The sequence below is a fragment of the Haliotis rubra genome, unplaced genomic scaffold (genome assembly GCF_003918875.1).
Source record: "Haliotis rubra isolate DU_JTF1 unplaced genomic scaffold, ASM391887v1 Scf663, whole genome shotgun sequence".
NCBI classification, from domain to species: domain Eukaryota; kingdom Metazoa; phylum Mollusca; class Gastropoda; order Lepetellida; family Haliotidae; genus Haliotis; species Haliotis rubra.
Genome location: NW_025767372.1, coordinates 1 through 136,668, shown reverse-complemented (window position 1 = coordinate 136,668; position 136,668 = coordinate 1). Strand labels below are relative to the sequence as shown.

Here is a 136,668-nt window from a genome sequence, read left to right as displayed (position 1 = left end):
AACGATTTGTGGAGCCGTGAGAGGAACTAGTCAAGAAAAAATCTACAAGGAGACCAATTTCATACCATTAGTTAAGCGAAGAGAAATGAAGAAACTTACTTTATTCTACAAACTGAAAAATAACCTTACTCCAAACTACTTATCTGATTTAATTCCAGAACATCTCTCAGTTTTAAATTCTTACAGTTTGAGAAATACTGATAGTATTCACACAATTCGTTGCCTCACAGACTCGTATGCACGCTCCTTTTTACCAGACACCATACGTTTATGGAACAATTTACCAACCGAAATAATTAACTCGCAATCAGTAAATTCGTTCAAAACACGATTACAGACCAAACAAGGAAATATTCTCTTTAATAAAAACTTTGGATCTAGATGTTGTCAAATAATCTATGCTCGCCTCAAATTGGGTTGTAGTGACTTGAACGCACATTTCAAATAATCCGAATTGTGCATGTGGGTATCCATGGGAAGATTCTCTCCATTACTTCTTTTCTTGCCCTTGTTTTGACTTAATAAGATCAGATAAATATTTCTACACTAATGGTTTTGACTTAAATTCAATTCTCCATGGTAATCAAACTTCAAGCAATATCATATATCAGCTTATTGTTGACTCTGTTCATAAATACATACTACTTTCAAATAGATTCAAATTGTTCTAAACTCTTATGTATGCAGTTACTATGAGCCATTTAATGTAAGTTTGTAATATTTTTCCTGTTATTATGCATTTAATGCCTTTGTGGAAATACTTGCTTCTGTACTTTGTTTGAAATTAATTATTGATTGCATTATGTTATATTTTATGTAACGGTACTCACATAAGCCATTGGTTTGTTGTGCCAATCCATATTTATGTCATATTTATGTTTCATGAATAAAATATGCTTATAACATATGGTGCTTTCACCTTGTTGATAGGCATTTAGCTGAAAACCCCTCCTGACCTTGTGGCCATTCCAGAGAGGTCCCATTACTTTATATGTGTGTGTGTGTGTGTGTGTGACCTCATTTTAATCAATTAAGACAAAACAAATATTTCTTCGTCAAAGGATTTGATATCAAAACTAATGTCTACAGTGACAGCTGACTGAATGATACTGAAAGTGATAACCTAGCAACATCAGTCCATAATTATATTCAAGAAACAAACCGATTCACTAATATATAAAATCTAACGACATATATATATTTCACTATTCTATTACGACTGTACTGTTATTATTAGATTTAAGGAAACTAGTTCCAAGAAACTTCACTTGGAATAGGAAATTTTGCCTGTTTGCCAATGTCGAAAAACCCTATTACATGAAAATGTATACAAATATGTCATCAAAGGATATACATATTGATTCAACCACATACTAGTGGTACACCTTATTGTATCTTTATCAGTGACTTGGTTTATTGGATTGTGTATATATTCATGATGCAACGTTCATATGTGCATATGGGGGGGCCCAATTCCTGGAATTGCCCGTTCCCTGGGTTGGGGCAAGAGTGTTGCCCGTGAATGGCCGGTGGCTTGCTCAATCTCGCTGATTGGCAAGCTACTCCCAGGAGTGAGCAGGGTTAACAACTGGATGATTGGATGATAACACACACATGCTGATTGACTAAATTGTTATGCTTTGCTTGGTTTGTTTATTTTGCTATGTATTTGACATTAGCTTTACAATAACTGCAGACCATGGTGCAAGAAGCAATGTTTGACAGTTTGGTGAAAACAAACACCTTCTCAGTTATTTTCAACGAAGGCTATGACAAAATAATAGAAGTAATTTGAGCGGTGTCAGCAAAACATTCTGAAATGGATGATGTGAAAAGAAGTGACTCAACACACCACCAGTGGATACAGTGTTTCTTTGTATTGGATTTGATTGGATAACCGATTACATCTCAATTAGGTCACATTCTGACGTAACTATTTTCACATTTATAACAAACAGGTGAATTCATTCATTCTACAACTTAAATACATTGTGGGAATGTAAACATTGCGAACGTTGCCGTGTCGCTGTTTAAATGTGAATCGAACTGAGACATTATATCCGTCGAAAAACATAAACGCAATGTTTCCACCAGTGATGTTAGCCGAATGAAGCAACTGGAAACCAAGAAACGAGGTGCTACGGAGTAGTTTACTGTATGAGGCTGTACGAGGCGATGACAACTGACATGTATCGTGACGTCGGTTACCAAGGTAGTGACGTCATTACAGTGTGACGTCATGCAAATACTGTACTACAGTAGAAAACTCTTCCTGAACCTCTTTATGAAACCGGTTTCGGTTTGAAACCAAAAACAACAAAAATACGCTATTTTGTCAATTTAATGCATGTAAGACGTGGGTAATAAATAAAATACCACACTCGGTCTCATTACATACGAATTATACGAAACACGTGACCTTCCTATGTTATCTGACCTCGCGTTCGCTCGGTCAGATACCATAGGAAGGACACTCGTTTCGTATAATTCGTATGTAATGAGACCTCGTGTAGTATTCTCTATTCAGTCAACCCTGCCATGCCAACAAGAGTGATATGCTAGAGTCTATACCAAGGAAATTTTATGCGCTAGTTTATGTTTTTTACGAGATTGAGTAAACTCAATCAAACTCAGTAGAGTTTGACATTGATTCAAATGTTTTGTTTATCAACGGTTGTGGTGTATTATGATCATATAACTTCAATGTAATTTACTTTAATAGCATTTATTTATATGTTTTCATTACCAAAGACTGTGGCATTCTCAGTGTTAGAAACTCAACTAACGTCAAGCTCTCGAATTAACGGGCTAGTCCTTTTGCGCAAAGGGTATACGCCTGTTGTCGTTTTAATTAATCCATCGTTTGCTGTATGACTAATGGGCGTAGGACTAATGGGCGTAGGACTAATGGGACATGATCGCTACAACACGTGCGATTGTAATGGGCACTGTAACAGCAAACGTTGCATGTGCTACAAAGATGTAAATAAATGCTCTAGATCATTTTTTTTTCAAAGTACAGATCACATGTCACATGTAAGCAATAGGATAGATTGACAACTGCATGCTTTTAACACTTTCAAGAGAAGATGTATACATATAAAGATGCTAATATCAGAGTCTATACAGATATGGAAATAAATGTATATTGGTCTACAGTCTTTGCTTACATTCCATGTTAAATCTGGAGTTTTTCCGAAGCAAGTAATATATTATGAGGCAAATAAATGTGTAGCGATGACCAAAGGTTTTGGTTAGCTGTTACTCTTTCCCATATTTTTAGTATTTTATATCTTTCTAATTCGGCCTCCCATTTAAAATTCCTTAATACTCAGGGGTTTTTTTGTTTGTTTTTTTGTTGTTTGGGGTTTTTTTGGGTAGTAAGACCACACTTTCAAACTTTCTGTTGTTTGTTCCCCTTCATTTTTTAATAAGTGTACTACCCTGTCGCCGAAATACCTTAGTTGTGCGTGCGACGCTAAATATAACAAATAACTAACTATCTAGCCATTGGATCTTCGAAATACCAAGTGTAAAAAAAGTAGTTGTTATAATTTCACTTTTAATGTTGGATCTTTTAATTACCTCAATGTTTTGATATGTCACAATGTATCAAGATACTGTTTTGTTAGAATAACCATTAATTTTAGCTTTAAAAAAAATATATTTGAACTTTTAACTTACTAAATGTTTGGATGTGTTACATTGTATCAAGATGCTGTTTTGTCAGGCTAAACATTAGTCATGATGTCTCTCGTTTGGATTATCTTTTAATCCCTGCCCATTCCGTTGGATTGTGCAAATTGAATCATGAACTGTCCCGTTCTCGGGGGTATACGGGCAATTCCCCATCAGGACAATTCCCCACGTTATATTCCCCATCTTGACATTTCCCCACACCTGTTTTGTAACCAGTAGGGCAATTCCCCACACCCATCACAAATAATGAACAAACACAAGCTGAGATTGTATATATACTACTGTGTTAAGACGTTTTCTAGTCTAGCGCTTAGTACACATACAGACAGATTTTTTATTTAAGTCTCACCTCGATACATATCAATATTGGATATATACATTAATAAAATATACAGGTAAAATATATCGAGCCACCCATCATGGGGTTATGAGAGACTACATTGCAGATAAAAAAAACTTAGGCAAAAATAAAACGTTTACAAATAAGTTTAAAATGGAATGGTTAAGAGATTAAAACATTGAACCTTTTATATAAAATCCTCAGGTGTACAAGAGAGTGGAACGCTTGGATAAAATAGCATGGCAGGTTTTGGCAGCAGTGTGTAAAACGACCGGATGTGAGAGTATATATATAAGACCTACTTTATCAGTATCACAGAGATGGGTAAAATCTACAAACTTGGCATTGCAGAGGTCTAAAAGCTCCTTTCTCTCATGCTGGTATTGGGGACACTTAATCAAAGCATGGATCTCATCTTCTATTTGGTCATCGCAGAATGAACAAAAATTAGAAATTTTGAAAGAGTGGTGTTACTACCCAAAAAAAAAAAAACCCCAAAAAAACCCCAACAACTGAGTATTAAGGGAATTTTAAACGGGAGGCCGAATTAGAAAGGTAAAAAATATAAAGTAGGTAAAGAGTAATAGAGATCTGGAATTAGCATATGGGCTCCACGGGACGCAAGGGCAACTTGGACAATTGGAACTAATTTGGAAGAGGCTGCCTTCGACTAATGAACCCGATGCCGCGGATGATCAATCAACTATTAAGATAGAGATTGCAGGGGATACTATTCAGATGATGCACAGCTATCAAGACTGCACGGCAAAGGAACTTTTTCATTCCTCTCCTTGCACGCTAATTTACACTGTTGATCATCATCTACATCAGTTACGTTCAGACATCTCACCAGTGACGAGGAACGTGCTGTTTTTGCAGACCCTTGCTGATAGGTTCTTAGTCGGAGGGATGACGTTACTGAAGTAATAACTGACATTCAACATCTTCCTCTTGACATCGTCTGGATCTGTAATTCTAGAATGTTCTTCTTGTATTTTAGTATTGCAATCCGTCCGGCATCACGAAGACGTTCAGGACCCTGTTCTGCAAAGCGATCCCAGCTCTGCGGAAGTCGTAAGTCAATGCTTAAGTATGGGAGCTGCGATCACCTTCAAGTTACGAACGCTTTTGTTGAATGCGGCCCAGATGGATGGAGAGTTGCGCTTGTCTCTATACCAGCTGCAGCTGCAAAGGCACGCCCGTGATTCATGTTATTGTTCACTGCTGAGGTTCCCCGAGGTTCACGCTGTCGTCTAATGAACCTACATATTTTACTGAGTTCTGCATGCTGCAATGGCACACTATTAATTTGGTAGATTTGCTGAACATCCTACTCAGTTGCAATAACTCTTGAAATACTGTCTGAAAACTTTGCTCTTCCCTTCCTGTCATGGATGAAGTGTTTTTACTGTGAACGTTTTTTGTGGGTTTTTTTGTGTGTATTTTATTGTTCCCAATGTAATGAGTACAAAAACATGATGAGTTCAAGCATAAAGAGGAATGTGTGCACATAGCAGCTAGTGGGCTCAATAGCGATATAGTACACTAAGTACATTGAATATCAATGTTAGTGATATGTTTTTTGTTTAATAGTCATTCAGGGTTAATTCAGGGATGAGAGGAAACCATTTGGCTAAAAAGCTTTCAACATTATTATTTCTTCTGGAGATGAATGATTCAGTGGTAAATATGTCTTTCAATATCCTTAAAGGTCACATGCAACGTAAAACACAACTTTGCAGATTCTGATACCTTTCGGTATGGACTTACCGAAACAAATCATCAAAAATGCAAATTCAACTTATAAAGTCGAAAAATAACGCGATGAAAAAAACGCGCGAAATCGGAGTTCAAACGATTCACTAATTTCCCCCCGACTTTTCGGGGGAAAAGTGGTTTCAACAGCTGGGCTGCGCTCATAGCACGTGCGCAGTGAAATAGGTTCGCGCAACTTGGAAGCGGGCTGTCCGGTGAATACTCGGTGAAGGCTTTGGTGTGAGCTATTTTCCAAATGTTTTGTTGATATCTCACAGGCGCGAGCCATTTATATGTTATGACAGTAAATAAACTGTTTATATAATTTCAATTGTCTATTTCACCACACGTTCTTCTTACCGAGTCACTTTCTCAGTTCGATACTTAAAAGCAATGTCATTATTTAGCGTTGACAGAATTTCTAACTGTGATATAGATATGTTGTTGTCACAGACAAAACTCAATGTCTTGTTTTATTGACACCTGTGTGTCTGCCTGCCTGTCTGCTAATGACAATATTCAATACACAACTGCGATCACTGACCACATGCAATTTGAACTTAACACCAATCAGGCTATACACCATAAACAAAACGCATTGATTTATGTCCCGAGTTTGGTCTCTGTCACATTATGTAATTACACAGACAGGCAGGTGTGATACTTGAACACATGACATGTTATGATGTCTGTTGATTGCAAAATGTTATACACAAAAAATGAGCATGTATTTACAAAACCCAACATCTCTATATATACACACACAATGAGCCGTGAGGTCATCTGCAAATTGAACCAGCCGTTACACTTGAGTGCACACCCACCCGCTCTGACTGGGTTCGGTATCCCGGCTGCTTCGTTTCTTGGGAAGTAAACCCAAGTACAAAATATTGCACATTTGATTTGCGATTGTACGCTTATAATTTTGTTTATATGTTTTTCATAACCAGCAATGTATATTATATGTCATGAATGAGTGATAATTGTGTTTTAATTATGTTTGATTTTTTGGTTGCATGTGACCTTTGTAATTGTTTTTGTCAAAGAGCAAGTGTAAATATATCTCTTAGCAGATAAGATAATGTGGTTCAATAATGGGTTCTTACCTAAAAAGCAAAACCAGATCAAAGATTTTGTCAAATTAAGTGTTTGGATACGTTTCGCAATCCACTGTTCAAGTTTCTTCCAGAAAGTTTTGGTTTCATCACATTCCCAATATACTGTGAACGTTTTAGGTTCAGAGAAGAGAGGTTATTCTCCCGGGCAACTCTGCTTGACAAGACAAAATCTCAGAAGTGATGTACTTGAGGTTGATGATGTATTCTCATTAGAAACAGTTTTGGGCCCCAATATCATGTATGGGTCTGTGCAACGGGCAGTTTTAGATTTTGTCTCGTCATCTGGAAAATATGATGTAATCTAGACAGGCTCTCGGATGGCTTAGACAGATTTAGTTCTGTGGTTTTAAAATCATTTTAACACTCTGTCATCTGAACCTACTGCTTTTTATTGAATGAGTATTTCATGTTTCAGAAATGGAAGTGATTACTTAAGGTTTTAATCCGTAACACGAAGCAGAGGTTATTCCATAAATGTATACATCTATCCAAATTAATAGTGTTGTCGTTTCTTTTATCTCAGCTAAACGATTCCTTTTGGCAATGAAATTACGTATGATTGTTTATTAAATCAAGTCAATGTGTTGGGCGCAAATAGGCCTCTTATTGGCCCACGTCGCCCTAAAACTATAAAACCAACCATCTGCTTGTCACTGGGGCGTGGTGGAGGAAGTAGAGTACAACGTCAGTGAGATGCAGTATATATAAATCAACATGGGGCAGATGATCTTGTTCATGTATGAAGCAGAAGTACTGTAAGTGGTCCCCAGGAAGGTGGTCAAACTGTGCACGCCAGTGATTTGTAGCCTAGTTTTACAGTATGCTAAATAATAAAAGTAATGTTTTAATATTGAATTGGTTCCTAAACTGCACCTAAACTGTGACACTGAAATGCTGTTTTACCGTCCTGTGTAGCCAGACATATAATTATATATGATAATTGACATTATCGATGTACGCCACATAAATGATTCATGCCTAGCTGGCTACCTATGTGGTTCAGTTGAACAGAACAATGAACAGCACATGTGTGAATAAGTACTTGAGCTATATCGTCGCCAGCGAAACGTACTGTTTGACACATACATCTTCTGTGACAACACACTTATCTTATTATGCTAATATTTGTTCAGCGCCAATATCCAACAAGGCGCTTTGTTTTTCCCTCGATCATTGGATGTCAATCTCAACGGCACATCGTATAATCAATACAGGGAGCACACAACTTTTGCAGCTGCTAGACGTACCGAGTTAATGTCGGTTTCCATCCGTACGAGGTATCCATTCACAGCTGGGTGGACTGGGACCCGTAACTAGGTCATTTACCAACGGATTCGTGGGTTCTGTAATTAACAGGTTTGTGTACTGTGTACTAGGGATTGTGACAACACTGAAAGAGACTGCACCAAAAGTTGACGCCAACGTATTTCATGTCTAACTATTTGTGCCATGGTCCAGTTTGCGCTTCGTGCATGCTCATGTGCAACCAGCCGTGCAAACAAGAGCGTGCTACTCGTCATGCCATAAGACTTGCGATTCTACCTTCTGAATGTTTTAATGCCCTTCAGTATTGATAACAACACCATGTGGTTCGCCTTTGGACAAAAGCCCTTTCTTGGCATCCCGCAGTGTTTAGTTCTTGACAACGCGTGCTTGATGGTGAAAGTAAGAATGTACACACACACACACACACACACGATGATAGGGCAAATGATTCACCTGATGAAGGGGAAAGAAGTGAACCAGAACCATTGGGTTCACATGCATTAAAAGGCAGTTATGAAAAAGGCTGTCAAATCAAATGAACATTTGACGATCAAAGAGAAACATATAATAAAGCTTGAGAATTGAAGCCAACAGATGACAGTAGGAAATAGGAAATGAAACCACCGACCTTCCCCTCTGGTCAGACACGTGGTCAGCTTGACCACGGAGACGCCCAGAAGAAAACACTTTCATCCAACTCTCTATATGTACAGGTTACATGACAAAACAGATATGTACGCTTGTACGATTGCAACATGTATGTGCATTGTTGATTTTTTTTAAAGTGTGTGTTCAAAGTGTTTTTTTAAAGACAATATCAATTACAGAAAAATACCATATGAATGCATGTGAAATGTGACAAGTTTTGTCACATGTAAAATCATGAAGCCTCTCTCTCTCTCTCTGTCAGCCATGTACAATTGGACATTATAAAGGACCACTGTGGAATTATATCTCTCCAGCGTAAGGCTTTGCCAACTCTGTGGACATCTAATGCTTACGTTGGCTGTCATCAAGTTGTACTCTGTAGAAGCGACGTAATGGATAGAGTAGTTCTACTCGGCCATATGAGCATATGGGTCATTTTCGTGATTATGAGAAGTGGTTTCTAAATTGAACACAAATTAAGGTTGTTAATGTGTACAGGTACTTAGGTGTGATGTTTACCCCAAAAGCGAAACCCTGTATACCATCTCAAGCGAGGAAAGACATATTTTCTATCAACAATTATCAAAAGCATTTTGGATATATTAACCAATATGAATTGTTTAAGATATTTGACACATTGAAACTGGGCACACCAGATTTTGTAAGTCATTTTTGAAAGTCAGTAAAACTACCAACAACATGGTTCTGGGAGAGTTCCAGTACTGCAGCTTCCACGGAATAGACTTTCTGATAATGGTAAAACAACATGGGCCTCTCACATAATTTTGAAATTATTTCAGTACGGATTTGGTTGCTTATGGATATCTCAGGACATTGGCTCTAATGTTTAAACACAGAGATTTTATGACTGCTTCACCGAATTTGGCTTGCATTTCGTTATCCAAATGTAGTACTATTGACAATTCAAATCACGTCTTCAGACTCTTCGAATTCAAATCACTTCATCGAACCATATTTAGCCATGGAACTGCTACCAAATCAACGTAAAAGCATATCTTATTTTCGGTGCTGTAACTCCAGACTCACAGTGGAATGTGGCCGTCATACAAACACCCCGTACAAAGAACGTCGCTGACGCTTTTGTGGACAATGAATTTTGAGTGTGACTGAGGTTTTATTGAAATGGCTTCAAACACTTCGTCTTGAGTGACTTTTAACAACTGGGCCACCTCACCAAGTCTGATGACGTCATTCATGATATGTCCAATGGTTTTGTAACCTTGTCTGTTGCGGCGTACCACCAGGTTTGGGTGAGTTTCACATACTTCTGATACATTTTATTTAGATTTTACACAATTTACAATTTAATACTTATGCCTCAATTCAGCCATTTCCTGGATATGTAAGTCCCCATGGTCCCTAGTATGGTGATCTACCTTCAGTTGTTGGCAATCTGTAGCCGGTTTTTATATTGTATTGTCATTTATAGGTAAAATATTTTAGATTTAATTACTAGTCTTAAATTTATTCCTGTGATAATCTAGTTGTTTTACTGTCCTTCGTCGACAGGTGTTTTATAATGCAATTGTGTTTATTGTTAATTTATAACTTTGTAAGTCACAATATGGCGAAATATTGCCGATGTGACTATACATTTTAACTCACTCACTCACTCCTGGATATGTATATATAAAATAGGATGACCGTTCCAGATAATAAACTGAATACCAAAGACACATTCTGTCTCTAACAAAATATCAGATACACCCTTCCTGCCAACCCAGGAGGCACATGAACGTTTGATAGACGTTTAAATGACGTCTACATGCAATATTGAAATGACGTCTACATACAACATTGAAATGACGTCTAACTTTAGTTTAATGTGGAAGTCTAGAAGCATAAACATTGTAAAGGTAGACCTCATCTAAACGTTTAAAATATGTTCAAAAGATGTCTAATATCATATGGGCTTGATGGCGCAGCATGCCATGGTCTTGATCTTGCAGCATGCCTATCGTTTACAGTCTGGACCATCTTCATTCAACCTGGATTCTAAGTTAAAGCTAAAACTCCAAAGTATATTGTAAGTGGCATTTAAAGGAATTTATTCAGGATACAGATACTTTTAAATCACATAAATATTGTAAACAATATTTAAATATATATATTAGTACAATGCCAGACTTCATGATGTACTCACTCACTCTTCAATAAATTTGCCACTTGTGAGTGAGTGATATAGTTTTACATTGCTTTCAGCAAACTTACAGCTATATCACCGTATGTGTGTGTGTGTGTGTGCGCGCGCGCAGGGGGCACACCGAGGGAGTGAGAGATTGAAAGAAAGTGACGGCAATAGATCCCTATTTTAGACGGCGTTTTCGACAAGCATGGGGTCACTGGAGTCCTATTCTATGTAGTGTCCGAGGACACTCCCCGGAAACCCCACAGGGCTGTGTTTAATGAAATTGAGTTGAAATTTAATACTTGTACGATGTTTCCGCTCTTATTGGAATATAGGTATAGTATTCTCCCTAACAGACTTCGTTTCTATACTATTCAAAAAAAGAAACGCATAACCCAGAAATCTGTTGCGAAAATGGTGTATTTTCAACCATGTATAACTCGTCCACAAATAAACTTAAGGGAATGAATTGAAATGTCTATACAACCCAGTGGATAATTTTGAATAACGGAGACGTTGAGCGCCATGGTGACGACGTAGCACGGGCCCGACGTCGGAACTCCTGGCACTCAGTCCAATCTCTCTCAACCTGTTCGTACAGTTGGACCGGCTATCGTCAGAAGTCCAGGCACTCTGGCTGCTGTGCTCTCACCCGTGGCAGTACGATCACGCACCCGGATGTACCGATCTTGGGCTACAGTGGTGACTCGAGGTCATTTGTTATGCCTGTTTGGTTGTAACGAGTTGTAAGCTTTGATATCGTGCTCAGACTAACATTCAGACGCCTGGAAACAAGTTTGGAAATCTCCAGCGTGGATTCTTTCAATGGTGGTGTCGCAGCGTCAAGATGTGCACGTGGCGTAGTGATTTGACCTTGAAACTCCTTCAAAATGAATGCCGATTTCCGAAAGTAATCTGGTTTTTATAGCCAGACAGTGCATGCTCTTCGCAATTTCAACTGGAAGGTGATTTCTGTTGCCTTGTACATGTGGTGATGCCTTTTTAATCCTTGTAAGAAATCTCATTAAAATCACATTTTCAGGTAAAGTCGATTTTTTAATTGTGCAGTTGTGTAAAATCATGTCATCAACACTTTTGATATTTTGACGATTGTTTGTACACAATAGGTAATTAATATATTTTTAAAAATACAAAGCGCCTATGCGTTTCTTTTTTGGATAGTATACATTTAAGCATGTATGGGCGTATGTGCGACAGGCAGGCGTTCGTGTGAGCGTGCGTGCACTGGGATTACAAGGGTTTCTATTATTTGCACCCAGAATAGTATGATCATTAAGATATAGTTTATATAATACCTCGCACGTCAAGGGTTATTCTTTGTTTGTTTGTCTGTTGTTTAACGCCACGCTCCGCAATATTCCAGCCATATGGCGGCAGTCTGTGAATAATTGAGTCTGGACCAGACAATCCAGTGATCAACAGCATGAGCATCAATCTACGCAACTGAGATGCTATGATGGCCATCAAATAACTGATGGGGATTCTGACACTGAACCTATCACATGGAAATATTTCTGCACAGGAAGTGATGGCATATTTTGTTTTTCCTTTGTTTTCACGTGCAAATAGCCCTGGGATAATCTACGTTGACAGAAGGTAAATGCTACTTTGAAAATTCAGCGCCAATGAGGAAAAGATCACTTTCTCTTCCAGGTAAGTTTACTGCATGAAGTTACATCGGAGGTGAAGTGAGGTGAAATTCGGTTTAACGTCGTGCTTGAGGATATTTCGTTTATATGACGACGTGCATGTGTGTGTATGTGTATGTGCGGCTGCTTGTACTAGCCCAGAATTAAGCTGCTTTTATAGTGCTAGCCCACTGAGATACCATGCCGCAGTGGAGCATGAATACCCCACTCAGACACATTATACTGACTCCGAGCCGACCAGTCCTTGTTGTACCCATTAATGCCGAGCGCCAGGCAGGGACCAACAAGTACCATATTTTAATGTCATTTGGTATGACGCGGCCGGGTATCGAACCCGCGACCTTCCGCTCTCCGGGCGGACGCTCTAACCACTACACCACGGAGGCGGTCAGTTATATCGGAAAACATAAACAGGAACAACCGGGTAATACAAAAACAGAACTCAGCTGGTGCATCAAAAACGAAAAGAAACTCGTACAATGGCGCAGTGCCTTTACAGTCCTTGATGCTCATCATGAGGTTGTGGCATCTTTCGCATACACAAAGATTGAAACGTTATTACTGCCATGGTGCTTGTCATTCAGTGTAGACGAGACCCGTGCAGATCCGGGTTGGAATTGGTCTTCAGCATCCCATGCTTGTCGTAAGAGGCGGCTAGCGGGATCGGGTGGTCAGACACATGGTATCATATCCCAGTTGCGTAGAACAATGCTGATGATGTTGACCACTGGATTGTCTGATCCACACTCGATTATTTACAGACTGCCGCCATATAGCTGGAATATTGCTGTATGTGTTAAACAACAAACCAACTGTGTAGACGAGTGAGCAATGTAGACATAGACATAGACAGCTTTACCGCCACGGTATCTACACACTAAAAAGAGACCGCCTCCGTGGTGTAGGGGTAAGAGCGTCCTCCCTGAGAGCGGAAGGTCGCGGGTTCGATCCCCGACCGCGTCATACCAAAAGACGTTAAAATATGGTACTTGTTGGTCCCTGCCTGGCGCTCGGCATTAATGGGTATAACAAGGACTGGTCGGCTCGGAGTCAGTATAATGTGTCTGAGTGGGGTATTCATGCTTCATTGCGGCATGGTATCTCAGTGGGCTAGCACTATAAAACCAGCTTAAGTCTGGGCTAGTACGAGCAGCCGCACATACACATACACACGCATGCACGTCGTCATATGAGCGAAATATTCTCAAGCACGACGTTAAACCCAATTTCACCTCACCTCACCTCTACACCCTATACACTCCTGGCAAATGTCATCCGGAATGGCAAATTCAAAAATCGGGAGTATTTTTGCCCCGATTTTGATACACCGATTTTGATACACAAAACCATCATGATTATTAAAAAATCATGTTTTGAATTTTGTTATATAATCCATTAATATCCCAGGACAGAAATGATATCGAAAGTTTAGTTTCAGCATCTTTGTTACATTTGTCAAAATTATCATGATACGTAAGATTAGAGTTTGTATGGCCTCGACCACAGTCTGGACTGTCAATCTACGGCCAGTGTTGGGTCTATCGGGTGTACTTTCTCGTAGTCTGCTCGTGGCAGGCTTGTCCCGTCGGCTGGGCTGATCAGGTATTCCAATTGTAGAAATAGGTTATTTTTTCTGCAACATGTGTACACACAAGCCTTAGTAATAGTTTACATAAGAGATGCCTATGGTCCTTAAAGGGAAAGTGTACTCGAAAAAATCGAGTTTTTTTCCTGTGTGAAGCAAAATGGAATATTTAAATTAATTAATTCTTGAAAATATATACTCAATGTTCTTACAATGATTGTATAACCCTCAATATAAGTGCTGAGATGTTATGCCATTATGAGGCCTTTGTTTGCCGAGCTAAACAGGCCAGAGTTAACACACACACCACACCCCCCACCACCCTTTGATTATGACGTAATTGATGCTACTTGATTCCGACTGGTTTCCTGTATTGTCCCAAAGCCAAATATATTAATAATGAAATTAATCACGTGGAAAAAGAATTTTAAAATACGAAAGAATTATTAGAACTGAACATGTAAGCAGCAGGATATAACAGATTGTGTATTTTCAATAATAAACATCACTTTCAATGAAAATACCAAACATGTGTGACAATTTTGAGGTATGAATGACATCACTATCGGGAAGCGATTTTCACAAAATGGCGTGTTCATCGACACGAGTACATAATTTGGAAGGAAACTTTCGTTGATTCAAGCCAGTATATGAATGAATGTCAATGAATACTTACATGCCACAATCAAAGTGTTGTTATTTTCTTTGTGTTTTCATTGTGACCAAGGAAAATAGTCAGAAAGGACAAGTACCGTTAATGTTGCGCTTACGAAAACTGTAATATATTGTGTTGAATCTGGGAAATCATTGGAATGCATCTATTTTTCTTTTCTTTCAATATCTTTTGCTACGATACTCATCCCACGCCTGTTCTAAAACTTATGAACAAGCAACAAGTATGAGAACGGATCTCTCACAGTATGAGAAAATGATACACACTGTAAAATATGAGATTGGCTTTGTTTACGTTTCAACCCAGTGATCTTTTCCCAGCGGCAGCCGATATATTTAGCTAGATTTCACTGAGACACTTGGTATTAGTGACAAAGACCATTTGTCATTCTATCTTGAGTGAGTGAGTTTAGTTTTACGCCGCTTTTAGCAATATCACGGCGGGGGACACCAGAAATGGGCTTCACACATTGTACCCATGTGGGGAATTGAACCTGGGTCTTCGGCGTGACGAGCGAACGCTTTGACCACTGGGCTACCCAACTGCCCCCTTCTATCTTGAATTGTATGAGGAAGTCGGGGATTCGTGTTATGAACTCTGATTATGGTTAAGAATTGAATTAGGGTGTCATAAAATAGGTGAAACATAACTGACGTGATTTTTATAAACTCTCTGCATTATGGCTGTAAGTTCACTTCGAATTCGATGTCCGTATTTGCGTAGTTCTCAGCGATTCTCGATTCATCGACGATGTTTCAGAATGACCATTGGTGATTCGGTCAAACAACAACAGAATAAATATCGGATATCACACTGATACGCTTTGTTTGTTTGTTATTTTTTGGGTCTTTTAAAGGTGCAACATGTCATTTCAGTTATGGTAACATTTTAACCAATAACTGGATGGTTTATTTTAATAACTCTAGTTTGGATTGACCAATTTTCATCAAAATAGTAGTTTTAGTTTTTGAACGCTTACATAATGATTAAGACTTTTGACAATAATATTACAAATATGCTCATCGCAAACATATTTTGGTAAGGTAAAAGATCAGTTTTAATACAAAGTTCATTTGATGAGAAACATATGAGTTAAACTTGACAAAGGCAATTTCACCAAAATTATGTTTTTTTCTAATTCAGCTAGATCATTTGAAGATAATGTATACCTTTGGTTGGCACTGTATGCATGACTAGGAAACAAAAGTTGGTAATTTGTATTTATATCAGCAAAATATTACATAATATCTGTTCAACCGTAACAGCTCCGTGCTTTATATAGTATCAACGATACGAAATATGTCAACGATATTGTTGAGCTATCATTAAAATAACACAACATACCAGAAAGTTCTTAAATGTATAATTCTATTATTCCAGATGTCTTTCTTTGCTCAGCAAAGAATGATGAGTCAGTCATGTCATCATAAAGCAAGCAACATTTCCTTCATATCAATTCGTATCTATTGTACTTAACAGTCATAGCGTATTCCCAGTTGACATGTTAGTCAATGTCAACAATGTCAAGAGCACAGGAACGTGTTTCGGGTCCACATCCACATGCTGAAGTACACAACAGGTTGAACCTCTTACAGCTACACCTTCCTGTACATTGACTTTTATATGCACATATATAAAGCGTTCCATCGTTCCATGGGGACGATTTAGTGTGAACTTATTTGCAACTATATCACAGATGAACAATTTCGGAAATTTAATAACCAACAAGAAAAGATGAACATTGATTTTATTTCTGATAATGGTGAAGTCTACAGCCACACATCTTCACTACATGAGCTTAATACTGCCTTAGCACAAGTCCATGATCCCCTCAACAGGAGCTGAAAATACCCACTTACAGCATCTAAAACGTCTACCCAACCCCTGTCTTGAAACGTTTGCACGTATTTTTGATGATATTTGGACAACTGTACCTTCTCTTATCAGCATGCTGTGTCAATATTTGTTCGTGTGAGCCAGACCTCAATCCTATTGAACACATCTGGGACGAGCTGGATCGACTTGTTCATCAGCAAATTCATTCCACCACAGACGTTGCGAGATCTTCAACATCACCTTGTTGAGCAATGGCGACATCTTAGTCGTGGTGTGTTCCCTAACGTTCCGAGATTCATGAGGAGACGTTATGTGGCTGTAAGACACGCTAGAGGGGGTCACAGCCCTTAATGATGATCAAACATTAGTAAGATTTAACCATGATGAACTAAAGTTTTGTGACATTTCATAAATATGAGAACAATTTGACATCAAGAAGACACCCATCTTCCTTTAACTCAGATTATGTCTGAAATAAACACACTAACAACTCGAACAGCTACACGACTGCTGATGTGGCGTTAGACACGTTTGCACTGTAAACTGATTGACATGTTGAAAAGGACTACCTTATGCTTTAGTATAGCGCGTATCCAAGCATATGTGTGTGTGTGTGTGTGCACATCCATGTACACTGTATGTGCGATGTGCTTGCGCGATCTCTTAATTGGCATTATATTCTCCAGTTACCCACGGGGCAGAGGAAATAGAGAAAGGATGGGGGTATCTGTTTAAGATGTTAATGTATTGATGCGTCTCCGACTATATAACCATCATCGTGGCTTTAAATACCAAATCTATATATTTGAAAACAAGCATATCTCGATTAAATTGGAGTTACTTGCACACAGATGAAGAAATTGAATACCATAATAATAATACACAATGCGCAAGCACCTATGAGTAATGTAGCTTCAAGCAGGTTTCGAATATTATCACAGATCTTTTATTATCGATCGTATGAATTGAATGCAGGAATCAATAGGTCTCGAATTGTAAGGTTGTCGTGGTGAACAACCGATAAACAAGAAGAGAGTATTGCATAACCTAAACTTCAAACCGAAATGTGAATGACAACATTCCAGCTTGCGCTTAAGGGATCGATTTCAGCCTGTAGCCCTTTTCTCCAACTCACGTTTGTCTAAAGAAGTGACAACAGGGAGAAGGGAAGTGATAAGGTTGGTCACCTAAGGTTAGTCACCTAATGGAAACCTGTCCGCTTGCATAACAATGCATTGATTAGCCAGACCCCAATCTGTAAAGGCTTAAAGGTCACATTCAACCAAAAAATCAAATATCATTAAAACACAATTAACATTTTCATGACATATAAAATGCATTGGTGATTATGAAAAAACATCTAAACCAAATTATAAGCGTACAATCGCAAATCAAAAGTGCAATATTTTGTGCTTGGGTTTACTTCCAAAGAAACGAAGCACCCGGGATACCGAACCCAGTCAGAGCGGGTGGGTGTGCACTCAAGTGTAACGATGACTTTTATTGGCTGGTTCATTTTCCGATGCCCTCACGGCTCATTGTGTGTGTGTGTGTGTGTGTGTGTGTGTGTGTGTGTGTGTGTGAGATGCTGGGTTGCTCATGCTCATTTTTGTGTATAACATGTTGCAATCAACAGACATATAACATGCCATGTTGGGTTTGGGTTAAATACATGCTCATTTTTGTGTATAACATTTCTGCAATCAACAAAAGCGGCGAAAACTATCAGTCAGTCAGTCAGCCATGTGTACAAGTATCACACCTGCCTGTCTGTGTAATTACATAATGTGACAGAGACCGAACTCGGGCCATGAATCAATGCGTTTTGTTTATGGTGTATAGCCCGGTAGGTGTTCAAATTGCATGTGGTCAGTGATTGAAGTTGTGTATTGAATATTGTCATTAGCAGACAGGCAGGCAGACACACATAGGTGTCAATAAAACAGACATTGAGTTGTGCCTGTGACAACGACATATCTATATCACAGTTAGAAATTCTGTCAACGCTAAATAATGACATTGCTTTTGAGTATCGAACTGAGAAAGTGACTCGGTAAGAAGAACGTGTGGTGAAATAGACAAATGAAATTATATAAACAGTTAAATCGGTAATCTACTGTCATACCATATAAAAAGCTCGCGCCTGTGAAATATCAACAAAACATTAGAAAAATAGCTCACATCAAAGCCTTCACCGAGTATTCACCGCCAGGGAAGGTTTTCCGTCTGGAAATGTCGAACGCCTCACTGGTTGACACATAGCTGAGTAGATCTAGATCCTAACAAGGTTCTTTTATGTAATGAGTAGATTATTTACTATTTGTTTTGATTAGACTACTCTTACTCACGACCTTATATTAAATCCGGACATCCCGCTTCCAAGCTGCGCGAACCTATTTCACTGCGCATGCGCTATGAGCGCAGCTCAGCGCAGGGCAGCCCAGCTGTTGAAACCACTTTTCAACCCAAGCGCTGGGGTGAAGTTAGTGAATCGTTTGAACTCCGATTTCGCGGGTTTTTTTCATCGCGTTATTTTTCAACTTTATAAGTTGAATTTGCATTTTGTGTCCATACCGAAAGGTATCGGAATCTGCATAGTTGTGTTTAACGTTGCACGTGACCTTTAATGAGGTCACATGGGCCAGATTTCAAAGACTTTAGCATTTGTAAATAACACAATCTGAACCCAGCTTTTCACATAGTGGAAAATTCTGTGACCTTTTTGTTTTGGTACTGGTAATATGAACATATAAAAAGTGTTCAAATAGATATCATTGTAATCCGGGATGACACATAAAGTTTCTAAGGCATGAACACATTTGAAAATTTGAAAATTTACAACAGTTTCCACACTTGAGGTAATATTAATATTTCCAACCCTACTAAACTTAGAACAGAATTGGAAATTGCAGCCCCTATTACAATAATAAGGCATGTATTACATATAATGAATGATTACGCGTTTCCTGAGGTATCCAATTTCGAATTCATGCTTGAAAATGTCTGCAAATTCGGTCATAGCATACATGAAAAGGGCGCTTGTGCATACGGCCATTTATGATGAGCATATGTTTCAAAGGTACAGCTTCATGTGAAATAAGCGCCCAAAATGAGGAAATATAAAGAAAATTACGTCATTGCATGTATTTCCAGCTGTATTTATATTATAAGTATGTAGTAGTATATTGTCCAACTATCCATGCGGTGGTGGAAAGAAGGAGAGTAGCAGATGGTATTGATGCAATAATACCGGAACTCTATTAAGCTGAGTATTTGCTTCAAATACGTAAACTGTACATTTGAAAACCAATGATTCATTTGAGCTACTTGAGCAGAGATACGCATGAGGAATTTGAATAACCAAAAATAATACTATTATTATAATAAGTAAATTCTGGTAATACTTATCAACAGAACAGTGCATAAAATGTTTTGGGGCAGAAATATTGGAGTTTCGTAGAGAGATAAATGAGCAACAAAACCATTTCTTTGATTATAAGGACTCTCTGGTAAAACCAGAGTCCATTGTAGATTCCGACGATATAATACCTATACTGATCCATCGGTGGCATTCATCACAAACAAGGTTCAGCAAGTGTTCACCTGAAAGAAACACGAGTTTCAGGGCAAAGAAGATAGACAGGTTCATTCATTCTACTTAAGTTATTATCCAGAACAGAAAATTCAAATATCATTTAGGATTGTGTAATATCTTACTGCTTAGAGCAAAGGACCATGACATCAATTGCGAAATTGTGATTAATGTTCTGTTTATAAAATTTCAGCTGCTAATCTTTGGGACACAGCCAACTTACCGATTATGTCTTTCAGTGGCATTTAGAAGTTGTACATTGATGTCCAAGATATCTTTATGGATTAAACTTCTTTATAATTTCCCTCACGACGTTTCGAGGCCATTCAAGGTCCCTTCATCAGGTGAACTGATGAAGGGACCTGATGAAGGGACCTGGAATGGTTTCGAAACGTCGTGAGGGAAATTATAAAGAAGTTTATTCCATAAAAATATCTTGAACTTACCGATTATTCCAAATAAAATCAGAACCGTAACCATGGTAATTAAACAGTAAGTTTTTGGGAGTGAGTGAGTGAGTGATCACTCATGGACAATATATGGTAACATACAGTTCTAAGCGTCGCTAAAACACTCTGTTGGTGTTTCACTGGATCCCATTTTCGTGCCAAAAGGTTCACTAAATGTCTTCCCGACTATCTGATACTTGCATGTCTATATTGTCAGTTTTCTCTTTTAGGAATATTTAGGCTCTTAGCTGTAGCTGAAAACAACCTTTTCATTAAAAAATAGAAATATCTCTTGTAGCATTCCATCAATTGTAACATTCTCATCTTGGGCACAAAATGAATCCTTTAGGTTTTTAAGTTGCCAAAATTGACTAGCCTTTGCTTTTGTTTATGACGGTTGTTACCAAGGGTATTGAGAGCCTTTTGTTGCTTCTCAGTAAGCAATAGCCCAGCTTTTTGTCCAGCACATGACCAAAACGATGTGGCATAATACCTTAGCGTAGGACATATAAAAGAGTTGTATCTCTTCAACTAATATCTCTGTTTATTTTATTTTCATTTTTAACTTTGTGAAGCACCACTGAGTAGCCACCGGTTGGACATTAGGTGTTATACAAGTGCATTATTTTATTATACATTTGTATATATTTTGTTTCTATTCAGTTCAGTTTGAAAGATCAGTTTACTTCCCTTTGGTATGCCAGAATCCTGTGATGATGGGTACGAATCCAAAAGTAGCCCTGATAATGATTCCTTGTTCTTCTTCAGACTAATACACCTGCGCCGTATTTTTCACAGTGGTAAAAGTCATCTTATTCTTCGACTTGTAACACTTCGTGCTTTTCTCCCGAGGCTTGATTTCAACTTTCGTCCCAGTTTGACATGCACAAATGAAGAACATGTGTAACCATACAAAACATACCAGAATACTTTACTTCACTTCAAACCAGGTCAAAACCCAGCAGTAAGGTTTATAAGGGGTTTGTTTGTAAATAATAGAACTGACATTAGTTAGTCAGTGTCAAAATTACATTCATTGTTAAGTCACTTTGCAGTTCGCCTACCATGGAAGATTTTAGTTCCGTTGCCTTTCGCAATGTAATGGATTCCTCTGAAATACCAGGACCCTGTTAATATCTGGATACGAATTTGTGTTCGATGATTCTGACATGTAATCGCTAACCCTGGCTGCGCTGTCTGATGGCGTCGTATGGAGGAATGTTTCTGAGTGCGACATTACGAAATCGTAAATCATTAACTATTCATTCACTGTTTTCTCTTTATTTACAGGTTACCATGTTACAATGGACACAATAAGCACATCAGATGAAGATATTGATCATGTAAACAAGGCTTACATCTATGCCATATCTCACGGAGCAAATGTCTCGTTCATCACGTGAATATAATTGTGTTGGAGAGCTTGAAGAAAATGACTGATGACCTACCCCGATCTGGCTTAGTTCTTATGATAAACAAAACCCAGCACCGGTCATAACGAAAAACAAATCAAGCAACGTCTTGAAAGAGAAGTCGCCGTTTAACGCATTTTACATTGAAGATCATGTAAACGCTTTGATGCTTTCAGTATTCTATCCCCAAATGCTTAGAAGACGTACAAACACACCACAAGAACAGGCCGCATATTCTGAATCCATTAATCGACAACCACCAATATTCCTTCCATTCAAAACATTCACCTTCTTTAGTTCAGATTTGATGATGTTCCAGTACAAAGCCCTCTGGGCTCTTCCTTTGATGGGTATCAACAGTGGGTATCTTATAGCGCAACGTGTCTTATGGGATATAGGGGTCAGAGCTGGGATTTATCCCTTGTCTGTACAACGAGAGTCCGTTACACTGTACAACACTTGTTCAAAACCTTTGATAGATATGTTGAAGTGCTGGCAATGCAAAGCGGATTTAGATGTGTTACAATGCATGAGTGACTTGGCTAAACTCATGAAAGAACATCAATTCGCTACTTTACGAGACAAACATTTAGTGGACCGATGGGTTCTGACTTAAGGTCCATCAATTATCAACTTCCAAAACGGACTAATCTTCAGAGAATCATTCTTTTAAAGAAAGGTCTCACAGCAGGAATTATTTCTACACCGACACACGCCACATCTGCAAGGAAAGAGGCAGAGGCCATTCTTAGCACGGTGTGTCCAATGACTAACATAACATTCCCTGATAAAATCATGAATGATATAGCACTCATTATATCCTTTAACGAGCCATCATTGTATGCAAACATTCCATTATTGCAAGCCATGTATCGCCCATATTTCCAGAACATCCCATGTTCAGAACACCACATCAGGGTATTTCATATACATGTACATGGAACTCCTCAAGAGAGGGCGGTGCTACATGTATGAATGCTTTATTGAAGCTATGAAGCTCAATGTTGATGTGAAAGGATTCTTACATATTGGAGATGACACTCTTATCAACCCCTGGAATATATACAAGCTGCCACGTGGCAAGATCTGGCTACATACAGGGGGCAGGCGCGCTAATACCTCTTAACACCCAATTGGGTATGGTGGGAAAAGGGTTAACCAAGAATATTGGCGGTCGTTGATGAAATAAGAAACATGTCGCTGCTAAAGTCACATAAATCCTTGGCACATCGCTTTCTGCACAATTTTCTGCGTAACTCCAATAACTTTACAAATATATTTCTTCAAAATTGTGATTTCATGTACATGCCAACTTTATTTAAAGAGAATTTCACATTTGTAGCTAACCTGCTTTTGAAACATGATGTCATGGTGGAAATAGGATTTGCAAATATTGTTTACGGCTTTCAAATGTTGAAGGGCATTCATTTTGTAAAAGATGGCAGCCTTTGGAATAAAAGGGATTAAATATCCAGATGTTTATGACACCAAGGATGTATTTTTACATCCTTTCAAAATTAGGTCTTCTCTTTCTAACGAACCAGGGAAAAACTTCTTTTGTCATACATATCTCAATGTTTCCAATCATTTGCACGCTTGATTATGAATGTAAAGAAGAATAGATACCCTGAATGAATGTTCTTTTCACAGGAACAAAATTAAATGTATGATACACTTAATAAAATAGAAATGAATTTCATCCATCCTTTCAAGATTATGCGTTATCTTTCTGACGAAGCAGGGAAAGCATTCCTTTGTCGTACATATCTCATTGTTTCCAATGATTCGCACTTGTAAACAACAATGTATACCATCAGTTAATGTTCTTTTCACAGAAACGAAATTATATGCATGATACAATTTATTAATAAAAAATGAACAATGAATGACAAACATAGTTCATGTAACATTTGATTTCTAGGTAGAAAGGTGTAAAATATAATTTCGAGCTGGCCACAATGCACCAATATGCTCTGTTTGGAAAGAAGGATGTGGTAATTGTGAAGTTATAAGCTCAAGAATGGCATGATACAGTACATGGCGGTATCCAGTTCGGTCTTGAAACGCTCATGGTCATGCTCGTGTTATTCTTCTTCGGATGATCCAAGCAGAAAATACGCCGCCACATTGATTCTAAAGTTACCACAAAAATTTGCATTTTCGAAAGGCATTTACTTCTCCTTATCTTTATCTAACTTTACGAGATATTTTCACTTACGTAACTTTGTTGATCGCTTAAGATTCTTGGCACAAAGTTACGACGGTGTTTACAGTATTCGTTGCGCTATGACCACTTTTGTTGATCACTTAAGTTTTTTTTGTCATAAATTTACGACCGGGTTTACAATATTTGAAGAGCTACGAATACTTTGTGGAACGGGGTCCTGATGACATTACTTGGAGGGTTGACAAAGATGGACTGCACAAAATCCAGTCTACATCTCAGGAACATAGGTTCCTACTCATTACAAAATGACAATTGATAGCCATTGTGGTTTTGTAAAGATCCCTTCATGGGCACGCTTTTGCAAAATGTGGTTTCCAGTTGTCTCGTTTTGTTCTTTACCGCCATTAGAACATGATTAATTTATCTGTCTTAAGAATATACATCTACCTTCATATTAACTATACACGTTTATTGAAGATTACAATAATACGCTGTTAAAGAGAACATCGAACGATTTACTGTAACTCAATCGTGTAAATCGTCAAAAAACAATTACCACACGAAGAAGAGACAAACAGCAATCTAGTCTACGTGTGCCTTCGGATGATAAACAATAATGAGAAAATATAATGCCTATGGTCAAAAGCTTTCAAGGCAACATAAAGATATATTTTAAATATTGTGATAATATTTAGTGCCCTGTATCATGTTATAATCAGGAGGATGTATGCTTGTTAAATACGCCAAGAGTAATGGATGTGGCCTCTGTCGATAAACTGAGAAACATTTCAAATGAAAAACAAAAGTCGTACACACGTTGTAAAATATTAAACACCCCCTTGTAATGTGATAAGAAGAGAGTTTGATTATAAAGTCCGTTTGGCTCAAAAGCGGACCGATGAATTGCAATCTAACTCGAAAACTAATAAACATAACATACTCAATGAAACGCTGATCATAATCAAAACATCATACCCACTCTCTGAGGTTTTTGCAGAATTTTTGTCCTAAAAATAATAAAGTTGTTTAACAAACTATCATTAAAATATTGACACAGTTCACTGTTTGTTACGAGGGAGGTGTGCAGAGAAAGGGACAGCCAGGTGTTCGAGAAGCACGTTCACAGACAAAGTTATTTATTCATTAACCTGTGCTGTGCCGTCTCCATCTGTTCTCGAACACCTGGCTGTCCCTTTCTCTGCACTCCTCCATCGTAACAAATATATAACTATAGACAATCACTTGTTCTTCTCAAGACATTTCCACTGTAACACGTTTTCAAAATACACTTTGATTTGACCTGTTTGTTGAAGTACATACCAAACGTTTTTTGGTTTCATGGTTTGTCAAAAACATATTCCGAGTTTTGATGAATACTGAACGCTTAACAATGATTAGTCGCCATTCATGTACGCGACATTTTGTCAAGTAAAAATGAGGAAAAATATTCTACAGCTACCCAAAACCAGAAACGACTAACATCAACGAATGTTTACAAATTTAACTTGAAGCATTTTATGAAGTATTAGAAAATATTGTTGAATTAAATCTATCAGATTCTAAAATGAATTTATGGTCAGATTTAATTATTTCTGTTTTCTTGTACATACTTTTAACATTACCATATAAAGCTGCTTTGAATTCTTATCCTTTTCTATTGTGATATATATTGTCATATGTTGTTTCTAAGAATAGTGTGAATTCGACACACACACAAATAAGTAAGGAAGGGTATTTTTCCAGTTAGCACCACAGCACAAGTCATTTGAAATGACCTGTTGGTTTACATTAAGATCGCCTCAACCTAATCAGATATAAGAATGTATTGCTTGGCAGATATGTTTCCAAAATTGACATCAAATGTGAATTTGTGTCCTAATAACTTGGTGATCATATCTGTGTAGCTACTGAAGGATTGTATTGATTCAATAGCTACAATACAATACCAAAGTTCTGCAGTAGTTAGTAGGAAAGACTTTGCATACGCTCATGCCCTTGTCTTAATATGTTTCTTTATTTACCCGTGGACACATAATCAGGAACATTATTAAGCATATATGTAGGAGCATAATCATTAACCATTCCATGAAACGGTCTCAGCTTTTCTAAACGTCGCCTTTCGTACAGGGTATAAAATTATCTTCTCCGTATAATTCATTGTTACGTGTACCCTTGTCACACCACATATTGTTCTTAAAGCACCAAGTCGCGGTTCAATCCCCGACCGCGTCATACCAAAAGACGTTAAAATATGGTACTTGTTGGTCCCTGTCTTGCGCTCGGCATTAATGGGTACAACAAGGACTGGTCGGCTCGGAGTCAGTATAATGTGTCTGAATTGGGTATTCATGCTTCACTGCGGCATGGTATCTCAGTGGGCTAGCACTATAAAACCAGCTTAAGTCTGGGCTAGTACAAGCAGCCGCACATACACATACACACGCATGCACGTCGTCATATGAGCGAAATATTCTCAAGCACGACGTTAAACCACATGTCACCTCACCTCACCTTAAAGCACCAACTTGCAATTTGTCTTGACCTGTTTCCTAGGCAATCATACAATAATCCCATATACAGCTGTAATAATCAAAATACCTATATTTACGTACGTGATATTATTATCGACTTAGGAGAAGATATCATCTACTATTGAATTATAGACTTTGGTAACTATAATTTCTCAAACAATCGACAATAATTCCGGATTTGTTTTATGTGCGATGTGACTTAATTGATAATGGAAACTGTTGTTTTTGCCTTCAATCCTGAAATGTCTTGATTGCGATACCATCAATAAAATAACTCTTTATTCAGATGTGTCAACGTTTTATGAAAAGGAACTATACACAAAGACCTTGGTTAAGCACGCCCTGACATATCTCACGATTGAATGAACCCTTTGGAGCGTATGTGGGACATGATCGGTCGTCGTGTGCAATAAAGCGATCCTCCTGTACAGAACCTGTGCAAGCTTCATCCAACTAGGGGCGCAAGTTTACAAGACAATATTGGTAGTGATAAAAGTGTCATCTTCGTAGATGTAAGTGCCTTCAGTATCGATGTAAGTGTAATCTTCTTACATGTAACTGTCATCCGTGTAGATGTAATGTGTCATCTTCGTAGATGTAAGCAGCGTTCGAAATAATCGCCGGCCCGGAGGCCCAGCGCCGGTTGTTATTGTATCGGGCCGGCAGTTGCAAATATTTGCAGGCCCTTATGGCACATTCAGTAATTTATCTGTTAATGTTTTTTTCTTTTTCTTTTTCTTTTCAACTGGAATCTTTCCCATGTTGTTTTTCTTTATTAACGTTCGGGAATCATCCATGATCCATTATGCTTCGATACTTACAGTTTCACTTCCTGATATTTCAGCGCTTTGTGCATAGGAATGTCAACACCAGTCTTTAACAAATAAAAACGTCTCTCAGCGCACTAAGGCTTCGCTAATTGAAACAGAGTGAAACTGTGAACAGTGTAATCTATTTTGTTTTTATTGGTTTGACTTTAACAAAATGGGCCTGCAGATTTCATTCAGGGCCTATAGAATTTAAGGCTTGCAGGCGGCAGCAGGCCCTGATGGCCAACTGGAAAAGTAAAGTATTCCAAACACTGGATGTAATGTGTCATCTTCATAAATACATCTGATTTGCATTTGAGTCAGTTAAAGTGTCACCTGGGCAGATGAAAGTAGTGTGCTTCCGAAACCATAAGCATTGATAAGACGCCATATTATAGTTTTGGGAAAATCTCCAAGAAAAGAAACTTGGAGTTTGGAGAAAACGGTAATGTCTAAAAATGAAAGAACGAAATTTATTTGCCTGTAATTTTACGCATGCAGCTTGTTTGGTAAGCGTACTGTCTTCTAAAAAAGGATTGGTTGGCTGGTTGTTGTCGTTGTTTAACGCCGAACTCACTTTTCCCGCTATAGGTCTGTAAATAATCGAGTTTCAACCAGATCATCCAGTGATCAACGTAATGAGCATCCCTAAAATATAAATAATGACTATCGCATCTAAACCATTTTTTTGGTATTTTATTCTCATCCTTGTCCAAACCTATACCGATTATGGTGGTGAGCGATGCAATCTTCTTCTTGTCCGCATTTGCCTTCACAACAAAACGCCAACTGATATATTATAATCCAATTTACAACGTTTAAAGCGTTGTATACATATAGTTTCAAAAAATGTAATTTGATAATTTCTTTACAGGACGCATGATTCATTAACATGTAAATATATAGCGATATACATAGGCTTTTAGAAATTGGTTGCGGGCGCGCGCGTGCGTGCGTCCGTTATATATCACATCTGTCCATCTGTTCACCTAAGTCATACAATGAGCTGGAGGTCTACCAACGGTCACTTTCCCCATTGATCAACAACAGGTGATTTCGATGAAATTAGAAGAAAAAAAAACAAGAGAATACGGTCCATGAGAACATTCACAAGATAAAAGGTTGTAGTAAGCTCCTTCCTATCAATTCGAGCATCCAAGGGGACCCCCCCCCCCCTCGCTGTGTGGATGCAGTCCTCCTGTTGCCCCCTCGCTGTGTAGATGCAGTCCTCCAATTGCCCCCTTACTTTGTGGATGCAGTCATCCAGTTACCTTCGCTGTGTGGATGTAGTCCTCCAGTTCCACACTCGCTGTGTGGATGCAGTCCTCCAGTTGCCTCCTCGCTGTGTAGATGCAGTCCTCCAATTGCCCCCTTGCTTTGTGGATGCAGTCATAAAGTTAGCCTCGCTGTGTGGATGTAGTCCTCCAGTTCCCCACTCGCTGTGTGGATGCAGTCCTCCAGTTGCCCCCTCGCTGTGTGGATGCAGTCCTCCAGTTGCCCCCTCGCTGTGTAAATGCAGTCCCCCAGTTGCCTCCTCGCTGTGTAAATGCAGTCCTCCAGCTACCCTCGCTGTGTGGAAGTATTCCTCCAGTTGCCCCCTCGCATTGTGGATGCTATCCTCCAGTTGCCCTCGCTGTGTTGATGTAGTCCTCCAGTTGCCCCCTCGCTATGTAGATGCAGTCCTTCAGTTGCCCCCTCGCTGTGTGGATGCAGTCCCCCAGTTGCCCCCTCGCTGTGTGGATGCTATAATCCAGTTGCCCTCGCTGTGTGGATGCAGTCCTCCAGTTGCCTCCTCGCTGTGTAAATTCAGTTCTCCAGTTGCCTCCTCGCTGTGTGGATGCAGTCCTCCAGTTGCCTCCTCGCTGTGTAAATGCAGTCCTCCAGTTACCCTCGCTGTGTGGATGTAGTCCTCCAGTTGACCCCTCGCAGTGTGGATGCTGTCCTCCAGTTGCCTCCTCGCTGTCTGGATGTAGTCCTCCAGTTGCCCCTCGCTGTGTGGATGCAAACCTCCAGTTGCCCCCTTCGCTGTGTGGATGCAGTCCTCCAGTTGCCCCCTCGCTGTGTAAATTCAGTTCTCCAGTTGCCTCCTCGCTGTGTGGATGCAGTCCTCTAGTTGCCTCCTCGCTGTGTAAATGCAGTCCTCCAGTTACCCCTCACTGTGTGGATGTAGTCCTCCAGTTGCTCCCTCGCAGTGTGGATGCTGTCCTCCAGTTGCCCTCGCTGTGTAGATGTAGTCCTCCAGTTGCCCCCTCGGTATGTAGATGCAGTCTTCCAGTTGCCCCTCGCTGTGTGGATGCAGTCCACCAGTTGCACTCGCTGTGTGGATGCAGTCCTCCAGTTGCCTCCTTGCAACCTGGATGTAGTCCTCCAGTTGCCTCCTCGCTGTCTGGATGTAGTCCTCCAGTTGCCCTCGCTGTGGGGATGCAAACCTCCAGTTGCCCCTTCGCTGTGTGGATGCAGTCCCCCAGTTGCCCCCTCGCTGTGTAAATGCAGTTCTCCAGTTGCCTCCTCGCTGTGTGGATGCAGTCCTCCAGTTGCCTCCTTGCAACCTGGATGTAGTCCTCCAGTTGCCTCCTCGCTGTCTGGATGTAGTCCTCCAGTTGCCCTCGCTGTGAGGATGCAAACCTCCAGTTGCCCCTTCGCTGTGTGGATGCAGTCCCCCAGTTGCCCCCTCGCTGTGTAAATGCAGTTCTCCAGTTGCCTCCTCGCTGTGTAAATGCAGACCTCCAGTTACCCTCGCTGTGTGGATGTAGTCCTCCAGTTGCCCCCTCGCATTGTGGATGCTGTCCTCCAGTTGCCCTCGCTGTGTTGATGTAGTCCTCCAATTGGCCCCTCGCTATGTAGATGCAGTCTTCCAGTTGCCCCCTCGCTGTGTGGATGTAGTCCTCCAGTTGCCCCCTCGCTGTCTGGATGCAGTCCTCCAGTTGCCCCCTCGCTATGTGGATGCAGTCCTCCAGATGCCCTCTCGCTATGTAGATGCAGTCGTCAAGTTGCCAATTTGCTGTCTGGAGGCAGTCCTCCAGTTGGCCTGGCTATGCGGATGCAGTCCTCCAGTTGCCAACTCGCTGTGTGGATGTAGTCCTCCAGTTGCCACCTCGCTGTGTAGATCCAGTCCTCCAGTTGCCTCCACGCAGTCTGGATGTAGTCCTCTAGTTGCCTCCTCGCTGTCTGGATGTAGTCCTCCAGTTGCCCCCTCGCTATGTGGATGCAGTCCTCCAGTTGCCCCCTCGCTATGTACATGCAGTCCTCCAGTTGCCTCCTCGCTGTGAACGTCAAGTCCTCCAGTTGCCCCCTCGCTGTCTGGATGTAGTCCTCCAGTTGCCTCCTCGCTGTCTGGATGTAGTCCTCCAGTTGCCCCCTCGTTGTAGATGCAGTCCTCCAGTTGCCTCCTCGATGTCTGCATGCAGTCCTCAAGTTGCCCCCTCACTGTCTGGATGTAGTCCTCCAGTTGCCCCCTCGGTATGTAGATGCAGTCCTCAAGTTGTCCCCTCGCTGTGTGGATGTAGTCCTCCAGTTGCCTTCTCGCCGTATGGATGCAGTCCTTCAGTTGCCTCATCGCTGTGTGGATGCTGTCCTCCAGTTGCCCCCTTGCTGTGTGGATGCTGTCCTCCAGTTGCCCCTCGCTGTGTGGATGCAAACATCTAGTTGCCCCCTTGCTGTGTGGATGCTGTCCTCCAGTTGCCCTCGTTGTGTTGATGTAGTCCTCCAGTTGCCCCCTCGCTGTGTGGATGTAAGCCTCCAGTTGTCCTCGCTGTGTGGATGCTGTAATCCAGTTGCCCTCGCTGTCTTGATGTAGTCCTCCAGTTGCCACCTCGCTATGTGGATGCAGACCTCCAGTTGCCCCCTCGCTGTCTGGATGCAGTTCTCCAGTTGCCTTCTCGCTGTCTGGATGCAGTCCTTCAGTTGCCTCATCGCTGTGTGGATGCTGTCCTTCAGTTGCCTCATCGCTGTGTGGATGCTGTCCTCCAGTTGCCCCTCGCTGTGTGGATGCAAACATCTAGTTGCCCCCACGCTGGGTGGATGCTGTCCTCAAGTTGCCATCGCTGTCTGGATGTAGTCCTCCAGATGCCCCCTCGCAGTGTGGATGTAGTCCTCCAGTTGCCCCCTCCCCTCACTATGTAGATGCAGTCCTCCAGTTGCCCCCTCGCTATGTGGATGTAGTCCTCCAGTTGCCTCGCTGTCTGGATGTAGTCCTCCAGTTATCCTCGCTGTGTTGATGTAGTCCCCCAGTTGCCCCCTCGCTGTGTAGATCTAGTCCTCCAGTTGCCTCCTCGCTGTCTGGATGTAGTCCTCCAGTTGCCTTCTCGCTGTCTGGATGTAGTCCTCCAGTTGCCCCCTCGCTATGTAGATGCAGTCCTCCAGTTGCCCCCTTGCTGTCTGGATGCAGTCCTCCAGTTGCCCTCGCTGTGTGGATGCAGTCCTCCAGTTGCCCCCTCGCTATGTAGATGCAGTCCTCCAGTTGCCCCCTCTCTGTGTGGATGCAGTCCTCCAGTTGCCTCATCGCTGTGTCGATGCAAACCTCCAGTTGCCCCTTCGCTGTGTGGATGCAGTCCTCCAGTTGCCCCCTTGCTCTTTCGATGCAGTCCCCCAGTTGCCCCCTCGCTGTGTAGATGCTGTCCTCCAGTTGCCCTTGCTGTCTGGATGTAGTCCTCCAGTTGCCCCTCGCTGTGTGGATGCAGTCCCCAGTTGCCCTCGTCGCTAAGTAGATGCAGTTCTCCAGTTGCCCCCTCGCTGTGTGGATGCAGTCCCCCAGTTGCCTCCTCGCTAAGTAGATGCAGTCCTCCAGTTGCCCGTTCGCTGTGTGGATGCAGTCCTCCAGTTGCCCCCTCTCTGTGTGGATGTAGTCCTCCAGTTGCCTCCTCGCTGTGTCGATGCAGTCCTCCAGTTGCCTCATCGCTGTGTCGATGCAAACCTCCAGTTGCCCCCTCGCTCTGTCGATGCAGTCCCCTAGTTGCCCCCTCGCTGTATAGATGCTGTCCTCCAGTTGCCCTTGCTGTCTGGATGTAGTCCTCCAGTTGCCCCCTCGCTGTGTGGATGCAGTCCCCCAGTTGCCCCCTCGCTAAGTAGATGCAGTCCTCCAGTTGCCTCCTCGCGGTGTGGATGCAGTCATCCAGTTGCCCCCTCTCTGTGTGGATGTAGTCCTCCAGTTGCCCTCTTTCGCTGTGTAGATGCAGTCCCCAGTTGCCCCTCGCTGTGTAGATGTAGTCCTCCCAGTTGCCCCTCGGCTGTCTGGATGTAATCCTCCAGTTGCCCCGCTGTGTCGATGCAGTCCCCAGTTGCCCCCTCGCTGTGTAGATGTAGTCCTCCAGTTGCCCTTGCTGTCTGGATGCTGCCCTCCAGTTGCCCTCGCTGTGTGGATGCTGTCCTCCAATTGCCCTCGCTGTGTGGATGCAGCCCTCCAGTTGTCCGCTTGCTGTGTGGATGCTGTCCTCCAGTTGCCCTCGCTGTGTGGATGCAGTCCTCCAGTTGCCCCCTCGCTGTCTGGATGCAGTCCTCCAGTTGCCCGCTTGCTGTGTGGATGCAGTCCTCCAGTTGCCCCATTGCTGTCTGGATGCAGTCCTCCAGCTGCCCCCTCCCTGTGTGGATTCAGTCCTTAGCGGTGCCATGTATATCTCTAAGCTCGAAGAATAATCCACCCTTATAAACATATGGCCAATGTTGTCTATTGTTCTTGCAGTTGCTTCGCATTATGGAACAACCTCGGTAGAGGTTTTACAATGATGAATGTAATACCTCGCAGGAGGTTTTAGAATGACCATTGTAAAACCTCATACGAGGTACGAAGTTTTACAATGGTCGTTGTAAAACCTCATACCCTGATGAGGTTTTGAAATGACCATTATTTAAGACTGATACAACTTTGTCTTGCTATGACTGATCGTAAAATATCACATTATTGAAAACTTCCAATATTCAGTGGCGATAACTGGTTTCGAACCCGCAACGCATCGCTCTCCAGCTTGGCGGTTTTATCCACTACGCTACGAAGGATCGCTGTGATGAATGAGATTGTTTGTCAGTATGAACCATGTGTTTCTCACACGACACGTACTGGGGCAGCGCACGTGCAGGACACGGGTAGCGCGTGCAGAGCACGAGCATTGCGCGTGCGGGGCAAGGTGTTGGCTGCCAGTCTCATCCCAGTTGACACCGGCTGTTCCATCATTTGCGGGCTGTTCCATCAATGTTGTTCTACTCAGTACATGCACAAATTGAAAATAAGTGTTGTCTCAGACGGTTTATAAGTTTGATAAAAGACTCCTCCTCGGTTTTGGTTGAGATTGTAAAACCTCAGTGTCAGGAAACCTTCCCCTGAGGTTTTTCAATATCAACCAAAACCGAGGAGGAGTCTTTTATCCTACACTTAGCAAATAGTAAAGTAATTAAAACCTTGCTTTCTACGGATAGAGCATGTAAACGCTGGGTGTCTGGGGACAACACCAGGTTCTAGCATATGCTCACCATTTTCAGAATGGAAGCCCTCGTCATTCTGTATCTTGACAATATTTCAGCGTCATTGTAAACATCAAGAACACGACTACGGTCTCGAAACATCCTCTCAGTGCCAAATTTCTGTCTCCTTTGTTTATGAATTACGACAAACGCCGCCATCTTGTTCATACACAACAATCGATCGTAAGTAAGTTACAGACGGTCACAAGCAACTTACAGAAGTGATTGTAACTTATAACTATTGTAACTTACAATTGCTTTGAGGAACGGTGGAGTGATTGTAAGTTAAAGTTACAATTGGATTGTAGTGATTTACAACTATTGTAGTGTTATAAATTAAAAAAAAAATATTCCGAAAATGAACTGGTATTCCGCTGCGAATACAGTGAGTGAGTGAGTAATGTTCTACGCTCCTTTTAGCAATATTCCAGCAATATCGCTGCGGGTTACATCAGAAACGGACTTCACACATTGTACCCATGTGGTGAATCGAAACCTGATCTTCGGCTACCCTAGGCTACCCCATCGCCCTGTTCACACATGAGATTGCCGAGGAACACTTCCAGTCCAACACGCCCAAATTGCTGGAGGCATTTATTTGTTGGTCGGTGTGAACATGAAATCCGGTCAAGATGGCACATTGCATTCCATGTGAAATATAAGCACCCAAAATAACCTTCGCCACGTCTTATCAGTGGAAACAAGCTATTTCGGGAAGGAAGGAGCAGTTCGTGAACGTTAAACATAAGTGATAAGGTAGTGTGAGCTGAGCAAACTGTAATAATGACACATTTAGTGTAACTTTATCAACGTTTTTTTTCAATGTTGACAAGTAATTTTCCTGAATCCATCTTAATGCAGCCGTCCATCTATCCATGGGCAAAAACATGTGTCTGCGTTCGGTTTCAAAATACCTCGTCGGTTAACATTATGTATTCTACCATGACTTCAGTAAACACTGGATTGTGATTGGTTAATTAAAGTCATTCAGAGGTATATAATCACTTTATACAGGTCTCTGATTTTCCGTGCGCAATCATACATGGTTTACGGTAATGCACTATTTTTGTCTGCCCACCAACATGGCGGACACCAAACAACCTACCGATGCACCGATAAATTACGGCGATTTTGCTGTCGGAAATTACACATATATGACTTAAAAGATGGATTTAGCGATGACGGGCTCGACTCAATCAATTGTGTAAATCACAGCAATTGGTGTTTATACATACAAATGTACTTCGAAAGCATGGAAACAAATATTCAGTCGAACAAGATCAAAACATCGTCTGCTTTCCGAATAAAAATTCAGCAAAGACAAATATGTTTACGTTGATTCTATGTTATGTCAGAATAGATCCAGCAATAGACTGCTACATAATTTCCGTGTTAAATATATTATCAGCTTTCGTCAACGATATCGCCACTGATCTTGATCCGGTGGATGCATTAACATCGAACGCCGAAGGAATTTTAATGCCTTCCGTCCACATAAATAAACAGTTGGGTTATCAATTCAAACAAAATGATATTTTGAAGTTTGTACTGTTTCCAATTTAGCGGTAGTAAAACACAATTACAGAATCTGCAAACCGTTCTGTTTAGCCCAACATATTTTTTTTTCTAAAAGTATAATATCGTTGAAAAAGTTATTTAGCTTAGTACATATGATCCCTCTTATCCATTACACGGCTTGATCTAAAGTAGTCTATTAAAGTATAATTAATTACCTTACCGTGTTTATGCCAGAGGTACACCCTCATGTCCTGATCCATCCTTTCGGAAATATCACCACAAATCTGGCTCTTTGTCAACAGACTCGCGAACATGCCAGCGAATCCGATTCAATTTGAATTCACTACACTTTGAAGCCACTAGGTCACAAAACACTTTCCAAAATGTAGAAATTAATATCCATAGAATCGAATTTGAGCACAAAGTACACACATGAGTGTGTAAGAGTCACCACAGCTGTCGCACGCAGACGTAGAGGTGCGTGAAATCGTCAAGTTGACAGGGCGCAAAATTCAACGGTATCTAAATTCGGTACAACACGGACTTCTCGTTACAGCAAAAGCGCCTCTACTCTTAAATTTTGTACCAGTACCAGTAATTAGATATCAAAGACTATCTCAGTCATACAATCAGGTTAACCTTGCGCAAACTGTCAGAGGCTCTCCTGTCACATCTTTCCAAATTTGCACGTAAATGTAAACAATGACTTAAAGGTCAAGGCCATGAGGTTGCTGCCATTATTCTGGTGGGGAAAGGGTCTACGGTGGAATTTGCAAATGTGAACCAAGCTTTTTAAACATTTTTGATATATGTTATCCAACTTATCAGTTAATGATTGGTGATTGATGCATTGAAAAAACAAAACGTGATTTGTTATTACCGAATCTGGAGTTTGTCACCAATCATCCCGTTTCGGGCGATGCCACTTGAGATTGGAATGCGAGGCCGCTTCACGTATTGACTCGTAACCAAAGAAAGAGCTTCACCAGAAATTGTTCATAAAATTGTCATGGTAGAAAGGAGATAAACCTACTGTGTTGGAAAATCAGAGGTATATAACGAAATTATAATAGCTCTAAATTGTTCATTTAAAACCTCACGCGTCCCACACAGTAGGTTTATCTCCTAAATGAACCATCTTCCCAAAAGTAATTGGTAGGGTGGTGTGTCGACCAGTCAATATCCGGGTTAGACTTATCTTCAGCAATTAATGCTCGCCGTAAGAGACGATTAACGGGATCGAGTGTGTGTGTGTGTGTGTGTGTGTGTGTGTGTGTGTGTGTGTGTGTGTGTGTGTGTGTGTGTGTGTGTGTGTGTGTGTGTGTGTGTGTGTGTGTGTGTGTGTGTGTGTGTGTGTGTGTGTGTGTGTGTGTCAGGCTCGCTGACGTGGCTGACACATGTCATCGTATACCAGTTGCGTTGATCGATTCTCATGCTTTTAAACACTTGTTTGGTTGGTCCAGACTCGATTATTTGCAGGCCGTCAGCACATAGCTGTAATATTGCTGAGTGCCGCGTTAAAACCCCAACCAACCAACCTAGTGTTTAAAGCGACACCAGTGTTTCCGCGCATGGGTATCGCGTGTGAAGCCCCTCTCTGGTCTCTCCGCTTGATATTGCAGGAATAGTGACGGAAAACGTATTCAATCACACAATCAAAACAGCATGAGTTTGAAAAGTGGCTGACTTGAACTGTATGCTAGAAAGCAAGTAATCTGAGGGCACGTACCTTAATGGGACCATGGTGTACGTGTCATCACTCCAGTTGAAAAAGGTCGTCGACGGTCACCTTTTGTCGGACTGGGATAGACTGGGAGAAAACATATATCCCATTGACCTTGATGACGTCACCATAGTGTAACGAACATATGGTGGGCACAAGTCTATCCCATCAGTGAGTGAGTGAGTGAGTGTTGCTTTAAGCCGCATCAACAATATTGCATCTATTCGTGGCCAGAAAATCTTTCCTTTTTCATTTAGAAACGAATATAGAATAAAAGTTATGGCGAAGATCACTAAAATCATTATCACATTAAACAGTTAACAACTGACATTGAGAATTTAAAATCTACATCGCATCATATAGTTTCATTTGCTTCAGATATGATAAAATGAAATGCTAAGAACCACGTTATGATAACGTTGTCGAATGAGTGAAAATCCACACATGCCAACAAAAGGTGCTTGACGGTACTGTCAATAGTACTGTCAGTAAAACCGAATGAGTATAATGTGAATGTCCAATGCGACATCTTCGTATGACCACGTCATCTTGACGATTTAGACCAGTAAGGGCACGATACCCCATCAAGAGTTGTATGACATGAAGCTTAGTTGCTACTTGCTTATTCCATCGTTGCTGCCGAATGTTTTTGATGCATTGTCACATGACCGGTTTCATGTTTTGAATGATTGCCATATAACGGGTCTAATGTTTCGACGGATTGCCATATAACAGGTTTAATGTTTTGACGTATTGCCACATAACAGGCTTCATGTTTTGACGGATTGAAATATAACGGGTTTAATGTTTTGACGGATTGCCATATAACAAGTTTAATGTTTTGACATATTGCCATATAACAGGTTTAATGTTTTGACGTATTGCCACATAACAATCTTCATGTTTTGACGGATTGAAATATAACGGGTTTAATGTTTTGACATATTGCCATATAACAGGTTTAATGTTTTGACGTATTGCCATATAATAGGTTTAATGTTTTCAGGCATTGTCATATAGCAGGTTTAAAGTTTTGACGCATTGCCATATAACGGGTTTAATATTTTGACGGATTGCCATATAGCAGGTTTAATTTTTTGACGTATTGCCATATAGCAGGTTTTATGTTTTAACGGATTGCCATGTAACGGGTTTAATATTTTGACGGATTGCCATATAGCAGGTTTAATTTTTTGACGTATTGCCATATAGCAGATTTAATGTTTTAACGGATTGCCATGTAACGGATTTAATGTTTTGACGCATTGCCATGTAAAAGGTTTAATGTTTTGACACATTGCCATGTAAAAGGTTTAATGTTTTAACTTATTGCCATATAACGGGTTTAATGTTTTGAAGTATTGCCATAGAACGGGTTTAATGTTTTGACGGATTGCCATGTGAAAGATTTTAGGTCAGTGTATGAAAAGTACTGCTGATACTGGCTTCTCAAGAGCGGAGGTAGCTGCAGAATCTGCCTTGGAATTTCCCGTAATACAACATACTTAGTAGGCAGCAAAACAGGATGTTTATGTTTGCCATTTCAAAACTTCTGCTATAAACGAGTGGTCAATTTTACGGTGTTTGACTACATGCAGGCACGAAGTGCTATCTAACAATATGATTAATCTGTTTTCCTTGCAACGTTTAATAAGGTGCAACGCCAGTGGTACAGCCTTATCCTCTGCTGTAAACATGGACTGACTGAGTTTGGTTTTACGCCGCTTTTAGCAATATTCCAGCAACATCACGGCGGGGGACACCAGAAATGGGCTTCACACATTGTGCCCATGTGGGGATCCGAACCCGGGTCTTCGGCGTGACGAACCAACGCTTTAACCATTAGGCTATCCCACCGCCCTGTAAACATGGAACTTTCACCAGTTTAACCGTAGTGTTAAAGTGTCAGCATAACAGCTGCAGCTGACATTTTGTTTCCATTCTTAATCCATCTGTGTATATATGGCTAAGAATTCCTTTATTATAACAACGACGTTTTAGTATAGATCCTTTATCGTTGTCAAACAACAACAAACATGGTATGTAAATATATGTAACAAGAGGATGATGAACAGAAACAACAATTGTCATACGTAATTGAGTACAACATGAGAAGGTTAACAAAGAGTCGTAACAATAGAAGGATAATATTTGACCAACGTTATGACCAGAGAACATAATTTATTATAATCATGCCAATCAAATTACAAGGTGAAATGATTGGAACATCTACTTACGTTAAGATGGAACATCCTTGATCTTGGGGAATGTGAAATGATTGGAACATCTACTTACGTTAAGATGGAACATCCTTGATCTTGGGGAATGTGAAATGATTGGAACATCTACTCACGTTAAGATGGAACATCCTTGATCTTGGGGAATGTGAAATGATTGGAACATCTACTTACGTTAAGATGGAACATCCTTGATCTTGGGGAATGTGCCTGCTTCTGCTAGTTTTCTCTTTGGGATGTCGTGGAGGTTGACGAGGATTTGGATTTTTTTGGAGTTGATGCTGGAATGGTCTGAGATGGATTTGATGGGTTTGTGATATTGTGATCTTTGATTCTGGTGTTGATGGGTGAGATCTATCACCTACGTAGGGCTGCAATTCTATAAACTTCATCTGTTGGTTCTTGGGGTATAGTGGTGTTTCCGACATTAGTTCTCAGTTGGGTATTGAGGGAGGTGGAACTGGTGAAAGAGGTGCCAATGCCAACTTGATGGTGAAGAAGGAGTATGGAAGAGTGTCCTATTGGTGTAATGACAGTTACAAGGTCTTTCGAACCGTTTTGAGTCCATTAGGTGCATTCCGAAAAAAAACAAAACAGCCATTATGACAGAGTTACAAACTGATTCTTAAACAGATAGTTATATCATAATCCTGTAGACGACTCCCTTTTTCGTGGATATATAATTATTCGTTTAACCGCCTTGTGTTTGATTTGGGAGATTTGTTGCCCCTCTGACGTACATTTGGCCTGGTGTATAATGCCAGATATGTGATCACTCTCTTGCCTCGACCTTCGTCAACTCAAAAATATGTTGAGATAAGGTGAGGTGAAATTGGGTTTAACGTCGTGCTTGAGAATATTTCGCTCATATGACGACGTGCATGCGCGTGTGTGTGTATGTGCGGCTGCTTGTACTAGCCCAGACTTAAGCTAGTTTTATAGTGCTAGCCCACTGAGATACCATGCCGCAGTGAAGCATGAATACCCCACTCAGACACATTATACTGACTCCGAGCCGACCAGTCCTTGTTGTACCCATTAATGCCGAGCGCCAGGCAGGGACCAACAAGTACCATATTTTAACGTTTTTTGGTATGACGCGGTCGGGGATCGAACCCGCGACCTTCCGCTCTCCGCTCTTTCGGTGTGAAACTAACCACTGACAAAGAATTGTGATATCAAAAACAATTTTATTTTAAAATTAAAAATTGCCGTGTCGCTGGTTAATTGTGATTCGAACTGACACAGTGTATCCGTCGAAACATATAAACAATGTTTCTACCATTGATGTTAGACGAGTGAAACAACTGGGTTTGCTATAGAGTAGTTTACTGTTGGAGGCTGTACGAGGCGATGACAACTGGCATGCATCGTGACGTCGGTTACCAAGGGCACGTTTGATAACGAGGGGGCAGACGAGAATAGCGTAGTGACGTCAATACATTGTGACATAATGCAAAGAGTGCACATTATCTTATCGTCTGAGAAAGTACTGTCGGCGCCTTTGATCTTTCACCGAAGCATCTAAGCATACGGAATCTTCACACAGCTGCTGGTCTTCTGATAAATGTGAAATTTAATGTGAGATGCGCGATACGAGAGCACGTTCCTTTCATAACCTACTGAAGTTTTACAGAAGGCCTAGATATGTCCACACCAGCCTTGTCTCGCAGTTTAAATACAGATACCAGTAAACCACTGAATCTTACATGAAACATATAATACTACAACACTGTTCTAAAATGTCTACAAACACTGTCACATGACAATAAATGGTCACCAATTCTGCTCACTGGTAGGAACATTATTGCACACATCTGATACAGATTCAACACTACATTTCATGGTATATTGTCGGCGAGATTCTTTTGTCAATATAAATAATAAAAGCGGAGTTATTTCTTCCGCTTCTGTCACTGGATTTTTTTGGTCTCATAAATCAGTTTCATTTTATTATGGATCAACTTCGGACATTCCTTGCCCTTCAGAAGTAGTTTAATATAGTCAAATCTGATCACTGGTCATTGTCAATTCTTTACCAACACGCTGACGTGATCCTCTGACAGCTTGACCAGCCACAACCTCAAAGTGACGGAATACTAGTTGCACACACATGCATGCCTTTTCAGTTTCAAAGCAGTAAACCTGAAATGGGGGTGAGTGAGTTTAGTTTTACGCCGCACTCAGCAATATTCCAGCTACATGGCAATAATCGAGTCTGGACCAGACAATCCAGTGATCAACAGCATGAGCATCGATCTGCACAAGTAAACCCGAAAATGACGTTACGAGTACGACGGACGTTGTGACTTGGTACCTTGTGAAAATATGTGGCAGAGAAGCATTCCTCAATAGAATGGCTTCTGGGAATCTTATAGAAGTGTTCATTGTTGTCAACAAATACTGATTACCAGACTTTGTTTTACCAAACTGGCTTATACAATGGTAGCGAAGGTAAATGATAAGCTAAGGTTTATGGAAGGTAAGGTATAAAAAGAATTATGCCTTGTCAGAATCGTGGTGTAAGTGTCATCCGTTTAGTTCAAAAAGGTCGTTGATAGTCGCGGAATAGCAGAATACGGTATCCCAGGTTTTGTCGTGCTGGGATAGACTTGGAGAAAACGCGTGTCTCAATGACCTTGACGACGTCACTATAGTTAGGGAAACCTGACGTCATGACGGTTTTCGCGGGACATATGGCGACTCCCGGACTATCCCAAGTTAACATGGAGATCATGATCTTATCTGTGTCACTCCTTCAAATCTCGGTACACAGCTTACTACAATGTTTCAATTACTCTGTTAGGGCAGGTAATTTGCTATTCGGTCCAGAAAAGAACTCGGTGTGAAACAGTATGAGAATCGATCTGCGCAACTGGGAACCGATGACATGTGTCAACCAAGCTAGCGAGTCTGGCCACCCGATCCCGTTAGTAGCCTCTTACGACAAGCATTGGTTACTGAAGATCAATTCTAACCCAGACCTTCACGGGTCTGAAGGGTCAGTAGGATAGCCTAGGGACTGAAGCGCTCGCTCGTCATGGCTCGATTGTCTTCACGGGTATTAGCGTTATATTAGTGCTCACGAGCGCTCAGGAGCTATCATCACTTACTCCTGGCAATGCCGTGGCAGTTCAAATTAATATGCCTTTGCTTTGAACAATTTTATCAAAGCGAAATGAAAACCAACAATATTAGTAAATCAATTATTTTATGTAAAGACGATTGGTCTGAAATATTCTGCTAAAAGCCGTTAAAGACCTTTAATTCCCGATAGTGAAGCTGCCATGACATTCGTTTACTTCTCTTGTGTGCTATACACTATTGAGGTATGATAAAGTGACTCACAAAACAAAAAACTAACAGAAGCCAATGACTCACCGCCAATGAACTCAGTAAGCAGTATAATTTCCAATCATCCCACTTTCTTATCTATTTGGCTTCTCCGTCGATAGTTTTCTGTGGAGCATGTTGTTACCATATTATCCTTCTACTGTTGTTAGGTAACCTATTTACGTTAATAACTCCCAGATATGACAAGTGATGTTTCTTTTAATCCCCCACCTACCAATTATATTTACGTACTGTAATAGTCAGCCTCGGTCGTAAACGATCGAGAGCTTTGTTTTTTAACGCACGTTCCCAAGAATGATTTCATGTTTCTATAACTATTCTAGACATGATATTTATTATGTAAAAGCAATGTATATTGTAGTTATAAGATCAATTTAATTTATTATCGTAACAGTTTTAGATCGGCACGATGACCCGCGATTTACAGGCGATTACGTCATCAGAAAATGTGTTGTTGTTTCCGTGATTGTTTTATGAGTTAAATCTATTAAAATATTAATGAATATTACAAAATACTCGGGCAGACATGTTCATGAACATGGTATTTGGTAGTCTACATCCGTGTAATTTAATGTCACGTCTTATTAGATGTTTAATTGCATTCTTCTCGCTCAAGGTATTTCCGGAAGTAGAATACATAGAGAATACTACACGAGGTCTCATTACATACGAATTATACGAAACGAGTGCCCTTCCTATGGTATCTGACCGAGCGAAAGCGAGATCAGATAACATAGGAAGGTCACGAATTTCGTATAATTCGTATGTAATGAGACCGAGTGTGGTATTTTATTTATTACCCACGTCTTACATGCATTAAATTGACAAAATAGCGTATTTTTGTTAATATTTTGGTTTCAAACCGAAACCGGTTTCATAAAGAGTTTGCGGAAGAGTTTTGTACTGTAGTACAATATTTGCATGACGTCACTGTAATGACGTCACTGCCTTGGTAACCGACGTCACGATGCATGTCAGTTGTCATCAACTCGTACAGCCTCCTACAGTAAACTACTCCGTAGCATCCCGTTTCTTGGTTTGCAGTTGCTTCATTCGGCTAACACCACTGGTGGAAACATTGCGTTTACGTTTTCGACGGGTATAATGTCTCAGTTTGACTCACAATAAAACAGCGACACGGCAACGTTCGCGATGTTTACATTCCCACAATGCATTTAAGTTGTAGAATGAATGGGTTCACGTGTTTGTTATGAATGAAAAAATAGTTACGTCAGAATGTGACCTAATTGAGAGGTCATCAGTTATCCAATCAAATCGTTAGAATCTCAGGTCAAGTCGTTACGACACAGGTCAACGCCCCTGGATGCCACAGGGACATATATGTCCTTCCCCTTCAACCCTCAATTTGAAGTCGAATAAAAATCAAAATATCCCACGCACACAAATACACTTCACAGTTTCGAATTCTGCGGGAAATTTCCTGTTTCTTGATACCATCCACTATTATTTTAGACAAAGCTCAAGTGCTGAAAATGACCTTTCAAAATAGGCTTCATCGAAAATGGCGACATTTTTGACACAGTATGAAATCGCGATTCACAGCGTTATTTGCTGTATGTTTTGAAATGTGAAAATCGGATAATTCCTGGGAGTACTGAATTTCAAAACTAACCTATTCATGATCACTGATATCAGTTTTACATGAAATCGCTAATTATAATTCTGAAACGTTGCCGATGAATCTAGAATCGGTTGGGATGTTTTCGAAAATGCACTTACACGAACGCCGTAGAGCGCTTTCCGCCATATTGGATAGTGTTTACAAAATCACGTTTCGCGAAGGCCGGTATTGAGACGCCTATTACATCACGTATATTTCATATTCAGCTTCGAAAAATGCATCACTGAATTCCCCATACATTTTAGAATCAAATTGCAACTGGTCTGTGTCACCAATACCAACTGTCTAGATAAAATGAGACGAAACATATTGGGTGTGAAAACGAACGCTGTGCTCGAAAGACTGCGCTGGTTCGAAACGTAAACAAAGACAAATTCCGATTTTACACTGCGTAGCATTTTCTGAAATTTTCCAACATTCATCCGTCTATTCATAGCTTGCAATAGCTCAATACCTTTTGAATATGCATGGAAAGAGTATCGTAGTAAGAAATAGGAAATTATAAATAGATACAATGCAATGATTTGATAATTCATAAGAAATTGTCAAAGTTTCCGTGCAGCGTGACGCCATGACTGGCGCAAAATCACGCAGAACGACAACTGTAATATATCAGCATTTCTGGCTTCTTCTCTTACTTACAGTGAAAACGATAGAAACATATAACAATACACAGTTAGTCAGAATCATTCTGATTACTTACATCTCATATTTATGTACAAACGATCCCTGAATCAATGGAAGAGTCCTCGCAAAATCCTATCTATCCTTGTCAGCAAAGCCGCCATTTTGTAAGAAATAGGTCATCGGTAGTGATGTCATACGTCAACATTGTTGTACATATTAGGCAATTTCTTTGAGGTGAAGGTCGGTTGAACAAGAGTAAACACAATCGCCCAATCCTTCCGATTACACTGTCAGTATTATAATGTATATTTTGCGGGATAGTTCAGATACTTTTTCATGAAACTGACCTCAGTATCTACATTTAGCCTTGTCAAATATCATATCATACTTGCATATAGGGTTTACGGTGTTTTATTCTTTGAAAGGTTTTGATTGTTTGAATAATATTTACATAAGAAATTGACACATTTAGTGCAGTACACCATATTCTAAACCTTTACACAAGTGTTAGAAGATCAAACGTAGCCATAACTGCAATATTACTTTAGTTCCTATGATGTACAATATTCAATGCATTTGAACTAATATTGCAGTTTCACATGAACAGGTTAATGAATGGCGATTTGATTAAACCTTATAAGTAAAACTGATAATATTTAATGAAAATGATTTATGTATGTTATGAAATGTATATGCACACACATTTAAAGGAAATGTCTTGTTCATTGCACATTTTTTGTGTCGTTTTATAGAGAAAACAATGATGTAAATTGATTGGCCAGGTGCGCGTTTGTCGGAAACGTTTTATGATTCACTATCATTGTTTTCGATAATATAATCAATTCATATTCGATTTAAAAATATTGTGATGACAGGATATCAAACTCTAACTATATTTATACGAAAATTGTTTAAAAATGTATAAAGCATGTCATGTCTTAATTTGGACAAATCTTACATCCATATTCTAATATATAGTACGTACTAGTTCCATATATAAAAAGCTATCTTTTTTTTGCATCTTCCATTGCATACGTATGAAGAGAAATAGCTGCATAATCATAAATAAAGTAAATTCCTATCCTAAACAAAATATTCAGGTGTTGTGAAATGTTATTTTTCATTTACGTTAAATTGATGCCAAACAGGTGCGCGTGTTGCTCATGATAAGATACACAGTCAAACTGTCTAATTGTTGATATATTCAGGACACTATTTAAAATGGAAAAAACAGTCATTTTATGTTTTGTCTAAAGAGTGTTAATTCTGAAAAAGAAGCCGAGACCTTTCACACAATTAATGGAAATTAGGTGAGATATATACTAATCAGAATACCAATGTCGTCACTTTCCGACGTCGCAAAATGCATAAAACAAGCAATGACGTCAACTAAAATGTTGTATTATTTTCAGCAATTTCAATACATTTGAAGATATGGCTAGTATTCTGGTAATAACGATGCAAAATTAGTCAAAATACATCTACACAAACAGGAGAATATGGGAATCTAAGAACTAACTTATATATCGGATAGGGCCATCCAAATCGCTATTACGTGCTTTCAAATGTAGTACGTTGTCATCTTTTCTTATAAATTGTGAAACTACCAAAGCGTATCCGCTCACATTGGGGAACTTTGAATTGGAATAGTTTGGTTCACCGTGAACAAAAAATAACGAAAATATAGCGTCCGTATCCACAACAAATACTCTCCATGTGATTAGAGTTACATTGACCTCGTGTTAAGAATAACGGAGTTATGCCCCCTTATCATTATACGTGTATGACCTCTCTGTCGTCGTTTGACGTCGTAGAAGAAAATCCATTTTTTGACATTTATTGCGAGTCATTTTTAATGTTGAGCGTATAATGTTATGCATAAGCACATAAATCCAATTCATATACACTTATGTCGTTCAGATATCAGGCTGTATTTTCTTCGCTCACACTTTCCGTAAAGATGCCAAAATAAAAATTCGTAGCACAGTGCTTTTATGGGTGCGCGATAAAAAGCGGAGAAATTTACTGTTTTTTAACGCATAACAAAAATTTGGACAATATTTAGCAAGGTCTATTTTTCAAACCGCCGAGGTAGTTGCACTTATATTTATACCAACGGATAGGAAATTTAATATTCTACATTTCTGTGTAATTTTATAGCCGTACGTAGATCCAGGACCACGCGAGCCCAATTCTCGCGACAACGTTCACTTTTCAAAGCGTATGAAAATGTGCGCCTGAAAAAACTCGGCTCGGCAGCCAGGGGTTAATGCCGTGCAGCGTGACGCCATGACTGACGCAAAATCACGCAGAACGACAACGGTAATTATCTGCATTTCTGGCTTTTTCTCTTACTTATAGTGAAAACGATAAAAACATATAACAATACACAGATAGTCAGAATCATTCTGATTACTTACATCTCATATTTATGTACAAACGATCCCTGAATCAATGGAAGGGTCCTCGCAAAATCCTGTGTACCCTTGTCAGCAAAAACGCCATTTTGTAAGAAATCGGTCAGCGGTAGTGATGTCATACGTCAACATTGTTGTACATATTAGGCAATTTCTTTGAGGTGACGGTCGGTTGAACAAGAGTAAACACAATCGCCCAGTCCTTCCGATTACACTGTCAGTATTATGGTGTATATTTTGCTAATAGTTCAGATACTTTTTCATGAAACTGACTTCAGTATCTACATTTAGCCTTGTTCAATATCATATCATACGTGCATATAGGGTTTACGGTGTTTTATTCTTTGAAAGTTTTTGATTGTTTGAATCATATTTACATAAGAAATGGACAATACACGTACACCATATTCTAAACCTCTACACAAGTATTAGCAGATCAAACGTAGCCATAACTGCAACTACTTTAGTTCCTATGATGTACAATATTCAATTTATTTGGACTAATATTGCAATTTCATATGAACAGGTTAATGAACGGTGATTTAATTCAACCTTATATGTAAAACTGATAATATTAATGAAAATGATCTATATATGGTATGAAATGTATATGCACACATATTTAAAGGAATTGTCTTGTTCATTGCATAATTTTGTGTCGTTTTATAGACAAAAGAATTATGCATATTGATCGGTCAGGTGCGCGTTTGTTGGAAACGTTTTATGATTCTTTATCATTGTTTTCGATAATATAATCAATTCATATTCGATTAAATAATATTGTGATGACAGGATATCAAACTCTAACTACATTTATAGGAAAATTGTTGAAAAATATATATACCATCTCATGTGTGAATTCGGACAAATCTTACATCCATATTCTAATATATAGTTCCATATATAAAAAGCTATCTTTATGCATCTTTCATTGCATACGTATGAAGAGAAATAGCTACATAATCATAAACAAACAAAATCCTTATCCCAAACAAAATATTCGGGTGCTGTGAAATATTATTTTATTTATGTTAAGTTGATGCCAAACAGGTGCGCTTGTTGTTCACAATAAGATACGCTATCAAACCGTTTAATTGTTGATATATTCAGGACACTATTTAAATGGAAAAATCAGTCATTTTATGTTTTGTCTAAAGAGTGTTAAATTCTGACGTAAAAGCCGAGACCTTTTATACCATTAATGGAAATTAGGTGAGATATATACTAATCAGCATACCAATGTCGTCTTTTCCGAAGTCGCAAAATGCATAAAACAAGCAATGACGTCAACTAAAATGTTGTATTTTTTTCAGCAATTTCATTACATTTGAAGATATGGCTAGTACTCTGGCAATAACGACGCAAAATTAGTCAAATTACAGCTACACAAACAGGAGAATATGGGAATCTAAGAACTAACTTATATATCGGATCGGGCCATCCAAATCGCTATTACGTGCTTTCACATGTAATACGGTGTCATTTTTCTTGTAAATTGTTTAACTACCAAACTACATCCGCTCACATTGGGGAACTTTGAATTGGAATAGTTTGGTTCACCATGAACATAAAATAACGAAACTATAGCGTCCGTATCCACAACAACTTTCTCCAAGTGATCTGAGTTACATTGACCTAGTGTTACGCATAACGGAGTTATGCCCCCTTATCATTATACGTGTATGACCTCTCTGTCGTCGTTTGACGTCATAGAAGAAAATCCATTTTTGACATTTATTGCGAGTCATTTTTAATGTTGAGCGCATAACGTTATGCACAAGCACATACACCCAATTCATATACACTTATGTCGTTCAGATATCAGGCTGTATTTTCTTCGCTCACACTTTCCGTAAAGATGCCACATTAAAAAATTCGTAGCACAGTGCTTTTATCGGTGCGCGATAAAAAGTGGATAAATTTACTGTTTTTTAACGCATAGCAAAATTTTGGACATCATTTAGCAGTGTTTATTTCTCAAACCGCCAAGGTAGTTGCACTGATATTTATACCAACGGAAAGGAAATTTAATATTCTACATTTCTGTGTAATTTTACAGCCGTACGTAGATCCAGGACCACGAGAGCGCAATTCTCCACAACGTTCACTTTTCAAACTGTATGAAAATGTGCGCCTGAAAAAAAACTCGGCATCCGTTTTATCTGTATATCTCTTCAAAACTTACAGCAAACATCCTGACAACCACGTTTCCTACCACCCAACCCGTTACAGGTACCATACTCATTACTGTTATAAGGGTAATGCTATTTTTGAGGGCATTATCATTTGCAGAAGCCCGAGGTCTTCCATTTGCCCGACGAAGGAGACCGAGGGCTTCTGCAAATGATAATGACCTAAAAAATAGCATTACCGTTATTATTGCTAAAATACATGGAATTTGTGTTGAAAAGAAAAAGGAAACAATGAAGGAATTTAACTGTAAGTTTACCCAAATCAACTTCTGACGGGGTTGACTGCCCGAATGCAATTACGTCATCGAACAATTCAAGTGACGTCACAACAGAAAGTGACGATATTCGACCTTGGCCTTGATAGCTATGACAGCTATGACAGTGTTCGGTTTTGGTCCATCAACAGTCTTAATAATGCAATTGTTAAGGTTAGCACCAACAAGAAAGCCAATATTACCGCTATTTAAAGCGGGAATTTGGGTTGTTTTGACTTGTTTGACCCAAAATATCTGCCAGTCGAAAGCCAATTAATGTCGAACTATGACGTCACTTGACAACAGAACTGATAGTGGCCCGTCGTTAAGGTTGAGCGGTCCAATATCATTTGCAGCAGACCGCAAATTTCTGATAACGGGAGGGCCGTTTCATGATAATTCCATGTATTTTAGCTATAATTCACAGTAATATTCGTATGTTTCTTCAAACGTCGCCGTTGCAGTATATCGAAGAAATCTATACATAATAGGTTTGTCCTCTTTTCCCCTGAACTTGAAATACCTATCAGATATTTTCTGAGTCATGTCGCAAATGCGTACTGATGTTACACTCTTCAAAAAAAGAAACGTGATTTTTGCGAACATTGGCATTATGAAGCTGCAGCAAAAAAAGTACAAATATACCATTTCTTTCAAAAACATCATCTTTGTGTGATTTACAACTTCAGCGCCAAAACGCAACAATTTTAAGTTTCCCCTTGTTTTAGAAGTTTGAAGAACTTTTCGCCACTGCACGTGCAAGTAAGCGAAAAAGCGTGCGATATCTAGCACTATGTAGTCGCAGTCTGCAGTTGCCCGACATTTCAGAGCACCATATCTCGCCTTTGGGATCGTTTCCTGCGGACCAGTTCCCCCCAAGATCGCCCGAAAAGCGACCGTCCAAGAATTCCCACTCACGCCCAGGACCGCTACATCCGGGAGACTGCACAGCGCATCCCTGGTTTGAGAAAACCTTCCGACCACACAGACTGTCAGAAATCGATTGCGTGAAGTGAACCTGTTTCGAGAGACTTCCATCGGCTTAATCGCCTGCGGTGGTGTCACAGAGTCCGGTTCAGTGATGACTCATGATATTTTCTTCTTCATTGGCGAGGTGGAGACAGCGTGTTTACCGTCTATGACGTGTGAATTTTCACTTTTTTTGCCATTGATATTATACTCTCTCAAAAAAGAAACGCAACCCCTATCTAAATATCTGACATCATTTCTAGAATAAAGATGGTGAATGTAAATTAGAATTTTCTTCAAAATACTGTTAATACGTTCTCATCTGATCAGTATAAGCTCCCAAACGGAACCATTTTCACACATGATGACCTTTGTATCCGTGTTATTTGAGAAAGTGCGAAATTGTCATGTAAAAAATGCTATAAGCCTGTTGCACGTGCAAATCGTTGAAAACACAGTTCATGTAGAGGGTTTTAAAAGCACGTGTAGTTTGTAATTTTTCTCATAATTTGCTCTGAAAATCAAGTTCGAAAATGCCCCGTTTGAGTACAGCAAACTGAAAATATTGCCATTGGTCGCATTGAGGCAGGGGAAAGTTTCTGGAACAGTTGCCCGTCATCTAAACGTACACAAAACAACAATCTCACGACTTTGGAATCGTTACACAGTTCCATGCAATTGAAGATCGTCCCAGGAGCGGTAGACCTAGGATCACCACACCGGCTCAGGATCGCTTTATTCGACTCCAGCCACCTACGTAAACGGCATGCCACCCCACCATCACTGCAACACAGGTGCCGGAGTTTGAGGAGAGCATCGGCCCAAACCATCAGGAACCGTTTACATGAGGCAAATTTACGTGCAAGAAGACCAGTTGTTGGGCCCGTCTTGAAACGCCAACATCGACGCCAACGTCTCAGGTGGTGTACTAACGTATGAGAGATGGACCCTCAGAAACTGGAGAAGAGTCTGGTTTAGTGACGAGTCTCGTTTTCTTCTTCAACGACGTGACGGTAGACAACGTGTCTATAGACGAACAAATGAACGTTTTGCACTGAACTGCGTTCGACAGGTCGACAGATTTGGAGGAGAAAGCATCATGGTATGGGGAGCCATGTCTTACAAACCAACGGTCAGACTTGGTCATCATTCGTGGCAATTTGACGGCACAACGGTACATTGATGACGTCTTACAGCCACATCTTCTGCCGATAATCGACTCAACAGAGGGAGTTGTTTCAACATGACAATGCCCGCCCTCATACAGCTCGTGCAACAGTGGGCATTCCTACAGAATTCAAAGCGTCAACGTGATGCCGTGGCCCTCCAGATCGCCAGACATCAATCCTATCGAACATCTGTGGGACCAGCTGGATCGTCGTGTTCGTGCACGTACACCACAACCGCACGTTGGTTGAACTGGCCGCAGCACTCCAGGAAGAAGTGGAGAGCAATCCCCGAGAAAACATCCGCCGTCTGATTCGTTCTGTTCCGAGGAGGTGCACTGCTGTGATTAGAGCTCGTGGCTCTACAACGAGATACTGAAGACAACGCCCCATAGCGTAAATTGAGAGTTCGATACTGACCTGCATTAACTGTTACCTTATACCGTGCTGACCTAAGGTTCACCATGTCAAATTTCATGGCATTATCTTTAAAAATACAAATGTAATAACCAGTTAAAATTGATATAAACATTACCAAAAAAAACAGGGGTTGCGTTTCTTTTTTGAGAGAGTGTACATGAAATAATTGCTCTGAAACTAACGCAATACATTCTTCTAAAATGGCTTATGCGTTTCTTTTTAAAAGAGTGTAAATGTTATCATTACATAAGTTCTGCATGTATGTTAAGATAAGACAGATTTAGAACTAAAATCTGCAAGCTTTGATTGGTTCCCTTAAACACGCGATGTGCACTTTTGCATGATTTAGTTACCAAACATCTGCACAGTGTCTACCACCTAGATTTCAACGGTAAGTGCAATGGATCGCCTTCTGTTTGACAATCAAATTTTATGCTTTTAAATGTCCCCTCAATTACTCACCACTTCAAACTGGTAAGGTCATCACGCATTATACACGTAATGAAACTCTGATCTGTTCCGTGACTAGCCAACACTTTAACTATTTGGCTAAACAACAGCTCGATTGTAATATATGTTATATTTGGGATTACACTTTCTTAGTAAAGTACAGATTTAGTACCTAACAAAAGTACTAGAATCTGTACTTTACTAAGAAAGTGCAATCCCAAATATAACATATGTTACATTTCATCACTTTCTAAATGGCATTGTGTATGTAACAGCTCGATTACTGAATGTGTGTATGAATAAGTGTACTGATTAAAAATGTTTTTAATGCTACATCGACATGCGTTTAACCAAATATCATTGATCCTACATGGATAGTATGGATATATCTGCAGTTCGGAAACCGTGGGTAGTATGATGACCCTGGAAAATGTCGTGTGTTTTCCTCGAGATTGGGTTTCTTGCAAGCGAATGGGTTCTTGCAAGTGAATGGGTTCTTGCAAGTGAATGGGTTCTTGCAAGTGAATGGGTTCTTGCAAGTGAATGGGTTCTTGCAAGTTGAATGGGTTCTTGCAAGTGAATGGGTCCTTGCAAGTTGAATGGGTTCTTGCAAGTTGAATGGGTTCTTGCAAGTGAATGGGTTCTTGCAAGTTGAATGCACGGACACATTTTGCTGAAAACCCACTCATTAAGCGTCACATTCCGATTGTATTTTCAATGATTTTCCTACGTATGTGGCGTGTTCTGTGGATAATTATGACAAGCAGAAAAATTAAAGATTTTATTACTAATCTGAATGTTCAGAAAATATCATTTTGTGGATTTAAGCATTTGTTGCATCACAGGACCTCGCATTACAAGGGGCTGTCAAAAGGTTTTGTGCCTAAAATATATCTGATATGTACACGATAAAGATAACTGTATGATGTTGGAAAATGGTCTATATCACTCACATAAACGCCATATTGACATGCACATGTTGCTAGTTTCCGGTCACATGACATCTAATCACATATACCCCTACTGAAATGGATAAGTTTGAGTACAGAGCAGTCACCGTCGAAGAACATTAAAGACTGACTGAGTTTGGTTTTACGCCGCTTTTAGCAATATTCCAGCAATATCACGGCGGGGGACACACCAGAAATGGGCATCACTCATTGTAGCCATGTGGGGATTCGAACCCGGGTCTTCGGCGTGACGAGCCAACGCTTTAACCACTAGACTACCCCACCGCCCCAGAACATTAAAGAGCGAATGACAGCAGTATATGGGAAGTTTTACCCATCATCAACAATCATCAAGCAATTAGAGAGGGTCTTGAAGATGACCTCCGTCTTGGACGGCCCACAACCAACACCAGCCCAGGGAACATTGACAAGGTGCACACCCTGGTATTGAGCAACCGTCGAATCTCCATCCATGAGTTAGAGCAGACAAGCGGCATCTCATATGGATCAGATGTAACCATCCTGCATGAACATCTCCACGTGTCTAAGGTTTGCGCAAGATGGGTCCCAAGAATGCTCACCTGAGAAATGAAGCTCACGAGGTTCACCATAATTATTACCATGAGAGCAAGTTTTAAACAAAAAACAGATTTTTCTTTTTAGGTTAGTTACTTGTGATGAAACATGGATTCAGCACTATGCCCCTGAGAGCAAACAGGACTCCACGAAGTGGAAGCACGCCAAGTCTCCTCCGACCAAGAAGTTCAAATTGTCCAGATCGACCAGGAAGGTTATGACCACCATATTTGGGGATAGCCAAGGCTTCATCCACATATATTATCTTCCATGAGGACCTACGATAAATAGGGAATATTATGGTGCCCTACTGAGGAAAGGGAGACAGTCCATCAATGAGAAGCGTCGTGGCAAACTCCTTGATGGAGTGGGACAACGCTCAAGTCCATACCAGTCGAGTTGCATTGACCGCTGTCTAAGAATGTGGATTCGAAATCCTACCTCACCCACTCTATTCTCCAGACTTGGCGCCAAGTGACTACCACCTGTTTCCTACACTGAAGAAGCACCTCCGTGGTAGGAGACTCGGGGATGATGATGAACTCACTATGTCGGCAGAGGCGTTGCTACACGACCAAGACTTCTGTAGACATAAATGCCTGGCAGACAAGATGGACCAACTGCATCGACTTACAAGGCGACTGTGTTGAGAAATAAATGGGGATTGGATCGATGTTCGGCCTCTAAATATTTTAGGATCAAAACATTTTGATAGCTCTCGTACATCATCAATTACAGCATGCGCTGAAATATCAAGTCTATGATATATTATCTACTTCATCCTGTTTTTCTCGATAGAAGCTAGCACCATCAACATGAAGTTCGCCATCTTCCTCCTCTGTCTCCTGCCTCTGGCCTATGGCCAGAGCAAAGGCATTGTCTATGACGGTAAGCATAATCTCTTTGATTGACAGTAGAGACGTAACAGCAAAGAGAAGATATACTAAGTCAAAAAAGAAACTTCACATTCTTTCTTCAGGGCACTATAACAGAACAAGAGATGGTAAGATGGTTAAATTGTTATTATTTCATTGCTGAGATTTGTGTGATGTACTCGATACACTGACAGTGCCATAATCAGTTCCATTAGGCTACACCGCCGTTCCAAAACATGGGTATACAGAATGTCAAGTCACAAGAATAAAAATGCGAAATTTCTCAGTTCAATATCGTGTATGGCCGCCCTGCGCATTCACCACTGCCAAACACCGTCTCTTCATCGACTGCCTGATACTTGTGAACACGTGGTTGGGGATTCTGCGCCATTGCGCTTGCACGGCAGCGCCAAGTTCCTGCAAATTCTGAGGTTGGTTCGTAAGACCACGAATCCTTCTCCCAAGTGCATCCCAAACGTGCTGTATTGGATTAAGGTCAGGGGACCTCGATGGCCAGTCCATGACATTGATTCTAGCGTTTTGAAGGAAATTTCGTGTCAACATCGCGGTATGCGGCCGAGCATTATCATGCTGGAACTGTAGACCTGGGCCATGAGCCGCCATGAAAGGAACGAGTTCAGGGGTGAGCACCTGTCGCGGTAAGCAGCAGCTGTGAGGTTTCCACGGATGACTAGAAGTCGGGAACGGTTGTTCCCACAGAAAACACCCCACACCATGCAACTTCCGCCCCCGAATCTGTCGACTTCCTGTACACAGCATTGGGCATACCGCTCACGATGTCGTCTCCAGACTCTATGCCTGCCGTCCGCGAATCTGAGGGTAATCCTGGATTCATCGCTAAAGACGACTCGATTCCAATCTCTCTGGGTCCATCGGAGGTGACGTTGGGTCCACAGCAGACGTTGACGTTGATGAAACGGCATCAATATTGGCCCACGATATGGACGTCGAGAATGGAGATTGGCAGCCCGCAACCGATTTCGAATGGTCTGTGAGGACAGTCGACCTCTAAACATCTCAGCCCTGGTTTGTAGCCGGCAGAAGTCTGTCACGTAGGTGACGAAGGACGATTTGACGGTCTTCTGCTCATGACGTCACACGTGGAAGACCCGACCTTGGGCGATCAGAAGTGATGCCAGTTTGTTGTAGACGACCTCGCAAGTCATACACAGTACGACGGCTGCATCCCATTGCTCTTGCTTACGTCAATAACTGATCCTCCCGCTTGCAACATGCCAACGGCACGTTCACGTTGCACATTTGACAATCGTGGCATTTCAAGTACCGTTAGAACTGTGGTTTAAAAGTGTTTTTTCAATTCTTGAGGCCAATGCAAACACGTGCATATGAAGAAAACTTCGATGTGAAGATCACGTGATCGACTGCACGTGCAAAACCTGATTTGGCACTGACGTCATTTGCACGACGAATGGATGGGTTTGAGTGGGTTTTGCTAACGTTTTTCTAGAGATGAATGATAGGGATCCCATTTCGGATACATAGATGTATCATCAGAGAAAGATTATTCATTATTTTTCAAATTACATTTTGTGAAGTTTCTTTTTTGACTCAGTATACTTTGTGGATGACACATTTTTTATTACATTATGATGCGACGTTTCTGTATAGATTCTTATACCACTCTTGCTTGACAATAGTGTAGAGGATCTATACCGAAGGTGAATCTTGCTTGACTCTTGCTTGACAATAGTGTAGAGGATCTATACCGAAGGTGAATCTCTATTGAAATATTCTAACGCAGGCAAATACACAAATCGCGAAAATGTGTATATGTGAGAGTAACGGGCACAGGCATAAGAACAAAAATCACTTGAAAATATACCTTACTAAATCGGCGAAACAAACACAGAAAACAAAATTTCTGATACTTTCTGGAGAGAAAGTCCCAAATGAATGGTGTTCTGTGTACATACAGATGGTGAATATGGTTGCCCAGGTGAAGTTACACGAATATACGTTGCGAGAACATAAACATTTTGGTCACCATTGTAGTTTGAAAGATCATCGAGACATAAAATTGAATGTTGCTGAACTGGCTTAAGACAACGTTCGATCCCTCACTCACTCTATGTTGCAGTTCTCACCCCAGCTGAAATTAACGGTCTGGTTAGCGCTGTGGTGAATAGGTTTGGCAGTAACGCTACCGAGCAAGAGTGTAAACAGGAGTGCAAAGTCCGCTACAACATCGGCATGCTCCAATTCAGCTGCGACATGATCTGCAATGGGTAAGTCTGTGCATGGAAGGACGATGAATATATCGCTACTCCGCTACAAATAATATGCTTAGCATTCTGTACAGTTTGTGATTGATATGTTGAACGATTCTCCGCGTTATACCGCCCTACAACATCTAAGTGATGTAACTTGTTGTAAATTTACATAACGCCCTGCAACATCAGAGTGATGTCACTTGTTGCAATGTTTCTTAACGCCGTACAACATCAGAGCGATCTCACTTGTTGCAATGTTTCTTAACGCCTTACAATATCAGAGCGATGTCACTTGTTGCAATGTTTCTTAACGCCTTACAACATCAGAGGGATGTCACTTGTTGTAATGGTACATCATGCCCTTCAACATCAGTGATGTCACTTGTCGGAATGGTGCAGAAAACTAGGAAACTCTAGTGAAAATATCAACCAACTTACATATTCATAAAATATAATTTCAAACTAGAAAAAGATATTTTCGGCGAAAGTGATGTCACTTGTTGAAATGCTTGATAAGAGATGCACTTATTGAAATGGTTGATAGCGCCCTAAATCAGGTAAGTGATGTCGCTTGTTGAAATGCTTGATAAGGCCCTACATCAGGTAAGTGATGTCAATTGTTGAAATGGTTGATAACCCCTAAATCAGGTAAGTGATGTCAATTGTTGAAATAGTTGATAACGCCCTAAATCAGGTAAGTGATGTCAATTGTTGAAATGGTTGATAACGCCCTATATCAGGTAAGTGATGTCACTTGTTGAAATGGTTGATAACGCCCTAAATCAGGTAAGTGATGTCATTTGTTGAAATGGTTGATAACGCACTAAATCAGGTAAGTGATGTCGCTTGTTGAAATGGTTGATAACGCCCTAAATCAGATAAGTGATGTCGCTTGTTGAAATGCTTGATAGCGCCCTAAATCAGGTAAGTGATGTCTCTTGTTGAAATGGTTGATAAGGCCCTACATCAGGTAAGTGATGTCACTTGTTGAAATGCCTGATAACGCCCTAAATCAGGTAAGTGATGTCGCTTGTTGAAATGGTTGATAATGCCCTAAATCAGGTAAGTGATGTCAATTGTTGAAATGGTTGATAACGCCCTACATCAGGTAAGTGATGTCACTTGTTGAAATGGTTGATAACGCCCTAAATCAGGTAAGTGATGTCGCTTGTTGAAATGGTTGATAACGCCCTAAATCAGGTAAGTGATGTCGCTTGTTGAAATGCTTGATAGCGCCCTAAATCAGGTAAGTGATGTCACTTGTTGAAATAGTTGATAACGTTGATAACGCCCTACATCAGGTAAGTGATGTCACTTGTTGAAATGGTTGATAACGCCCTATATCAGGTAAGTGATGTCACTTGTTGAAATGGTTGATAGCGCCCTAAATCAGGTAAGTGATGTCAATTGTTGAAAAGCTTGATAACGTCCTAAATCAGTAAGAGGTGTCACTTGTTGAAATGGTTGATAACACCCTAATGCATGTAAGTGAGGTGACCTGTTCGAATGGTTGATAACGCCTTGTAAAATTATGTAACATAAATAACTTGTCGCAGCGGTCGATAGCATGCAGGGGAATGATTAGTGCTTTCTTGCAGCATTGGGTAATAGTACTTTGTTCTCTTAGTGCATTCTTGTAGCAATGATTGATATCTTCCTTTAACACACATAGTGCATGGGTGTTCCAAAGTCGATAAACTGTTGTCACTATCAACATAGCCTCTTGTAGCACACTTGGTCCGTTCTTGCTGCAATCATCGATAGCTTCTTGTAGCACACTTTGTATATTCTTTTGGCAATCATCGATAGCTTCTTGCAGCACACTTTGTACATTCTTGTTGTAATCGTCGATAGCTTCTTGTAGCACACTTGGTATATTCTTGGGGCAATCGTCGATAGTATCTTGTAGCACACTAGGTGCATTCTTGTTGTAATCGTCGATAGCCTCTTGTAGCACACTAGGTCCTTTCTTGTTGCAATCATCAATAGCATCTTGTAGCACACTAGGTCCTTTCTTGTTGCAATCATCAATAGCATCTTGTAGCACACTAGGTCCTTTCTTGTTGCAATCATCAATAGCATCTTGTAGCACACTAGGTCCTTTCTTGTTGCAATCATCAATAGCATCTTGTAGCACACTAGGTCCTTTCTTGTTGCAATCATCAATAGCATCTTGTAGCACACTAGGTCCTTTCTTGTTGCAATCATCAATAGCATCTTGTAGCACACTAGGTCCTTTCTTGTTGCAATCATCAATAGCATCTTGCAGCAGACTAGGTACATTCCAGACTTTATTTTTAATGTGCATTTACTTCACAAAATGTGTTCCATTCCAGAATCAAGGGCCTTATTCAAGGTATGCACCACGACCCACCAACTACAGCTGCCACCAAATAAAGTATATGTAATCAGTCATGAATACAATGTAACATCTCCGTGCATCTTGTGTTGTCCAACATGCAATATATAAGTACAATATCTCCCTAATAAACTACCCGGCAAAAGAAAGTTATCCCCAACTTCTTTCAACCCATGAATGGAAACAAAGACGTGTGTGAAAGTGATGATAATTTTACAAATTTACATACAGAAATCATTTTCCGATAATTGGACCAAAACATTCTAATGCTTATCTTGCAATTCATAAAGAACGAGTCAGTGGATCAAAATTCAAAATGACACAAATCAGAGTTCATTAAAAAATATATATATATGCATAAAGAGTGACATAATGAGACAGAAGTCAGGGGACGTGTCATCATCAGTGAGTGTGACCAACCTGGGCATCGATACATGACAACACGTCGTCAGTCGGTGCATGACGTCAGAAGTATTCCTGTTTCATTAAGACCTGTAGCGGACCGTGTCTTCAGTGAACACAGATATCTAAAAAATGGGCGTTGGGGCGTTTCTGGAGCATATAAGTGGTACTGTAACCCACTTGAAATACACCCAAACTACATCAACAGTTGACTCAAAAGATGAAAAGATGCGGTACAGTTAGATAGTCTTGAAACCTACTAAAAATGTTGAGCGCATGTGTGAGTAGTATATACACTGGAGGTACGAGATCAAGTCCAACAAAAGACTCTGTAAAGCTTCATTTATGAAATAAAGCTTTTGTCAGGCCCTTATCTCTCTCCACTATTGTATACACCAGGTTTGAACCCCCAGTTAACTTCCTGGTCACTATGACCGCGAACCAACGCTTTCCTGATCATGTGACACGATAGCTCTATGTCGTGTTGACCTCGTGGAAACAGTTTAATGTGACAGGATACTATTGGGATCACTCGACAAGGTAAGTGTTAAATATTTTGCATGGGGGGTAACATTGTGCCGTATGGTATGATCAATAATTCCTCTCTGACGAAACCTCTCTGTGGCCCATCTTTCAAGTAGTACAAGTTCGGCTTGTCGGCTTTGATGTCCACTTTATCTATGTTGTAAGTTTTGATTGACCATGTCGGATCGGTGGTTCGTTTCCGAGTGTCCCCTTCGTGTTCCCCCAGCTGGTAGAGGTACCTCACGAGGGCCTGTTTCTCCTTCCAATGCGATGGTGCATCGGGTTCGGCTGTCACTGATTTCAGAGTGATAGCATCGGCCAGTTTTTTGCCGGTGAGCCGAGTGGTTTCGTGGTTGATAGCCTGCTTGCCACGCCTGGTCTGGACGCCGTGCTTAGTTAGCAGTTGTGACACGGCACCCATGAACTCCCGTCCGGGATCGACTTGCAGATCCGTGGGCCATTTCAGCGGGCTGCGCTTGTATATGCGTTCGATTCCACAGGCTACCTGGACCGATTCTTTCGCGGTTAAGGGTTCGGCTTCTTTGTAGCAGCTGGCCACGTCAACGACGGTCAGGGCATGTTTGATGTATTGTGTCACCACGTACTTCTTGACACCCTTCGCCTTTCGGATCTCACCGTTGTCGGCCTTCAGGAGAGAGTACATCTTAGGCCTCAAGCCTATGTATATGGCGATCGGCGTGTCGGCACACTTGTTCTTCATCTTACTGAGGACCTTTTTGTTAACCGTGCTGTGCATGGCATGGTCCTTGGGGTAGTCACTGGTGTCGTATAAATGGATGTGTTTTGTCATGTCCTCATACACGTCTTCGGTTCGAATCTCCATCAGCAGGGAGTCCGTGTCCGTATACAGCACTGCCGCCATACTGCTTCTTGTGCTCGTTGTAGTAGAAGTCGTACATCATGTGCTTGGAGAGGTCGAGGATGCTCATCCCAACGTAGACAGGCTGGTTGAACTTGATGTGGCTCTTCCTCATGTGTAGGGCCACCAGATCGTCGGTGAATATCTTGCTCCGGTTGAATGCCGGGCTGGCTATCAGTCTCCTGAGCTTGTCTTCCTCTTTAGACCGGACCAGCTTCACGGTCACGCATTTTCGGAAATTCTCTATCGTCTTACCGAACACTGAAGTGTTCATGAGCTTGTAGAGGTTCTTCTCGAAGTCACTGGTGGCCAGCTTTTGCAGGTTTGTGTTCATTCTGATGTAGGGATCCATCCAGGGGCTTTGGTTGAACTTGAGCACCCTATGGGTTTTAGTCAGCCTCATACCCAGCGACAGGTACAGCTGCAGGTTACGATGGTGAACGATGTACTTGGTCTTGTTCATCAAGTTGGGTACGAGTTTTTCGACGTTGGCTAGCTTATTACCCCCCACCCTCCGTTGGTAGTCGGACATCCAGTCCGGGTTCACCATCAAACGTACTGGGGTACTCCAAGTCAACTTCGAGTATGTAACCTACCCACGAATCGGGCGGTATGCTCATGACGTCTATCTCAGGCACCCACTCGAACCCCCCGGTGGGTAGATACTGGCTCATGGCCCAACCGTACAGGTTGTTGGCGTCGAGATAGAGGAGATGATTAATTGGTTTGCTAGCATCGTAGCCCTTCACGTACTTATTGTTTTCTCTTACGTACTGTTTGGCAGCCATGGAAATCCCACCTCGCAATCCTTTCTCGATGAACAGGTGCATGTTGTAATCAAGTTCCACCTTAACCCCGGTTTTCTTCAGCAAGGCATGCCAAGAGAGACGGGGCTGGTGTAGTACCAGGTGGGGTCGAGTTGATACTGCTTGAAACAGGTCTTTCTGAATGTCTCGAACACGTCAGCCAGCAGGAGTACGTCCGTTCTCAAGTACAGGTCGTGGTAATCACCAAGGTTCCTGCAGCCCAGTTTCTCCCATACATTCTGGGCGTGGCTGTAATCATCCTGGGTGATGGCCGAGTTGGTCAAGTTGCTGTAAAATCGGCCGATAGGGGGTAGTCGTGTCTCGGCGAACTTGGCCCAGCTGTCCATGTACTCGTAGGGGTACACACCCTTCCTCATCAGCAGGGCCGAAGTCTCGGCGTCGGTGTATCGATCAGTGATGGGTAAGGTATCATTGGCTTTGACCAAACTATCGAGAGAGGACAGTAGGAACTGAACTGAGTCAATGAACCTCAGGCCGTTCAGGCTGAAGGAGATGTATCTCTCCTTGTTGTTGGGGATGCACGTCAGGTTGCCGTCGACTTTCGCGATGGCCTGCATGATCAAGTGAGAGTCGTACCCTCTCAAGTTGTGGAAGACCACGGGGATGTTGATTGTTTTGGGGTTGATTCTGAGCTTGAGGTTGCACGTGCTGTGAGCAGCGCCTCTGTACTCCCTGGTGATGTGACAGTGATATCTCACCGAATCGCCGTTCAACGGGTCGTCGCACACGTGGCAGTGAGTGCTGCAGCCGTGAGCTCGCCGGTTGGCTTGAGTCATACGCATGGGAACGACGGTGTACAACCTCTTCCTGATGGTTTTCACTTTAGAAACTTTTCAGCCACGTCCGGACCCTTGTACCCCATGGGAGCGTTCATTTCCCCATCACATCGGACGACCACGTATCCGAACCCACAGGCCTCGTGCTCCTGCATTTTGTATGTGTTGGGAGCCGGGTTGATGTCAACGGGTTTGACGAGGGCTTCGAAGTCGGCGTAGATGATGTAAGGTATGGACATCTGGTTCTTGTGGTTGTCGAATTTTAGGATATTGTTGCCTTCCTTGGGCATGTCGATTCGTATGGCCGTCTGCCCAACACCTAGGCAATCCTCCCAGTGTGGTTCCAGCAGATCGGGTTGGGTGAAGCCGTGCAGGCACCGTTCGCAGAAGTGACTCTTTTCTTGTTGTGCCGATTGGTCGTACAACAGCCTGCTGAAGTCTTTTATCCACGCCTAGTGGTACTTGTCACCTCGCTGGATCATGAATATATTGATCACACGGCGACCCTCCATTGGGCTGATCCTGTGCACGATCGCTTAGTTGCCTTCATGCCCAAAGACGTTGACGGCTATATCATTCTGTTTCTCAATTCTGGTGACCTGGGATATGGGGGTGGGTTCAGCTATACCGGCCCAGTTGAGCCCGTCGTCTTGGGGATAGCTCGTAGGTCTGTTTGAATTAACGTCGGTCGGAAACAAGGCTGACCTGATCGCTAACCTCAGGCAATCGTCCCCTCTGTTTTTGATGTTGACCATGGCCTGTGTTTCTTGTAGTAGGGGGGCAAGTCTAGGTACGATCCGCCTCTGAATGGTACGTAGTTAGCTATGTCTAGGTAGAGTTTATCGATATTATCCATGGCCCACCCGGAACCCCTGTGCGTGAAGTGTTCCAAATATTCCCATATTTGTTGAAGACTGGTATCGATGGACTCGTCTATAGTCTCAGCATGAGTCACGTTGACTTCTTGTTTACCCCGGAAGTAAGGCTGAACGTACTCAATGGCACCATTCTGCTGTTTGTCAAGCAACATTTTTGCCGTTATTTGAAACTTTAGACTTCCCAAATCATTCAGTTCCTCATTAACTTTGTCAGCGATCAGCGGCTTGACGTCGCTGATGTCTATGTTCTTATCACATGCATGCGCCAGCCTCTCAGATAGTTACCTACAGTGTGTTCAGTGAGCACAAACTCTAGATCAACGACTCTGTGCTGATGCAACAGTTCGGCGAGCTCGGGCTTCCTCATACGGGAATAACCTACTAACCCCAGCTCTCAGGCTTCCCGTTTGAGTTGTTTCACAGTGTGGGGAGGTTGTACGGGGTCGTGCAACAGTGCAACTAGCCCGGCTTTCCTCATACGAGAATAACCAGTCAACCCCAGCTCTCTGGCTTGGCGTTTGAGTTGTTTCACAGTGGGAGGGTGTTGTATGGTGAGTTATCTAAACAGTTGGGGTCTCCTCATTCGGGAGTAACCCACTACACCTCGTTCTCTCGCAATCTGCTTGAGTTTTCGGACAGTAGGCATTGTTATACCAAGGTGTCTACAATCTCTAATTGGGTCGCCAACAAGGGAGGTAGCTCCTCCAACCTTAATAAAAAAAAGGAGGTGCCGTAAAATCCTTAGTAAATATCTAGATAGACCTCATCGATTATACCCTCAACCCACCCAGAACATGCTCAGAGTAGTAGGGTGTCTTATATTATTTGCAACGATGCGTCGACAAGCATATCTATCTCCCCGTGCACATCTACTCGTCCACCATCAAAGTAATTCCAAGTGTGCCCAACCCACGGTACATCAAACCCTACTTTCTAAATTCAATTACTAGTTTTACATGTATATCTGTGATACTCTAGTTGCTTTACTGTCCTTTGTCGGCAGGTTTTTGTACTATCTCTATATGTTCTATTTCAATGTCAAGTGTTCTCGCCACGATATGGCTGAAATATTGCCGATGTGAAGTTAAATAATAACTCACTCACTCACTCACTCAAACCCTACTTTCACCGTGATTGCAAATGCGAAGAACCCCAGCTTATAGAGTTCACCAACAACCTGAGGTTTGAGGTCACTGACCTCTATACTTCTGCCTACATCCATCTGCCAGCTTCTCAGGCAATGGTTTCCGTGGGTTCAACTTCCACGAACTGTAGACTATTCATTATTATACCTAGGTGTACACATTTTTTAAATAGGTCTCCATACTAAGGAGGCGCCTACATTCGTTTATGTAGTCCTTTTTCTTCTCGTAGATAAGCTGGTGCCTGACTACGTTTGCCCCGTGGGCTTTACATAAACAGTAGTGACATTTCACTCCAATACGGCACACGGAACACGTGTAGTTCGCGAAACACCTCCTGTGAAAACAGCAGTACCCCTCAGTCCTACATCTCCTACCGCAGGTCTGTATACTATTATGATTATTATTCCCCTCTTTAAATTGACAATGCTTCGCCGTGATGATCGCCGCTGTCACCGGGGCTAAGAACATGCCGTATTTATGGTACAGCAGGCAGCTGACCGCGCTCAAAGCGTGTTCAATAAGGGGGTCCTTCTCGAGGTCCTCCAACAGGTAAAGTCCACGTTCCGGGGAAATGGGGAGGACATACGATGCCAAACCAGTGTAGATCTGCGCCATGGTCGATTTTATAGACTTCGTCATCTCGGCCCCTAGCCGGGACTCATATCTCGCGTACAGCTTATCGACCTCATCGGCGGGTAGTTTCTGAATCTTATCGGGAGTGATATTGTCCCCAAAGTATTGTTTGGCCTTGCCGCCGACCGCCAGCGCCATTAGTTTCTCTTGCTTGTCGTCATCAGGCATCACTCGCTTATCCACCTCCACCAACATTTGTTCGAGCAGTTCGTTGCACTCCATCCTATAATACAACAAGCGAATCTTAACTCTAATGATATAATAACCAATACAGGCGAAACACAGCGAGATGAAGGTTAAATTGCACACTATGAGCACTTCACAAGCCATATAGAATAGTAACTTGCTAATTGCTAAGACATTGCTTAGCATTGCTAAGCATTTGCTTGGCATTGCTCAGCAGACGTGTTCCCGGGTCGACTCTGTGTACGTCCGGGTCCGTCATCACCCAAGGTCTTTCCATGTACGTTTTATTCATGTGCAAAGTAGGGCACATGATGACGATGTTATCAAACACATCCCGGTAGTACCCCTCCAGGATATCTAGCACGAACACGGTCTTCCCACAGCCCGTCTGCCCGCACACTATGGCGCAGTGCGGGTCGCGGGATAGATCAATAGATGGCTTGCATGAATCTCCCATTGTCTATATTAAGTTGCGCGTCCCTAATCACGTAAGATATGATTTCAACTTGCCCACGGGTTGAGCCTTCTTGGTAATCTGGATGGTTATCCCCTCGCTGCCGTTGTCGATGCGACGTCTGTTGCCGTGCAATTGATCATCGTCCGTGGATCGCATGTCCAACCATAGCGCGTACTTGGTGGTCAGGTATTCACCAATCTGCACAGAGCTTAGATCCAGGTCCTTGATGACGTGTTGGTGTCGGGTCGGTAGGTTCGTTATCTCATCCCACTGCTGGTGTGCCCTCATACCGGCGCTGAACAGCTTGTTGGTCATGCCCTCGATGGTCACTTCCACCTTTTTAATCTCGGGGTTGAAAAACTTCTCGCTGTCCCTTCGGAAGGGCTCGTAATCCTCCAATGGGACGATCAGGATGCCTTTCATCGATCACGCCGGCACATTTAGGTTGGTATTCCACAGCATGTCACTCGAATCATGTATGATCGCCCTATGCCACAGTATGCGGTCGTACAGGATTGCCACCTTCCCTGAGTACTGGTTTCTATCCTACCTGGCCAGCTCTGGGCTAGTGACCATGTCCAACTCCAGAGAGATGTTGTCGATGGTATAACTGGCCTCATCATCGTTCGGCGTACACGACTTTGCTGTAGTCGTTGAACGTGGTAAAACGGCGCGTGTCCCATGAGCAACTCGAAGTTGAGCGGCACGCAGAACCGGCTCCCGTACACTTGGGTGATGGCCTTTTCACCAGCTGAGATCTTGTCGAGCTGGTCTTGCGTGAAGCCGTACCCCATTCGCAACGGAGTCTATTTGCTGATACCTTGGTACACGTCATTGGCGCGTTCTCCCTCGCTTTTCCAGAGGTCCCCGTAGCAGTGAAATATGTCGCTGTCATTGATGCTCAGCACCTCGTTGCCGCTGATCTTGATGGTGGTTTTCTTTATGATGGCTCGACCTACGTTCCTCATGAGCTTGCGTTTGTCGTTGGCAGAGGTCAACGTGAGGTTGAACGTCAGTCCAACCGTGCTAGGCATGATGAGGTTATTCTCACACAGGTTGGGGAATCTAACCAGCAGCGTTTGGTTCTGGTCTATCTTGCTGGGATTGTTGGTGATAGTCACCGACTGGCGCACAGCTCTGACGCCTAGAGGCTCTCTTGATCTTCGGAAAGGATCTAGTTCCTACTATACATTGTTATATACATAGAATATAAAAGTTTAATATAAATAATGGCTGAAGGCGGTCATGAGGACATCCCGATGGATGATATGTGGGATGATAGTGCCCAGACGTTCGGGGAGGAGGAAACCTCATTCTCGAACAACCCCTAAAGCGCTGAACTTGTACAGCTGACTGTGGACGATTATTACAACGCAGTTGAAAAGAGAGACAACATCAAGCCGTGGGGACGAAACTATACCAAGTTTACCCTCGATAAGAGGGAAACACTGCGATTGAGGGCTCACCTGGAGATCCATCTCGTGGGCAAACTCTCGAGTGAACCGCTTGCCTTATCGACACTCTCCAGTCGCCGTGGTGGGAGTAAACTGATTCGTGAGGAACTAGGCATCACATATTACGGTGGCGCACAGCCCAAGCTTTCCCTGAAGGGCATCCAAGATCTGCAAGACCTCAGGGCCGAACTCAGCGGTGAAGGTGATATGCCTCAACGTGCTAAAGAAACATCAGACAGTCTCGAAAAAATATTGGCCACGCACCATGACCAACCCTTGCATGGTTTTGAATTTCCCCTGAGGGAACTGTACGGCCTAGACGAAGCCTTGAAACATGTACACGGAGAACTCGTGAACAACGTGGGGAAACTGAATGAAATTGATGAGCACTTCGCTCGCGAGGGAAAATAAAACTCAGTCAGGTGCAGACAACAAGTAAGTGACTTACAAGACGAGAGGCGGACTTGATTGGAATCCGCTTCCTCGAATCGAGAACAGCTTCGATCTCAGACCAACCGCGTGCGGGAAACCATCGATCGAGTCCTGAATGAGGACACAACGTTGGCTGCCAGGATCCGAATCCTCTTCCGAGAGCAAGGGATCATCATCGCCAGCATTCTGACGGCATTGGGCTTCATCATATCAACCCTGGTCGTATCGATGAGTGGGGGTACCCCCACACCACCAAGTGGTGGTACACCCACCCCACCAGGTGGTGGTGACGTCAGAGACTGGGTAAAAAAACATCTAAAATCAGTGAAGCCCTGGCCAAACTTGCTGGTAAGGCCGGCGAAGCCCTGCCCGGGATCCTGGGTAGCATCGTCTCGTGGTAACTGAGAACGCTGGCTAAAACTGTCAAAACCTTTGGGCAGCCATCGTTGCCATGGCCGGGCTGGTGTACGTCGCAGCTAAGGAATTTTTAACCAAATGAGACCCAAACCGACCGCGATCCCGCCAACCACCACGGCTGTTTTACGATCGATGTGTTCCTTGTTTTCAGCCACCTTGTGTGCTGGTAGGGGTTGTGTTGGTGTGGGTTGAACCCTGCGCCCCGGGGATGGTGGTATGACTATTCCCGTTTCACCGGTCTTGGGAGGTGGGACGTGACTTCTGGTCGGCCGTGGCTATGATGATTTCATTGTTGTAGCCCACTGCTTTGTTGATTCTCAGTTGCATGTCGCTCGGGGTCATGTACAGTCCCACATCGAACACGTAGTCGACTTAAGATCGGGCGAATTCCAATACGGTTTGGTAGCGTTGGATGGCACTTGGCAGGTCGACCGGGGCGGCGATGGCATCTTCGACATTAGCAACGAACTGTTTCTGAGCGTCGTAAGCAGTCCCCTTACCGAGGATGTTGGAACGTGTTTGCGTCTGCGCACCCAACAGTGCCAACACATACGTTCGAATTGAGTCGTTTAAGCGTTAAGTGCCGGCATGAGTGAACCCTCTCGACGTGTCCAGCATGAAGTTTTTCCAGTCATCCGCAGGCCCCTGCTCGAACCTCCAGACTCGGTAATCCTTGCTGTCATCGAAAGCCATGTAATGGACATCCCACTCGTTCACCGTGATGTGATGATATGACTTGTACCCTCATTCTTTCATCTTTTCGCTGGCTTTTCACGAGGGGCTTGTTGTGAATGATGGGGATACCCAAACCGTGGTTCGGCCCAGGCAAACGCCAATCCGTCTTTGGGTCTAGTTCGAATTCATTGCATACGCATTCGTAGGCCTGTCTATCGTGCGGGTTGTTTACTGTGTCCCATGCTTTGTCTTGTGGGATTGGAGTGCTGATCTCTTTTAGGATACGCCTGACCTGGTAGTACACGGTCAACGTCAGGCCGCACCCCGTTGTAGTGCACCAAACGGTGAAGTTGAGTTGATTCTGCCAGAACTGCATAGGGTTGTTGAACCAGGAGTGGACTACCTTGGCGTTAGTCACCGAAAACCTATACCCATCAAACACATCTTTGAACTGGGCTTCAAAATACAACCCAGCCGCGACCACGATCTTCATGTGTGGGAAATCTATGTCCAGTTTAGGGTAAAACACTCCCGGTTTGTACATTTTTAAAGTATTATATAATAGGTATATATACTCTAACATGTACGTAACACTTCCAGGAATAACGAGCGGTGAGTCTGTTCAGCTGATGCACGCGATCGATAATATGTCGGGCCAACTCGAAGTCGCACTCTGCGATATCACCTACCTGCCGCGATGGACCAACATCAACGCCAGCAACAATAAGCTGTTCTTCAGTGGTGCCCGCAACCAGATAATCGACGGCTACTACAGTGTGTGCTCGCTAAGCGATGAGGTCTTCAAACCCTTGGGAGCCGAACTCGAGATGAACGACTCAAACGGCACAGTGGTGTTAACCAACAACCGAATAGACCCCTTGAGGCTCGGACGACCATTGGTGAGGACACTCGGGATGTCGCCGGACGAGATAAAACCCACAACTACCGTCACAGGCACGAAGTTACCCGACCTAGTTCAGTACCGAGAGCTGTGCATTCATCTCGGTCAGTTGAGCACAACGGACAACATTCAAGGTGGCCACCCTTCCACGATACTGAGAGCCGTACCGGTGAAAAAGGAGAAGTACAACGACGGCAGACCGAGTCGTTTTCACCGCGGCAGTACAAGAGGTTAACTCTGGGCACCATCCCTGAGTTGGTAATATCAGTGTTAGATATAAAGCATAATCCTGTGAATATAGGATACCTCAGCATAACGCTGCACATAAAATGACTAGCGCACAAGGTCCCGGAATGAAGTTGAAACAATGCGTCAATGTGGGGATCTCCGACCTCGGGGACACACGCGGATTCGACGACCCCAGAGTAGATGGTAAACTATACGCGTTGCAGCTTAAAAACAGTATTTACAAACGCGTTGAAGTCCCCTCCTTCAGTAGAACCCTAGGTGATATAGTAGATACATCAGGAGTGGCCCTCAACACTCGGTTCGAACTAGTCCGCATCAGTGATGATAGATGGTTGGTATACCCATCGTTCGGAGGCAAACTGTTCGACTTAGAAGACGTCGAGAGCACGGCCGTTGTTAGAAACATGCAGTATACACTCGTCTTCACCGACGATGACAAGTGGGTGTTGTTACCCGCTCAAGTCGACTGGTTTCTCAACATTAGTCTCATTTCCCGCTACGTGTTCACGGAGAATAAAGGCAACTACCTTAACAAAGTCGTGAACAACGGAACCCTGCTCGTGGACTACGTCCCGGCGTGAAGGCGTAGTGTAATAATCAGCCCACTCTCGAGTATGGCGGCCCACATGCTGTCGACCCTCACCGCACCTTATATCTCTTTTGATAAGGATGGTCATATCACCGAAATTAAGAATAACGGTATCTTACTCGGGGGTTTCACCGTGGATCAGCAGAGAACAAGAGTTTCCCAAACACCACATCGCCCGGGCTACATGTTAGATACACCCAGGGTTACACAATTATCATTTAACTTATACCCAGGCCTACCATATTCTATGATGATGTCCCCAGGCTCCAACCTCATCATAGAAGTCTTTTTCAAAGCCGACGGTGTTGATCCTGAATGGGGGGTTGCATCCTTGCGCCTTTTACCTGGGTTGACAATAGATTTGTCAGATTCATATCCATTTTTGTCCTCCCCTTGTCGTATCGTCATACAACTGAGCTCGGACCCCTCACTGACCGACTATTAAATGAAGATCAAATATAAAATATCTTGTAGTAATTATTATACGCACAGGATGCGGCTGTACCCAGTCGTAGAGGAAGTAGCGAATACACTGGAAACTGTAGATGGGTTCCGCTTGAGGCAGTTATGCGACATAAAACGCCAACTAGAACAAGACCGCGAAACAAGGGCAGCGTCCCGCAGACTGCATCGTAAAGCGTTGAAGCATGACGAGATCAGGGTTCTAGCTGAAGCAAAGCTGAACACGTTAAGCGACCATATCTCCATGGCCCTCACAGACAACAAGGTCTCGGAGGAGGAGTTTCGTTTGGTCTTCTCTGAACTCACAAAATATCACAAAATGAAACAAGAGATTCGGTCCAAGTCTCGTAAGACTGCCGTCACCGAAGCCGAGAAATAAAAGTACATAGAACAAGGCATACAACAAGCCCGGCAAGCCTTCATCAGGAAGACCAAAGAGCTCATAGGCGATTCACATTAAACTGTTTCGTCGAGGTCAACATGATATAGGGCGATCACAATAGTGTCACGTGATCAGGAAAGTGTTGGTTCGCGGTCATCGTGACCAGGAAGTTAACTGGGGGTTCAAACCAGGTATATACAATAGCGGAGAGAGATAAGGGCCTGACAAAAGCTTTATTTCATAAATGAAGCTTTACAGAGTCTTAATGTTGGACTTGATCTCGTACCTCCAGTGTATATACTACTTGTGTGCCTTACCTAATGTGCTATATAGGCCCGTTCAGTATATCTGTCCACAAGAATATCATATCGATAGATCTGTCCTCAGTCAAGTGGCACGCCCTCGAGACAGTGTTGATCTCAAGTATGACTCGAAGCGGGGTTTTGCATGCAGAGTATATATACTCAACCAAAAAAGTTAAGGACGACCCAATATTCAATAGTTAAGTGTTATATGGATCATAATACATTGTATGAACTATTAAATACTTTATATGAAAATTAGGATGGTCCTTAACTTTTTGGTGAGTATATATGTGCCATTAGCATAATTTTAATTATTGATACAACGACAATTGAGATCGACCTTTGTCACAAAATGCTTTCCAATCCGGCGTCCATCTGACTCGTCCCTTAAGCATGGACGCTACGATTCGGTCCTTGCCAACAGACTTACTGACTTGAACTACACAGACCATGTGTCAGAGTTGCTTCATCTTGTCTGAACATTACAGATTACTTTAGTGCAGATATAAAGGAGTTTTGGCAAGAAGAAATATTTGGACTCATCTTTTACATATTTGTTGCTTATACACATGCTGAAATCACTTATTTCTATAATACACACACACACACACACACACACACACACACACACACACACACACACACAAATATATATATATTGTGTGAGATTTCTGAAATATATAAACAAATACGTTATATTGTGTGACATATGATACATACATGTTGTTATATTGACTAAATGAATATATTGTCTTCTATAGGTGTCCTCCCATTACGGAGACAGCCAGTTCGCAGACACCTTAAAACAACAATATTTACTGTTCAGTGAACAGATTATCTACTACCTGTTACCTACACATTATAATGGAATAGTCCAAATAAAAACACAGGAACAAACTGAAACCATATTATTTATTTTGAAAGATGGACGAAAAGACAGTAATTTGAATTTTTATTGCTGCGATATAAAAACAGTTTATTTTCATAAACATTTCGGTTTAACCTTCTAGTCTAACGGGAGTCGGCATCATCATATTGAAAACATTAGCTTAGCTATTAGAAATTGCGATACTGTTGTATCATATAAATCAAATAAAGACAAATGTGAACCTAAATATTATTCATATGGAATAAAGAAGTTACATGTTTTGCACACAATATTAAGATATATGACGAGTGCACTTAATTACGATTTATTTTGAATAACAAAACGTTTTCACCATTAACTTCTGTTGTACATGCTATTATTGGGAGGGGTCTTTTCTATCAATAACACAATCAAACCTCTCAGTGACAAAGCTGTTTTATATTCGATAGTAATTGATAGTGAAATCAATTTTGAGAAGAGAAATAATTTATTATTTAATCACAACAAAGTTCTATTTACCCACAATCAAACATCTCAGTAACAAACCCTGCTCTACTCACTAGACGGTGGACTGTTCCATTATACCCGTTTGTGTTACCCTAATTAACCTTCTACTTCAGTGTCTGTCAATTGGGTGTCTGTCAAATGGGTGTCTGTCAATCGGGAGATAACCCTTCTATATATATCACTCTGTTTTAATTAGTTTTTTAATTTCGAGAACACTGGGCGTGAAGACACTTCTCTAGAACATCATCTCCCTTTCCGCGGACTGTCGACAAGTAATTTGGACGGATTATTTGTTGTCGACAGTCCGGGTATAAACCATCCTGATCCACAGATAAATCTGGCGTGTCTGCGGACCCATAGTAAACGTTGCGCACGATGTACCGTGCTCTCGGTCCTGTCAGTCCGTCTCACAGTCTCTGAGCCGCATTATTTTCCTTTCTGTCCAGCCCTTTCTGCGGTGCCGAAGCCCTAGATGAAGGAAGTCCTCATGATCAGGACTCTCCCATCTTAAAGGGGCTCCTTTTCAATTTAAAAGGAATTGTTTGTTTATATCAAAATTATATATACTCAAAAAGTTGGGAACCTGTATATATTGTTGAGCGACTCCCCATGACAGAAGCAGCTGTCACCATGATATATGGAAACTGCGCAACCATTGGTATATGCAGTAGTGAAGAGACAAAGTTCTGTCACCTACTTGAAACACAACCACAATACAGACAAATCCATAATTAAGTATCTATTCTATGTACAGGCTCCAATTGTCAGTTTAATCAGTTGTAAACAAATAAAATTATAACAATATCGTATCATTTGAAAATAAACAAACAGCAAAAACAAAATAGCTCGCAATAAGTTATTACTTTACACTGTTTTCTAGGTGAGCTGTAACCGGTCAATCGTAATGATGCTTTGTGATTGCTTATACTTGTTTATGAGATCAATCCTAAACAGAGCGGCAAGTTGACCGGACTTTGACCCGCAGTATAAGGTAAGTGAGTATATAAAGGACAAGTAAAGGAGCCTTACAATTCTTCATCATTTGTCTGGTATAATTCATTTCACCCGCTGATATTGATGTAAGTATAAATATAAATAATTGCAACATTTGTCAGGTTACAATATAACTACACTGTAAACGTTTTGGTGTGCCTATACTTTAGCAAATCCTTTATGTACGTACAACAGCTATACAACGACATTGCCTGACCTCTGACCTCAACAATGGCGGCCGTCATGCAGCAGGTTGGTATCGCGTGGTTTTCTCAGCAGTTATTCTGTCGGAACTCACTTGTCAGCTCGTTAATTGACTTACACTTTGATTGTATTGTGCGCCTTCACATCCTTTATCTTTTTTCACTTCCATTAAACTTGCGTGGGGTGCAAGTTTTGAAATGTGTCTTCTCGACTTCACCCCGGCCAGTTTCACATCTCAGTGTCGACACTGTCGTTGAAGGGGTCGTTGTCGGCACAGATACTACAGATATGTACCCCAGGTATCCTAAACGGGAACGAGCACATATTCCGCAATCCAAACCGAATTCATATGCAGTTGTTCCCGTTTAACTGGCGAATTGTGCATCGCGAAATATTCGTTACTGCGTATGCTCGTTTCAGTTACATAACCCAAACAAATGCATCAATAACAGGAGGACAGTTCCGTTCTTGAAAACTGCACTTAATTTAGGGTACGTTTCTGTGTGCACATATGTAGCACCCGACCCCTTCAGCCACAGTGGCACATGACTAGTCCACCCAGTTCTGTTTTGAGGTTCCACTCTCCTTTACTCTATGGGTTTCTTCTTTGAGTGGCATTTTTACTATTTTAGAAGTTGGAAGTCCGATAGAACAAGTATATATTGATGATAACTTCTTTTATTGTATAGCACGACGTTTCGATACAGGTTCTTCTATTGTTTTCAAGTGAAAAAAGGTACAAGAACCTGTATCGAAATGTCATGCTATACAATAAAAGAAGTTGTTTTCCATATATACTTGTTCTAGCTATGGGTTTGCTGTGTACCAAGTCCATTTTTTGCATGAGAATGACTGCACTCCATCTCTCCGTACCAATCAAATCACCATCCATGATCTAAGGCCTACAAGTAAGCTGCCCAGGCTTTGCTGTAGTCAGGGAACCCAAACAAACATAAACACTGTGAGCAAGATGAACTATGTCAGATAATATCTCTGCAAGGCAATGTTTTGATGCTTTCTACTCTTGAATTAATAGCCTTGGCTGTTTTGAGGGGAGCGGGTCGAAACAGCATCTTGTCACGATGGCCTCATAAGGTTAATTCAAAGGGTCCTTGTAATCAAGTGTTAGTATTAATTGTAATGTCTAATGTTACAATATAAATATTTTAGCAACCTTGGTTTAAACTCTCCAGGTGGGCAGTTGCTAGCCAAGTGCATAAGGCACTTACATCACTCCGAAGACCAAGTTTCAATTCCCCTCATGGGTACAATGTGTGAAGCCCATTTCTGGTGTCCTCCGCCATGATATTGCAGGAATATTCCTAAAGTGGCAGGGCACCCTGGACATTCCTTAATTTCAAACATTCAGCAGGTAGTTGGTAAATTTGATTTTGGTTCCAATCTGGTATTTTTATCAAAGTTTATATTTTCCATAATTCTGAGGAATTTGTCATTGTACTTTGAAATAATATTGAAAGCAGAAATCTAAAGTGATTGAAAGTAGAAATGTAAAGGGAAGATTTTAGCAGTCTTCCCCTTTACAATGTTCTCTGTTTTCGGTGAAATCCAAGCCGTCGGTTCCAAATGAATTCCTGTGCTTCAAATACTCAATAACACCCGGAAATTTGCCAACACATGTTTATCAACATTGTAAACACGAAAGTAAACCAAAAGGCCCACATGGGTTTTACTGTCTGCGCTCATTGATATCGAGTACGGGTACATCAGTGAAGTGTCATCAACTGGCTGTTTCGGCTGGTTCCCATGGTAGCATCTGGAACTCCTCATTTGTGACGTCATTCGGACTTTACGTTACAGTATGATTTGAATGACGTCACTATGTACGTGTCAATTTGTACATTTCAATACGCAGTGAATAGTCTTGCAATTTCCGGGAATCGAATACCATTTGATCATGTTTTTCAACCAATCAGATTAAAGAACACAGTAACTTTGGGTTTACAATTATGAAATCATTGCATGAAATCGGAAGAGTTTTGTTTGAGTTTGATATTTCAATAAAAGCTGAAAACATCCACATGTGAGCAGGTCTAGATGAGTGTTGTGCACTGTTAGTTTGTATTTCACACAACAGCTGGTGTTTCCAGGCGGGTGTAGTTTGATCGGATTATGCTAAGTAAGAGCATTACTGTTAATGGTAGCTGAACTGTGCTGTTGTCTGAACCATGTCAATTAGTAGGTACTGGTATTATACTTATAATCAGTTTACAACATAATATTACAGAAACCATTGTTGGAAATACCGTAGTGGAATTAGACTCTTTTTGTGTTAGTTACTTCAGTGCTTAAAGTGAAATCTTTTTACTGTCACAAATTAGGTGTCATACAATGTCAACAGTCAAAATGTCGCCATGTTGCGGATTTCCTCATAACCCAGCATTGTGTAAAAACAATGGAGGACAAATGGATTTATGTTTCAAATATTGAAATTGTGTATGCGCTGATGATGCACCTTGTTAAAGGTCGCTTGTTGTTGTATTTAATTAAGCTTGAGTTTTAAGGTTTATCCAGACATTTCAGGTAAAAAGGCATAATGTCACACATTTTGGATAATATTGTGGTCTGTTTTACATATTAGGTGCATATGCACTCACTTAAGCTTCCTATTGATCCAATTATAGACTTATTATCCCTTACGACTTGCCTGAAATCATTAATTGAAACTTCTAGGCGAACAGTTTCCAAACGGAGAACACTTGCATGTATCTGAACTGTAAACAATTGCTCTGAACATCAAAAACTGTTGTCGATGTTTGCCAAACTGCTTTCAATCACAAGTTGTGTGTAGGATATTTGTAAAGAGCGCTCCAAGGGACATAACTCTATGGGGTCCGCTTGAAATAATGTTCGGCAGGTAGAGGGCACGAGAGAGTTGATTTAGTGCAACATTGCATGAATTCATTCAAATTTTTTAATTTAATATTGTAATCTGAATACGTAATTTGTTTTCAGAATAACTTAAACGATATCTTCCCTGAGGGCTGATAGTTAGAGTTATTGATAGAAATGTATTTTTAGAGAAGTGTGGTGTGACATTGTGCCTTTAAATTGTCACTTGCCATTAAGGTTCAGCTTGGCAGTGTTTGTTTTATGTTAATCAGGCATATGTACAACTTTGATATGTTGGTCATATGCAGTCTCAGGTAGTCTTATGTAGGGATTAGGGGTAGAATTGGTCCCTTTCATTTTCTTCTGATATGGAGGGGTGAGACTACTGACAAACAAGGATAAGTTGGACCGGCGCAGAGAATGCGTTGACGAGAAGTAGGCGTTGCATAGCCATGATCAAACCAATTTGGTTTGTGAAAGGTAAAGCAGATGTAGGCTAGTGCATGTGCATTGCATGACGATGAAATTGATTCCGCACTAGCTGCACATGCCTTGCTTTGCTTCACCCATCACACTACACTTGATCGCGGACAACCTGGAGCCACTTCGCTAACAATGGCAAGCGCCAGTGGGCAGCACTCATACATGCTAATAAGGGCTAATTGTCAGGTTGGTCCACAACTTGTCCTTGTTTTCCAGTAGATGACTTGATTGATTGAATGTCGTCATACATGCTCATGATGTCAATCACATGTTCAGAGAGTTCAGCCAGTGTTGGCTATATGAAGTGCAGAGTTCCTTCCATTGAGTGTCCGAGAATCTTATGACGTTAGAATTGAACCGTCTTGGCAATGATAATAGACGTATGTTACAGATGTCTCGACTTGGGCCCCTGGCACGTGCCGGACTTCGTGCTCTGTCCTCGGCTCCCAGTGCTGCCACAGCTACAAAATCAAGTGGGGCCACTTTTGGGTTTGGTAAGTTGTCATGTATGTGGTATGTCATCGGCCATCATTCCAGATACTGCCATAGATTTAGACTAAACTCAGATACTTTCCGAGGAGTTCAGGAATTCCGTGTCGGAATGGTTTGTCAAGAAATACCAGATTGGATTCCATGTAGTTTGTCCCTGCAGTGAATAAACTTCGGACTACCTCTGGCAAGTACAAGCCATCGGAAATCACTCGTATTGCGTGCAAGGACCCTTAAAACAAATAATTAGGGGTCCCACAGACCGCCATGTTTGTGAGTCGAGGTAAAACCCTGGTAATGTCTGTTATCTTTGTGGTAATTGGTAACGTATGATCGAAAATGGGCACCTGGACATCATATCCCCAACACAGCCAAAATGTCCCCATGGATGTATGGGTGGATAAGTTCTGTATATCAAATTGAATTATACTGGGAATATCAGTTCTAGTGGTGTTCCGATTAATGAAAAAATCGAAGATTGGTCGCAGTGGCCAAACGACCAAGCAATTAATTACATTTTCTCATAATCGAACAGAAATGATTTTGGAACCGCTGTAATAGAGTTTGAAATACTTGATGATGGAACATATCTAGGACGTTGTCAGGGCTGGGAAACGTGTTTAATTCTTAGAAAACTCACCTCACTTTCTGAAAAGTCATAACTGAATATTTCTTGAATCTTGGAACTGAATCATTTTCCACTGGATGTGAAAGTTGCAAATGTAATTTGTGCAGTTTCTAAATAAAACAAAAAAACAACAGAGAACCAAATGTTTTTCTTTATACTTATCTGCAACTACAACCTGAATAGGAAAATCTAAAAATGACACTAACCAATTTTTTTCGATGATTGGTCGTTGGTATTGAACCAATCATCAATTGTGAGATTTCAACCAATTCCCAGCACTAATCAGTTCCCTCGTATATATCCTCACCAGAGAATAGAAAAACTGGGCGAATCGAAACCAATATTCCAGTTAGTTCCTTGTGATCCAAGCTGGCCTTTTTCTGGAAACTAATAGGGTAAAAAACACCTGTAATACTGTCGCTGTCCATGTCACAAGGTGAAAATTGTGAGAAAATACAGCACAGGAAGGATGCTCACCACTACTCAGAGCTAATGACAACAGAGCCTAACTAATGGAGGTGTACCCTTGGTCAATGACCTGTGACTAGCCAAAGTATATGACAGAATAGTGCATCCAATAAAAAAGTGTAAGAAGTATTTTGTGTGAGCAGAAGGGGGTGAATGGTTTCGTTTTGTAGAAAAAGAGCAGCATTATTCTAGCAGAAATATACTCAAGGGTACTAGCTTGCCACACAAAACCCACGTGTGAACTGACATGACACTTTTATAAGAGTCTGATTGCGGCCAAGTAGCTCTGTTTACAGTTGCAACCAGACTTTTAAGATTTGCCTAACACACATTGTACCCATGTGGCGTGATGAGCCTATGTTTTAACCACTAACTAGTGTTGGGAATTGGTTAAAATCTCATAATTGATGATCAATCGAACAAACTTGTAGTTCTGTTTGCACAAAAACATAAAGAACAAACTGTTCTTTGGTTGTTTTTTCCACAAATTTCACATCTTTAAAGGATGACTAGTATGTTAGGAACATAAATTTCTTGGGGTCTTTAAGATAAATTCAATCATGACTTGGACCGAGCTTGTAGTGCTCATGAAATGTAACAGACAAAACCAACCTTGTGAAAAAATTTGTTGATGCAAAAGGTGTTCCAGAATTGTTTGTATTGATTATGAGAAAACATGATCGATTGCTTGGTCGTTTAGTCACTGCGACCAATCTTCGATTATTTCAATTAATCCGACCACCACTACCACTAACCACCAGATTTGGTGCCTAACTTGCCAGTGCATTCCTTAATTGTAGTATGAACATAGTATAACAGTAACATAACTTGTGTGGAAGCTGAGGATAAATCAACCATACGTCTCTGTCAGCGGCTGATGGAGTTGCTGTTGCAACAGGTGGTGGAGCAGTCTATCTGACTCATTAACAATAATTGGGTATTGTACATAATGAAAATAATATCAAAACACAATGGATTTGTATAGCGCCTAGTTTCCACATATGGTGCTCAATGGTGCTGATTACTAATGCACTGGATATCCCATTACAAGGTTAATACGACATGACTTATCCCACCGGGTCGGTGGGGTAGCCTAGTGGTTAAAGCGTATGCTCCTCACGCTGAAGACCCGGGTTTAATGCCCCACATGGGTAAAATGTGTGAAGTCCATTTCTAGTGTCGCCGGCCATGATATTGCTGGAATATTAATAATAAATAATAATAATGTGGGTATTTATATAGCGCTACATCCAGGTACTAATACCCGCTCATGGCGCTACAATACTATAGGAGAAAAGAAAATAGGTAAAACTATTTACAGAGAGACAATTGAACATAGAAAGTCTAGTAATAGGCAAGACGGAAAAAGTGGGTTTTTAGAGACGATTTAAATGTGTCCAAAGATTCAGCATTCTTGATGTGAGTGGGCAAGTTGTTCCAGAGACTGGCGGCTGCGTGTTGGAATGATCTTTTCCCATAGGATGAGAGTCGAACTTTAGGAATGACAAGTAGCTGGTGATTCTGGGATCGTAATGGTCGGGTTGGAGTGTACTGACACAGAAGACTGGAGAGGTATTCAGGTGTTTGTCCATGTAGAGCTTTGAAAGTGATACATAGAATTTTGAAGTCAATCCGGAATTTGACAGGCAACCAGTGTAGAGACATCAGTGAAGGTGTGATATGAATATTGCTACTCACTACTCCTATTAAGGAATATCTCCATTACAATTGGTTTAAAAGAAAAGGTCATACTTGGTTGGATGAGAGTTGTGTGTTTACATTGATGTCAGAGCAAACATAGCAGATATACGTGCGCTTCTCAAAACTGTTAATCTGGCAAAGGAACAATATGATATAGTGACGTCAGTGTTGGTGGAAAGAGTCCAAGGTTCAAGATAGGGCTATGTATTTTTATCTCGAATTTGGGGTAATAAGGCTAGCTGATATGCCTTTATATCATGAAGCGGTCACAACCTTGAATAGGTCCAAGATTTTAGGACATTCTAGATAACAAGGTTATAAATCACTTAATATTATGTTTGATTTGTTTCTGGTTTAATGCTGCACTCAGCAATATTCCCGCTATGTTGTACCTGTCTGTAAATAATCAAGCTAGGAACTGGCAATCCAGTAATTGACATCATGAGCATTCATTGTGACAAGGGGCGGTGGGGTAGCCTAGTGGTTAAAGCGTTGTCTCGTCACGCCGAAGACCCGAGTTCGAATCCCCACATGTGTACAATGTGTGAAGCCCATTTCTGGTGTTCCCTGCCGTGATGTAGCTGGAATATTGCTAAAAGCGGCGTAAAAACCAAACTCAGTCAGTCAGTCATTGTGACAAATAGGATGCAATGACATCATCAGCCATATCCGCGAGCCGGACCACTCGGTCACGTAGTCGTCTCCTGTGACAAGCATGGATTGCTGAAGACCAAACATTATCAGACAATAAAGGTATATTTTTTGATGACGTAACAATTGAATGACGTTATCCCGTCACTGCGCCATTCTAGTGTGCCCCCTCATAATCAAATTATTTTACATTACGTCACAATGTAAGCGACGTCACGATGCATGTCAGTTGTCATCGCCTTGTACGGCCTCCTGCAGTAAACTACTCCGTTGCATCCCGTTTCTTGGTTTGCAGTTGCTTCACGCAGCTAACATCACTGGTTTATGTTTTACGACGGTTAAAATGTGTCAATTTGACTCACAAGTTTTCAGCGACACGGTAACGTTCGTAATGTTTACATTCCCACAATGCAATCGTGGAATGTCGCTTGACTACTCAGCTTCATCTGGATGTACTGATCTAAACTTACGTTGGTAGTAGAAATGCGACGTTCATATTGCCCCATATGGTTTACGTTAATGACAGATGTAATTAAAATAATTCAGAGAAGATATTTAATCCGAACGTAAACTGTCATCAAACTGTTATCATTTCTTTTTTTCTGGTAACGTTCGTCTTAACGTAGGGGGGCAGACACATCAACAGAACAGCGTGCCAGTTAGCCCTGTGCGCGGATTCTTAAGTTAGGTCACCGACACCGTCGTTTGTTTTCTGCCTTAAATTAATCGTAATTATCCTTAGAAAGTATTAAATTTAGCATCTTAGAAAAGATGTAAAGTTCACTCTACCCCAATGTGTTTTGTAATAAAGTATAGTTTTGCCCTGAACTATTATAATTAAAGCATGAGGACGGTAGTCCGAGTGCTTTGATGTTATAATAGTTCAGGGCAAAACTATACTTTATTACAAAACACATTGGGGTAGAGCGAACTTTATTTCCTAAATAGTATACTCTGTTAAGATCTCGTCAAGAAGTGGTCTTCAGTAAGTCTTGTTGTCATGACAACTAACAGGATCTGGTGGTCAGTATTCCACACATGTTGTTTTATGTGATCAATATGTTACCGTTGTCCATTTGTCTGCCCAGTATACACTATAATCATGCAGCACTTTGAGAATATATTGTGTCTGAAGTTAAGTGTTTTACAAGTGGACTTATATCATGTTTGTGTTATCATTATGTTCTGATGACAAGTTGGACTGGTTCAAGTGAGTGAGTGAGAGTATGGTTTTATGCCACTTTCAGCAATATTCCAGCAATATCACCAGAACACCAGAAATGGGCTGCACACTTTGTACCCATGTTGGGAATCAAACCCGGGTCTTTGGCGTGATGAGCCAACGTTTTAACCACTAGACTACCCCACCGACCTGTCTGCCGATGACACATTGGACTGGTTCAAGTGTGTGATGTTTATTTCAGAGTTTTCGGATGAACAGAAGGAGTATCAGGCTCTTGCCCGGAAGTTTGCCCGGGAAGAAATCTTGCCCAAAGCCCCCGAATATGACAAGTCAGGGGAGGTAATACATACTGTGTGGAAAGTCAGTATCCATAGTTACCATTTTTCAGAATATACTGTAAACCATGACCACTGCTCGTCCAACAGTGAGAATGTCCCGGACTGTAACCATGGTAACAGTCATGTTGCAGAATTTAACATTGCTTAGTCAAAACAACATTAAACACCTAAGATGCTATCTGTTTTGTTATCATCTCCTGTGTTCATTGTGTTCATCATGTTCATTGTGTTCCCCACGCACATGTGAGTTCATGTCCACTGTTCCCCCCATGTCCATTGTTCTTCCCATGTCCATTGTTCTTCACTTGTCCACGCCGAAGACCCAGGTTCGATTCCCCACATTGGCACAATGTGTGAAGCCCATTTCTGGTGTCCCCCGCCGTGATATTGCTGGAATATTGCTAAAGGGGCGTTAAACTAAATTCAGTCAGTCAGTCAGTCACTTGTCCACTGTTCTTCCCTTGTCCATTGTTCTTCCATTGTCCACTGTTCTCCCCATGTCCATTGTTCTTCCCTTGTCCACTGTTCTCCCCTTGTCCATTGTTCTTCCCACTGTTCTTCCCTTGTCCATTGTTCTCCCCTTGTCCATTGTTCTTCCCTTTTTGTCCACTTTTGTCCCCTTTTGTCTTGTCCCACTGTTCTCCCCTTGTCCATTGTTCTTCCCTTGTCCACTGTTCTTCCCTTGTCCACTGTTCTTCCCTTGTCCATTGTTCTTCCCTTGTCCACTGTTGTCCCCTTGTCCATTGTTCTTCCCTTGTCCACTGTTCTTCCCTTGTCCACTGTTCTTCCCTTGTCCACTGTTCTCCCCTTGTCCACTGTTCTCCCTTGTCCATTGTTCTTCCCTTGTCCATTGTTCTTCCCTTGTCCACTGTTCTCCCCTTGTCCACTGTTCTTCCCTTGTCCACTGTTCTTCCCTTGTCCACTGTTCTCCCCTTGTCCATTGTTCTTCCTTTGTCCACTGTTCTTCCTTTGTCCACTGTTCTTCCTTTGTCCACTGTTCTCCCCTTGTCCATTGTTCTTCCCTTGTCCATTGATCTCCCCTTGTCCATTGTTCTTCCCTTGTCCGTTGTTCTCCTCTTGTGCATTGTTCATCCATTGTCCATTGTTCTCCCATTGTCCATTGTTCTTCCCTTGTCCACTGTTCTTCCCTTGTCCATTGTTCTCCCCTTGTCCATTGTTCTTCCCTTGTCCACTGTTCTCCCATTGTCCATTGTTCTTCCCTTGTCCACTGTTCTTCCCTTGTCCATTGTTCTTCCCTTGTCCACTGTTCTCCTCTTGTCCATTGTTCTTCCCATTGTTCTTCCCTTGTTCATTGTTCTCCCCATGTCCATTGTTCTTCCCTTGGCCATTGTTCTTCCCTTGTCCACTGTTCTCCCCATGGCCATTGTTCTTCCCTTGTACACTGTTCTCCATATGTCCATTGTTCTTCCCTTGTACACTGTTCTCCATATGTCCATTGTTCTTCCCATGTCCATTGTTCTCCCCATGTCCACTGTTCTCCCTATGTTCACTGTTCTTCCCATGTCCACTGTTCTTCCCTTGTGAATTGTTTTTCCCTTGTGAATTGTTCTTCCCATGTCCACTGTTCTCTCCATGTCCACTCTTCTTCCCATGTTCATTGTTTTTCCCTTGTGAATTGTTCTTCCTATGTCCACTGTTCTTCCCATGTCCACTGTTCTCCCCATGTCCACCGTTCTTCCCTTGTTCATTGTTCTTCCCTTGTTCATCGTTCTCCCTATATCATCTGTTCTTCCCTTGTTTATTGTCTTCCCCTTGTTCATTGTTCTTCCCATGTCCACTGTTCTTCCCATGTCCACTGTTCTCCCTCTGTTCATGCGTTCATCATGTTCGCAATGTTCATCGTTTCAGTATCCAGTTGACATCATCAAGAAGGCGTGGGAGCTTGGCCTCATGAACACTCACATTCCCCATTCTTGAGGTACGTACAACAAAGTCACATGATCAGAATTTCATTCACAAACAACTTTGTGTCAGATACACTGAGAAATCTGACTCCAATCTATCCAATAAGGAATTACGTGTGTAGATACCACATTACCAGTGTGTAACCTATCACTGTTGCATGTCTAGCTGTAGATAGGGTTATTGACAAACTCAAATTAATTGGACAAAGGTGAATCACAAGTTACCTCCCTTAGGCATTCCAGGATCTTAGGATCTTTGACTTGTTTGTCATTCCTGACAATTGTGCTTTTGGGTTTCACTTTTAAAAATGGTAATCATCTGCAATCTGCTTCTCTTTAACCAACAGCCTTTGTTAACATGATTAACCTGCCATGACTCTAAGCTGAACTGGAACTCTAACACTGACGCCCTATACAAAAAGTGTCAACGTCTTCATCTCATGCATAAACTGAGATCTTTTAATGTTAACCCATCTGTGATGTCATCTTTTTATGTAGCATTTATTCAGAGTATTTTAACATTTTCCTTCCATTGTTGGTACGGGTCTCTCTCAGTTCATCTCAAATCTAAAATAGACAAAATTGTTAACACTGCAAGTAAAATCGCTGGAGTCAGATTTGAATGTTTATCATCAGTATATGAGCGGCAAATCGTGAATCAAGCTGTCAAAATCATATCTGACCGTACTCACTACTTAAATTCGGAATACAACCTCCTCCCTTCAGGCCGCTGCTAAAGTTCCAATTGTGAAAACTAAGAGAGCCCGTACATCCTTTATTCCAAATACCATATCTCTCTTAAACAAATGTGAAGATACCTAAATCAAAGAATTTATGTAAATATGTTTGGTATCTCTCTAATGTGTCAGTAGCTCTTGATGTAACACAAATTCCTGAAAAGGCATTAAAGTATTATTCTATTCTATTCTATTCTATTCTATTCCATTCCATTCCATTCCATTCTATTCTATTCCATTCCATTCTATTCTATTCTATTCTATTCTATTCTATCCATTCTATTCTATTCTCCATTCTATTCTCCATTCTATTCTATTCTATTCTATTCTATTCTATGCTGGGTGATCACTCCCAAGGCTTCATGAACTTACCTCCATCCACTGTGTGTATTCAGGAGGTCTTGGACTTGGTATCATGGATGCCTGCATCGTGACAGAGGAACTGGCATACGGCTGCACGGGGGTGCAGACGGCTATTGAAGCCAACTCTCTTGGAGTAAGTAGCGCAACAGACATGGTCGTCTCACATCTCTAGTGTTCAGTCAGAACCATTGCCTCTTGGTGGGTTAGCCTGATGGTTAAAGCATTCTAGCTCATCACATCAAGACCTGGGTTCATTCCCACATGGGTGCAATGTGTGAAGCTCCATTTCTGGTGTCCCCCGCCGTGATATTGCTGGAATATTGCTAAAAGAGGCGTAAAACCAAACTCACTCACTCGCTCACCATTGCCTCCCAGCTTGGCTCGAAAAGCAGAATGAAAGCTGAAACTTTGCACCCAAAGCCATGACATTTTCTCAGATGGCAAGGGAGATAACTCTTGACACACCCATGACCCAGTTCAGCCCATATCCAATATTGACCCCAGCTATCTCCTAATTTTGAGGATGTTTAGGAAAATGATAAATTAACCTCATGTTCTACAAAGAAAAAGGACATTATTTTGCTTGACTTCGGTCAAACATGTTCTGAGTAAAAATGTTTCATGAAAACAAACCCATCTTTTCTCCTGTCCAGAGACAGACTGAAGGATATATTGTATTTAACAATAATTATGTTTGAGTGTTAAACATCAGTTCAGTTATTCATGATTTTATTTATGTTCATCATGACTTTGACTGTATTCATTATGTTTATTTTTAAAGGGGGGTGGGATAGCCTAGTGGTTAAAGCGTTGTCTCGTCACGCCGAAGACCCGGGTTCGATTCCCCACATGGGCACAATGTGTTAAGCCCATTTCTGGTGTCCCCCGCCGTGATATTGCTGGAATATTGCTAAAAGCGGCGTAAAACTAAACTCAGTCAGGCAATCATTTTTAAAGAATTTGAACTTCATCTTTCTTTGTTTTTGTTCCCTTCCAGCAAATGCCAGTGATAATTGCAGGCAATGAGGCTCAGAAGACGAAGTATCTGGGGAGGATGATGGAAGAGCCTTTGATGTGTGTAAGTGCGGCTGACTGTGATGCTAACAGAAAAATGGTCCCTTCAAAAGACCTTTATTCCTGTGTTTGCATACATGTGAAGATCTGGGTGAGATTGGTCTCCAGTAATCCATGCTTGTCGTTAAAGGCGACTAACGGGATCGGGTGGTCAGGCTCGCTGACTTGGTTGACACATGTCATCGGTTCCCAATTACGTAGATCAATGTTGATGATATGATAATCACTGGAATTTCTGGTCCAGACTCGATTATGTACATATGGCTACCATATAGCTGGAATATTGCTGAGTGCAGCGTAAACCAACCTACCAACACTCACTCACCCTGTGATCAAGTATCCGACACACTATCTGTGTACTCTGCAGGCCTATTGCGTAACGGAACCGGGTGCGGGATCAGACGTAGCGGGATCAAGACACGTGCTGTCAAGAAGGGCAACGAGTATGTCCTAAATGGCCAGAAGATGTGGATCACGAATGGAGGCCATGCCAACTGGTACTTCGTCCTTGCCCGCACTGACCCAGACCCCAATGCTTCCGCGGGCAAAGCTTTCACTGGCTTCATCGTTGAACGGGACACACCTGGTGTTATTCCCGGCAGGAAGGTAGGTTGCACAATTGTCTTGTTGATTGCAACACCTAGTGTTATGGAGAAGGTAGGTTGCACACTGTTCTTGTTGATCAGGACACCTGGTATTATTACAAACATAAAGGTAGGCTGCACACTGTTTCTTGTTGAATGGGACACCTTGTGTTTATTTCCCCGGAGAAGGTAGGTTGCACAGTTGTCTTGTTGAATGAGACACCTGGTGTTATTTCCCGCAGGAAGGTAGGTTGCACAGTGTTTCTTGTTGAATGAGACACCTGGTGTTATTTCCCGCAGGAAGGTGGGTTGCACAGTGTTTCTTGTTGAATGAGACACCTGGTGTTATTTCCCCGTAGAAGGTAGGTTGCACAGTGTTTCTTGTTGAATGAGACACCTGGTGTTATTTCCCCGTAGAAGGTAGGTTGCACAGTGTTTCTTGTTGAATGAGACACCTGGTGTTATTTCCCCGTAGAAGGTAGGTTGCACAGTGTTTCTTGTTGAATGAGACACCTGGTGTTATTTCCCCGTAGAAGGTAGGTTGCACAGTGTTTCTTGTTGAATGAGACACCTGGTGTTATTCCCGCAGGAAGGTAGGTTGCACAGTGTTTCTTGTTGAATGAGACACCTGGTGTTATTTCCCGCAGGAAGGTAGGTTGCACAGTGTTTCTTGTTGAATGAGACACCTGGTGTTATTTCCCGTGGAAGGTAGGTTGCACAGTGTTTCTTGTTGAATGAGACACCTGGTGTTATTTCCCGCAGGAAGGTAGGTTGCACAGTGTTTCTTGTTGAATGAGACACCTGGTGTTATTTCCCCGTAGAAGGTAGGTTGCACATAGTTTCTTGTTGAATGAGACACCTGGTGTTATTTCCCCGTAGAAGGTAGGTTGCACAGTGTTTCTTGTTGAATTAGACACCTGGTGTTATTTCCCCGTAGAAGGTAGGTTGCACAGTGTTTCTTGTTGAATGAGACACCTGGTGTTATTCCCGCAGGAAGGTAGGTTGCACAGTGTTTCTTGTTGAATGAGACACCTGGTGTTATTTCCCGCAGGAAGGTAGGTTGCACAGTGTTTCTTGTTGAATGAGACACCTGGTGTTATTTCCCCGTAGAAGGTAGGTTGCACAGTGTTTCTTGTTGAATGAGACACCTGGTGTTATTTCCCGCAGGAAGGTAGGTTGCACAGTGTTTCTTGTTGAATGAGACACCTGGTGTTATTTCCCCGTAGAAGGTAGGTTGCACAGTGTTTCTTGTTGAATGAGACACCTGGTGTTATTTCCCCGTAGAAGGTAGGTTGCACAGTGTTTCTTGTTGAATGAGACACCTGGTGTTATTCCCGCAGGAAGGTAGGTTGCACAGTTGTCTTGTTTAATGGGACACCTAGTGTTTCATTTCCTGCAGGAAGGTAGGTTGCACACTGTTCTTGTTGATCAGGACACCTGGTGTTATCCCCAGCAGGAAGGTAGGTTTCACAATGTCCATGATGAATGTGGAACCTGGTATCGTTCCTTGAATGTAGTGTTAAGATTATCCTTGTTAAAAATCTTTAAGATATATATATCAATTTCGGTTAAGTGTTCACCCTAAATTGTGACACTTTTATTTACAAGTTGTGTGTATTTGTGTAGATGGATGTCTGGTCATGGTCCTTCAAAAGGAATGTATGGTATCTTCTTCACATGATATTCTTAACAAAGATCTCTGATTATTTTAATGAATGGAATAACCAAGTAGCGATTTTGTTTATCTTCAACTGAATTTTCAAGATATATCATTATATTTGCTTGAACGTTTATTTTAGAGTTGAAGTGCTAGTCATCAGAGTTACCTCCCTTTACTGATTAACCATACAAGATCACCCTTGCCTGTTACCCCTTACCCTTTGTTACCATTTCCTGTTACCTCTCATTACTCTGCCTGTGTGTATTTCCAGGAGTGGAACATGGGACAGAGAGCGTCGGACACACGAGGAATCACCTTCGAGGACGTTGTTGTCCCAGCAGAGGTAATCAACTCTCTTCCTTAAAACAGACTAAATTTTACACTTTATAAATCAAGGGATCCGCCCCCGATCAGTAACATAATGTCTAAATGCCTTACAGAGATCGGTTAGACTTGAACCCCATCGACCTGAGCTGGTTGTAATTTGGACCAAATATGCTGCAAATATGCTCAGTGACTTAAAGTACTGTCGGAAATGCTAGAAAAATGTTTTTTGACTTATATTTAAAATTCAGAGGTATTACAGTTACTTAAATAACAAATATCACTTTAAGAAACATCTACCTAATGTAGACCGAGGGAATAAATTTTGAGACATGTCCTAAAATGTGTTTTTACTGATGAAAATACCAAAAACTTAGAAAAATATGGGGTAAGTGGACATTATTTGATACAAACGTTAACTGCCTGTGTTACGTCATCAGCATGCACGGTATCGACAGGTGAAATTGACACCTGAGCACACACGCTCGGGCGAGGGGTCATCTCAATAGAGTTTTCTTCAAAATGTTGAATATGTGTACGTATTGTATACGTATTGGTTATGTAAGAGATCATTTGTGTATGTGTGTTTGTTTTGAAATAAACATACGAATTGATGTACACTGGAAAGAATCCTGTCACTTGTGTTATCTTATCCATTGATTGTAGAAATGTGCAACGTTTTCATAAATGTTTTGCATGTCAACAGTATATTTCATTGCAAAGATATGGATGTAATTCGGTCAGTTTAATCTAGTTGTGAACATTGGCCAAAGATTTCACAAAGTCACTGGTGTCTAAGTACTCCATTGTCAAAGTTGTCAAGGATGGTTTTACGTCCCGGTTTTGCTTTTGAGACGGTCCCTGTCTTGTTTGATTTGTTTACAGTATTGTAAACTTGTTGGTAAGACATACATGTAATAAACCCTTTCTAAAGTAATGAAAGGTTTACCTCTGGCTTTTCAAGCACAATAAAACTGATAAACATTTGCAACATTCGACTGCAAATAGTTGACCATAGTGGACGCTGTGATAAAGATGTGCATGCATGACGGGAAACTTATTTATATCAAGCCTTAACATTTATATTAATATTTCTTCAATAAAGAAACGATAATTAAGTAAAGTAACACAAACATTCAACATTTATTTGTTTAAGAAAAATGTTAATTCATATTTTAACACCACCTGTATTATTAGCATAAATGTAAAGACTATTTCAGATTTCTGTTGTTGAACTCAGAAAAAATCTTAAGTTGTTGTTTTGGTACCAAATTCTCTCCTGTAAACTGCCCTTTAAATGCATGGGAATGTTAAATCAATTGAAATAAAAATTAGGTACACTATATGTGAGTTGATATATTGACAACATAGTACATTTATCACCTTTCTAAAAATATCAAGGCTAAAAAGCATTTTTCTAGCATTTCCGACAGTACTTTAGTAGATTATGCGTCAACGTACCTGCAACGTACCGTAACGGTGTGTTACTCAAATGTTGAGGACTGAGTCATCTGAACTATACTAGATTACTTAAAGGCCACGTAACTTGAACGTTGCTGATGATGCTATTAAAGCACCAGTACAGTTATAGTATGTTGTTTTATGACTTCTGTTTCTCGTTTATAGAATGTTCTTGGCCAGGAAGGAATCGGCTTCAAGATTGCCATGGGTGCTTTCGACAAAACAAGACCCCCAGTAAGTAAAGTAGCATCATTCCTCTTAGATCTACTGTTTCTTGTTGTGTATCTGCGAACTGATTACTTACTGTTGGTGGGTGAGTGGTTATCTTATTCTTCATAAACATGACTTAATGTAAACATTGTTTAACCAAATTTTACAGTCAATTGTTTGTTGTATATGTAAAAATTAAAAAATGTTTAATCTTGCATTTTAACACAGCCCTCCAAAAATTATTACCAATTTGGTTGCATATGTTACCTGGACAACCAATGTATGACTTTTATTATCCCACCGGCATGTGATGCGGTGGGATATAGTCGTCGCCTCGTCCGTCTGTCCGTCCGTCCGTCCGTAATCATTTTGTTTCCGGAGCATAACTCAAAGACCGTTCGATATTTTTCATCCAAATTTTGTAGATATGTCAAACATAACCTAAAGTGGTGCCTTTTGCTATTTACAGATTATTGTCATTTTTATTTTTCTCGGTTTCCATGGAAACGTTTTGGACTTAGTCTTAAAGAAGGGTGGGCTTCGTTTCCGGAGCATAACTCAAGAACCGTTCAATATTTTTCAACAAAACTTGGTAGATATATCAAACAGATCCTAAAGTTGTGCCTTTTGCTATTTACAGATTTTTGGCATTTTTATTTTTCCTGGTTTCCATGGAAACATTTTGGACTTAGTCTCAAAAAGTAAGGATTGCTTTCGTTTCCGGAGCATAACTCAAGAACCGTTCAATATTTTTCAACAAAACTTGGTAGATATATCAAACAGATCCTAAAGTTGTGCCTTTTGCTATTTGCAGATTTTTGGCATTTTTATTTTTCCCGGTTTCCATGGAAACAGTCTCAAAAAGTAAGGATTGCTTTTGTTTCCGGAGCATAACTCAAGAACTGTTCAATATTTTTCAACAGAACTCGGTAGATATATCAAACAGATCCTAAAGTTGTGCCTTTTGCTATTTGCAGATTTTTGGCATTTTTATTTTTCCGGGTTTCCATGGAAACGATTCGGACTTAGTCCCAAAAGTGAGGGGTGGGCCTCGTTTCCGGAGCACAACTCGAAAACTTCTCTATATCTTTCAGCAAAACTTGGCAGATATGTGAGGCAGATCTTGAAGTGGTGCCTTTTGCTATTTGCAGATATTTGTGATTTATTATTTTCTCTGTTTCCATGGAAATGATTCAGACTTAGTCTCAAAAGGAAGGGGTGGCTTCGTTTCCGGAGCATAACTCAAGAACCGTTCAATATTTTTCAACAAAACATGGTAGATATATCAAACAGATCCTAAAATGGTGCCTTTTGCTATTTACAGATTTTTAGCATTTTTACTTTTCCCGGTTTCCATGGAAATGATTCAGACTTAGTCTCAAAAGGAAGGGGTGGGTTTCGTTTCCGGAGCATAACTCAAGAACCGTTCAATATTTTTCAACAAGACTTGGTAGATATATCAATCAGATCCTAAAGTGGTGCCTTTTGCTATTTACAGATTTTTGGCATTTTAACTTTTCCCGGTTTCCATGGAAACGATTCGGACTTAGTCCCAAAAGTGAGGGGTGGGCTTCATTTCCGGAGCATAACTCAAGGACGGTTCAATATTTTTCAACAAAACTTGGTAGATGTATGAAACAGAACCTTAAGTGGTGCCTTTTGCTATTTGCAGATTTTTGGCGTTTTTATTTTTCTTGGTTTCCATGGAAACATTTTGGACTTAGTCTCAAAAAGGAAGGGATGGGTTTCGTTTCCGGAGCACAACTCGAAAACTTCTTAATATCTTTCAGCAAAACTTGGCAGATATGTGAGGCTGATGCCAAAGTGGTGCCTTTTGCTATTTGCAGATTTTTGTCATTTATTTTTTTCATGATTTCCATGGAAACGATTTGCACTTAGTCTAAAATCAAGCTGGACTTTAAGTAACTGTCAGATGATTTGTTCTTTCAAAGATGTGGGGGCCGGGGGGATATGTCATCTTCTGATGACTCTTGTTACTTTCTTGCTTGCCGGGTAAGAATTGATCTTTAGCAACCCGTTCTTGTCGTAAGAGGCGACTAACAGGATCGGGTGGTCAGACTAGCTGACTTGGTTGACACGTCATCACATCCCAGTTGCGTAGATCGATGCTCATGCTGTTGATCACTGGATTGTCTGGTCCAGACTCCTTTATTTACAGACCGCCGCCATATAGCTGGAATATTCCTGAGTACGGCGTAAAACTAAACTCACTCAGTCACTTTCTTGCTTGGCTCCTGTTGGTGAATTTAGCATTATGGCCAGTGTTTGTCCTTAACCCTGAAAAGCTGCAGGCCCTAAGGTTGTAGAGCTCCAGCAATGATGTTGTCTTGCCTCTGTTGCGATCGTCTGTGATGCTACAAGTTTATAATTTCTGATCAGACCAGACCAATTTTATTTCTTGTTTTACGGATTTTTGTCCTGAGAAAACCTAAAGGCAGGAGGGAAAAAAAATCAAAATCAAATCACCAGTCAAAGTAATATTCCTTCTAAATAATCAAAGTATTTTACTTTTGGCAATTTATGAAGTGTATACGGGAGAAAAAAACAGTCTAAAAAAACTTTCTTGGCCAATAAAAACATTAGGATTAAATTTTTTGAGCAGGGAAAATTCATTTATATTTTTTTCTTAATCTTGAAAGATATGACAGGCGGATCCGTAAAACAAGAAATAAAATTAGTCTGGCCTCATTAGCACATTTCTCAGTTCACTTTCACAAAGGCGGTGTGTTCAAATCATAGAAAAATACGTTGACATATTCCAGTTTCATCTCTAGGCTTTCCATGTTTAAATGATGACACTCACTCTCCCCTCTCGTTTCAGGTTGCGGCAGGTGCTGTTGGACTGGCCCAGCGCGCTCTAGAGGAGGCCACCCGATACTCCATGGAGAGGAAGACCATGGGCAAGTTCATCTGTGAGGTGAGACAAGTATAACTGGAATATTGCTGAGTGTTGTGTTGTATAACTGGAATATTGCTGAGTGTTGTGTTGTATAGCTGGAATATTGCTGAGTGTTGTGTTGTATAGCTGGAATGTTGCTGAGTGTTGTGTACAGCTGGAATATTGCTGAGTGTTGTGTTGTATAGCTGGAATATTGCTGAGTGTTGTGTTGTATAGCTGGAATATTGCTGAGTGTTGTGTTGTATAGCTGGAATGTTGCTGAGTGTTGTGTTGTATAGCTGGAATATTGCTGAGTGTTGTGTTGTATAGCTGGAATATTGCTGAGTGTTGTGTTGTATAGCTGGAATGTTGCTGAGTGTTGTGTTGTACAGCTGGAATATTGCTGAGTGTTGTGTTGTATAGCTGGAATGTTGCTGAGTGTTGTGTTGTACAGCTGGAATGTTGCTGAGTGTTGTGTTGTATAGCTGGAATGTTGCTGAGTGTTGTGTTGTACAGCTGGAATGTTGCTGAGTGTTGTGTTGTATAGCTGGAATATTGCTGAGTGTTGTGTTGTATAGCTGGAATATTGCTGAGTGTTGTGTTGTACAGCTGGAATGTTGCTGAGTGTTGTGTTGTATAGCTGGAATGTTGCTGAGTGTTGTGTTGTACAGCTGGAATGTTGCTGAGTGTTGTGTTGTACAGCTGGAATGTTGCTGAGTGTTGTGTTGTACAGCTGGAATGTTGCTGAGTGTTGTGTTGTACAGCTGGAATGTTGCTGAGTGTTGTGTTGTACAGCTGGAATGTTGCTGAGTGTTGTGTTGTACAGCTGGAATGTTGCTGAGTGCTGTGTTGTATAGCTGGAATGTTGCTGAGTGTTGTGTTGTATAGCTGGAATATTGCTGAGTGTTGTGTTGTACAGCTGGAATGTTGCTGAGTGTTGTGTTGTACAGCTGGAATGTTGCTGAGTGTTGTGTTGTACAGCTGGAATGTTGCTGAGTGTTGTGTTGTATAGCTGGAATGTTGCTGAGTGTTGTGTTGTACAGCTGGAATGTTGCTGAGTGTTGTGTTGTACAGCTGGAATGTTGCTGAGTGTTGTGTTGTACAGCTGGAATGTTGCTGATTGTTGTGTTGTACAGCTGGAATGTTGCTGAGTGTTGTGGTGTACACCTGGAATATTGCTGAGTGTTGTGGTGTATAGCTGGAATGTTGCTGAGTGTTGTGGTGTACACCTGGAATGTTGCTGAGTGTTGTGTTGTATAGCTGGAATGTTGCTGAGTGTTGTGTTGTACACCTGGAATGTTGCTGAGTGTTGTGTTGTATAGCTGGAATGTTGCTGAGTGTTGTGTTGTACAGCTGGAATATTGCTGAGTGTTGTGTTGTATAGCTGGAATGTTGCTGAGTGTTGTGTTGTACAGCTGGAATGTTGCTGAGTGTTGTGTTGTACAGCTGGAATATTGCTGAGTGTTGTGTTCTATAATATTGCTGGAATATTGCTGGAATATTGCTGGAATATTGCTGAGTGTTGTGTTGTACAGCTGGAATATTGCTGAGTGTTGTGTTGTACAGCTGGAATGTTGCTGAGTGTTGTGTTGTATAGCTGGAATATTGCTGAGTGTTGTGTTGTACAGCTGGAATGTTGCTGAGTGTTGTGTTGTACAGCTGGAATATTGCTGAGTGTTGTGTTGTACAGCTGGAATATTGCTGAGTGTTGTGTTGTACAGCTGGAATGTTGCTGAGTGTTGTGTTGTACAGCTGGAATATTGCTGAGTGTTGTGTTGTACAGATGGAATATTGCTGAGTGTTGTGTTGTACAGCTGGAATGTTGCTGAGTGTTGTGTTGTACAGCTGGAATATTGCTGAGTGTTGTGTTGTATAGCTGGAATGTTGCTGAGTGTTGTGTTGTATAGCTGGAATGTTGCTGAGTGTTGTGTTGTACAGATGGAATGTTGCTGAGTGTTGTGTGTATAGCTGGAATATTGCTGAGTGTTGTGTTGTATAGCTGGAATGTTGCTGAGTGTTGTGTTGTACAGCTGGAATATTGCTGAGTGTTGTGTTGTACAGCTGGAATGTTGCTGAGTGTTGTGTTGTACAGCTGGAATATTGCTGAGTGTTGTGTTGTACAGCTGGAATGTTGCTGAGTGTTGTGTTGTAAGCTGTATTGCTGAGTGTTGTGTTGTACAGCTGGAATATTGCTGAGTGTTGTGTTGTACAGCTGGAATGTTGCTGAGTGTTGTGTTGTACAGCTGGAATATTGCTGAGTGTTGTGTTGTACAGCTGGAATGTTGCTGAGTGTTGTGTTGTACAGCTGGAATATTGCTGAGTGTTGTGTTGTACAGCTGGAATGTTGCTGAGTTGTGTTGTATAGCTGGAATGTTGCTGAGTGTTGTGTTGTACAGCTGGAATATTGCTGAGTGCTGTGTTGTACAGCTGGAATGTTGCTGAGTGTTGTGTTGTACAGCTGGAATATTGCTGAGTGTTGTGTTGTACAGATGGAATATTGCTGAGTGTTGTGTTGTACAGCTGGAATATTGCTGAGTGTTGTGTTGTATAGCTGGAATATTGCTGAGTGTTGTGTTGTATAGCTGGCTGGAATATGTTGCTGAGTGTTGTGTTGTATAGCTGGAATATTGCTGAGTGCTGTGTTATACAGCTGGAATGTTGCTGAGTGCTGTGTTATACAGCTGGAATATTGCTGAGTGCTGTGTTGTATAGCTTGATTATTGCTGATTGTTGTGTTGTACACCTGGAATGTTGCTGAGTGTTGTGTTGTTCAGCTGGAATGTTGATCAGTGTTGTGTTATACAACTGGAATATTGCTGAGTGGTCAAGGTCAATATTCAAGAAATTGTTGAGAAACTTCTTCACATCTACAGCCCGTTCTCTCTTTTCCAGCATCAGGCCGTGTCCTTCATGCTGGCCGAGATGGCCATTGGGGTGGAATCCTCTCGTCTGGCCATGCACCGGTCAGCTTGGGAGATTGACCAGGGTCGTCGGAACACATACTTCGCTTCCATCGCCAAGGCCCTCGCTGGCGATGTTGCAAACAAATGTGCCACAGATGCTGTCCAGGTGATGATGCTTAGTATTGCCATGTGCGAAAATCTCAGATTTCGTTCTCTCAGAGCCCCATGGGAAAAGTTACAATAGATTCACAGGACTATATAATGACAACCAGCAGACCGCCTCCTGATCTGACTGACTGACTGAGTTTAGTGGTTAGAGCGTCCACCGAGAGCGCTTCAGAAGGTCGCATGGTTCGATCCCTGACCGCGCCATACCAAAAGACGCTTAAAATGGACCGCTAGCCATACTTGTTGGTCCCTGCCTGCCTGCGCTCTGCATCATCAAGGACTGGTCAGTTAATTCATGCTTCACTGGGGCATGGTATCTCAGTGGGCTAGCACAATAAAACAGCTTAAGTCTGGGCTAGTACAAGCAGCCGCACATACACACACACACACACGCATGCACGTCGTCATATGAGCGAAATATTCTCAAGCACGACGTTAAACCCAATTTCACCTCACCTCACCTCACTTGCTGATCTAAGCTTAATTTGGAAGATATACAGATATAAGGCACCATGAAATGCTGTCATATTAAAATATTTTGGTCTGTTTCAGATTTTCGGAGGTAATGGCTTCAACAGTGATTACCCTGTAGAGAAGCTGATGAGAGATGCCAAAATATACCAGGTAGGTACTAGTGTTGGGAATTGGTTGAAATCTCACAATTGATGATTGCTTCATTACCAACGAACAATCATCGAAAAAAATTGGTTAGCATCATTTTTCAGATTTTCATATCAAGGTTGTTATTGTAGATATGTATAACATGATGCAACTTGCTACTTTAAAGTGATGACTAATATATCATGAACATAAACTTCCTGGAGTCTTAGAGAAATATTCAGTCATGACTTTTCAGTTAGTGAAGTGAGTTTTCTAAGAATTAAACAAGTTTTCAAGCCCTGACAACTTCTAGGATATGTTCCATTGTCAAGTGTTTCAAACACTAAAACAGTAGTTGCAAATTTGTGCGTGTTCGATTATGAGAAAATGTGATCGATTGCTTGGTCGTTTGGTCACTGCGACCAATCTTCAATTATTTCAACTAATCGGAACACCACTAGATGTATATGCTGGAGGTTTCTGTCACAAGTAATTCATTGTCCAACCCCTCCAAATTGAGGGTCTCATGGAAATGTCTGTACTAGATGACGTGTCATTGTACTGTTCAAGACATCAACCACTAGTTTGGATTGTGATTATATTAGGGAGCTGTCATATGACTATGATTTTGTGGATGAATCCCATATGAATACTGACCCATGAAGATCCGGGTCAGAATCGATCTTCAGCAACCCATGCTTGTCATAAGAGGCGACTAACGGGATCTGGTGGTCAGGCTCGCTGACTTGGTTGACACATGTCATCATATCCCAATTGTGTAGAACGATGCTCATGCTGTTGATCACTGGATTGTCTGGTCCAGACTCAGTTATTTACAGACTGCCGCCATATAGCTGGAATATTGCTGAGTGTGGTGTTAAACAACAAACCAAGCATATTAATGCAACAAAACAAAATTAAAACAGAACTGTTTAATTCACCTAATAATTACAGGGAGCAGTTTTGTTTTAAATATACAAGGCAGGTTTAAGAAATACAGTTCGCTCTACCACCATGTATAGTGTAATAAAACACACTTTTGCCCTGAACTATTATAGTTAAAGTCCGAGGACGATTGCGTCCGAGTGCTTTAATGTTATAACAGTTCAGGGCGAAAGTGTTTTATTACACGACACATGGTGGTAGAGCGAACTGTATTTCTTTTCTAAGATGCCAAATTTAATACTTTCTAAGGATAATTACGATTAATTTAAGGCAGAAATCAAACGACGGTGTCGGTGACCTAAATTAAGAATCCTCGCACAGGGCTAACTGGCGTGCTGTTCTATTGATGTGTCTCTCCCCCCCCCCACGTTAAGACCAACGTTACCAGAAAAAACCCAAACGATAACAGTTTGATGACGGTCTACGTTAGAAAGCTGAGTAGTCAAGCGACATTCCACGATTGCATTGTGGGAATGTAAACATTGCGAACGTTACCGTGTCGCTGAAAACTTGTGAGTCGAATTGACACATTTTAACCGTCGTAAAACATAAACGTAATGTTTCCACCAGTGATGTTAGCTGCGTGAAGCAACTTCAAACCAAGAAATGGGATGCTATGGAGTAGTTTACTGTAGGAGGCCGTACGAGGCGATGACAACTGACATGCATCGTGACGTCACTTACATTGTGACGTAATGTAAAATGGTTCGATTACGAGGGGGCACACTAGAATGGCGCAGTGACGGGATAACGTCATTCAATTGTTACGTCATCAAAAAACTATACCTTTATTGTCTGATAATTAATTTGAAACCATTACAACAATTTGTATATAACTATATTGATACACTGCAGCCTTTAACATGTAAATATCGCTTTGTTTCAGATTTATGAGGGGACTGCTCAAATTCAACGGATGATTATTGCCAGGGAACACTTAACAAAAGCAAAACAGACAATGTGATCAACCAATCAGAGGCCTTGTTACAAAACCACAATTTGTCATATCTTCTGTGATTTGTCATACCACAAGAAGAGCAGTAACGCTTACATAGTAATACATGGTCAGTTATTCAGTATTTCTGGGTTAGTGAATTGTCACCGAATTGGGGACAACGTTTTGTTGGTATTCAACGGTCACATTATTTTGTGTTGTAAATTATAATCAAGAACTAATCAACATGTGTTTGTTGATACTAGAGTGTGCAGTGAAAGTTTATCATCTCTGTGAGTTCCTGGACACTTCGAAATAATTGCTCCTCTCTCTCAGACGGAAACACTTGAATATCTATTACTGTGCGCACAACATTATTACACAAGACTAATTACTTTGGACTAAACATCATTGCTTCCTTTATCAGAAAGGGAGTGAATATTTATTTTATATCCTGTCTAATTTTGTACTTATGAAATTAATATTTATTAATACCTCCAAACCATGCTTCTCTCAGCTTGTATATTGCTGTTGTCATTGCTTTTGATTTGAGGCACAATGCACATGTAAATATCATCTTTCTCCTGATCCTGGATCTGTAGATGAAGTCTGTATGTGGAATAAATATATAGACTATCTTGGTTACTGTTACTTTCATGGTTTAGAAGTGGTATTTGGGATCTGTTACCCGTGAAGGTCCAGGTTAGAATCGATCTTCAGTAACCCATCGTTGTGGTAACAGGTGATAAACGGGATCGGTGGTCAGGCTCCATGCCTTTGTTGACACCGTCATCGGTTCCAAATTGCATAGATCGATGTTCATGCTGTTGATCACTGGATTGTCTGGTCAAGACTCGAGTATTTACAGACCGGCCATATAGCTGGAATATTGCTGAGTGCTGCATAAACCTAATCTCACTCATTCACTTAGGGATCTGTGCTTGTAGCAGATGACAAATGACAAGTTGTTTGATGTTGCACAGAAATGTAACAACTATGTGATAATGGTCTGAAAAATTAGGTCTGGAACTCATCCCACGAACCAGTGATTGATGTCGTGAGCAACATGTGGTGCCGTCGCGGTAAGATCACGTGTCAAACCAGACCATGGAGTCGGGCCTCCTGAATCCACATCACTATGTTATCAGTGAATTATTGCGGAGAGCCAATGATTGGTAGTTAAATCCCAGTCGCCTCCTACTACAGAAGTACTCTACCCTGCCTGTCTCACAGTATTAGTGAAACCCGTGAAGATCCGGGTTAGAATTGATCTTCAGGAACCCATGCTTGTCTCCCCGTGAAGATCCGGGTTAGAATTGATCTTCAGGAACCCATGCTTGTCGTAAGAGGCGACTAACGGGATCGGGTTGTCAGGCTCGCTGATGTGGTTGACACACCTCATGGTATCCCTACACACTCACAGTATTAGGGACCCGTGAAGATCCGGGTTAGAATTGATCTTCAGGAACCCATGCTTGTCGTAAGAGGCGACTAACGAGATCGGGTTGTCAGGCTGGCTGGCATGGTTGACACACCTCATGGTATCCCTACACACTCACAGTATTTGGGGGATAAAACCGGGCTGATAGTAGGTATGTTGAGAATGAAGCAGCAATTTGTAAAACGGGGTTGTGCCACCCCTGCTGGCTATCAATATATAACTGCCACAATCCATGATTTGTACAAGCACTCACGCATGACAAATATGTATACTTATCCATTAGGTGTTTGTCTGACAGAAAATATGTTGAGTATATGACGTGACATACGCGGCTCTATCAGTGAGTGAGTGAGTTTAGTTTTACGCCGCACTCAGCAATATTGCAGCTGTATGGCAACAATCTGTAATTAATCGAGTCTGGACCAAACAATCCAGTGATCAACAGCATGACCATCGATCTATACATCGATGGATACAGCATGTGTCAACGAAGTCAGCGAGTCTGACCACTTGATCCCGTTAGTCGCCTTCTACTACAAGCATGGGTTGCTGAAGACCATTTCTAACCTGGGTCTTCACGGGTCTGTAAGTAATGAATTCTGTGACAGGCAAACAAGTGGTACACAGCCAACTGAGACTCCAGCAAGCCCTAGACCAGGCACCTATATTTGACCTGACCTTCCCATGTGGGCTCAATGCACACCTTCACACTGAAGCAGCTGTCAAGGGATGAGTGAAACACAACTAATATGTGAGTGAGTGAATATGGTTTATAGCTGCTTTAAGCAATATTCCAGCAATATCGCGGTGGGGGACACCAGAAATGGGCTTTACCCATTGTACCTATGTGGGGAATCGCACCCAGGTCTTCAGCATGACCAGCGAACACTTTAACCTTGGCGTTAGTACTGGGGACGTGCCGCATTTGATGGTAATAATTCATTCCTCTATGATATTACCGATATAACACCCTGAATCACACTGATATTGTATGGTTCCGTGACGAGGTCGAGAAGAAGCTGACCTTGTAAAGAGATATTATATTTCGTGGCCATTTGACGAAGATAAAATTAAAACCGTGTATGTCGAATAGGATGTATTAATATGCTGACTATATATATGGTATGTACTAGTATACTCGGTTTTATTTGTAGTTAAAATACATGTCAGTGTCCCTACCTGGCGCTCAGCATTAATGGGTACAACAAGGACTGGTCGGCTTGGAGTCAGTATAATGTGTCTGAGTGGGGTATTCATGCTTCACTGCGGCATGGAGAGAGAGAGAGTTCCTCCAGAAATCAATCCCAAGATTATTGATACATGAATTCAATCAAACATAAAACACATTAGTATTTAGATACAGGACAATGTCATTCATAGTTCACAATTGATATGTACAGAAATATAATCAAACATTCACAAAGGGATGGCGTCACTTGTACACAGAGTACCTCCATTAAAAAGCAAACTCAACATATTGTTTCAAATGATAGACATATTTTGCAAAGTTGATAATGACAACATGGTATGTGTCCCGCACTATAGTACTGTCGGAAATAGAAAAAAACTGTATTTTCTCATTTATCTCTACAATTTATGTAGTTGATATGTGAAATATCTGTTAAACTAAGTTCGGCCTAACTACAGTCTCAGTGGTAGAGAGATAGGAAACGGAGCAAAAGGACTTGACTGAGGGGAAATTAGTGCAGAAATGAGAAATGCGGGTTTTTTCTAAGTCCAAAAAGACCTATTTGGAACAGACCATGGCTTTATGCAAATTAGTGTGCGACGATATTGTATTACAAAGGACACTTTTTAAATGCCCAATTTGAAATTAGACGTATTTTCATTATAAACGATAGCTGACGTAACAAATAATAACTTTCATGCCAAAACTATTAAGGATGTAGCTACCATGCAGTCTCACTGTCACTATAAAAAGAAACAGATAGGAAGGGTCGCCTCAAAAGCAAAACCTGGGGTCGGGCTGGGGATAGAGATATCAGCTAAGATAAGATAATCCTTTAGGGCAATGATACTGGGGAGGTACACGGCACGTCATAACAATTTACAAGTAATATCCAGTCCTGTCGATCTTCGGGTGGTCATGCCACCTATATACTACGATGCGTTTCTATGGTTTTCGGGTATCATACTCTCTTACATATCTCAACATAAACTTTATGAAAGAAAGACACGTAAGATGTTAATCAGTAGATGAGACATAGTCAACACACATGAAAAAGGAACAAAATATCTTTGAGATGACCCCTTGTGCCTGTAGGCAGCACGTGCATTTCATGCCAGGTGAGTCGACGGTCCGTCGTCATACCTGGCTGAGCGACCTCATTGCCATCTATAGTCTGATCTATTGTTTTCAGCAGCTATTCGTATTTTTTCTAAGTTTTGCCCGATTTTGCCCGATTTTACGAGTAAACATGCTTTTCTGGATATCGTATTACGCATCCCACTGAACGCCCAGTTAGGCCGAAGTGGGTTATTTCGACATATGCTATTTGCAATTTTGTCAATTTAAGGGATACAGAGTAACAGCCTAAAAACAGTTTTTTTCTATTTCCGACAGTACTATAGGGATCGTGTGAACTGTGTATCTGCACCTTGGAGAGTTGACAGCATTTCGTCGTCTTCCAACATTTCAAAATTTACATAGGTTTCAACATCAAGTAGATCAATCAGAGATGAGAAAAAGTTATTTCGGAGAGGTAATAATTTTTCACAGTGTAGTATCACATGGTTGTCATAGTCATAAGCGTGCTTGTTACAAAGCAAACATTCTTTTGAGATTTTATTTCGTGATGAGATTTTCAAACATAATTGCAAGTTTGCTCTGTGTTCAGGGTATAAAAATGCTCAGTTCAAAAGTATGTGATATGTCAGTGATGTGTGAGCTCGCATGTTACGCCACGTATTCTTCATATTCTTGTACGTGTTTGTTTATAATTCGTCTCCACTGGTGTTTGGGGGGAAATGAACCACTGTATAAGTAAGTATGTAAGTAGTTTCTAAGGTTGTATTTGCACAAAACAGACTGAAGATCTCCACAAATAGTTGATTTTCGGGGTGTATTAGCCATGGAAGCACAGAATATGTGTTTTATGAGATTGTGGGGGTATTCATGCTTCACTGCGGCATGGTATCTCAGTGGGCTAGCACTATAAAACCAGCTTAAGTCTGGGCTAGTACAAGCAGCCGCACATACACATGCATGCACGTCGTCATATGAGCGAAATATTCTCAAGCACGACGTAAAACCTAATTTCACCTCACCTCACCTCACATGTCAGTGTACAGATCATGTGGTTTTTCAAAGACGTATGAACAATTTAGTATCCATATGGTGAAACATAACCAGTGTCATTATATCATATGTGCACATATCCCTTTTGCCAAGCAACCATTGTTTCTGTATTTCGTCGGCTGTGGCGCGTCATTAAACAATTGAACGTGAGTGCGTGAGTGAGTTAATATTTAACGTCACATCGGCAATATTTCAGCCATATCGTGACGAAAACATTTTATAATTATGTTAAAGATGAATAAAGTTGGAAATTAAAAACTAACCTCGTGAAAAATTGTGGAATACAAAATGTCACACTCGTGATCCAAAACGAGTTCCTTTTCAGGTAATAAAGTAGTGTCTGTCTGTATGACACACATGCTCGTGTAACAATTTCTATATACACATATATATATATATAAACGAGGGGGCGCTGGGATAGCCTAGTGGCTAAAGTGGTCGCTGGTCACGCAAAAGACCCGGGTTCATTTAACAAAAGTCGGCAAACTAGGTATCTGAGAAGGGTACCAGTCGAATTGCCCCAGCTACAAAATACCCTGGGCAGCACAATTGGCATTTATGGCCAGTAAACATATTCTACAAACATTTTAATCAATTCTTGTACTTCTTTACAAAAGCATTAACAACGTGCACAATAATTTGTATTACAGTGTGCTATACAGGAGTGTTCATGTTGCTGTTGTTAGTTTACTAAGGGAACATTTATCAGAAATATTCTACTTCCTAATAATTTCGATATGAAGAATATAATATCAAAGTTGACATAAAATATGCATTTACGGCATATATTTAATCATTTTAAATAAATTGGGACATTTTAACTTCCCCCTGGGGCAATTTCGCCCAAAATCTAGGATAATTTAACCAAATTTGCTGGGGCATTTCACAGCTGAGAAAAAAGATGGTGGGTGGGTGGGTGGGTGTGGGTGGGTTGTCACACTATTGAGATCTGAACCGGTATTATAGCCTACCGGTAAACCGGTTATATTGAGCAGCCCTCATAAACAATACTAAACTTTATTTCCAACGGTCTAAATTTAGGATATTGCTAACTAGTCCCTTACAACACCAGCTTATCAAAACAATGCGAATATCATTTGGGATAATCAGCAGGGGCGGATCCAGGAATTTTGAAACGGGGGTGGGGTGGGGGGTGTTCGAACCCCCTGAAGCCCCCCCCTGGCTCCGCCAACGCCAAAAAAAATCTTCAATGTGGTCTTAAGTCATTTTCCAAGGGGGAAGGGGGGGGGCGCCGCCTTACCCACCCACCTCCCAGCCCCTGGATCCGCCCTTTGAGATCTATAATTACACAATTCTGTTTGTCATTGATCAGTGAGTCAAGGTAGATATGCTTTTACTGTTCAAGTGTAGTTGGAGCCACGCTTCATTTCGTATCATGACTTTGTTTGACATTTTTTCTGATTCCTTGACAGAGTTTCAACAAAGTGGGGTTCGCACTCATAGATTTCTTGTCGTGTCAGATTCCATGCGAGTTGTCAGGGAACAATTGCATGACGAATGCTGCTGGTTATAAATGGTATATCGTGTGATATTGTACTTAAGTACAACTGTAAACAACTCCCGTATGCTTGTACACACCTCTCACAATCGTCAGAGAGCATTACGGAACACAAACACGCCTCCTAGTCAAAGTTTACCCGTTGCTCAGCAACAAAGTCTCCGATGTCAAGCTGGTCACGTGATGACAACTTCCTGTTCAATCTTGGCCAGGTGCGAGTGCAAAATGTTTTGACGTTTCGTGAATGAAGGTGTGAGTTTGAGAGCAGTAAAACAATTTTGCGAGTACCAGTTGGGCTTGTCCCGTGATCATAATGTGTGGAGGCGGCGACAACAAAGTGGAGGACGCCGATACGGGCGGAGAGAAGACCGACTCCAAGTACGGTAAGTCGGTCCAGTGCATGAATGGGAAACCCATTGTCATCTCAGTACCTGCGATTGTGAACAGGTGATTACAACAGAAATTGCATGACATCTTGAACTGAAACGGGTACAGAAGTATTGCAAATATTGTCGTGTAGTCAGTTTAGTGGTGAAGTTGGTTCACACCTTTTCCCGTTAATTTTGATGACAGATATAAATTTATAATTTTCTTATTATTTTAAATATTGGTTTCCCAACTGTACACGAGTGTTAAATTAAAATTCAGGTAATTATGTTGATTGTGACCATTTTGCCTAGTTGCTAATCATCCTCACAACACAGATTAAAATATAAAAAAAATAAATCTTATTACACTTTTTTTATGAAGTTGACAAAGTTTAGTGTGTTATGTTTTGGTTTTATGTGTTTTGTCTTTGTGAATTCATATTAAGAACTGGCTTAGACCAGCAACACTAACCTTCTTGTGTTGGCATACATTAAAGCAGGGAAAGTCCAAATTGACAGCACAGGTACCCGACTACCTGACCCTACTCGGGTACCTAAACCCTATTACATGACCCTACTCAGGTACCCATCGCCCAATTACCCAACCGTACCCAGGTTCCCGTCCCCCAATTACCCAACCCTATCCAGGTTCCCCTCCCCCAACTACCCAACCTTACCCAGGTACCTGTCCCCCCACTACCCAACCATACCCAAGTATACCTGTCCCCCAACTACCCAACCTTACACAGGTACCCGTCCCCCAACTACCCAACCTTACACAGGTACCCGTCCCCCAACTACTCAACCTTACCCAGGTACCCGTCCCCCAACTACCCAACCTTACACAGGTACCCGTCCCCCAACTACCCAACCTTACACAGGTACCCGTCCCCCAAACTACCCTACCTTACACAGGTACCTGTCCCCCAATTACCCAACCTTACCCAGGTACCTATCTCCTAATTACCCAACCTTACCCAGGTAATTGTGCCCCAGTTACCCAACCTTACCCAGGTACCCGTCCCCCAACTACTCAACCCTACCCAGCAATGGATCTCAAATGTCTGGTTGGCAAGTGATTTATCGCAGCCTTGTTATAATAATTTATGACATGTAGTATTATATTCTTCTTGTCATCAAGCAGTATATCACATGACTAAACACCAGTAAGCGGGACACCAAAATACAAGACACCGGATAATATGTACATTTCAAACATGCCTGCTCATCACTCGCTCGATAACGGTGTTAGTGAGTGAGTGAGTGAGTTTTGTTTTATTTTACGCTGCACTCAGCAATATTCCAGCTATACGGCGGCGGTCTGTAAATAATCGAGTCTGAACAAGACAATCCAGTGATCAACAACATGAGTATCGACCTGCGCAATTGGGAACCGATGACATGTGTCAAACAAGTCAGCGAGCCCGACCACCCGATCCGTTAGTCGCCTCTTACGACAAGCGTGGGTTACTGAAGGTCAATTCTAACCCAGATCTTCACAAATCAACGTTGTTAGTACCTACACCGAAACATTGCACTCATTGCAATAAAGAAGTTGACTATCCATCCAACTTGGTTTTCCTTCATCTTCACAACTTCTAAAATACCTCTCAAACAAGACATTTCAAACATATTTCATAGTGACATTTTAATAGATTTTATATGCAGAGATGCCAACCCTGAATCAAATGAAAGCAGAGTCATGCCGTGAAATATGCAGTTTCTGGGCATACTTAACCAGATAATACTTAATTCAAATGAACATATTTAAATGGCTATTTACTAACATTCTTTCAAACATTCTAAATTTATAAACATATTTGTATTTTCTAAAAAATCGGATTTTTTTATAGACAAATTGGAGAGTGGATTTTGGATTGTATAGTGATGTCGTATTTGGTTTTCAGGTGTTTGAGCAAATGTAGTGGGAGAGTCAAATGAGAAACTGCCAATAGGGTTTTGTTCTTTTGTACTGTAAGTAGTTGACATGTTATGGTGTGTCGTGATCCCTGATATATTGTGTTATGATAAGTCATAGGTTGTGTTATCACTTGATGCGTTGTGTTACGATACTGGTTATAGTGTGTGCTATCATACCCGTTACAGTGTGTGCTATCATACCCGTTACAGTGTGTTATCATACACAATATTGTGTGTGCTATCATACCCGTTACAGTGTGTTATCATACACAATATTGTGTGTGCTATCATACCCGTTACAGTGTGTTATCATACACAATATTGTGTGTGTAACACACACAGTAGTCATCTACCTGTTACAATGTGTTATCATACACAATATTGTGTGTGTGTTATCATACCCACACAGTTACAGTGTGTTATCATACACAATATTGTGTGTGTTATCATACCCGCTACAGTGTGTTATCATACACAATACAGTGTGTACTATCATACCAGCCATACATACCTGTTACAGTGTTATCATACACAACACAGTGTATTGTGTGCTATCATACCCGTTACAGTGTGTTATCATACACAATACAGTGTGTGCTATCATGCTATCCGTTACAGTGTGTGTTATCATTACACAGTTCACAATATTGTGTGTGCTATCATACCTGTTACAGTGTGTTATCATACACAATACAGTGTGTGTTATCATACCCATTACAATGTGTTATCATACACAATATTGTGTGTGCTATCATACCCGTTACAGTGTGTTATCATACACAATATTGTGTGTGCTATCATACCCGTTACAGTGTGTTATCATACACAATACAGTGTGTGTTATCATACCAGTTACAGTGTGTTATCATACCCGTTACAGTGTGTTATCATACACAATAAGTGTTGTGTACACTCCTACATAGTGTGCTATCATACCCGTTACAGTGTGTTATCATACACAATATTGTGTGTGCTATCATACCCGTTACAGTGTGTTATCATACACAATATTGTGAGTTCTATCATACCCGTTACAGTGTGTTATCATACACAATATTGTGTGTGCTATCATACCCGTTACAATGTGTTATCATACACAATATTGTGTGTGCTATCATACCCGTTACAATGTGTTATCATACACAATATTGTGTGTGCTATCATACCTGTTACAATGTGTTATCATACACAATATTGTGTGTGCTATCATACCCATTACAGTGTGTTATCATACACAATATTGTGTGTGCTATCATACCCGTTACAGTGTGTTATCATACACAATATTGTGTGCTATCATACCCGTTACAGTGTGTTATCATACACAATACAGTGTGTGTTATCATACACAATACAGTGTGTGTTATCATACCCGTTACAGTGTGTTATCATACACAATATTGTGATAGCACAGTGTGTTATCATACCCATTACAGTGTGTTATCATACACAATATTGTGTGTTCTATCATACCCGTTACAGTGTGTTATCATACACAATATTGTGTGTGCTATCATACCCGTTACAATGTGTTATCATACACAATACAGTGTGTGCGCTATCATGTCCGTTGGATTGTTATCATATCTATTTCAGTGTGTTATCATACATGATACAGTGTGTGTTATCAAGAGAAATATCATGCTGGATAATTCAGGATGCAGTTGCATTGAAACTAATTGCATGACCACTGATCACATGATGGGTGATCATAAATAAGTCACATATGATCACAGTAACCAGAGTGTACTCAGTACGGTTCACTTTGGATCTAGCTAAAGTAACACAATAAAACAGCTCTCTTGACGTTAACAGTGATATCGACAATGTCAACAGGTTTTTGACAAGGTCACAGATTGGCATGACCTGACACGTCTTAGACTAAGATCTACATACGATTTTCTGTGAACAAGATTAATGAGTTTTCTGTGTTTGAATGAGCCAGTAAATTTCACTTTTCGACTTACTCAATGAAAGCATACATGTTGTATACAGGGTTACATACAAGAGCCCATGTTTGTTGAGAAAATAGTTATTTGGGCATTTCTGTTTGTTTCAGGTAGCATGTAAATTTCCTTATCCAAAATATGTCGGCAAGATATACCTATATATGTAATTAGACCCTTCATGTTTGGTTTTGCTTGTGTTAAAAGGAATAGATTTGGTTGCAGAATTTCTGTTTCAATTCTTTCTTCATATTTTGGCATTTTTGTGAAATATGATAGATGTGTGAATAATTTAGGCTGATAAGATGACAAAGTTGGCATACCCCGATGTATTTCTGGAGTATTTGAGCAAACATGTTCACTGGTCAGTGACCTTGTATCTCACTTGGGTAAAATAGGTCTTCAGCAACCAATTCTTGTCATAAAAGGCGACTATGCTTGTCGTAAAAGGCGACTAACGGATCGGGTGGTCAGGCTCGCTGACTTGGTTGACACGTGTCATCAGTTCCCAATTGCGCAGATCGATGCTCATGCTGCTGATCACTGGATTGTCTGGTCCAGACTCTATTATTTACAGACCGCCGCCATATAGCTGGAATATTGCTGAGTGCGGCGTAGAACTAAACTCACTCACTCGCTTGTATCTCACTTCTTAGTCAGTGATGGTCAGATGAGAAATACAGCTGACCAGTTTTTGGAGTGATGTAATTTGGTTGGTGATGGAAACGCATTGCCCATTAAGTGGACGGTCAAGACATTTGAGTTGGTGGACTGAGGGTGGGTTGTATTACAGTGATGATAGTATCATGGCCAAAGTTATAATGTGATGGTTTGGATGGAAGGACGTCTGATTACTTGGACACTTAAGTGGCCTTAACGCGGCAAACTAAAGTTTGAGAACACATGTTAAAATTTTGAAAGTTGTCAAACCTGCGTTTTCATACGTCAAATACATGTTGTCAAACTTTCGTGTCATTTTAGCGCAATGTCACATCACGTGACAATTTCTTTGACTGCGATTGGTTGTTTCTAAACAACAAGAGTTTGACAACACGTCACACGTCAAACTCGAGTTTGACAACACCGAAAGTTTGATGGAAAAGTTGGTGAGAATAGAGACCGATCCTATTTCTCAACAATAGTTTGACAAAACTGAAATTGGTGTTGGTGGTGAGTTGTTGGAATGTTTTCACTCTCAAACTCGAGTTTGATAACATGTGTTGTCAAACTTTAGATTGCCGTGTGAAGGCTGCTTAATATCTTAGTTGCAGGAATCCACAAGTACACAGTACCCATACATGCACAGCAACCATTGTGATGCAAAAGAAATATTGTGGTTTTCTGAAATGAAATTGGTATTATGAATCTCATTTAAGAGGAAGAGGCAAATTATTTATGTTGTCACTGCTGATTATATGACCATTGTGTAATGATGTTTGCAGAATTAGATGAGGGATCAAAATTATTCTTTGGATTAGCACTCTTTGATTCTTAACCATCTGTATTATAAGTGACCTGAGGCACATCTAAACATCTGTACGAGTGGCCTGTGGCACATCTAAACATCTGTATGAGTGGCCTGTGCCACAACTAAACATCTGTATTCTGTGGCACATCTAAACATCTGTACCGTGGCCTGTGGCACAACTAAACATCTGTACATGGCCTCTGGCACAACTAAACATCTGTATGAGTGATTCGTGGCACAACTAAACATCTGTAACGAAGAGTGGCCTGTGGCACAACTAAACATCTGTACAAGTGGCCTGTGGCACAACTAAACATCTGTACATGTGGCCTGTGGCACAACTAAACATCTGTACATGTGGCCTGTGGCACTTCTAAACATTTGTGTGAGTGGCCTGTGGCACATCTAAACATCTGTACGAGTGGCCTGTGGCACAACTAAACATCTGTACGAGTGGCCTGTGGCACAACTAAACATCTGTACGAGTGGCCATTGGCACAACTAAACATCTGTACGAGTGGCCATTGGCACAACTAAACATCTGTATGAGTGACCTGTGGCACATCTAAACATCTGTACAAGTGACATGTGGCACTTCTAAACATTTGTGTGAGTGGCCTGTGGCACATCTAAACATCTGTACGAGTGACCATTGGCACAACTAAACATCTGTACGAGTGACCTGTGGCACAAATGAAATGTTTTCTCTCCTTCTGCCTCAGGTCTGAGGATGCATGGCTAGCGCCGAACCCCAAACCTATTCACACACCATTTAAGTCAAGACTTAAGCTCATTGTAGACCCTCTTTATTTATTGCTTATGGCCCAGTACACATATGCAGGGTAGCCACAGTGTTTTGTTGGTTACTAAGCAACAGCTATGTGGATCCAGGTTTTATGGAAGGGTCAGTGCCAGCCTTGTGTTGTTAGGAGCTGGGATCACTGATGTTGTTTACACACAAATTGTGACTGCAAGGAACTAATTTTATATTCGATGAGTCATATTTTCGTGATATCTTTTCAAGTAGAGTGGTGTGATAGCAGGGCTCCCACAGGTCAGGGAAAAGTCAGGGAAATTTGGCATTTCTCTGAAAGTCAGGGAAAAGTCAGGGAATTTTGATATGTTTTCAAAAGTCAGGGAATAGTCAGGGAATTTGGGTTTAAGTCAGGGAAATTTAGGGTTTTGTCAGGGAAAAATAAGAATGTCTACAGATTTATTTACAGATTTTTGTCATATCTATTTTTCTTGGTTTCCATGGAAACATATTGGAATTTGTCTTCAAAAATGAAGTTCAACTTTAAGTAACTGTCAGATGATTTGCTCTTTCATATTTGTATGGGCTGGGGGATTTGTCATCTTCTGATGACTCTTGTTTAGTATGGAAAAAAACACTAATCAGAGATAGTGATTAACAATAGATAATTGTTTGCCATTCAAACACATTTTGCTTCGTAGGCAACAGATCCACCTCTTCTAAAGATAACTATGTTAACAGATAATTTTCCATTCATTAGTAAACTGTTCCAAAATATTATAAATAGTATGATGGCTATGCTGGTTTCTTGCAAATTGTGAAAGCCCATATTGGCCAAAAATACCCGTATGTTTCATTGTTAAAGTACAGCATAGGTTTATAATATGCCCTATGTTCTGACATTTGCTGTTTATTCACAAAATTGAAAGTGGTTTAGTGATGTTCATAATCTAGTTGTCATGATTGTACTGAATGTAAAGTTATATCTTGCATGTTTATTCTTTCCAAATACACCTTTGATAATTACAACATTTTGTGATAATAAAGAAATGTGTTCCTGACTTTGAATGAAACAATTCAATTAAATCATTAGTTTCACATTTATGCTCTTTGTCAAAAGCCTTTAATATAAAATACAAAGATTTCAGATGATATATTACTGACTTCACCTGAGAATATATATTTGATGGTCACGGTCAAATGTATCTAATAGTATTATGTAACATTGTGGCAGGAGAGTCAAGGAAAATTTTCTTCATCACAAATATCAATGTTTTGGTTAATGTAATAAATTAACAAATATTGTGTGTATTTATGATATGTGTGAAGGAAATATCTTAACAGGGTGGTTAGGACTGACTGAAAGGGAGGAAGAAGGCCAGGTTTTACACTTAAATGGTCAGGGACAAATCTATACTTGTCAGGGAAAAGTCAGGGAATTTTGGCCTGCCTTGCTTGTGGGAACCCTGGATAGTAATGTTTAATAATATTTAACATGGTTTAGGTGAGAGAAAACACACAAGTCAGTTGAATTTCTGGAATCAAATTTTCTCATGTCTCCTTTTAATAAATAGCACTAGAATTTCAAGTTACAATGGAATAAACTGCTATATTTCAGCAATACAGAAAATGATATTTGTCATAAGAATGTTGACAGTGAGGACTGTTTTAGCATTGACTCGTCACAGAAAAATGACAGTTTTTATCAAAACATGGATAGTATTATACCATGTGACAAGCCAATGTGATAAACTTGATATCACTATCCAATAAATATGCAAATGAGTTCCACAGCTGGAACTATAGTTTTGATAAACTCTTATCAATTGAGAAACTTCTGTGTAGAATTTCTCTTCATACTCGTGCTTGTGAGTTAGTATTGATGTGAAACATTAATTGTAAATGAGATTATAAGTTAGATGATACAAAATAATTATATTATAATGAAACATGTTAAATATATTTGTTTCTGGCAGAAAAAATATTGCAATAATTTTTAAAGCAAATTACAGTGTACTTGTGCACGAATAATTGTGTGTCTTGTCCACGTTGATGCAACGTTCAATTTGGCTGTTGTATACCTGGAAACATGACCAGGTGTATCTGTGATATACATCCACGTTCATATGATCCTGGCAGCCCTAAGGGGGACAACCCCACTCAGTAAAATCGTGGCACCAGAGATTATTTTATATATATATATATATTTATACGACGCCAATATCCAGATCACCTGCTCAAAGGCTCTTGTTTTTCCCTCGATCATTAGATGTCAGTTTCAAACAGCACAATGTATTATCAATCTCAACTCCCTGGGGAGTATACAACTCTTGCGGCCACTAGGCACTCCAAGTTAATGTCGCTTTCCCATCCTTACGAGGTACCCATTCACAGCTGGGTGAACTGGGACACGCAGTCACTGTGTTTTGTCCAAGTTTACTGCAAGTATCTGTACCCGCAACTAGGCGTGTGCACGTATTCATGTGGTCACTATCTGCTCATATACCAACGATTCGTGGGTTCTTTAAAGTGCACAGGGTTGTGTACTGTACACTAGGGGTTGCAACAACACTGAGAGAGTCTGCACGCAAAGTTGACTTCAAGGTTTTACACCCGGTCACGGGTGGGCTTGATCCCGTCACCTCAAGCTTGTTGGATCACTAGCCTGGCGTCTTAGCCAGCTCGCCTACCACGTCCCATGGGGCACCCATGCATACCCTAGACGTCAGTTAAGTTTGAATGGTATAGGTTCTTACTGAAGACTATTCATTGTTGCTAAGCTAAACATTAAGCTAGATTTTTTTATAATCAGCTTTTCTAGTCGTTCGAGGATAACCTATTTACGTTAAGTACCTGTTTACAATTGGGAGTCAAGTTACTGGTGTATTAACATTCATATTGTTTGATTATATATACATCGTAGACAAAGTAATTTGTCTTGTTGGGAACGGGGGTATTTCCTTTGCCAAGTCTGAGTGACCGAATCTCAAGAGTGTCTGACTAACTTATGTTATGTTTGGGATCACACTTTCTCAGTAAAGTACAGATTCTAGGACTCTTCTTAATGATAATGATAATGATATAATGATAATGATAATGATAATGAATTTATATAGCACCTGCTTCCAAAAAGTATTTGCTCAACGGCGCTGAAGAAGAGAGTAAGAAAAGTCTATGAGAGGGATATTGTGAACAGGTGGGTTTTTAGAGCTTTTTTGAAAGAGTCTTTACAATTGATTTCTCTGATAATGATAGCGAGGCTTTTCTAGAGTAATGGGGCTGCAGCTGAGAAGGCTCTGTCACCCATAGTGGTCTTTTAGGTTGGCTGAGACAGAAGAAGGGAGTTGCTGGAACGGAGAGATCTGCTGGGAGTATGGAGAGTTACAAAATTCTTGGGAAAGTCATTATCGTAATTGCAGCTGTGTGTGAAGAGGAGAAGCTTGACATTGATTCTGAAGGATATGGGGAGCCAGTGAAGTTCTTCGAGGATGGGAGTTTGTTCTTGGCTTGAGTCCTGTCCAGGATTCGAACCCACTCACTCAGAGTATGGCATTGTGCATTCATTAAGACTAGTTTACTATTCAGGTGTTTGTCATCTATACTATTGCCCCAAAGACTTATTTTAGGGATAGGTTCTGTAGTATCTATTTCTCACAGTTCAACCCAGCCAAGGTTATTCACTTGTGAAAGTGTTGAGTTAAACTTTTACATGCCGATTAGTCAAAGCTGACTTAACTGGCTGTCTTTGAATGTTAGTAACAGGAATAGTAATAGTAATAGTCCGCTCATATGGCGGTCGTATCCAGGCGCATTGCCTGCTCATGGCGCTACGTACATTACTATCCCCGGTCATAGGACACTATCGTACTTAACGATACTTTTTCAACTCCCAGGAGAACATGCAGCCATGCTGCCTGTTAGGCGAATGAGCTAAACACTCACATTGCCAGCACATCCTCACGGGTACTCATTTTACAGCTGGGTGAACTGAGACAATGTGGATCTAAGTATCTTGTCCAAGGATGATGCCCAGAATGTGCCCACCTCGGACCAGAACCTAGGTGCCTCCACCGGGGATCGAAACCCGGGCCTTCAGTTTGATAAGCAGACGTCTTACCACTGCATACATCTTGTCAATATCTTGTCAGTATCTTGTCAGTATCTTGTCTATGGATCTTGTCAATATCTTGTCTATGCATGTTGTCAATATCTTGTCTATGCATCATGTCAATATCTCGTCAATATCTTGTCAATTCATCTTGTCAATATCTCAGTCAATATCTTGTCCATGCATGTTGTCAATATCTCGTCTATGCATGTTGTCAATATCTTGTCTATGCATCTTGTCAATATCTCGTCAATATCTTGTCTATTCATCTTGTCAGTATCTCGTCAATATCTTGTCTATGCATCTTGTCAATATCTTGTCTATTCATCTTGTCAATATCTCATCAATATCTCGTCTATTCATCTTGTCAATATCTTGTCAATATCTTGGGGCGGTGGGGTAGTCTAGTGGTTAAAGCGTTGGCTCGTCACGCCGAAGACCCGGGTTCGAATCCCCACATGGGTACAATTAGTGAATCCCATTTCTGGTGTCCCCCGCCGTGATATTGCTGGAATATTGCTAAAAGCGGCGTAAAACCAAACTCAGTCAGTCAGTCAGTCAGTCAATATCTTGTCTATGCATGTTGTCAATATCTTGTCTATGCATCATGTCAATATCTCGTCAATATCTTGTCTTTTCATCTTGTCAATATCTCGTCAATATCTTGTCTATTCATCTTGTCAATATCTCGTCAATATCTTGTCTATGCATCTTGTCAATATCTTGTCTATGCATCTTGTCAATATCTCATCAATATCTCGTCTATTCATCTTGTCAATATCTTGTCTATTCATCTTGTCAATATCTCGTCAATATCTTGTCTATGCATCTTGTCAATATCTCAATATCTTGTCTATGCATCTTGTCAATATCTCAGGCCAGAATCTTGTCAAAGCGTTGTTTAAGCTATTCTTTGGTTATTACTGCTTCATAGTCGGATGGATGAGAAAGCCGCAATAACTCGGTGCGCCTTGTGGCAGCAAGAGTTGTATGCTTCCCAGGGAGCTGAGATTGATAATAAGATGTGCCGTTGAGATTGACATTGAATGATCCAGGGAAATAATACCAGCGCCTTGAGCATGCACTAGTGCGTGGATATGTGCGCTATATAAATATCCATTAATAATAATAATAATAAAATATTTGTTTAGCTAATTTGCTTGTGTATATATCTGATTTTATCTATCAGTGACCATTGTCAGGGTCAATTGGTTTTTGCACTTTTATATTTGCCTTTTGATACAATTATTTACTGATAGTAATAAAAGTGTGGTCTTTCACCATATTTAAAATTATTACTTTATACTAGTTATACCAGTCTAAGTAAACTTAGGCTCAGAATTATTCGGTACACTGATATACTGCGTTTAACAAAACCTTGTGGAAGGTCGCGTCAGGTAATATTTTCAATTGACCAATCAGAATACAGCTTACAAATCGCGAAAGTTGACATTCGCACATACCTTTTGAACTTTTACCTCGAAAACGTTTTGTACCTGAATGATTCCGAATGCTATTTTTCGTACAATCGCTTCCGAGTGATGCACATGGAGCACGCCACAAGAGTGCGTAAACAGTCGCTGAAAATAGCGTTTTGTCAGTATTCAAGGATGTCAGCTTGCGCAAATATTAGCTAATGATAACCATGTCAACAGAAACCAAAAAGCGTATATTCTGCAGGTCATATATCTATGTTTTATGCAGGTTTTCATTTGTTGTGAGATCAGTGTTGGCGACCGGGGAAGAGAAAATACATTTTGTAAGTCCCGCGAACCCTAAATAGTAGCTGTTGTCTGACTGGTTAAATCCGTTTGGTCGACTCGCATTTGATTGGACGGTCATAGATCGCTCAAAGGTTACCTGACGCGACCTTCCACAAGGTTTTGTTAGACTCAGTACAGCAGTTTAACGAATAATACTGAGCCTAAGTTTACTTAGACTGCTAGTTCTACATGAGGTAAGGTCTGTGACAATTACTCCATCTCCAGACTTAGTTTTGGTTGTGAACACGATTCTGCTATTTTTATTTCTCAGGGCAAGCAAAGAAATTTGACCCCAACTTTAAAGGACCAATAAAACAAAGGTATGTGTAAACCCACATCAGTAAGATCTAAGTTCTCATGGTCGATGATGAAAAGTTCTCAAAGAATGAAACGCCATCTGTAACGTCCATGTTTTCCATTTTCCTTTATGGGATTTGTTGGTGCCATTCAAGAGATTGGCATTTATAATCTGTCAAGACAAATCAAATTATTTTAGAATTGACTTCAGTAAGTTTTGTTTAATAAGTTTTAAACATAAAAAGACTGTGGGCATAATGAATGAATCTGCAAAACAAAATATCGATGTCTTGGGACACAACAAACAGATATGCCAATGGTATTTCTGCTACCAGCTTAAAGTGTATATGTTTTTCACAGTAAAAAACAAATAATTTTCAGGAAAAGTGAACAGGTCTTGAGATTTAACCATAAACTTTACCAGACAGAAATTGAACATGGAATGTTACGTATTTGTTTTAAGATGACTAGAATTGATCTGCAGAAACTCTGATCTAACAACGACCATCTCTAACCCAATCACCACTGGCCTTTTTTAACCTCCCAATTTCTGCATTTTTTTCAGATCATGCACGGATGTCATCTGCTGCCTGCTGTTTTTCATCTGCGTCTTGCTTATGGCGGCATGTTCTGTGTTAGGTAAGGACCTTGTTCATGGACATACATTCTGTGTTAGGTAAAACTTTGGACTTTAAATTAAATTTGTAAATAAAGCTACTGATTCATATCGTCGAAAAAGAAAATTTATGTTTATTATGTATAAGTTTGACAGATGCATCAATGCTTCATCCCACACAGGCTATGTACGTGGAGACCCCATCAAGCTGATCTACCCCACGGACAGTGACAGTGACGGGAACCTCTGTGGATATGGGGACTATGCGTATGTATCACCATGTCTCAGATCAAGATGACATTTGTACTAAACTGACTGGTTGCTTGACATTTAGGAAGTACAACATGGACTGTTGGGCTTAAAGTAATTTTGAGACCGCCTCCGTGGTGTAGTGGTTAGAGCGTCCGCCCAGAGAGCGGAAGGTTGCGGGGTTCGATCCCCGACTGCGTCCTACCAAAAGACGTTAAAATATGGTACTTGTTGGTCCCTGCCTGGCGCTCGGCATTAATGGGTACAACGACGACTGGTTGGCTCGGAGTCAGTATAATGTGTCTGAGTGGGGTATTCATGCTTCACTGCGGCATGGTATCTGAGTGGGCTAGCACTATAAAACCAGCTTCAGCCTGGGCAAGTACAAGCAGCCGCACATACACATACATACGCATGCATGTCGTCATATGAGTGAGATATTCTCGAGCACGACGTAAAACCAAATTTCACCTCACCTAAAGTAATTTTGAGGACCCTTTTGAGAATTGCAAAATATTGAAACCAATCTCGTTTAAATCTTGGTTAGAATTAAGTTTCGGCAAGCCATGCTTACCGAAAGAGGCAGCTGATGGAATCGAGTGGTTAGACTCAGATTTGGTTTATTATGAGCATCACATCCCAAATGTATAAACTGGTGCTCATGATGTCAATCACTGGATTATCTGGCCCAGACGAGCTTATTTACAAACTGCTGTCATTTATATGTTGTGTTGAATAAAGCAGGAAATGTTGTATTTCAGATCCAAGCCCAACTTGATGTTTTTTCGACCTGCTGGGTGTGCTAAAATGGGAGTTGGTGTCATAACATTTGGCTGCCCCGCCTCAGGTAATCTCAAGGGGCATGGTCTGTACAGAGTTGTGTCCCTTGAGTAAACCAGGATCAGCAGTTTGTGGACTGACCATGCTGCAATGACCCAGGGCACACTCTGGTGGTGTGGCACTATATCACACCACACTTCTCAAATGCATTTCTCTCAATAATGCCAACTATCAGCCCTCGGGGAAGCTACCATATAATTTATTAAAAAAATAGTTATGTATTTAGATTACAATTTTAAGTTAAAAAGTTCGAATGAATTAATGCAACGTTGCATTAAATCAACTCTTGTGCCCTCTACCGGCTGAACGATATTTCAAGCGAACCCCACAGATTTATGTCCCTTGGAGAGCTCTTTACGAATATCCTAATCCCTGTGCACAACTTGTGATTGAAACCAGTTCGGCAAACACCGACAATACTGCACGCTACAGTATTCAATGTATGGATGTATTTACATACCATATATGACAAGTGTTCTCTGTTTGGAAGCTGTTCGCCTCGAAGTTTCAATTATGGATTTCAGACAAGTTGTAAGGGATTACAAGTCTTTTATTGCATCAATAGGAAGCTTAAGTGAGTGCATATGCCCCAATATATATAATATAGGCCAAAATATTGTCCAAAATGTGTGACATTGTGCCTTTACGCATAAAATATAACTGTGGTGTATAATGTTATATATCAGGAAAGTAATTTACAACTCGATCTCACAACAAACAAGTCAGTAATACAGTAATTTTTACAGTAACTAAACAAGACCTGAACCAGCTTTGACTTATTCATCACAGACACATTTACGCTCCACTTTCAGAGAATTTGTTTTTTTTCATTCTGTTTTTTTCTGGCTCCTAAAATATAAATTGGAAAACAAGTTCATGGGATTTGTACTGACCTGACTGATAGTCCTGGGCTAAATTAGGAAGGACTGAGTGTGTCCCCGGCCTATCAGGACGTTCATGAGTGTCTTTAAAGCTCCACTCATTGTGATTTATTGTTATATTGTTGTAGCGTATTGCAGAGTTTCGTCCTGTGCAGTTAAAAGGATGGCGTTATCACAATACTGTTTATACTTTCTGTTTGAAATGTCACTAAAGTAAACATCAAAAACAAAATGAAACTGTTCAAAGAGTAGAACTTGTCTACTTAATTCTTGAATTATTATTGTAATTTATGTAGAATAAACAAGAACATGTGCAAAATCATTTTATTACTCACCCGTTGAAGATATCACTGTTTAATAATTTTACAATGTTATTACACATTGTATAATTATACGTATGGCGTCAGAGTGATTTACAGTTATGGCGTCACAATGCTAATACCTCTGTCACAATAGTATTAGACCTTGCTTGACTCGCGGAAAGATGAGAGTCATCACACTTGTTGAATTCTTAGGAAAGAAGTACTTTGATCGATAATATTTTGCTAATGTTGGGTGAGTAATAAATAAAATACTAAACTATGTCCCGTGTAATACTATATTTATGAAACTCGTGAATGGCATTGGTATTTAACTCGCTTTCGCTCGTTAGATACCAAACCATTCATACGTTTCATAAATATGGTATTACACGGGACATCGTTTAGTATTCTCTATATATTAATGCAGCTCAGTATTACAATTTTGTAGTTTGTATGATGTAGATTTAACTTTGTTGTCTGTAACAAGCAGGAACTTGTCTTGTGTAAATGACAAAATATAGATTTTTATGTAAGTAAGAGGGCTCATGAGTAGGTCACGGCACTTCGCGAGACCTTAGTACTTCCGGTGACAAACAATGTTTCATACCCTTTTTGAATGCTCTCATGGTTGTCAGTTGACAGTAAGGAACCGATAATTCTTGCAGGAATAACAAATTTCCGATCTTACCATCCTCCAAATTAGCCAACTATTACGACTGTCAACAGCTGTGTCAGCCAAGGATGCACAAGAAAAAAAATGGTGATTTCCAAAAATTTCCAATTTGGAAATATGATATTTCCAAAAAATTCCAAAATTGGAAACATCATGTTTCCAAAAATTTCCAAAATTGGAAATATCATATTTCCAAGGCTTGGAATTTTTTGGAAATTTAGGTAGGATTTTACTACCACTTCTTTCAATTTCTCCTCAACCCAAGGATCTCCATGAGTGAATAGATATTTCACGCATCTTTTGTTCTGTTCGAGTTCTTATTGTTGATATACATAACGCATCTTGCATGTGACATATTTATTCATGAGAACTGCAGGAATAGGCCGTATTTTGATATTATCCATTTGTGCTTTATATTAATGTAATTGCTTCTGGCGCGTGAAGAGATACATTTTTGAAAGTTGCGATCATGTTTAAAGTAAGTGTTTTCTATTCACCATCCTATGCGATCAACTGGGAACAAATTCTATATAAAAGTATAACTTCACTCATCTGCATCCTTCTTGTTCTAAGTGTCAAAAATTGATATTGACTGTCATATTTGCCCCCTATATGGTTGTACACTTGGTCCGGTCTAGTGAAGTCATCTTTACGGTCATGTGATTTGGAACCAGAGCTGGTTCTTGAATATATGCTTGTTACTGGAAATCTAGTACTGGAAGTAAGATGGGCTCCGTGTCGAATGTCGCATGTTAACACTTGCAAAGGGAACCAGCTTTAGTAGTGGAAGTAGCGCATCACAAGACTTCCAGGCCCTATAATAAATTCCCAGTTCTGGTTCTGGGTTTGTCGGCAGTGATCATGGCTTTTCCAAAAACTGCTATAGGGGGAGCTAAATTTTATAAACGAACGCCCCCAAAATGGGCATGTCCAGTGTCGATTTTAGCTTCCTGGTCAGTGTCGTCATGGTGTAACTGCAGTGCTGGTCAAGACAACGCTACGGCCACTGACTGACGTCCTGCATCTCTGTCCTGATCTAGGTGTGTGTGACCAACTGTACAAGCACGTACTACGTATACCTGGAGACGCAGGCCCTGGAGACAGTAGCGGGGGGAATGCTAACGTCCGAGAGGAACAAGATGCTGTGTAAAAACAGCGTAGATCCCACCGCCACTGTAAGTATATAATCACTGACGGTTTGGAGAAGTTGCTTTGCTATGGTTAATTGTAACATATTGACACTATGAAGAATATGGGGTGTTGCGATACTTTTTTCCATGTGTATATAATGGACTTTAACCTGGTGCTGCCGAACAAGCAACCATAACACTATAACTATCAAAAGTCTGTGTCAAGATGCACCTTAGGCCAAGATAGTTTTGTACAACACCAATCAGAATAAAATATTCTTCAATGTCATAATAAAGCAAAGTTGTTCACAGATTTTAAGGGGTGGTGGGGTATACTAGCTGTTAAAGCATTCGCTCGTTCGCTGAAGGCACGGGTTCGATTCCCCACTTGGGTACAATATGTGAAGCCCATTTCTGGTGTCTCCGCCATGATATTGCTGGAATATTGCTAAAAGCGGCATAAAACCATGCAAGTTCACTCACTACATATTGTAAGGGACCGTTCATAATTTATGGCCTGGGGGTGTGACTCCCCTAAAATTTATAATGTAAAGTAAGTGCCCCACCCCAGCCCCCATGTCATGTACAAATCAGTGATGACTCCCCTCTCTACATGTGTACAAAATTTATGATACCCCCTGCCTCTCCAGAACAAAATGGGTGGCCATCTTAAAATCATTATCAACCCCCAAGCCATGTGCAGTCCCAAAATACACGGATACTGAATATCATGCAAGCCGCGTGTCACAGCTTGTCTGATCTGAGGGCTTGTAAAATATTTGAAGCCTTTTAGGGGGCTGTATGTGTCATATCATATTTAGGAGTGTTTACAATCTGCATTTGTGCATGCATATGATGCGCCTAAAAACCTTCAGACAAATCATAATAATCATAATACTTGCATATAACAATGTCCCAGATTTCCTACTGTTGTTTTTGTGTGTTTAATAATTAAACAAGTGGTCTGTGAAGTTTATATTGTTTATCTGAATTACTTAAGAATATTTTTTCAATTTGTTTTCATTATGGAGTTATAAACATTAAAAATTGTGTGCACACTTTGAGTAAATCTACAAGCTAACGTTTTATGTGAATACCTCAATGAAAGCTAAAAACTTTTGAAGTCATTTTTAAGAAATGCAGTTTCTCCTCTATTGGTTTTACAGTCACCCTGTTCCATATATTACAGACACGTCCTGTTTACGCAGTGGAATTACTAAATTAATTTGTGAACGTGAAACGTGAACAAACGTGCTTAACTAAATGGAAAATAAACAACCTTCTTGCCACTCCGACTACCAAACTAAATATGATACTTTTGCCACTCCGACCACCAAACTAAATATGATACTTTTTCTAAACTACATGAACTAAATAAGCTATCTGCTAAGATACACAACTATAATTCTAAATTGTTTAGTATCTATACTATGCTCGAATATGGCAAACTATTTGTGTAATCTAACGACCAGAGTCTCACTGATCCCAATTGTCGACCATTCACTTAGCCGTCAGAAACCTATCTGCTCGACTCTGCAAGTGCAGAAAGTGACTGCACGAGGCGTTACGGTTGCGTTTTGATGCAACGTTCATGGTTCTTGTAAAGATGTGTTTTGGCTATCAGATAACTAAAAACCAAAGAAACTAAATTTCTCTCCAGAACACGTCCTATAAAGTGCTGTCCAATCAGAATGAAGCTTACTTGTTTCAGAGATAGGATATCTTATTGGCTCAAAACCCACACATCTTTGATTTGATTGGTTGGTCAAAGTTCACAGAGACCTGACCTGACCTGACCTGACCTGACCTGACCTGACCTGACCTGACCTGACCTGACCTCCTTTGTGAGCTACCCAATGAGAGATCTGATTGTATCACACTGCTGTTTATACTCCGATATTAAATATAAGTTGTATTTGTGTTCCAGTCGGACCTACAGACTCTGATAGACAACCAGGACTGTGCCCCATACTATGTGGAGAATACTGCAGGTCAGTCTTGACCCATGTCTTAACTGACCGCTCAGTTCACCTATTTCCCCAAATAATTGTTGAGTATTTGTATGTCCATTTATATAGCGCAAACTCCACACCAGGTATACACATAGCACTAAGTCACATGACTTATTCCATCTGGTAACCATTTTTCTGCTGGGTGAACAGAGGCAAGTTTGAACAAACTCACTTGCCTAAGCCGAGACCACATGTATCACATGTGCTTCGTTGTCGGGAAGGACTGAAGTCCTAGACACTCTCAGGAGTCAAGCTGCCATTGAAACGGTCACCCATCCAAGGACTCTCCGCGCACAATGTCGCTTAACTTCAACTGATTTGTGACCTGAGCTCTGTGCACAGGACCACACGCCGTCAGGGCCCTTATTCTTGAAACGTTCGTAGCCCTAAGAATTCTTAACTTTGATCGTAGCCAATGTGTTAAGAATGGGCTTCAGAAGTTAAATGGCGTTACAAATGTTTTAGAGAATAGCTAGCCAGGACCACATTTAGGTCTTACATCTTGTAGCATTAGGGGCAACAGATTTATGTTTGAAATTTGGGTCAGTAAAATTTGAAACCCATCATTTAAAAGAATATTTTTCTAAAAACAAAATGGCCTACTGTGTGAAATAACAAACTTCAAAATTGTCAACTTTTCATTTCTCAATGCTCACACAAGCACTGATGGTGATTTCTTCGTGAGTACATCCTGTGTTTTTGGCTGCCAGGAAGACAGTCTAGGATGTTTTTTCTGTAAATTGATAGTTTTGTTTAGTGGTGATAGTAAGTATATAAACAGAGTTATCCTTTTTCCTCTTTCTTGACAGTGATTGGTCGTTGCATACCGTCCATATTTGGACAAGTCGCAGATCTTGCCTCTGACCTCACAACCTCAGGAGGTTATGCTCTTCAGGCAGCGGATGGCACCAATGTCACTGGGAACGCCCTCGACAGCGCCAGCTAGTGAGTTGTTCAGACCTATTGTAATTCTGTTAAGACTCTAACTTTACCATGTAGTAATCATAGCACGCTTACTGTCTCTGATACTAGTGACAGCTCCTGGGCCACTGTGCACAAAGGGATCTTAGTGCAATGACTTCAGTGAGTCCATGTTAAGGTATGGGAGTTATGATCAGCTTAACGCTAAGATGGCTTTGTGCAACTGGGCCCAGACCTCGGCTGTTGATCCAATATATCTCAAACTCAGGTTAGATATTGCTGGTTTTGACGTTCATGATATCATTCGCAGGAGTGTGTTGTCCAATGTTAAGTGTAGGTTGCTGTCATACAGCTGGACTGTCTGTTACAGCTACTTGGCACTGTTCTACCAGTTCTGTCTGTTACAGCTACTTGGCACTGTTCTACCAGTTCTGTCTGTTACAGCTACTTGGCACTGTTCTACCAGTTCTGTCTGTTACAGCTACTTGGCACTGTTCTACCAGTTCTGTCTGTTACAGTTCTGTTCTGTTGTTACAGCTACTTGGCACTGTTCTACCAGTTCTGTCTGTTACAGCTACTTGGCACTGTTCTACCAGTTCTGTCTGTTACAGCTACTTGGCACTGTTCTACCAGTTCTGTCTGTTACAGCTACTTGGCACTGTTCTACCAGTTCTGTCTGTTACAGCTACTTGGCACTGTTCTACCAGTTCTGTCTGTTACAGCTACTTGGCACTTTCTACCAGTTCTGTCTGTTACAGCTACTTGGCACTGTTCTACCAGTTCTGTCTGTTACAGCTACTTGGCACCTGTTCTACCAGTTCTGTCTGTTACAGCTACTTGGCACTGTTCTACCAGTTCTGTCTGTTTTACAGCTACTTGGCACCGTTCTACCAGTTCTGTCTGTTACAGCTACTTGGCACCGTTCTACCAGTTCTGTCTGTTACAGCTACTTTGGCACCGTTCTACCAGTTCTGTCTGTTACAGCTACTTGGCACCTGTTCTACCAGTTCTGTCTGTTACAGCTACTTGGCACTGTTCTACCAGTTCTGTCTGTTACAGCTACTTGGCACTGTTCTACCAGTTCTGTCTGTTACAGCTACTTGGCACTGTTCACCACCAGTTCTGTCTGTTACAGCTACTTGGCGCTGTTCTACCCGTTCTGTCTGTTACAGCTACTTGGCACTGTTCTACCAGTTCTGTCTGTTACAGCTACTTGGCACTGTTCTACCAGTTCTGTCTGTTACAGCTACTTGGCACTGTTCTACCAGTTCTGTCTGTTACAGCTACTTAGCTGCTGTTCTACCAGTTCTGTCTGTTACAGCTTCTTGGCACTGTTCTACCAGTTCTGTCTGTTTACAGCAGCTACTTGGCACTGTTCTACCAGTTCCTGTCTGTTACAGCTACTAAGCACTGTTCCCTACCAGTTCTGTCTGTTACAGCTACTTGGCACTATTCTACCAGTTCTGTCTGTTACAACTTCTTGGCACTGTTCTACCAGTTCTGTCTGTTACAGCTTCACTTGGCACCTGTTCTTACCAGTTCTGTCTGTTACAGCTTCTTGGCACTGTTCTACCAGTTCTGTCTGTTACAGCTACTTGGCACTGTTCTACCAGTTCTGTCTGTTACAGCTACTTGGCACTGTTCTACCAGTTCTGTCTGTTACAGCTACTTGGCACTGTTCTACCAGTTCTGTCTGTTACAGCTACTTGGCACTGTTCTACCAGTTCAAGGAGTACCGGGAGCTCAGATACAAGGGGCGTTGTGGCTTCATGGTGGATGCTGTTAGTGTGAGTACTGTGCTCAGGACATCCGGACTCAAAACATTGCTGCCAGCTAAAGAGATGTCATCTGAGTGTGGAAAGTATGACTGTCTGACCAACTCTCTGACTGTGTATATTAGCGCCTCTGACTGTGTATAACAAACTCTGACGAGTGTATGACCAACTCTGACTGTGTGTGACCAACTCTGTGTATGACCAACTCTCTGACTATGTATGGCCAACGACCTGACTGTGTATAACAAACTCTCTGACTGTATGACCAACTCTAGTGTATGAGCAACTCTATGTATGACCGGCTCTCTGACTGTATGACCAACTCTCTGACTGTGTATTTTAGACTCTGATTGTGTATAACAAGCTCTCTGACTGTATGACTAACTCTGTGTATGACCAACTCTTGTGTATGACCAACTCTCTGACTGTATGACCAACTCTGTGTATGACCGCACTCTATGTATGACCAACTCTGGGACTGTATGACCGGCTCTATGTATGACCAACTCTCTGACTACTGTATGACCAACTCTATGTATGACCAGCTCTGTGTATGACCCACTCTCTGGCTGTGTATGACCCACTCTCTGGCTGTGTATGACCAACTCTGACTGTGTATGACCAACTCTCTGACTGTGTATGACCAGCTCTCTGACTGTATGACCGGCTCTATGTATGACCAACTCTCTGACAGTATGACCAACTCTGTGTATGACCAACCATCTGACTGTGTATGACCAACTCTGTGTATGACCAACTCTATGTATGACCAACTCTCTGACTGTATGACCAACTCTGACTGTGTATGACCAACTCTGACTGTGTATGACCAACTCTGACTGTGTATGACCAACTCTGTGTATGACCAACTCTGACTGTGTATGACAACTCTCGGACTGTATGACCAACTCTGACTGTGTATGACCAACTCTGACTGTGTGTATGACCAACTCTGACTGTGTGTATGACCCACTCTCTGACTGTGTATGACCAACTATGACTGTGTACATGGCAACTCTGACTGTGTATGACCAACTCTCTGATGACTGTATATGACCAACTCTGACTGTGTATGACCAACTCTGAGTGTGTATGACCAACTCTGACTGTGTATGACCAACTCTCTGACTGTGTATGACCAACTCTGTGTATGACCAACTCTCTGACTGTGTATGACCAACTCTGTGTATGACCAACTCTCTAACTGTGAGTGGGTGGGGTGGCAGCCTAGTGGTTAAAGCCTTGGCTCAAATCGCGTCCGAAGACCAGGGTTGAATCCCCACATGGGTACAATGTGAAGCCCATTTCTGGTTTCCCTACTGTGAGTGTTGCTGGAATATTGCTAAAAGCGTAAAACCAAACTCAGTCAGTCAGTCAGTCTGACTGTGTATGACCAACTCTGTGTATGACTAACTATCTGACTGTGTATGACCAACTCTGACTGTGTATGACCAACTCTGACTGTAATGACCAACTCTGTGTATGACCAACTCTGACTGTGTATGACCAACTCTGACTGTGTATGACCAACTCTGACTGTAAGACCAACTCTGTGTATGACCAACTCTGACTGTGTATGACCAACTCTGACTGTGTATATGACCAACTCTCTGACTGTGTATGACCAACTCTGACTGTGTATGACCCTCTCTGTATGACCAACTCTGTGTATGACAACTCTGACTCTGTATGACCAACTCTGACTGTGTATGACCAACTCTGACTGTGTATGACCAAGTCTGACTGTGTATGACCAACTCTGTGTATGACCAACTCTGACTGTGTGTGACAACTCTCTGACTGTAGGACCAACTCTGACTGTGTATGACCAACTCTGACTGTGTATGACCAACTCTGTGTATGACCCACTCTCTGACTGTGTATGACCAACTATGACTGTGTATGACCAACTATGACTTGTGTATGACCAACTCTGACTGTGTATGACCAAGTCTGACTGTGTATGACCAACTCTCCTGACTGTAGCTATGACCAACTCTGACTGTGTATGACCAACTCTGACTGTGTATGACCAACTCTGTGTATGACCAACTCTCTAACTGTGAGGGGCGGTGGGGGTAGCCTAGTGGTTAAAGCCTTGGCTCGCCACGCTTGAAGACCAGGGTTAGAATCCCCACATGGGTACAATGTGTGAAGCCAATTTCTTGTATTCCCCGGGCGGTGATGTTGCTTGGAATATTGCTAAAATGGGCGAAAACCAAACTCAGTCAGTCAGTCGGAGTCTGACTGTGTATGACCAACTCTGTGTGACTAACTATCTGACTGTGTATGACCAACTCTGACTGTGTATGACCAACTCTGACTGTAAGACCAACTCTGTGTATGACCAACTCTGACTGTGTGTATGACCAACTCTGACTGTGTATGACCAACTCTGACTGTGTATGACCAACTCTCTGACTGTGTATGACCAACTCTCTGACTGTGTATGACCCTCTCTGTGTATGACCAACTCTGTGTATGACAACTCTGACTCTGTATGACCAACTCTGACTGTGTGTGGCTTCCAACTCTGACTGTGTATGACCAAGTCTGACTGTGTATGACCAACTCTGTGTATGACCAACTCTGACTTTGTGTATGACAACTCTCTGACTGTAGGACCAACTCTGACTGTGTATGACCAACTCTGACTGTGTATGACCAACTCTGTGTATGACCCACTCTCTGACTGTGTATGACCAACTATGACTGTGTATGACCAACTATGACTGTGTATGACCAACTCTGACTGTGTATGACCAAGTCTGACTGTGTATGACCAGCTCTCTGACTGTATATGACCAACTCTGACTGTGTATGACCAACTCTGACTGTGTATGACCAACTCTGTGTATGACCAACTCTCTAACTGTGAGAGGCGGTGGGGTAGCCTAGTTGGTTAAAGCCTTGGCTCGATCACGCCGAAGACCAGGGTTCCGAATCCCCTGCCACATGGGTACAATGTGTGAAGCCCATTTCTTGTGTCCCCCGCCCGTGATGTTGCTGGAATATTGCTAAAATGGGCGTAAAAACCAAACTCAGTCAGTCAGTCAATCTGACTGTGTATGATAACCAACTCTGTGTATGACTAACTATCTGACTGTGTGACCCAACTCTGACTGTGTATGACCAACTCTGACTGTATGACCAGCTCTGTGTATGATGAACTCTGACTGTGTATGACCAACTCTGACTGTGTATGACCAACTCTCTGACTGTGTATGACCAACTCTCTGACTGTGTATGACCCTCCCGTGAAGGACCAACTCTGTGTATGACAACTCTGACTCTGTATGACCAACTCTGACTGAAATGACTAACTCTGACTGTGTATGATGACTAACTCTGACTGTGTATGACCAACTCTGTGTATGACCAACTCTGACTGTATGACCAACTCTCTGACTGTGTATGACCAAATCTGTGTATGACCAACTCTGACTGTGTATGACCAGCTCTCTGACTGTGTATGACCAACTCTCTGACAGTGTATGACCAACTCTGACATTTAATATTTGTATGTGGGCCGATGGCCTACATACACACTCTTTTGAATAAAGAATTGTATTGTATGACCAAGCTAAAAGAATTGAAGTCGTTTTAAGAAACACTGGTGCAGTTTCTCTTCAATTGGCTGCAATCACCCTGTTCCATTTATTACAGACATGTCCTATAAAAGTACTGTCATCAAATCGAGATAAGGCTTACCTGTTTCAGAGATAGGATATCTTATGAGGCCAAGCTAAAAAAATTACCTGACAGTGTATGACCAATTCTGACTGTGTGTATGGAGGCCAGTTCTGTTTGCATGACCATCTGTTTATGTGTGACAGGGGCCTGGGAATGGCGCATGCTGGTTGCTATGATCTGGATTAGATCTTGCTCGCGTTGGCTGGCTGGCATCATGGTGTGGGTCACTATATTTGCTCTCCTTGGGCTCCTCCTGGGATTCTGTGAGTATATATCTTCACTGGGAGGAAGGAATATATGTTGGGGCTAATTTCAACAGGTTCAGCTACATATGGTCTAATGAGGCACAATATCATCATGTGTGCTTTTCTCTATTATCATGGTCTGTGAACATCCTTTCAAGAGGAACCCTCATTTCAAGTCTAAGAGTTTGCAGACCAGTTTTCAGATTTAATGGCAGTGATTAGCTATCCAGATATTTTCTCAAGATATATCAAGACTCAGGTTTTAACCTTTATCTATGAGTGAGTGAGTTTTAGTTTTACACGCTTTTAGGATTTATAATATAACATTTCCAGCAATATCTTGGCAGGGGACACCAGAAATGGGCTTTACATATTGTAATCTATATGGAAATCGGGACCACCTGGCTACAATTCTCTGCCCGTAGATTTCCTTTACCTATTCACTAGTTCAGCGCATCCTACTCTACAAAGTAGGAACATTAGAGTTCATGAGATATAATGGTAATGAGTAGACAAGCCTTATGGATAACAACTTCTTTTTTCGGTGGAGTGCATTTCTTGTACCATTGTCAAGCAGGCCATTCCTATAAATTCAACAAAAGTCTTCAATGTACTTCCTACTACTAAATGCCACTCAGAAAGAGTATAATGAGAGAATTATTAAAGACATCTGAGATTATCCAGATTCTGCCTGAAGGGTTGCCTCGGTGGAGTCTCCTTGAAGGGAGGTAACTCTGGCACATACATTAAATTGGTCACTAATTTTGGCAATGTGACATGTCTCTTGCCTCGTTTACCAGTTTATCATGATATTAGGCATTTGCAACATGCAGTAAAGTTATACTATTGATATAATGTTATGTTGCTACCCACTTCTGTGAGGTTTTTGCAGACCCTATTGTCCTAAAATAAAAAAGTTGTTTAACAATCTATCATTAAAATATTGACACAGTTCACTATTTGTTCACGAGGAGGAGTGCAAAGGGACAACCAGGTGTTCGAGAAGCTGCGTTCACAGACAAAGTTATTTATTCATTAACCTGTGCTCGCGCCCGTCTCCATCCTGTTCTCGAACACCTGGCTGTCCTTTCTCTTGCCTCCTCCCTCTAGAACAAATAGACCAAAATTGTGCAAAAAAATCACAAAGTGGGTATGATGTTTTGATTATGATCAGCGTTTCATTGAGTGTTTTATGTTTATTAGTTTTCGAGTTAGGTGCAATTCATCGGTCCACTTTTGAAGTAAGCGGACTATAGTTGTAGCGATTAAGGGGTAGCCTAGTGGTTAAAGTGTTCTCTGCGTCACCCTAGAAGACCGGGTTTGATTCCCCACATGGATTTACAATGTGTGAAGCCCATTTCTGGTGTTCCTGCCATGATATTGCTGGAATATTGCTAAAAGTGGCGTAAAACTAAACTCACTCACTGCAGTATGTGTCATTCAAGAAGGATTTTTACCCACTGTATATTATAAGGAAGTCAGTCTGTCTTAACTGTTAAGTGTGGTACATGATACATAGAATTTTAGATGGCAGTTTTCCAGTCTTAAACACATATTCCTGAGCAACTCCGACCTCCGGCTTGAGGTGACCACCCCTGACTTCAGATGATACTGCAGAAAAAGATGGTATCATCATATGTTATAGCATACTGGTCATGTAATCTTGCGCGCGTTTGGTCAAGTTAAGCTTTCTTACCATTTGAATGTAAATGTTTGCTCTTAGTGTAATTGGGCCTAGGAGTAGCCTAGTGGTTAAAGTGTTTGATTGTCATGCCAAAGACCCAGTTAGATTCCTGCATGGGTACAATATGTGTGAAGCCCATTTTGGTGTTCCCCGCTTGCATTGATATTAACTGGAATATTGCTACAGGTGGCGTAAACCCAACTCACTCACTCACTCACTCACTCACTCACTCACTCACTCACCACCACTCACTCTGACCGCCTCGTGGTGTAGTGGTTAGAGTCCACCGGGCCGGAAGCTGTGAGGTCTCGATCCCGAATCAGGCGTCATACCAAAAGATGTTAAGATATGGTACTTGTTGGTCCCAGCCTGGCGCCGCATTAATGGGTGCACAAGGACTGGAGTGGCCTCAGAGTCAGTATAATGTGTCGAGTGGAGGTATTCATGCTTCACTGTGGCATGGTATCTCCAGTGGGCTAGCACTATAAACCAGCTTAAGTCTGGGCTAGTACAAAGCAGCCACGACATACACATACACCGCATGCGTGCGTCATATGGCGAAATATTCTCAAGCCGCGACGTTAAGCCCAATTCCACCACCTCACTCCTCACCTCACTCACCTCACCTCACCTCACCTCATTCTCACCTCCCTCACCCTCACCTCCTCACCTCACCTCCTTGTCCACCTCACTCTTATTCCCTGTCTTTGTTTCAAGCAACATGCTACAGCTATTCAGGAAATTACTATGAGTTGAAGACTCGCGAACCCACAACATCCACATATGGCTTCTCACCATCTTTGCTGCCAACTTCAACTACTTTCTGTCCCTACAGAAAACATGGCTAGCTTCGGTAAGTTTGACAGTTTGGTTGGGCAGCATAGTGGATTCAAAACGTTCAGCTCGCCAGCTGAAGACCGGGTTTCAATTCCCACATGGGTACAATGTGTGAAGCCCATTCCTGGTGTCCCACGATAAGTGATGTTGCTGGAATATTGCTAAAAGCGGCGTAAAAACAAAACTCACTCACTTTATCACCACCCCTAAACACAGCGCATGGGATGCACATGCTTGCTTATAGTAGCCCATTACGTGCATGGAGTTTCATTCTTGATTTAAACAGTTTTTCAAGAAGGTCAGTAGACTGAGACCATTTGGAATTTTGATCATCTTTTAAGTCACACAGTTGTTAGTGTTTGTTAATAGCAGTTTTGGTTTGTTTGAAAATGAAAATCGTACACATGCAAATTTCACGTCACAAACCATATCATCTTTCAAGAGCAATTACTGTACAAACAACTATGGTCATAAGGAAGTGCAAGTGGTGATGCACCCTCAAAACATTCATTATCACATCATATCAACGTTGATTGACTCTGATATATCTCCCAATTCTTTCAATAAATAAATTAAACATGAAGTTCCCTAGGTTTTTCTGAAGAATATATTATCAAGAAAAGAAGGATGCGTTATGCGTTAAGGGTTAAAGTATTAGCTTAGCTCATGAACAATATTGGACTGTAAATGTCGAGTCTTGACCAAAGAACCCAGTGATTGAGGTCATGAGCATTAGTCCATGTAGTTGGGATATGCATGAACAAAAGTCTGCAAGCCTCCGCTATTACTTAGTCATCCATCCTCTTACGACAAGTGTTGGCTGCTGAAGGTGAATAGTATCCAGTATCGTCATTGTTGTGTGTATGTTGCTTGTTTCAGGGGTGCATTTCGGCAAACCATCACCACCATCTACCTTCTCCTTATCTTCTGTCTGTGTACCAGGATCCGGAGCTGGCCATCCAGCTCATCAAGGGGAGGCTAGCAGGTGGGTGATGGGGGAGGGGCACACACCGTGGGTGGTGAACCCCTTTCATTGGGAGGTGGGGGGT

The 136,668-nt window shown here is 41.2% G+C and overlaps 2 protein-coding genes across 3 annotated transcripts; both read left to right on the top strand.

Annotated features, from left to right (window-relative positions):
- Positions 1 to 75,271: 75,271 nt before the first annotated feature.
- Positions 75,272 to 101,496, top strand: LOC124257509 (medium-chain specific acyl-CoA dehydrogenase, mitochondrial-like). The gene is given in 14 exon segments (XM_046691590.1): positions 75,272 to 75,328; positions 79,005 to 79,107; positions 83,975 to 84,072; positions 85,941 to 86,010; positions 87,129 to 87,229; positions 88,094 to 88,174; positions 88,538 to 88,574; positions 88,577 to 88,776; positions 90,686 to 90,757; positions 92,365 to 92,433; positions 95,252 to 95,347; positions 98,201 to 98,377; positions 98,932 to 99,003; positions 100,811 to 101,496. Coding segments are annotated over 14 exon segments (1,275 nt in total). The 5' UTR covers positions 75,272 to 75,307; the 3' UTR covers positions 100,889 to 101,496.
- Positions 101,497 to 107,339: 5,843 nt separating this feature from the next.
- Positions 107,340 to 136,605, top strand: LOC124257510 (choline transporter-like protein 2). 2 transcript variants are annotated; one of them, XM_046691592.1, is made up of 9 exons: positions 107,340 to 107,520; positions 119,736 to 119,784; positions 120,327 to 120,400; positions 120,560 to 120,644; positions 121,388 to 121,473; positions 124,363 to 124,497; positions 126,380 to 126,443; positions 127,274 to 127,409; positions 127,756 to 127,778. In XM_046691592.1, the coding sequence occupies exons 1-6, from the start codon at positions 107,451 to 107,453 to the stop codon at positions 124,470 to 124,472; spliced, it is 474 nt and encodes a 157-aa protein (XP_046547548.1). In that variant the 5' UTR covers positions 107,340 to 107,450; the 3' UTR covers positions 124,473 to 124,497; positions 126,380 to 126,443; positions 127,274 to 127,409; positions 127,756 to 127,778. The 2 variants fall into 2 exon arrangements, with proteins under 2 accessions (XP_046547548.1, XP_046547549.1); XM_046691593.1 differs by lacking the exons at positions 107,340 to 107,520; positions 119,736 to 119,784; positions 120,327 to 120,400; positions 120,560 to 120,644; positions 127,756 to 127,778 and adding exons at positions 129,088 to 129,172; positions 132,997 to 133,116; positions 135,500 to 135,635; positions 136,499 to 136,605.
- The last annotated feature ends 63 nt before the right edge of the window (positions 136,606 to 136,668 follow it).

Excerpts from the sequence above, each read along its gene's own strand:
- LOC124257510 (XM_046691592.1), top strand. The coding sequence starts at position 107,451 with ATGTGTGGAGGCGGCGACAACAAAGTGGAGGACGCCGATACGGGCGGA. Across the intron at positions 107,521-119,735 it reads GAAGACCGACTCCAAGTACG|GGCAAGCAAAGAAATTTGAC; the intron begins GTAAGTCGGTCC and ends TTTATTTCTCAG. Across the intron at positions 120,401-120,559 it reads GGCGGCATGTTCTGTGTTAG|GCTATGTACGTGGAGACCCC; the intron begins GTAAGGACCTTG and ends CATCCCACACAG.